Source organism: Magnolia sinica, chromosome 4 (assembly GCF_029962835.1).
Source record: "Magnolia sinica isolate HGM2019 chromosome 4, MsV1, whole genome shotgun sequence".
Taxonomy (NCBI): Eukaryota; Viridiplantae; Streptophyta; class Magnoliopsida; order Magnoliales; family Magnoliaceae; genus Magnolia; species Magnolia sinica.
The window spans coordinates 24,873,154-25,017,332 of record NC_080576.1 but is presented as its reverse complement, the minus strand read 5'-3'; the positions used below and the strand labels follow the sequence as shown (position 1 = coordinate 25,017,332).

Here is a 144,179-nt window from a genome sequence, read left to right as displayed (position 1 = left end):
CATATAAGCAAAGTGAGAATCTTGGGTTACACGTATCTGAGCCACCTATTTCTCAAGAGAACGCAACCTCTCATTAAAATCAGAAGGCTGATAGTCAAGGTCAGCCTCAGAATCTGATTCCATCTCATTGAAGATATCATCCATATTTATATCATCTGGAGGAAGATCGTCAGCTTCCTCTCCATTCACTGCTTCAGCTCCACCATCACCCACATCCACTTGGCCAAGAGCTAGTTCCAATTTCATCTTGTTTATATTTGAATTGTTAAAAATAAGGTGATGAATAAGAGCCTCTCCAACAGGCATAGAAACTAGCATGTGAGTAGCTAATATAGTCATAAGGTATGCAAATGGAATATCACTGTATCCAGGATGGAGACGAAATTGAATGATAGAGTGACATATTAGAGAAAGAAGATAAACTTTAGTACCAGAGATGACAGAATGCAAAATCCGAACCACGAAAGAGATGAGTTCGGTTTTGTTACCTGAACGCGGATACAGATTTGAAATAAAGATTCCGTGAAGAACCCTTTATCTAGGTAACAAGTACTTGGAGGCAAGCGCATTCCCCTTATGAGTCCATTGCACATCTATGTTGCATAATACTCTAGCAAGCATGCGTTTTTCTGATTCCGATGGTTTGTCAACTAGAGTGTGAATAGGAATACCCTCGTCATTAACAGGTATGTCCATTAGAGCCGAAATTAGATGACAATCTATTTCAAATGGACCTTCTCTAGTTGCTATTTTAAACGTTAAATTCTCAGTCGAAAAATCAGAAATGCAAGTAAACATAGCCTGCGCAATAGATTGGTATGCCGGCCCACCCCAATGTATGATGTTATCCCAACCTACAGATTGGAGAAGTGGAAGGAGACCAAAAGGAGCAATGTGTTTAATATGCACAGGTCGCTCAACAATAACATTGCGTAATATTAAATCCCGCACATATGAGGGATCATCTTTGGGTGACTGAAGATGGCGCCTTGTTAAAGGTGTCGATCTAGATGAAGAGGCACCATGAAAAGTTTTCTTTTTACCTCTAACATCCATTTACAACTCAGAAATGAAGGAATCAAGAGGTTGTAAAAGATGTAGAGTGGGTTTCTTCAAAAATAAATTATGGAGAAGAAAACCCCAAAAACTTCAAGGAAACTTGAAATCAAGCACTTCAAGGAAGAAAATGAAGAGATTAGAGCTTGAATCTATAAGAAAAACTGAAATAATGCACTAACCTTGATGAATCATGAAGTTGGGTACGACTAGTCGTTCTACGGCCCGTTGGAGAGCAAAGAGGAAATGAGGAAGAAAGAGTTTTTTCCCAAATTAAAGTGATCCAGCGCGCTACACGACTGGTCGTGGGACGTCCTCAACTGGTCGTGCTACGACCGATTGAGTACGTCCTCGACTGGTCATGTAATCACAAAAACATGCATTTTTCTTATAATTTTGAAATTTAATCAAATAAATTAACAAATATATATACTATAATACAGAAATGCATGATTAATTAATTTAAATTGCACATACTAAGATTAAATTTTAATTTATTAAACCTGCTTTTGTCGAGCGGTTTAGTGAAAATATCAGCAAGTTGAGTCTTGGTTGGAATGTAATCCAAAGAGATTGTCTTTTCTTCCACTAATTCACGAATGTAGTGATATCTAATGTCAATGTGCTTGGTTCGTGAATGCTGGATTGGATTTTTAGATATATTTATTGCTCTGAAATTATCACAATATAAAACCATTGAATCTTGTGCAATCCCGTAATCGCTTAACATTTTATTCATCCATACAAGCTGAGTACATACATTTTCAGCTGCAATGTATTCATCCTCAACAGTTGAGAGCGATATGGAACTTTTCTTCTTCCTAAACTAAGAAACTAAACAATTTCCAGTATAGAAACAACCACCACTGGTTGATTTCCTATCATCGATATTACCATCCCAATCAGCATCTGTGTACCCAGCCAACTGAACACTAGTATCATATGGATACCAGAGACCCAAATTAGCTAAACTTGTGACATATCGCATAATCTGCTTAACAACAGTTAGATGAGACTTTTTAGGATCAGATTGGTATCTAGCGCAAATACCAACACTAAAAGCAATATCAGGTCTACTTGCAGTTAAATAAAGTAAACTGCCAATCATACTACGATATAATTTAGGATCCACACTTTTACCTGTAGAGTCTTTTGAGAGTCTTAATGTTGTACTCATAGGAGTATCAAAATTTTTTCCATTCTCAAATTCAAACTTTTTAATTAAATTCAAGACATATTTGGTTTGGGAAATAAAAATACCATCAGGTTGTTGTTTTACTTGCAACCCTAGGAAATAATTCAATTCCCCAACCATGCTCATTTCGAACTTAGATTTCATTAAATCTACAAACTCAACAGTCATATTAGTATAGGTAGATCCATAAATAATATCATCAACATATATCTATATTATTAAGATATGATCGTTATATTTCTTAATAAACAAAGTTTTATCAATACTTCCCATTAGAAAATTATGACTTAGTAGAAACTTAGTCAATTTTTCGTACCATGCCCTTGGAGCTTATTTCAAACCTTAGAGAGCTTTTTTAGGCGATAGACATGATCAACATTCTTAGGGTCTTCAAAACCCGTTGGTTGTTCAACATAAACTTTTTCATGTAGATCACCATTTAAGAAAGCACTCTTTACGTCCATTTGATAAATTTTAAATTTTTTTAAGCAAGCAATGGATATAAATAGTCTGATTGATTCAAGAAGAGCTACTGGGGTAAAGGTTTCATCATAATCAATGCCTTCAATTTGAGTATAGCCTTGTACAACCAGTCTAGCCTTATTTCGAATTATATTACCAAGTTCATCAGACTTATTTTTGAAAATCCACTTAGTTCTGATAATATGTTTATCTTTAGGTGTAGGAATAAGATACTAAACATCATTTCTCACAAATTGGTTGAGCTCTTCTTGCATCGCAACAATCCAGTTTTCGTCAGTAAGAGCTTCTTTTACGTTAACCGATTCTGTCTGAGATGTAAAGCACATGTAATTACATATATCTTCTAGTTGTCTATGAGTGCACACACCAGTGAGAGGGTTTCCAAGAATTTGAGTCATTGGATGATCTTTAACAGTCCTCAGTTCAGAGTTATTTTGATTTGATGAAGTATCTTGTTTGTCAATTAAAAGTATTTCATCATTATCTGAACTTGAGCAGGTATATTCAAGTGATCGTCAATGACCACATTGATGGATTCTTGAATAACACAGGTCTTCTTATTCAGTACTCGATATGCTCGACTGTTCAAAGAATATCTTAAAAAGTTCTCTTCATCACTTTTAGTGTCAAACTTGCCCAGATTTTCACGATCACGTAAAATATAGCACTTGCTGCCAAAAACTCGAAAGTATTTGACAGTAGGCTTCTTTTCGAACCACATTTCATAAGCAGTTTTATTACATGACTTACTTGTATAGACCCGGTTGATTATATGGCAGGCAGTATTTACAGCTTCAACCCAAATATTTTTAAGGAGCTTCATGCTATTCAACATTAAATTAGTCATTTCTTGAAGCACTCTATTTTTCCTTTCAACAACACCATTTTGTTATGGTATTTTGGGTGCCGAGAATTCATGTGATATTCCTTGATCGCAATAGAATTTCTCAAAACTACTATTCTCAAATTCTGATCCATGATCACTACAAATCTTACAGACTTGAGAACCTTTTTCAGTTTGGATTCGTTTGAGAACTCTTTTTACTTCATCAAGGGTTTCTGACTTATCCCTTAAGAAAGCTACCCAAGTGAATCTGGTAAAATCATTCACGATTACCAGTATATATTTTTTACCACCTCGACTCTCTGTCCTGATTGGTCCTATAAAATCCATGTGGAGAAGTTCGAGCGGTTTGGATGTGGCATTAGAGTTTACCTTTTTGTGAGTACTCCTAATTTATTTGCCAATCTGGCATTTACCACAAATTTTGTCTACTTTCTGTAATTTAGGTAGACCTCTTATCATTTCTCTTTTGCTCAATCTATACAAATTGCGGTAGTGTACATGTCCAAGGTGTTTATGCCATAACTCAGTCTCATCGGTATGGACCAGGTAACACGTTTGATTAGATGAGCTAGAATCACTTACAATATAGCAGTTTTCAGAAGTTCTGCGACCAGTTAATATTACAGAACCCTTTTTGTTTAAAATTTCACAACCTTAATTAGTAAATTTTACGCTGTGGTTTTTATCGCATATTTGAGAAATGTTTAACAAGTTATGTTTTAAACCTTCTACATATAAAATATTCTCAAATAAAAAGATGTTAGAAAGTTGAACCGTACCTTGGCCAATAATCTTGCAGTTGCTACCATCACCAAATGTGACTAACCCATCAGCCATGTCTTTAAGATCGGTGAATAGACCTTTATCACCAGTCATATGCCTTGAGCATCCACTGTCTAAGTACCACTTTAAATGGCTTGAAGCTTTGAAACAGTGTGGGCAACCAAGCTAGTAACCTTAGGAACCCATTTCATAACTGTTTTGGGCTTAGGAGTATAGTTGGTCTTCTTATGTTTGTAGTTGTTGTAAGAATGACCTATTGAGTTAGATTTTAAGAGCTCCTTAAGCAAATCAACTATTTTTTCAACTAAAGGGTTTCGATTTTGTTTTTTATAGTTAATATAATTACTTTTAGGTTTGAAAGATTGAAATGTTTTAGCATTTTTAGAAAATTTTGATTTGAACTATTCCCTTTTGAGTTTGAAGACTCTCCTTTCATAAACTTAGAAGGAGTATTCTTCTGTTTAGGAGGAATATTTTTATCGTAGCCCAAACTGGATCAGTCGCCACATTTTCTTGATCCAGACAGAAGTTTTTCTAACTTTGGATCACCTTGGGCATACCTCCATATATCCTTTAAACTCAAAAGTGAAGAGACTTCAAGTTTAAGTTTTTCAATTTCAGATATCAGATTTTTAATAAGGGAGGTTTTGAAATCTAAATCGCATTTCGATTTTTCAAAACAATTTGAAATGTGGGATTTTTCTAAAATAAGAGAATCAAAATTTTCTTTAAGTTTTAAAAACTTTTCTTTTTGAAGTTTTAGCTTAACAGCAATTTTACAACTTTCCTTGTATAGGGCATTATAATCATCTTGAAGATCTTTTTTATTTTCATGATCACTATTCAGATTTTCTTCACTAGTTATATCATTATGATCCGAAAAAGTGAACTTGGCTAGAGTTATAAGGGCTTTAACTTCACTGCCCGACTCAATTTCAGAATCTTCTGATTCAGAAGAGGCTACAGAATTAGAGGATTCATTCCAAGTAGCCAACATTCCTTTCTTTTTTAGGTTTGTCCTTTTTACAATACTTGTTTGCTAAATGCCCATATTCTTGGCAGTTGTAACATTGACTATCTTTTAAATATTTTCAAGTTTTAGATTTAGATCTTCTCTTATCATTAGATTTTTGAAAATCAACCCTCTTTTTATTTTTGAAAATTTTATAAAACTTTTTAGCTAAAAGGGCCATATCATTTTCAAAATTTTCTAAATCAAAATTATTATTTTCTTGAGAAACATTTTAGAAGATTTGAGGGCAATTAAATTTCATTTAGGAGCTTTAAAAGATAACTCATAAGTCTGTAAAGAACCAACTAATTCTTCTACTCTCATATTGTTCGTATCATGAAGTTCCTGGATCGCGGTCACCTTTGAGTTGAACCGTTCAGATAGTGAGCGTAGTATCTTTGCACATACTTTACTTTCTAGGAATTTATCACCAAGACCCCACAGAGTTCACAATGTCATTTAATCTAGTATAGAAGTCCATGAACATTTCATTTTCTTCCATATGTATTTCCTCAAATTTGGTTGTGAGGATTTGGACTTTAGATTTCTTGACAATTGATGTACCCTCGTGTGTCATTTCTAAAATATCCCAAGCTTGCTTTGCAGTATCACAGGATATAATTCTTTTGAATTCATCCGGTGATAGTGCGTAAGTGATTGCATTTAGTGCTTTTGCATTGACACTACTCTCATTTTTCTGAAGATTGGTTCATGAGAAATAAGGTGTTATTCTCATAGATTTGATCCATCGATACTAATCACTTCAGTCATATTCGATCCTTTCTAAATTGACAAAATCTTTATTTTCCACTCCAAGTCCATTCAGTCACCATGACTTGCCACACACTCTCATCCATGGATTTTAAGAAAATCCTCATTTTGGCTTTCCAATAAGCATAATTGATGCAATCAAATGGTGGAGGTCTAGTGACTGAAAGGCTATCAAAATTTGATATCTTATAAATAGCTTAGATCAATTAGCTCAGGAAATAAATCCAAAAGTATAATAATTAGAATGAGCTATTAGGCTCTGATACTACTTGAAAAGGCCAAGCTATATATCCTAGAGGGGGGTGAATAGGACTATGCTAAATTAAAAGAATAACAGCAGAATTTAAATAATAAAAGGAAAGATAGCACTATAATCAATTCACAATACTGAAATGTAAAGCAACCTCAAATGTATGAGTATTGAGAGATTGATACAAATGTTGTTCTAAGAACAACCTTACACCAAAAACCAAGGTTTATGGTAGGACAACCTGATTCCTAGAAAGATCTTTGTATCAAAAACTCAAACTTGATACAGAGGAATAAATAATTAAATAAATAACAAGGAAATGAAATCTAATCTATTACAACATTCCCCATAATGCTTGAAATGTAAAAGATTACAACATTCGCATCTACAAATATGTTCCACAATATTAAATGATTAAAGGTATAGAAAATAAACCACACATCCACAAAACACAAAGAGTTATAGTGGTTCGCCTGTGTGTACACCAACTGTTAAATAACAGCCACACAGCTTGCTACTCCACTCCTAATATCCTCACATAGTGGATATTAGTGTTCACTATGAAATAGGTTTTTCTCAAGTTCACCTAAAATCCTCATAATTATGTCTTTCTAATGGGCTTACACAATTCAAAAAACCCCACTCTGAGTTTTATGGCTCTCCTCAGATAACCAACACGATGGGATTTTTCTGGCTCAATCTCAAAAGAAACCAAAAACAGAAGATTTACACAAATATAAAATACTTGGATTTCTCCTTTTGTTGCAGCCCGGAAGAACCAAGTCGGATTAGAAGTTCGAATATAAAAGTTCAATGTCCAATACTCACTTTGAAATGGTTTTAGGTTCTAATTGATTTTAAATTAAATCAAGTTGGGCTAGATCTATTTGATTTTGATTTCAAGAAGTGGAATATCACATTTCCTCTTTTATATCCGATTGGAATGTAGAAACAAAATCAAATATAAAAAACTAATAAAAAGAGTATCAAATGAGCACAATTTAGCTTAAAATGAATACTAACTTATCTCTCAGAGTGATGCCTTGATTTTACTTGAATTGGATATCAAACTCTAAAAATCGTGCTCTATTTATAGTTACGAAAATCAAGGCTACGACTGGTCCTATGGACACTACAATTGGTCATAGGACGAACTGTTTTTTAAAATTTTGTACGCGATCGGATAAAACCATTCCATGATTGGTCGTAAGCACTTCACGACCGGTCGTATGGTCTCCACGACCGGTCGTGAGGAGCCAGGAATAGTTGCTGGAGTTTGAGTCGAAGTTGCAAGACTGGTCGTGAACGAGTCGTGCACTGTTCACACGACCGGTCGAGTAGACTCCAGGACTGGTCGTAGCTCAACTAAAAAATTCTGAAAATTTGTAACAACTTAGGACTGGTCGTGGAATTTCTTAGACTAGTCGAGCCAGTGCTATGACTAGTCGAACAGAGTCCAGGACTAGTCGTAGAATAGACCAAAACACTTATAAAATAAGCAATTGACTTATATATCCGAAATGACCTACCCTGAGGTCAATCTAAAGTCTTTTATACATTAACCATGAAGTATGAACATTAAACCTTCTTTTCTTCAGATGATGGACGATCGTAGAAGTTCATGATGCTTGTACTTGAGATCTTTTGAAGCTTGACTTTGTAATACTTGAATCGTGCTTCACTTTGAGTCTTGATGTCACTTTAAAATCATTGAACTTTGATGCTTAAAGGTGAATCAATGTACTTGATCTTGCATTTCATGAAGTAGATCTTTGTTCTTGACTTAAAGCATTGTCCTTGTACGTGTGATATATTACCTTGAATATATATATCAATGTGCTATACAAGACACAAACTGTGGTTTTGGCACTACAAAATTTGACAATTAAAAGGAGCTAATAACCATAGCACTTACAGTGCCCACTTTATGTTTAGTTCTATGTGGGCCACTGCTTGGGAGCAATGTTGGTTGAATGTCCACATTGATGGGCAACGATGGTTAAAAGTCCACATTATGACCTTCCCTTAAGCCTTTTATTAGGCCGATTTCGATTCTGATTATTGAGGCCGATTCTAATTATCGAGGCCGATCCTGACTATTGAGGCCGATTCCGATTGACGAGGCTAATTTCGATTGTTGATGCTGATCATCGAGGCTGATTCTGATTATTGAGGCTGATTTTGATTATCGAGGCCGATTTTGATTGTCAAGGCCGATTCTGATTGTCGAGGTCGATCCTGACTATCGAAGCCGATTCCGATTGTTGAGGCCGATTCTGATTATCAAGGCCGATTCTGATTATCAAGGTCGATTTCGATTGTTAAGGCTGATTCTGATTATCAAGGTTGATTCTGATTGACGAGTCCGATTCCGATTAATTGAGGCTGATCCTGACTATCGAGGCCTATTCCAATTGCTGAGGCCGATTCTGATTATTAAGGCCGATTTCGATTATCGAGGCCGATTCTGATTATCGAGGCTGATTCCGATTGTCGAGGCTAATTCTGATTGTTGAGGCTGACTCCGATTGTTGAGGCCGATTCTAATTGTCAAGGCCGATTGTCGAGGCCGATTCCAATTATCGAGGCCGATTGTCGAAGCTGATTATCATGCCAATTGTATAGGCCGATTATTGGTGCCTATTATCGATACCGATTATGAGTATATGACAGCATAACATCATGATACATGCCCATACGCATCATCTGCATGTTCATTATGAGATGTGGTTGACCATTGCAAATGTTATTGGGCAGGTTGTTATGAGACTCCATGATAGGCGGAGATTGTCTCACATGAGCGCACGGTATGCGCAGGATTGATGCATGACTAGATTACGTGTTGTGATTACTGTATGCCCTAGCGACATCAGGGCCGTAACCTCCACAGGCATATTGTAAATGGCTAAATGGGACACCAAAAATATTTGGTTCAAGCATTTAGGCACTTTGGATGTCCATGGGTGAAAGTTTATAAACCTCCGAGGCCAAGAGACACCCTAACATCGAGACCGAGTGGATACATGAGCGCTCGAGTGCCAAATACCAGTAAGCCGCACTCCCACTGTGTCGTGGTCGGTTGGGAGGGGGTGTGGCCTTACCCACCTGAGGGTAGTCGGCATAGCTAGGCTGAGTTTGACCAGCTCGTGATTGGGTCTTTTATCGATGTACCGGGTAGATATTAACTGACTACTGGCCAGGCGAATAGTGAAGTCTCTTCCACTTGCATGGTTGCGCGTCCAGTGGACGGCGATTGCATGTAGAGTGTATTAGAGCCCGATGATGATCTCAAAGATGTATGGTACTGATATGTGGACTTATTGAGTAGGAGTTGCATATTCATTCATTCACTATCTACTCGGGCTGATGGTGCGCAACTATTCGTTACGTGTACCTTCGCAATGGCCAGGATTTCGGTTGGGGCGCACGACCAATCTGAGATCAGGAGTTACCACATTGAGTATTACTATCCAATTTAGGTATGAGACTGGTTCGGATAGAAGTCTCTTGTGGTGGACCCCGTAGCCTGCGATACTACGTACTATCATCCTGACTTCACACTCTGATTTGGTCATTCATTTACATCGCATATTGCATTGCATCCACAACACATAATATTTAGTTTATTGTGCTTCTGTATTGCATAACCTAATTAAGGTTGACGGTATTTGTGGACTCGTTATCTGATATTGGCTTGTTATGTTTTCACATCGCGTAGCTTGGATAAGGCTGATGGTAGTTTATGGACTTACCAGCATGTTTCCGCTTACTCTAATATTTATATGCTTGGCACTTACCTTGTGCATACACTTACACCACCCTCTAAGCTTTTTATAAGCTTATGCACGATAGATGCATGTAGGTGGTGTTAGGTTGCGGCAGTATTGAGCTTGGATTGTGCAGCGGTCTTCTGGAGCTTTGATTTTTGATTTATGTATTTCCCTTTCAGCATTGTATTCAAATGTTTATATTAGTGGATATGTGATGATGATGTTGCCTTTGTGATTTAGGTATGCTTGTGGTTATGCTTCTTACGAGATAAATGTACGTTGGAAAAATCCTCCTTGTAGGATCCCAGGATCGGAATCTAGTGTATGAGTGCTGAGAGCAGAGAATGGGGTACTACGGAGGCTATCGGCACCGGATTCGGCAATCGAAAATTTTATGAGCCTGATTTTCGGGTTTGGGGCATGACAGAAGTCACCTTCGGTCGAACCAAAGTCGAGTTTGAGTTCAACAGTTGCCCGATTTTGATCTCACCGAGCTTGGGATCGGTCAGACTGAATTATCCTTCGGTCAGACCAAATTAAGTCCTTTCAGCGCTAGAGCTTTTTATGCACTTTCAGTAGCACCAAATCCTCCTTTCGGTTAGACTGAACTTAGTTTTGGTCGAACCAAATTATCCTTCGGTAGAACCGAATTAGCTCTGAATTTCATCATTGGTTGTTGGACTATTTTGTGCGATTACGGTCGGACTGAACTTGGGTTCGGTCAGACTGAACTATCCTGTTTTCTGCTGCAGACTTTGAAATCTTTCCAGTCCTTTCTTCATCCTTTGTACTTAGTTTCCTTGGATCTTTGGCTTGTGAATTCCCCATTCTTGGTCTCCTAAGATCCATCCTTTGCCTTGGTGATTCTTGAGCATCAAATCCATGCTTTTAACATTCTTTTCAATCTAAGCTCTCAGACTCACCTCGCAATACAAACATGTGTAAAATATATCCATTAAGCATAATCATTGTCAAGCCCGTATCCTAGACCATACCGTTTCGTAGGCTTCCCCAGTACCCCCGGTTAAATTTCGGTAACTCGCGATCTGTAATCGGTATTTGGGCACACCCTTGGTCGCATCCTGTCGATTTGAGTCGGCTCAGCTCGAGACTTGTGCCAGTGCGACCGCGCTATCGTCGCGGTTCCAACGCCGCATCTTGCACGCCGAGGCGATACCCAGGCTAGGAGATGTGAGCTCGCGTTCAGTTCGAGGAAAACGCCGCATATTGTAATCCTAAGAGAAGGTCCCATCAATCACATCAAATGTCAAGTACTCCATCCTATCAGATCAAGTATAACACACATCCCCAAGCAACCCTTAAAGTCAACACTCACTCTCTCTCCACCCATCCATCACTCACCATCCCTCTCTCCCATCACTTCTCTCTCTCTCTCTCATTTCGCACTCCATTTTCAAGCAACTCCCAAGGGTGAATGTCCAAGCATTCCAAGAGGAGAGCAAGGTGTGGCCACTACCCTACCCCAATCTCCACCATCCAATCTTCATCTACCTCCATCAAAGTCGAAGCCAAGGAGCTTAGCTTGCCATTGATCCAGAAGAGATCTAAGGTGGGTATTCATAGCATTAAATTTTTTATTTTGATGATTTGAGGGCCCAGATATGGTGAGACCCATCTTGATGAATGATTTGTATGAAAGAGGGCTCATAGTGGCGGGGTCCCTCCATCACCGCTCGTCCTCTCTCTTCTCTCTTTTGATGTGTGTGGCCCACCCTGATGCACCCCACCATAAAATTTGTATTATATCCATGCCATCCATATGTTGGGCCACCATGCTAGACCGTCCAACGGCAGATGGACAGGCTCAAATGAAGAGAAAAGACAAATATATGCTTGATGCAAGCAGCTGGTGGGCCACACGTGTGGACCCACCTAATGTATACATTTCATCCAAGCTACCCACCATCCACATGTGGGACGATGGAGCTCACATGATGTATGAGTTTTATATCCACACCCGTCCACCATCCATCCCTAGACGGTGGGAACCCCCGTTATGTAAGTTTGCATTCACACTGTCTGTCCATTTTGCCGGATGTGGGGCCCTACCTTGATGTATGTTATATCCACACCGTCCATCCAATTTCCTAGCTCATTTTAGGCGTTGAGCCGAAATATGAAGCCCAACAGAATCTTTGGTGGGCCATATTGTAGAAAATAGTGATATTTAATGTTAAAATCTATTCAGGCCCACTGTAATGTTTCTGCACGTCAAAACATATTAAATATTAGGCTCACTGGATCTGTCACGAGCTAGAGAATGCAACTAATAGACTGGATTATCTTGATGTGAGCCCCACCTATGAAAAACCTCAATAATACAAAAAAAAAGCAGATGTTGACGTTGTTGCTGCGAGCATCCAGCATCCCAACAGGCAGGGACCGTGGGCCCCACCACTAGTCCCACCATGATGTATGTTGAACATCTACACCATGCATTTGATGTGTCCCATCTAGATAATGGGTTGTCCCAAAAATCAGCTGTACACGGAACTCAGGTGGCCCACACCATCTTAAATCATGTAAAGACATGCTTAACATATAAAATCACTTGCTGTGAAGGGCCAACTGTGATGTATTTGCCATCTAATTTGTCCGTCCGTTCTGGGCAGGACATGAGACCCACCCACACGTGCCGCAGTTGTGGGGTAGGGGCCACCTTGATATATATTGTATCCACGCCATCTATCTGTGTGGACCCACCTTGATGGCAGGTGTGGACCCACCTAAAAGTGGATTGGCTGGAGCACTACACACAGTAACATAGCTGCTGTAGTTGACGTCAGCAAGCCCGGGGGCCTGCATGTGATGTGTGTGGGGTCTACACCGTCCAAATGGATAGGATGGTGGGACGCACCGGTTGTATGTATTTTATTCAAAATCCATCCGACTTGATGTATGTGGTGTACTCACACCGTCCATATATGTGGGGTCCACCATGACGTATGTGCGGTATTTGGGTCGTCCAGCAGCGCAGGACGTGGTCCACCTTGATGTATTTATTTTGTAGCCACATCATCCAGTCCCTCGACGGTGGGTACCTACCATGATGTACGTGTTTCACCACACCATTCAACCATTTGAGATGGCAGGTGAGACACACGTGATATACGTGTTCCATCCACCACCGTCTAGCAGAGGATGATGGGGCCTTGGCTTGATGTATGTATTATATTTACTCCATCCATCTATGTGGGACGTGTTTGGATGGTGATGTAGACTCCACCATGATGTATGTATTTTATGTCCACGCCGTCCTTTTGCCGGTCCCACCTTGATGGATGTGATTCATCCACACCGCCTGGCCATGCGATGGGTCCCACCTGTTGTGTATTGAGGCCCGTGTGATGAGGTCCATATAATGTATTTAAGGCCCATATGATACGGCCTATTGTAATGTATTTGTGGCCCATCCATGAGGCCCACCTTCATGTATGTATTAGCCTATGTGATGCAGCCCATTGTGATGTGTATTAGGCCCGTATGATAAGGCCCATTGTGATATATATTAGGCCCGTTTGAGCGGCCCATTGTGATGTATTTTCGGCCCATATGATGTGGCCTATTGTGATATATTTTTGACCCATAATTGAGGCCCATTGCGATGTATGAGGGGCCTATGGTTGTAGCTCATTATATGTATTCAAGGCTCATGTGATGAGGCCCAATCGATGTATTTCTAGCCCATATGTCGTAGCCCATTGTGATATATTTTCAGCTCAAATGATGAGGCTCATTGTGATGTGTTTCTAGCCCATTTGATGAGGCCCATTATGATGTATTTTTGGCCCATTTGGTAAGGCCCATTGTGATGCATTTTCGGCCCATTTAGTAAGGCCCATTATGATGTATTTCCTGCCCATTTGGTAAGGCACATTGTGATGTATTTCTGGCCCATTTGGTAAGGCTCATTGTGATACATTTTCGGCCCATTTAGTAAGGCCGATTGTGATGTATTTCTTGCCCATTTGGTAAGGCCCATAGTGATGTATTTCCGGCCCATTTGGTAAGGCTCGTTGTGTGAGGCCATGGGCCCACTATATGTGGGCCACTCCTTGGGAGCGATGTTGGTTAAATGTCCACATCGATGGACAATGATGGTTAAACGTCTACATTGTGACCTTCCCTTAGGCCTTGTTAGGCCTATTGTTAAGGCCGATTATTGAGGTTGATTGTCGAGGCCGAATATCGAGGCCAATTCTGATTGTCAAGGTCGATTATCGAGGCCGATTCTAATTGTCGAGGCCGATTTCGATTCTCATGGCTGATTATTGAGACCAATTCTGATTATCGAGGCTGACTCCGATTGTTGAGGTCGATTCTAATTGTCGAGGTCGATTTTGATTGTTGAGGCCGATTGTCGAGGCTGATTCCGATTGTCGAGGCCGATTCCGATTGTCGAGGCCGATTTCGATTATCAAGGTCGATTCCGATTGTCGAGGCCGATTCTGATTGCCTAGGCCGATTCTGATTATCGAGGCTAACTCTAATTATCAATGCCGATTTCGATTGTCGAGGTCGATTATATAGGCCGATTATCAGTGCCGGTTGTCGATACCGATTATGAGTATATCATTATGATACATGCCCATACACATCATCTACATGTTTGTTATGAGATGTGGTTGACCATTGCATATGTCATCGGGCAAGTTGTTATGAGACTCCCTGATAGGCGGAGGTTATCTCATATGAGCACACGGTATGCACAGAATTGATGTATGACTGGATTGTATGACTCATGCATCTTGCATTGTGTGTTGTGATTACTGAATGCTCTAGCGACATCAAGGCCGTAGCTTCCATAGGCATGTCGTGGTTGGCCAGATGAGACACCAGAAATCTATTACTAGCATCGGGCCGCCATAATGGCCATAGGTGAAAATTCTTAAACCCTCTTGGTACCAGAGGACGCCCCAACGTCGAGACCGAGTGGATATATATGAGTGCATGAGGTTCGTATACCAGTAGGCCTCGTCTCTCACTGTGTCGTAGTCGGTTGGGAGGGGTTGTGGCCTTACCCGCTCAAGGGTAGTGGGCATAGCTAGGCTGAGTTTGACCAGCTTGTGACTCGGTCCGCTATCGACGCACTGGGTAGATATTGGCTGACTACTGGCCAGGCAAATAGTGAGGTCTCTTTCACTTGCATGGTTGCGCATCCAGTGGGCGGCGATTGCATATAGAGTATACTAGACCCCGGTGATGATCTTAGAGATTTACAGTATTAATTTGTAGAGTAGGAGTTGCATACTCATTCATTCATGCATTCACTATCCACTCAGGCTAGTGGTGCATAACTATTTGCTACGTGATCCTTTGCAATGGATAGGATTTCGGTTGGGGCGCGTGACTAACCTGAGATCAGGAGTTTACCACATTGAGTCTGACTATTTAAATTTAGATATGGGACTGGTTTGGATAGAAGTCCCTTGTGATGGACTCCGTAGCCTGCGATATTACGTACTATCATTTCAACTTCGCACTCCAGCTTGGTCATTTCATTCGCATCACATATTGCATTGCATCCTTGGCACATCGCATTTGGTTTACTATGCTTCTGTACTGCATAACCTAATTAAGGTTAACGACATTCGTGACTCGCTATCTGATATTTGGCTCACTATGTCTCTGCATTGTATAGCTGATTTACATTGTTTTCCTCAGTATGTGATATTAGCTTTTTATGTTTTTGCATCGCATAGCCTGGATAAGGCTGATGGTATTTATGAACTTGCCAGCATGTTTCTCTGATTACTCTGATATTGTACGATTTATGGATTGCTAGTATTTCTTCTTAATCTATATTTATATACTTGGTACGTGCATCATACACACTTTCACCACCATCTAAGCTTTCTATATGCTTATGCATGATAGATGTGTGTAGGTGGCGTTAGGTTGCAGCAGCATTGAGCTTGGAGCATGCAGCTGTCTTCTGGAGCTCTGATTTTGATATATGTATTTCCCTTTCAGCATAGTATTCAAATGATTATATTAGTGGATATATGATGGTGATGTTGCCTTATGATTTGGGTAAACTTGTGGTAATGTTTATTAAGAGTTAAATGTACATTGAAAAATCCTCCTTGTAGGATCCTATGATCGGAATTTGGCGTATGGACGGTGGGAGCTAAGAATGGGGTACTACGGAGGCTATCGGCACCGGATTCGGCGATCGGGAATTTTGTGAGCCCGGTTTCCGAGTTTGGGGCATGACAATCATATTCATAAAACCAAGATATAGACAGGGGAAATATGTAATATTTGACACTCAACAGTGTCAACTTGGAAAAGTTTTTAGGCTTCTTAGTCAATCAGAGGGGGATAGAAGCGAACCTTGATAAGATCCGAGTTCTATTGGAAATGAGCACCCCTAACATGATGAAAGAAATTCAATGCCAAATGAGTAGAGTGGCGGCTCTAAAAGGTTCCTCTCTCGGGTTAAGGACAAATGCTTGCCATTTTTTAAGCAATTGAAAGGAAGTAAAAGCTGACTTGGAGGAAGAATGCGAGAAAGTGTTTCAATAGCTCAAAATGCCCCTGGGGCGTTCACCATTGCTCTCCAAGTCAAAGCCTGGGGAGGAGTTGTTGTATCTAGCGGTGTCGCCTATGGCGATCAGTTCAGCCCTAATGCGAGAAGAAGAAGACAAACAACGACCGATTTATTACATAAGTTATGGCTGATATAAAGACACAGTACCCAAAAATAGAAAAGCTAGTGTTAGCATTAATCATGTCATCCCAACATCTCCAACCTTACTTCTAAGATTATACTATTATTGTACTAACTAATTAGTCATTCCATCAAGTACTGCAGAAACCCGAGGGCGTGTTTGGGCGGTGGGATTAGAAGGGATTAGGTGTGATGGGATTCAAAAAACATAATTATTACCCATGGCAGGGATTGCACCCTATTGCCATGGGATAAGATTAATTCCATGCTCTGTTGGTAATACGGTGGTACATTGAATGGATATACCCACCATTATTTGAAATTACTGAGAATAACACACATGTGTTATATCTAAACCGTTCATTTGTTTTGTAACCTCATTTTATGGCATGGGCCTAAAAATGAGGCAGATCCAAAACTTATGTGGCCCCAAAGAAGTTTTCAATGGTAAGTATTCAATCCCCATTGCTTTCTATGGTGGGGTCCACTTAAGCTTTAGATTTACCTAATTTTTAAGCGCATGCTCTAAAATAATCTCGAAAAATGGGTGGACGGTGTGGATATAGCCCACACATCATGGTGGGACCTACACAACTTGCTAACATTGAGTGAAATTGGCATGGGACCCAATGCAATTCCATCTACAGCTTTTCCATTCTTCCCAAACATGGAGTGGAATTGGCACAGGACCAGATGCAATTCCATCCCACCTAATCCCTTCTAATCCCACTGCCTAAACAAGCCCCGAGGTGTTGGGGCAATTGTCCAAATGGGCAATCGAGGTAGGTGAATTCAACATCACATACCGACTTAAGGCAGCGATTAAAGGACAAGTTATCGCTGACTTTATTGTTGAATTCACTTATTCTGCCCCCCAGCAACCAATCGAAACCGAACAAGATGTCAGATCGCAAGTGTGGACCCTCTGAAAAGGCCAAGTGATATGTCCTAGAGGGGGGGGGGGGTGAATAGGACTATACCAAATAAAACTTTAACAGCGGAAAAATGATAACCAAATAAAATAAATCAATTCACAATGCTTAAAAAGAAAAGCAGCCTCAATAATCAAGTATTGAGAGATTGAAACAAATGCAGTTCTAAGGACAACCTTACACCATAAAAACCAAGGGTTTATGGCAGGACAACCTTATTTCTAGAACGTTCTTTGTATAAAAAACTCAAACTAAAGAGGAATAAATAAATAGCAAGGAATCAAAATAAATTGCAGGAATTTAAATCTAAGTTATTACAACATTCCCCACTGTGCTTGAAATGTAAAAATTACAACATTCACATCCACACATACATTCCACAACTTGAATGATAAAAGATAGGAAATTAAGCAAACATTCAAATCACAATACACAAGGAGTTATAGTGGTTCGCCTGTGTGTTCACCAACTGTTAAACAACAGCCACACAGAATGCTACTCCACTCCTAATATCCTCACACAGGGGATATTAGCGTTCACTATCAAAATAGGTTTCACAGGTTCACCTAAAACCTTCACAATTGTGTCTTTTTAACTTGGGATTATACAATCCAAAAATCCACACTTTCTGAGTTTTCTGACTCTCCTTAGATAACCAAACACAATAAGATTTTTCTGGCTTAATCTCAAAAGAAACTAAAAACAAAATGTAAATTACAATAATGTAAAATACCTGGATTTCTCCTTTGTAGCAGCCCGGAAGAACCAAGTCGGAGTAGAGGTTCGAATGTCAAAGTTCAATGTCCAATACTCACTTTATAATGGTTCTAGGTTCTAATAGATTTTAAATTAAACCAAAATGGGCTAGCTTTAATTGATTTTGATTCCAGAAAAAGGAAAATAACACTTCCTCTTTTCAGATCAGATTGGAATACAAGAAACAAAATCAATTTAAAAAGCTAAAGAAAGAGAATATTAAATATGCACACTTAGCTTAAATGGAGCACAGACTTAACTCTCAGAAGGCCGGATTAAAATTGCTTGAGTCGTAATCAATATTCTGATATTCGTGCTCTATTTATAGCTAAGAAAATCGCATCTTCTACTGGTTCAGAAGACGCTACGACTGGTCTTAGAACCAACGGATATTTGAAAATTTGAGCGCGATAAGATAAGGCAGTTTCACGACTGGTCGTAGGTAGGCTACGACGGGTCGAAGGACACCTTTGACTAGTCTTAGGTTGCTCACGACTAGTCGAAGCTAAGCAAAATACATCGTTGTAGTTTGAGTCGTAGGTTCACGACTGGTCGAAGGAACAATCGACACTGTTCATACGACTGGTCGAACAGACCCCATGACTGGTCAAAGCTTAACAAAAAATTTTAAATTTTTGCAACAAAATTACGACTGGTCCAGGAAAATCTTAGATAGGTTGAAGCAGTGCTAGGACTAGTCGAGAAAGATCCAAGACTAGTTTTAAAACAGACCAGATTCCCAAATATAAAACATTTGCATTATGTATCCAAAATGACCTACTTTAAAGGTTAACCTAAGGTCAAACATACCTTAATAGTGAAGTAAGGACATTGAACCCTTAAGATATGTAACCTTTAAAGAAAGAAGCTTGAAATCTTGATGTAGCTTTTCCTTAAAAGCTTCAATTACGCAATCTTGAATCTTGACTTGTAACTTGTAAATTTAGTTGAACATTCTCAAGTCTTGACTTGTAAACATGTCTTGACTTTCGAGGTCGATCTTGCGAGACAATGTCGTGACTTGACATATCTTGAGTTGAGCATTGTGCTTCACTAATGTAGTCAACATCCATACACTAAGACTCACTTCATTCATACATGCTTCATCCATACTGTGTCTCGAACATTTACATTTATGCAATTTCACAAAGTACAAGTAGTGTTTTTGGCACCACAAATTTGACAACATAAAGGGGCTTTCAACCATAACACTTACACCCTCCACGTGGATGGGTCATTGAATTCCCAAGGAAGTGGAGCAAGGTTGATCCTCATCTCACCAAACCAAGCCACCATCAAATATGTTTTAGATTCAAATTCTTGGCCTTGAACAATGAAGTTGAATATAAAGCACTCCTCACTGGTTTAAGACTAGCTAAAGCAATGGGAGCCAAAATATTGAAAATCTATAGTGATTCCCAGCTGGTGGTATACCAAATTACTACAGAATATCAGACAAGAGGAGAAAAATGATTACCTACCTATAGAAATCTCGGGACTTGTTTGAAGAATTTGACAAATACGAGGTCATACTGGTTCCCAGGTCGGAAAATTCCAAAGTCGATGCTCTAGCTAAACTGGCTTTGGCCGTTAAGGACGACCTCGTTGGGATCATAGCAATTAAATTCTTGCTTGAGTCAAGCATCAACCGGTCCAACCAGAAAGAAGCTTTCCCGATAGATCGATCACAGAGCTGGATAGATCCAATCTTGCACTATCTACAATAGGGTGTGTTACCTGAGGATAAGCTGAAAGCTTGGAAGAACAAGTTTCGATATGCTTGGTATACGGTATCGGGGGACGTCTTATATAAAAAAATAGTTCTCACTACCTTATTTGAGATGCTTATGGCCTGATGAAGTCGAATACGTATTGAAGAAGGTTCACGAAGGCATTTGTGTCAAGCTCCAAACTCGGAAACCGAGCCCACAAAATTCATAATCGCTTAATCCGGTGCCGACAGCCTCTGTAGTACCCCATTCTCGGCTTCCAGTGCTATATGCCAAATTCTGATCCTAGGATCCTACAAGGAAGATTTTTAACGTACATTTGTCTCATAAGAAGCATAAATACAAGTATACCTAAATTACAAGAACAACATCATCACCACATATCCACTAATATAATGTTGAAATAGAAACACAATATAAAGTTATCAAAGAAAACTCCAAAAGCTCCACCGCACTCTCCTACCTCAGCTATGCTGCATCCTAACGTCATCTGCACGCATCTATCATGCATAAGCTTATAGAAAGCTTAGAGGGTGGTGTAAGTGTGTGCACAAGGTAAGTGCCAAGTATACAATGCAGGTCCATAAATCATACAATATCGAAAATATTGGCATGTCTATAAATCATACAATATCAGAGTATGTACTATAAATCAGCTATGCAAATGAGTAGTCATAAAGAGTCAAGTATCAGGTACCGAGGATGCAATGCAGTATGCAATGCGAATGACCATGCATGAGTTTGAAGTCGGGATGATGGTACGTAGTATCGCAAGCTATGGGGTCCACCACAAGGGACTTCTATCCAAACCAGTCCCATACCTAAATTTGAATAGTTAGACTCAATATAGTAAACTCTTGATCTCAGGTTAGTTGCGCCCCCCAACAAATAGTTACGCACCACCAGCCCATGTGGATAGTGAATACATGAATGAATGAGTATGTAACTCCTGCTCCACAAATCAGTACTGTACATCTCTGGAATTATTATTGGGGTCTAGTACACTCTACATGTAATCGCCGCCCATTGGATGCGCAATCATGTAAGTGGAAGAGACGTCACTATCCACCTGGCCAGTAGTCAGCCAATATCTACTCGGTATGTTGATAGCGGACCGAATCACGAACTGGTCAAACTTAGCCTAGCTATGCCCCCTACCCTCGGGCGGGTAAGGTCACACCCCCTCCCAACCGACCACGACACAGTGGGAGACTTGGCCTACTGGTATACGGCCTTCATGCGCTCATACATCCACTCGGTCTCGACGTTGGGGCATCTCCTGACCTCGGAGGTTTATGGATTTTCACCCATGGCCATCTATGACAACCCGATGTCAATAACATATTTCTGTATCCCATCTGGCCATCCATGATATACCTGTGGAGGCTACGACCCTGACTAGGGCATATAGTAATCACAACACATAATGTAAGATGCATGAGTCATACAATCCAATTATGCATCAATCCTGTGCATACCGTGCGCTCATGTAAGATAACCTCCGCCTATCAGGGAGTCTCATAACAACCTGCCTATGACATATATAATGGTCAATCACATCTCATAAACATGCAGATGATGCGTATGGACATGTATCGTGATGTTATTCTATCACATACTCATAATCGATATCGACAATCGGCCTTGATTATCAGCATCAGCTTCGATAATCGGAATCGGCCTCGACAATCAAAATCGATAATCGATCTAATAAAGGGCATAAGGGAAGATCACAATGTGGACATTTAACCATCATTGCTTCTGAGTGGCCCACATAGAGCCAAATGTATAGTGGGCCCATAGCCTCACACAAGATCTAATACACATCACTATGGGCCTCACTCATGGGCCGCATATGCATCACATTGGGCCTCGCTCATGGACCCCGAATACATCACAATGGGCCACATCCCATGGGCCACATAATCATCACATCGGGCCTCATCAAATGAGCCGTAAATATATCATATGGGCCTCAGTACATGGACCATAAACATGAGCCTCAAATATATCATAATGGGCCCTATATGCATCAAGTGGGCTACACCAATGGGCTGCGCTAATAGGCCTCATACACATCAAGTGGGTTGTATCAGTGGGCCACACTAATGGGCCTCATACACATTAAGTGGGCTGCATCAATGGACCTCACACACATCAAGTGGGCTGCATCAATGGGCCTTATAGATGGGCTACAAATATATCAAAGTGGGCCTCATAGATGAGCCACGAGTATATCAAAGTAGGCCTCAAGTGGGAGGTTGGATTACATCTAAAATCATTTCAATAGTTGCAGGTGCAACATGTGTATCACTGTACACTATCATTCCATGGGGCACATGGCCCACTAATGATGACCAACACTGTCCAAACATTGTCCAGCACCATCCAGCACTATCTGGATGGTGTGAATGAAACAAATACATCACGGTGGCCCACAAAACTTGCTGATGTAGTACAATAATTACATAGCTAGAGTAAGGTACACCAATCAATCTGCCCACAGTAGGTGGGTCCCACATCCCTGGAAAGATGGACAGAGTGGATATAGAATAAATACGTCAAGGTGGGCCACGTTGGGCAGCCTAGATGAAACATATATACCAAGTGGGGTCACACGTGTGGGACCCATAAGAAATGAATGGACGGTGGGATATAACATATACCTCATGATTACACCCACTAAACTTGGGACATCAACACAGCAGCTATATTAGCTGGTGGGAACATACACCAGCCAATCCTCTTCACAGGTGGGTCCCACGTGGGGCCCACCATAACGTTTATTTTCCATCCAATCTGCTCATAAGGTCACAAAGACCTAAATAAAGGGGAAAAACAAATTTCACATAGATCCAAAACTTCTGTGACCCAAAAAGGGTTTCAATGGTAGACATTTTATCCCTGCTGTTCGCTGTAGTGTGGTCCACCTGATAGCAGGATCTGTCTTATTTTGTCTCAAACCCAAGATAGGTCTCCAAAAGGATGAACGGTGTGGATGAAATACATCCATAAGGTGGGTCTCACCCGTCCAGCATGTTAGACGACGTGGCAAAACCCATACATCACGGTGGCCTCACATAAATAGATGGACGGTAGGGATACAACACATGCATCATGGTGTGAATTCACCATCCAAACCAGGGACGGTGTGGATGAAACCATAGATCACGGTGATTCCCACCGTCTAAACCTTTGGACGGTGAGGATCTCTCCTCTCGTCAGAGCAGCTAACGTGAATACAACTGCTTATATAGCTGCTGTAGGTATGTGGGTCCCACGTGGCATAACAACTACTTAATAATATATTATATTATATAATATAATATGTATATCTTATATTATATATATGTGTGTGTGTGTGGGAGGGTGTGAGAGGTGCCAGTGCCCAGACTCTCTGGACACTGGATCAACGGTTGGATGGTTGGTGCTTGCACCGTTGTAGGCCCATCTCCACACATGCAGTACGTGTAGAGTGGTCCCCACTCCCTGCTAACGTCAATATAGAGACATACATCATGGTGGGGTCCACATGTGTAGCTCACATCATCTCCAGATCAAACTGATACTTGTGTTTTCCTTCATTCAGGCCAGTCCAAACGGACTGCCATATGGGCCACTCGGTGGACGGCATAGATAAAATACATACTTCATGGTGGCCCACACGTACACACACCATCATCCATAAGAGAGAGAGAGAGAGAAAAAAAAATGAGAAGGGGAGGGACCCTGCCACTATTGGGCCCTCCCTAATACAATTGTAACACTCTGAAAATCGGGGGTCGTGCGTACGCTCGACTCCCGAGTTCCCGGGGTCACTTGTAATCGGTTTTCATTAATATGCGATTAATCTATGTTTAAATGCGCAGCCTGGAGCTTCTTGGAACATGAAGCACAACCACACAAGTCTACTGAAATAGAAGAAAATCAATTATACTTATATATACATGCCCAAAAGAATATAAACGGGCGCACAAGGTGACACCCAACAAATTCACAAAAAGAATGACATGACCAAAGGAATAAATCTGAGCCGCTACTCGGCAATCCAACGACCCATCTACTGATTCGATGGAGTCCTGCTCATCGACTGGAAGTAAGGAAAACTCGTCTTCCTCCTCAAGGCTCGCATCATCAGGCTCCACGAAGTCTGCATCACCTGCATCTATGAACGGGTCTGGTTGGAGTTTTAAAACACCGTCCCAGAGTGGTAGTGAGTGATCAACTCAGTGGGTGCTATTAGCCTTAAGTCGCAACAGGCATCAATTATAATAAGAATTTAATGAAAAGTAATCAATTATAAACATCTATCTAGTCTTATTAATGTGCATACATGCAGGATGATATGATGTATGCCCTCACCACAACGCTCCCTCGTGCGACAACATCTAACGATCGCCAATGCCAACACTCCCTCAATCCGACCTCGACTGCCGAGTCGCCAACCTAGCTAATGTCATGCAATGATGATGTTAACTGGGTTCTTAGTTAAGTCCATTCATCCAGCAGATTTGGGAATCTGATACACCCACGTATCAAATGCCCTGAACTAGTTGCGAGGCCAAGACCCCCCAATGTGTGAGGCCGAGACCCCACGATCCTTGACCCCGTCAGGTTTTTCTCATCCCCGACTTTAAGCACATGGTGGGTGCTGAATATGGGGTCGCTCGCGGTCACTACGGGGAGGCGCGTCACCCCAGCATAGGCCGACAGCTCGGACATAGTGTCCCATTCCACCATGCCCTGCTTACGAGACTGTGGATCAATATTCCATTCGGTATCGATGGGCTACAACGGTGGTGGGGTGTTCCAGTTTCCATACATATGTGAGCAACAAGGTTAACAAACTAGGTGGGTCAGCCAGTGGACTAAACCGCACGAGCGCAGGCAAGTATGTGGCGGAACGATATCGGGTACAAGCGACCCATGTAGCCTGGCTACTGCCTCCCACACATACTCGTCCAAACCCATGAGTTTAGCCTCAAGGTGGTCCTACCAACGGAACCACCTTCGCTCTCCTCATGTTCCTGACCAACCCAAGGGTAGGAATAGTGACTTATAGCATGCCAACTACCAATGCCGCATCAAGCATATTCAACACCGTGATCTCATGTTACTCAACATACAATTCAAATTTTTCCTATAAGCAAATCATTAATATTATAAATAAAGTGTATGTGTTTGGTGTGGGTTATTGAGGAAGTTAACACTTCCTCCATGTTGAGAAATCATATACACAAGAGTAATGAAATCATATGAAATATGAAGCAACAACGTATAAAAATCAACACGGCATGAGCATATGATCATCCATACATCGAATCATGTGAGAAACATAAATGACATCATGAGAGAGAGAGAGAGTCAAACATATAAATTCATACCATTTCAACCAACATACAATTACTAGGATTTTCTAGGCTTTCAAAAATAACATCCAAGCAATCAAAATCATTAATCTCGTATTAAAATTGGTGCTAGGTCACCTAAGAGTAATAGTCCGCACCTATGGATCGTCGAGATCTTTAAAAACGACCTAAAAGCGCCAAACTCAATGTTGGTCGGCCGGAATCCTAAGACAATACACTTGCATGTTAGGATTTCATACAAATCCTATCTCATCACAAAGGATTACAAGAAGGATGGGTGCTTACCTCCCTAATCGGATGGAAATCGCTTACATTTGTGGATGTGGGGTTTCTTGAGGAAAGGGAAGAGGGGTTTCTAGATCTCACCTCCCTTTGGCGCACCTTTCTCTCCCTTCTTCCTTCTCTCTTTCTCCTCTTTTCTCTTCTTCCTCTCTTCCTTCTCCTTTTTCTCTCCTCTCTCCCTTTGTTCCTTAGGGCAAATTCGTATGGGGGAGGGGGTGCCCCAAATAAGGCCTTTATATAGTGTCAGGTTTGATGGAAATGACCCCAAGTGTTGGGTTTTTACTATACTGGACCTATGAGAGGGTTTTTCTAAGCTATAGGGCCCACTGTGAGGTGTACAAGTCAATATACACCGTAGGATAGCTAGCTCTAATGATGACCTACGTATGGATAAGATTGGCCCGCCGATCAACAGATATGATAAGAAGTCTGTTCAACGGTCACCGATAGTCGATCAGGGCCGCGGCTATACGGATATGAGTAGGAAAATATCCTTACTCCATGGGTAAAGTTTAGTCACAAACTGACGGTCCGAAATTTTCAACTTTGCATAAGAGTGGATGACTCAATTCACTTAAGTTCCAACTCGTTCCTTTAGGGTATTTGCACTTCTCATGCACTCGTCCTTTGGCTCAAGTTGACCGGTTCTGGACCGTACCCAGGTCCGATTCCCGCAATAGACGTCAAGCCCAACGAGACGGACATTATTCTATAGTTTTGGAACTAGTGGTCCACTAACGAGTGGTCTAGAGCTTGTTTGGATAACCGGGGCAATTCTGGCGGCCCTCTGACCATGAAATTTATAGGATAGGTGCTCCATGGCCCGATGAAGGGTCATGCAAAATTTAGGAATGATCAGATATGGGGTTTGGTCGCACGGGTCTGATTCACGATCAACGGTCACCGTGCCACGATCGGGACCTAGATTTTTGTGGGTGGGTGTAAAAAAATACATTAGACCCTCATCGTAAATTATGAAGAAATCTGATGGCTGAAATATCTTTCATTTTTATTTTATTTACACGTGTCAGATTCTAATTTTAGCATTGGTGGGGCGCATCTGGCAAGTGCCAGATTCCACTTCTGGGTGTCCACTGGGTCTGTGGTCCGCGATGGTCCCCAAGCCCAGTGAGATCTATGCTCCCTTGAATTTTTATAATTTTCTGACCTTTCCGTGTCGCGGTATAGCCCGCACGGGCTACTGCTAAGTGTAAATGCCCATTTGGCTTGACGGCCCGCACTTGGCCCAATCACAACCCAACTGGTCTACTCTAATGGGCTAATCCTAACTTAATTTAGTTGTGGCACCAAACCATGAGTAGTTTAAACGAACGGTCCTGCAGCAAATCCTACGTGGATGCCCCATGACACTGTTCTGGTTGGGCAGGACGTTACACTACACCTGATGTTCAAGTGATCGGACGAATTCATTGGCTTCTTACAGCTGATTAATCGAACTGGTGTGGCTCTTTACTGGTACCACCTCTGTATACACTGACATTGAGTGCTAATGGTTAATAAGTAATATTTAGGTTAATTAAATAAAATAAAAATTGATGGATTTTTGAAAATTCAAAATAGTGAAAATCCAGGATGTTACAATCTACCCCCCTTAAAAACAATTTCGTCCCTGAAATTGCCTAAGGGTAGTAAGTAAAGGCTTCATTATTTCATTTGCCCAGGTTTGTTGATTTCAAGTTTATATGCATGGTAGGGTGTATACTATCTATGCTAGGCTGGCTCATTTTAGTCTACCCCCCTTAAAACTTTTTTTTTTCACCCTGATGGTGTACTAAAATTTATTTATAAAGATTTAGATTCATGGCGACAGTTTTCCTCTATCTAGAGTAAAAATATTTGTTTTCGATGGTAGACCAATACGGAGAGACGGTTGTAGTAGGCTTGAACCCGATACGTCGATCATCTACCTGACCAGGGTAGAAGGCTCATCGTATCCCTTCTTCATCCTGGTGGATCCTGGTCTTCTACTCGGCCAAAGCAGTGAGTCCATTGGTAGTCGCCCAGGATTGAGAATTGAGTCAAGCCGCGAATGCTTCGCCGGTGTATACTTCCGTAATTCCGTAGTCCGATCAATCTAAATGTTTAGGGAATACCTCATATCATTGAAATGATAAAATCTCCTCTCTCTTTTTTTGAGGTTGTCATTCGGGTCTTTATTAAAGGGAGTTCTCTTTTTTTATTCATGTCCAAATTAGTTATTAATAAATGTTTATATATGCTTATGGTTAAACGATTATCCCAGAAAGGTTTTTTCGATGGCCTAAGATTGTATTTGTATGTTGCGGTTTCGATCCTATGATTATCAGGAGTAGGGTTTGAGAATTATCTGAGTGGACTGAAGTGGAGAAGGGCAGAAAACAAGAGACTCGCAAAAAGAAATAAATATAAATATAAATATAAATATAAATGCAGCAGAACTATGCTTACTAATCTCGTAAATGAGGTCCTATTGTATCTTGTGAAAAGAATGTGTGGTTGCCTTATATAGATAAAGGACGAGGAGTCGCTTAATGCTCAGTGAACTAGAGTAAGCAACCTAACCCATTAGACTGTTTGGCTCGAACCAATGGGGTGTGGTCACTTTGGCATTGTGATAAAGCTATCCTGCTATTAATGGTAATCAAAATGAAAAGCCAACCAAATAAAAATCTTAGAACAGAACTCCATAGTGGAAATATGGTCCTATCAGTATACATAATGTGGCTCGGAGGGAATTTTCAATACCAAAGTTTCTGGAAGGCTTCTTGAAGGAATAGTATCAAACTCAAGTTGCATGCTCAATCAATCACGTGGAAAATAAGTGGCAACCAAAGGGTAAATATATATATATATATATATATATATATATATATATATATATATATATATATATATATATATATATATATATTTTATTTAAACAGTAATTGTTTATAACATCCATCAATCAATGAGTTATAAGTAACCACATTTTGGCTCAAACCCCTTATCTTCTACACCTGCAACAAACTCAGCTGCCCTATGCATCATCCCATTCTTAAAGCAAACATTCACCATCGTTGTAAAAGTGAAAAGATCAGGCACGATCCCAACTCAAATTGTCTGATCATACACATGAATCGCTATACAGGCTTCACGGCTCCTAACCAAATTATTGAAGAGACTGTTACTGGATCTCAAAATAGGCCTCATCCACACCTCCCCATATTATGGAACATGTAGAGTGCATTCTTTGACATGTCATTTTCCACATATACTTCAAAAATATTTTTAGTGGTGGGAGTTCAGTCCTCACTGTGTGGTTCTCTTCAGCCGTCTATTTGTTTAGCCCATACCCTAAAATAATTCGAAAAAAACTGAATGAGCGGCATGGATACAATCCATATATGACATTGGCCCCATGAAGCCCTTGGATTTGAGAGAGGTGAGTGGAATAGGGAGGAGATGGGTTGGGATTTGGAAGCCTAAGGGCTTGTTTGGTTAGTGGAATTGAATGGTGTTGAATTGTATTAGATGGGATTAACATCATTATTTCACAATGATTGCATGTCTGGAAAATACCATGGTATTGCAGCCATCTAATCCCATGTTTGGGATAGAAAATTTTTTTGCCATGGAGGACACCGGATTAAGCTAAATCATGTTTGGTGGACCATGAAATTTGTAATCAGCAGACCAAATTCATAACGGATGTCGTTCATTTGTACACGTATATAATCAGAATGTCACATGTAAATGTGCATATGGATGGATGGCATGGTTTAACGCATGCCTCAATGTAGGGCCTACATGTGTAGTAGATTTCAAAAAACCATGGAATTCATGCATGGGGATCAAATGCAATTTCATGGGACTAAATGCCATTCCATCCCACCTAATCTTACCCTTTCCATCCTCTTCAAATGTTGGATGTAATTACACAGACCAAATGAAATTTCCTTCCACCTAATCCTATCAAATACCATGTGCTAAACACCCCTTAAGGGCCTAAACATGTTTCTGTATATTGTCATCTTGATCTTATGGGCGTGGGCTATGAACAAACCACACTTTACTTTCATTGATTTCTGGTAAAGGAAGAATCAAAAGTTTTAAGATATCTCAGAGATTTGGAGGGCTAATGACGCTGTGAACGATGCAAAAAGGGAAGAAAGAAAAAGTTTTAGGAACTCATAATGTTTTAGCGAAGTTTGCATCGAATACGAACTTATAAGATCTTAAGTAATAAAATTTAATCCTTCTAAGGAATTGTAATCCAACCATGCTAGAAACTACTTGGAATAAAAAAATATATATATACTAAAAATAATCTGATTTAATTATACAGGACGATTCCTGGCTCAGCTCGCCTCCTCGCGAGCCAGTCCTTTCTTTCTCATGAGGGAAAGGATCACCAGGAGGAAAAAAAGGAGGCAATGGTTACAAGGAAGGTCATCTTTCTTGGCCAGAGGTGGATTGGATATGAGGAAGAGATTTTGAAAAGGGGCTTGAAATTGAGTTTTAGGAAAGGGTTTGGGGAATGGCCTTTAGAAATGAGTTTTTGTGAACGGTTCTTAGGAGTGGGTTTTAGAAGCGGGTTTGAGAATGGGGTTTTAAAAATGGTCTTGGAGATAGGTTTTGGAAAATAGGATTTGAGAAGATGCAAATTTGAGAGAGTGGGTAGTGAGATTTGAGAAAAGTTGAAGAAATGGAGAAGGAGAAGAGTTTTTTTTTTGTAATGGGTTTTAAGAGTGACTAAGCGAATGGAGTGCGACTTGGGAATGAAGTGTGATGTTGGGTTTTGGGGAATGTATGTTGGAAATGGGTTTGGGTTGGATATAAGAAAAAAAGAGATGGGAGTTAGTTGGAGAGAGTATGTTTGATGTTGGCTTTGTGAATGAGATTTTGTGGATGGACTTAAGAACGGGGTTGAGAAAAAAATGGTTAAGGAAGGATTTGAGAAGGTGGTTTAGAGGTGAGGAAGAGGAGATGGTGAGTTTGTAGGAGGAGAAGATGGATTTTGAAGAGATGGGTTTGAGGATGGGAGAGTGAGGATGATGGAGTGGGAGTAGAGGGAAATGGGCTCTACCTATCCCTAATATTTGCAACGATTCTTATACTTTTAGTAACTAAAATATTTTTAAAATTTTTATAATAATTTATCATTAAGTTTAAAGACATCTCACAAAATTTCATCTCATTTGGAGTTGTAAATAAATTATTAAAATTCTAGGAACAACAGCTGTCTGAAATTTATAATTTTTGGACAGTTGGTAAAACATCTTAATTGTAACTATATTATACATTTTATTTTATTTTATTCTTATTTTTATATAAAACTAGACTTATCAAGCTTCAATATGGCTTTTGAATCACCTAAATCGAAGTTGTAACGAAGGAGATATGAATTTTTAAAGTTAACCCAAATTTGTAGAAAATTTCAGCGGGGCAACTCGGGCCGGGCGGGGTCCCGCGCGCGGGCTGGGCGGGGTCCCGCCGGGCCGCTGGAGGTTTGGGCGGGGTCACGCCGGGCCTCTGAATCGTCGATCTTTCGACGGGCGTATCTCAGAAACCGGAATGAGTTATTTGACGTACCATATATGAATTTGGGGTAGGAGAAGCTGATCTACGCAATGAGCCTAGTGGTTTTACGAGATTCTCCCTGATTAGCAGTCAAAATCTTATTTTTCTATAGTTTTCTCCATTTTCGATAAATTTTCATTCACCCTTAAGTCTTCATCCCAGAGCAGGTCGAAATCATCAAATTTAGCCCGGTATCCACTCATTTGGTCTAGAATGATGTTTCCGACCGTCAAATCTTTCGATTTTCGACTCGTTCCTACCAATGTACCCGGAAAATTCAAGAATAGGGTGATGCCAGGTGAATATTTAGAGAGATATGTTGGAAAGAGAGATTTCGACTTATGCCTATCTGGCTAAGGGCATTTAGTTGTACTAAATGGGGTTGCAATGCTAATCCCAACTCAAGATTTGGGAATGGCATGTGGGGAATAGGTGTAGGACGAAATTTAAAACTTTTTTCATAGGCTTTGTAGAATGAGTCTTGTGTTGGAAGGTGTGATATGGGATTTTCAAGTGTAATTTGAAAAGAAATCCCGCGATTTACCTTTAATTGCATGCATCCCAAACCTGGTATTGGAAAACATGAGATACAGTCAATCTAGGGACAATACCCTACACATGTATGTATTGCTACTCTTACCATTCCATTCACCTTAATCTCACCTAACACAGTTGGCCAAACGGACCCTTAGGGATTAGGTGACCTAGACTACCTAAATTTCCTAGTTAGTCGGATCGGGTCTCGTCGTTAAGTTTCTGACTTCTTTGCCTGGGGATGGGCTGAAGCGTGTCGTAAGGCTCCTAAATTGAATTCTAATATTGTTATGCTCTCTCTCCTTAGCCTAAGCCCTTCATAAGGTTCTCTGACCTATTTCATAGCGTCACTACTTATTCTTGCTACCCAACCCTAACACTTTGTGAGTCTTACCTTTCGTCTAAGAGCGTCAGCCCAGGGGCTGGGGTGGTCCCTAGCATTCTAAATCCCCGTTGCGTTTCCTAATACGTATCCTCTCAAGTCAGTGGACGCGTTAATGAGTTCATGACCCATGACCCAAGGGATTCCAAACTATCGCTCTGATACCATTTGTAACACCCTGAAAATCGGGGGTCGTGCGTACGCTTGACTCCCGAGTTCCCGGGGTCACTTGTAATCAGTTTTCATTAATATGCGATTAATCTATGTTTAAATGCGCAGCCTGGAGCTTCTTGGAACATGAAGCACAACCACACAAGTCTACTGAAATAGAAGAAAATCAATTATACTTATATATACATGCCCAAAAGAATACAAACGGGCGCATAAGGTGACGCCTAACAAATTCACAAAAAGAATGACATGACTAAAAGAATAAATCTGAGCCGCTACTCGGCAATCTAACGACCCATCTACTGATTCGACGGGGTCCTGCTCATCGACTGGAAGTAAGGAAAACTCGTCTTCCTCCTCAAGGCTCGCATCGCCAGGCTCCACGAAGTCTGCATCACCTGCATCTATGAACAGGTCTGGTTGGTGTTTTAAAACACCGTCCCAGAGTGGGAGTGAGTGATCAACTCAGTGGGTACTATTAGCCTTAAGTCGCAACAGGCATCAATTATAATAAGAATTTAATGAAAAGTAATCAATCATAAACATCTATCTAGTCTTGTTAATGTGCATGCATGCAAGATGATATGATGTATGCCCTCACCACAACGCTCCCTCGTGCGACAACATCTAACGATCGCTAATGCCAACACTCCCTCAATGCGACCTCGACTACCGAGTCGCCAACCTAGCTAATGCCATGTAATGATGATGTTAACTGGGTTCTTAGTTAAGTCCATTCATCCAGCAGATTTGGGAATCTGATACACCCCACATATCAAATGCCCTGAACTAGTTGCAAGGCCAAGGCCCCCCAATGTGTGAGGCCAAGACCCCGGGATCCTTGACCCCGTCGGGTTTCTCCCATCCCCGACTTTAAGCACGTGGGGGGTGCTGAATGTGGGATCGCTCGGGGTCACTACGGGGAGGCGCGTCACCCCAGCGTAGGCCGACAGCTCGGACATAGTGTCCCATTCCACCATGCCCGGCTCACGAGACTGTGGATCAATATTCCATCCGGTATCGATGGGTTACAACGGTGGTGGAGTGTTCCAGTTTCCATACATATGTGAGCAACAAGGTTAACAAACTAGGTGGTCAGCCAGTGGACTAAACCGTACGAGCGCAGGCAAGAATGTGGCGGAACGACATCGGGTACAAGCGACCCATATAGCCTGGCTACTGCCGCCCACACATACTCGTCCAAACCCATGGGTTTAGCCTCAAGGTGGTCCTACCAACGGAACCACCTTCGCTCTCCTCATGTTCCTGACCAACCCAAGGGTAGGAATAGTGACTTATAGCATGCCAACTACCAATGCTGCATCAAGCATATTCAACACCGTGATCTCATGTTACTCAACATACAATTTAAATTTTTCCTACAAGCAAATCATTAATATTATAAATAAAGTGTATGTGTGTGGTGTGGGTTATTGAGGAAATTAACACTTCCTCCATGTTGAGAAATCATATACACAAGAGTAATGAAATCATACGAAATATGAAGCAACAACGTATAAAAATCAACACGGCATGAGCATATGATCATCCATACATCGAATCACGTGAGAAACATAAATGACATCATGAGAGAGAGAGAGTCAAACATATAAATCCATACCATTTCAACCAACATACAATTACTAGGATTTTCTAGGCTTTCAAAAATAACATCCAAGCAATCAAAATCATTAATCTCGTATTAAAATTGGTGCTAGGTCACCTAAGAGTAATAGTCCGCACCTATGGATCGTCGAGATCTTTAAAAACGACCTAGAAGCGCCAAACTCGATATTGGTCGGCCGGAATCCTAAGACAATACACTTGTATATTAGGATTTCATACAAATCCTATCTCATCACAAAGGATTACAAGAAGGATGGGTGCTTACCTCCCTAATCGGATGGAAATCGCTTGCATTTGTGGATGTGGGGTTTCTTGAGGAAAGGGAAGAGAGGTTTCTAGATCTCATCTCCCTTTGGCCCACCTTTCTCTCCCTTCTTCCTTCTCTCTTTCTCCTCTTTTCTCTTCTTCCTCTCTTCCTTCTCCTTTTTCTCTCCTCTCTCCCTTTGCTCCTTAGGGCAAATTCGTATGGGGGAGGGGGTGCCCTAAATAAGGCCTTTATATAGTGTCAGGTTTGATGGAAATGACCCCAAGTGTTGGGTTTTTACTATACTAGACCTATGAGAGGGTTTTTCTAAGCTATAGGGCCCACTATGAGGTGTACAAGTCAATATACACCGTAGGATAGCTAGCTCTAATGATGACCTACGTATGGATATGATTGGCCCGCCGATCGACAGATATGATAAGAAGTCTGTTCAACGGTCACCGATAGTCGATCAGGGCCGCTGCTATACGGATATGAGTAGGGAAATATCCTTACTCCATGGGTAAAGTTTGGTCGCAAACTGACGGTCTGAAATTTTTAACTTTGCATAAGAGTGGACGACTCAATTCACTTAAGTTCCAACTCGTTCCTTTAGGGTATTTGCACTTCTCATGCACTCGTCCTTTGGCTCAAGTTGACCGGTTCTGGACCGTACCCAGGTCCGATTCTCGCAATGGACGTCAAGCCCAACGAGACGGACATTATTTTATAGTTTTGGAACTAGTGGTCCACCAACGAGTGGTCTAGAGCTTGTTTGGATAACCGGGGCAATTCTGGCAGCCCTCTGACCATGAAATTTATAGGATAGGTGCTCCATGGCCCGATGAAGGGCCATGCAAAATTTAGGAATGATTAGATATAGAGTTTGGTCGCACGGGTCTGATTCGCGATCAACGGTCACCGTGCCACGATCGGGACCCAGATTTTTGTGGGTGGGTGTAGAAAAATACATTAGACCCTCATCGTAAATTATGAAAAAATCTGAAGGCTCAAATATCTTACATTTTTATTTTATTTACACGTACCAGATTCTAATTTTAGCATTGGTGGGGCGCATCTGGCAAGTGCCAGATTCCACTTCTGGGTGTCCACTGGGTCCGTGGTCCGCGATGGTCCCCAAGCCTAGTGAGATCTATGCTCCCTTGAATTTTTATAATTTTCTGACCTTTCCGTGTCGCGGTATAGCCCGCACGGGCTACTGCCAAGTGTAAATGCCCATTTGGCTTGACGGCCCGCACTTGGCCCAATTACAACCCGACTAGTCTACTCTAATAGGCTAATCCTAACTTAATTTAGTTGTGGCACCAAACCATGAGTAGTTTAAACGAATGGTCCTGCAGCAAATCCTACGTGGACGCCCCAGGACACTGTTCTGGTTGGGCAGGACGTTACACTACACCTGATGTTCAAGTGATCGGGCGGATTCATTGGCTTCTTATGGCTGATTCATCGAACTGGTGCGGCTCTTTACTGGTACCACCTCTGTATACACTGACATTGAGTGCTAATGGTTATTAAGTAATATTTAGGTAAATTAAATAAAATAATAAAATAAAATAAAAATTGACGGAATTTTGAAAATCCAAAACAGTGAAAATCCAGGATGTTACAATAATGTATACATCAAGTGGGTCCCACAATGAGTGAGCCCTTAGAAATCGAAATCAATGGTGGCTCACCCACATTTGGCCTCCTTCTTTAGCTCCTTAGACTCCTATGCTCCTTGCCTTCAATTTTGATGGAGGTTGATGAAGAATGAATGGTTGAGATGGGAGATGAGAGGGTGGGAAAGTGGGCCACACTTGTTGTTTTGGGAAGGCTTGGAGATCTTGGACGTTTGGGTGTTTCTCATGGGGTTAGAGAGTGATGATAGAAATGAGAGAGAGAGAGAAATGATGGATGAAAAGGGATGGATGGAATGGTTGTTGTAAGGGATGGGAATGGGAAAGCATGGGTTGGGTTGAAATTTGTGTAAAAGAGGTATGGGTGGGGAGAGAGAGAGTTGACTTGTGAGGGGGTTGAGGTGGCATGGGGTATGAGTGATGTAATTGAGATAGGGTGTGTACTTGATTGATTGATTGATGGGACATGTTGTAGAGATTCTCTCGAAATTTACAACACGTAGCGTTTCTTCGGAATGACCGCAGGCCTAGATCTTTTAGCCCGGGTATCGCCTCTGCATGCGAGATGTGGCGTCAGAACCGTAGCGACGGCACGGTCGCAAGGATACAAGTCTTGGGTCGAGCTGACTTAGATTGATAAGATGCAACTCAGGGTCGTGCATAAATGCCGATTACAGATCGAGGATCACCGGAATTCAACCAAGATGACCACGGAAGCCTACGAAATAGACGGGCTAGGATACGGGTCTCACAATTTGTAAAAACCATTCAGGTAGAAGGGACCTAGCACATAAGGTAATCCGACAAAGATATTATTGGCCCATCATACATGAAGACGCGAAACAGTTCATGATGTGACAAGTGCCAACGCTTCACAATTGTATCATGATAGCCACCTGAGCGAATGACACCAATATGTAGCCCTTGGCCCTTTGCACGGTGGGTGATCGACATCATAAGACCTCCACCGATGGGTAGGGAACAAACCAAATTTGCCATTATTGCCATCGACTACTTTACCAAATGGACGAAGGCCGAGACTTTGGACAGGATCATCGAACAGAAGACTACGGACTTCATGTGGAGAAATATTGTTTGCAAGTTCAGCATCCCACACACCATCGTTATCGACAATGGCATGTAGTTTGATAATGCTCATTTTTGGGGATTGTGTGAAAAGCACAACATTCATAATGCTTTCAGTTCACCTCAACACCCCCAGGCCAATGGACAAGTAGAGGCAATTAATAAGATTATAAAAACCCACCTCAAAATCAAGCTTGAGAAATTCAATGGGGCTTAGGCGGAAGAGCTACCGCACGTCCTGTTAGCATATCGAATCATCGCTCATTCAACAACTGGGGAAACCCCATTCTCCCTAGCCTTCAATGTAAAAGTCATAGTCCCCAATAAAATTTGAAATACCCTTAGGGCGAACCAAGCTGTTCAATATGGAGGAAAACACTGCGCAATTGGCGCTAAGTCTTGATTTGCTCGAAGAACTAAGGGAAAAAGGCACAACTAAGCGTAGCCACCTATTAGCAGAAGGCTACTTGAAATTATAACATAAGGGTCGAAGTACGAGATTCTGAGAAGGAGATTTGGTACTCTGAGAAATCTTTTAGAGCACCAAGGAGCTTGGCTTGGGAGCCTTAGGGTCAAGTTGGGAAGGTGAAAGAACGAGTTATAGATGTCCTGGGGGGGGGGGGGGGGGGGGGGTGAATAAGACAATACAAAATATTTTGATATATATGCGAAATAAATAAACAAATACTCTCAATTGCTTAAAGTATTGAAATCTCAATTCCAAATAGTTCGTAGGACAACCTTTACCTAAAATATTTAGGCATGATAACCTTATTTCATGACATCTTTGAGATTATGACATCAAATTTAGCAAGAGATAATCAATTATAAGGAAAGTAATAAAGAAATAATCAATTATACCAATGTACAAAGAGTTATAATGGTTCGGCGCTTAACCCCATACCTACTCCACTCACTACCCACGTAATTTTGGCTTTCACTATTTCAAGGTTTTCACAGGTTCACCCTAACAACCTTATAAGTTCTTGTGATTTTGATGGGCTTTCACAACAAAACCCAATTTGTGATTTTCACGAGCTCACTACAAAACAACCCGCTGAGATTCTTAGGCTATCTCAGAAAAACCCAAATGAAATAAAAGTAAACACAGTACTTATCTTTAGATGCCGAGTCGAAGACGTAACTGTAGCTTTGATTGCAGGAATTTTCTTTCTTGGGATATTGATGAAGACGAATATGTGTTCAACCCAAAAAGAATATAGGAATTTAATATATTTCAAGTAATAAATAAAAACCTAATACTGCAAATTCAATTCTCTAATTCTCAAGTAAAGTATGGATTACTCTATTGAAAACGATTAAAACTAACTTTAGAAAGAGAATAGTATAAGCTAAATTAAATATCAAATTTATCGCACAAATAACTTAAGAAGGCCCTGACTTTCTCTCCTTACTTGAGTATATTGCTCACAATTTTTCATTTTTGAATTGAATGAGAGAATGCATCTATTTATAGTCAAAGGGTTTAGAAATTTAGCTGGCCTGATTTTCAGTTCGACTAATCAAATTCCAACAATATCGTTCCAACGGCACTTGGATTTCGCGGGATAAGATTTTTCAAAAATTCGGCTGGCCGAACCTCCAGTTCTACTAGTCGAACACAGGGTTCGGCAGGCCAAATCTCCCTAAGAATCAAAAATCTAAAGTTGCTAGAAACTTGATCGAACACTTCAGGCTAGCTGAACTCAACACGGAAAATCATATCTTACTGTATACTTGCCCGAAATGTGTTGGGTGGGCCGAACTAGAAGTCAGACTGGCCTAACTTCAGTGTATTTTACTTAGAATTATATTTATCATGTCACCATGAGAAATACTCCTAACCTATAGTCTTTTTAAGATTATACGACTTTATGGTTAACACATACAAAATGCTTCAAACTTCGAACCATGCATATTTAAAGCTTCAGATGTTGAGTCTTCCTTAAGATGTTGATCCAGTCTTTACATAGTCTTCATGAGTCATCGAAGAACATCTTCATGAGTGCTTGTGATCCATTCGGGACTACGAAATTTGACAATCCTAAATGTGCTTTAAGTATAAGCACTTATAGAAGGATCCTAAAGGGTCACCGGTGTGGTCCGCCCAAGGACAAACTGACTGAAAAACATGCAAGTGCCACCCTTACCCCATCCATGTAATGTCAAGCACCTAAAGATTTACTATCAATAAGAAGGGACCTGAGGAAACCTATATCTCCATGTGTTGAACCAACTCTTCACCTTAAATATTAGCTACTGACCGACAATGGATTGCTACCTATAAAAACTTTCCTTTATGAATGAAAGGAAAAAAATTTCATGCTCGACCATATTTTACTAAGTCTCTGTGCTCGACAATCAATCTACTAAGGTTATCTACTAAGACCATTAAGTCTACATGCTCGACTATCAACAAATGAAAATATGTAAACTACACCACACACCAAACGCAGGATAACAAGCTGAGAAAATATTCCTTTTCATCAATAGAGAAAAACAAGACTACTAAATAAAATAGATTGATACAAAGATAAAATATACATGGGAGTTCCCTGTCCTTAGGAGCAGCGACATCAGAAGCCTTAGTGGCATCCTCATCTAGACACCCTAAGTCAAGCTCAGGATATCGACGTCAGCGCTGAACGTCTCCTCCAATTTAGCCACATGTTCTTCAGATGCCTTGAAGGCCTCCACCACAACCGCCTCCCTTCCATGAATCACGCCCTCGACCTCCACCAACTTGGCTTTAGCATCCGCAAAGTGCTCCTTCACCTCAATTGCCCAAACTCTCGTCTTAGCTAAATGGGACTTTACTTCGAAGGCCCTTGTCTCCAGTTAGGTGGCCCTAGTTATCAGGTTAGCTATCTCTCTCTACTCAGCAGCTAGGGGAGAAGTGATGGCTGCACGATCCTCTAAGGAAACCCTTAAGGCCTCCTGGAGAACCTCCACCTCAGCGTGAGCCCCTGCCTAGGCCTTTGTAGCTGCTTCCAACTCTGTAGCCTTCGCCCGTAGCTCGGTCTGAACAAACCCGAGCCTCTGGCTAGCTTCTTCCAACCAGGCCTTCAAATCGGTCGAAAGGTGGCAGAGGGTGAGGGCCTCAAGTGCGCCCTGCAAAAAGAAAAGGGGACGGAAGTCAATACATATAAATACACACACACACACACACCATAAAAAAAAGAGCGACGACAACCTCATCTTAATGTGTATGGACGCCAGGTTGTTGAGAAGGAGGTCAGGATGTAGGGAGAGCATCTTAGTCACTTCCTCCTTAGGGACATGGCCTCGTCCCCAATTAGCCAGCACGACCATTGCCTTGGGAGGGGTGCAGACGATGATGCCCCCACTGTAGTGTCCCTCTCGGGAGTCGAACTTTAGTGCTCGGACATACCCTCATGAGCTCGAGCAACCTCAACTTTGCCTTCCTTAACACAGGCAAGGGAAGACTCCAATTCAACCACCTTCCTTGGGAGCATGCTTAAGGGATGTGGGCCCTGTAAGACCCGTATCCTAGCCCGTACTATTCCATAGACCTCCTCGGTCCTCCCGGTCGAATTTTGGTAACCCGCGATCTGTTATCAGCATTTGCGTACGATCCTAATTCATGTCCCGTATATCAGAGTCGGCTCGACTCGAGACTTGTACTCTTGCGACCGCGCCGTTGTCACGATTCCAATGCGGTGTCTCACGCACCGAGGCGATACCCAGGCCAGGAGATGTGGGCCCGCGTTCATTCCGAAGAAACACCGCGCATTGCAAATTCTGAAAAAATCTTTACGACTCGTCACATTAATCAAGTCAAGTACATCCTCCATACCCCAATGCCACCTCACCTTATCCCAAGTACAAGCACCCATTCCCTCTTTTTCCCAAGTCAACTCTCTCTCTCCCAACCCATTCCACCTTTCCACAAATTTCAAACTAACCCATGCCTTCCCATCCTCATTTCTTACAACACCCACTCCATCTACCTCTTCTCACCTATCACTCACATCTTTCATCTCTCTCATCTCTCTTATCTCTCTCATTTCTCCCGAGCAAGCAACCCATGTCCAAGCAAGCTCCATGAGAGAGCTTTGTGTGACTCACTTCCTACCTCCCATCTCCACCATCTAAAGTCCATCTTGACCGCTGAATCGCACCCCTTGGAGCTCTAGATCGCATTGATAGAAGGAGGAAGAGGAGATCAAAGGTGGGTGTTCTAGAGTAGATCTTGACCTTTGATGTTTGGTACAAGTGGGACCCATTTCATATATGTGTTGTGATCATATGAGGGGCCCATAGTGGCAGGGTCCCTCCACCATCCGATCTCTCTCTTTATCTCTCTCTCTCTTTCTCTATTTTTTTTATGGCCCACCTGGATAGATGTAGCTGTTGGGCCACATGTTTGTGGACCCCACCTTGATGGACCTGTGGAAATGAAAAACATAAATATCAGCTTGAACCCAAAACGGGTGGGCCATTGACGTGGCACCACCCTAATGTATGTGTTTCATCACACCATCCATCTACTAGACGTATGGGGTCCACCTTAAGGTATGTATATCCACCGTCCATTAGGGACGGTGGGACACACCATGATTTATATGTTTTATCCTCACCGTCCAGAGGTTTTTCGTATGGTGGGATTCCACTATAATGTAAGTGTTCATGCCGCCCATCCTGCATGTGTTCTGCATCCATGCAACGTGGGACCCACCTCTGATATCCAGACCGTCCATCTGGACGGTGGGCCAGCAGACCACACCCGATGAATGTGTTTCATCCAACCGTCCGTGTGGGGCTGCCTTGATTTGGTGCATTGCACCTGCACCGTCCATTGGCTGGACGAGGGCCCCACAATGATGTATGTGTTGTAATTCCACACGTCTAGTAGCTGCACGAGTAGGGCCCACAATGATGTATGCGTTGAAATTCCACACGTCCAGCAGCTGCATGTGTAGGGCCCACAATGATGTATGTGTTGTAATTCCACACGTCTAGCAGTTGCACGTGTAGGGCCCACAATGATGTGTGTTGTAATTCCACATGTCTAGCAGCTGCACGTGTAGGGCCTACAATGATGTATGTATTTTGTATCATCACCGTCCAGATTACTGGACGGTGGGACCCGCCGTTGAAGTATGTGCTCTATCCAATCATCCGTCCTTTTTTAGGACGATGGGACCCACTCTGCACATGTGACACGTGTGGGGTGGGGCCTACCTTTAATGTATGTATTCTACATCCAGGGCGTCCATTCACTGACTGGACGTGAGCCACCGTGATACATGTGTTGCATCTGCACTGTCCCACCTCAGTGCATGTGTTATGACCACACTGGTCGTCCATTTTCTGGGCGTGGGATAGGGCATGCGTTATATCCCAGCCGTTCATCTGCTTCTGACGGTGAGCCAACAACCCTCTTAGCTACTGAGTGACGTCACCAAGTTTTGAGGGTCCCACCATGGTATATATTTCATTCGCACCATCTAAATGGGATGGTGGGCCCTCCCACGATGTATGTATTAGATCCAAACCGTCCGTCCATTGTGGACCCACCTTATATGTGTTTTACCCAAGTTGTCCACCTGTTTTGCCAGCATGGACACCACCACAATGTATTTATTTCATCCACACCGTCTAGATTGTGCTGGACGGTGCTGTCCAATGTTTGAATGGTGCAGATTTACATAGACAATGTTTAGATGGTGTTGATTTGCACGTCCAATGTTTGGATAGTGATGATCATCATTAGTGGGCCATGTGCCCCATGGAATAATAGTGTATAGTGATACACATGTTACACTTACAACTATTGAAATGATTTTTGGTGTGGTTGGTTTGGGCCCATTTGACTTGGCCCATTGAATTGACCCATTTAATTCGGCCCATTCGAACGGCCCATGTGATTTGGCCCATTTAATTCAGCCCATTCGATCGGCTCATTTGTAACAGCCCATTTGATTCGACCCATTTGATACGGCCTATTTGATCCAGCCCATTTGATACGGCTCATTTGATTTGGCCCATTCGATTAGCCCATTTATATCGACTCATGTGATTCGGCCCATTTGATACGGTCCATTTGATTCGGCCCATATGATTCGTCCCATTTGATACGGCCCATTTAATTCAGCCCATTCAATCGGCCCATGTGATTCGGCCCATTTGATGTATTTGGGCCCTTGAGTGAGGTCCTATGATGATGTATATTAGGCCTTTGTGTGAGGTCGTGGGCCCACTATATGTTTGGCCCTATGTGGGCCACTCCTTGGGAGCAATGTTGGTTGAATGTCCACATTGATGGGCAGTGATAGTTAAATGTCCACATTATAACCTTCCCTTAAGCCTGGTTAGGCCCGTTTTCATCATTCTCTAGAGGGTTAATCCAAACGAATGAGCCCCATTGATATTGCTTAATCCATCATCGGTCGTCCATCTATGGACCCCACCTTGCGAAGAGGCTAATTCCGATTGTCGATTCCAATTATCGAGGTTAATTCCAACTGTTGAGGCTGATTCTAATTGTTGAGGTTGATTGCAATTGTTGAGGCCGACTCCGATTATCGAGGCCAGTTCTGACTGTTGAGGCCGATTCCGATTGTCAAGGCCAACTCCGATTGTCGATTCTATTGTCGAGGCTGATTCCGATTATCGAGGCCAATTCTGACTATTGAGGACGATTTCGATTGACGAGGTTGACTCCGATTGTTAAGGCTGATTCTGATTATCAAGTCTGAATTCTAATTGTCGAGGCCGATTATCGAGGTCGATTATCGATGCCGATTATCGGTGCCGATTGTCGATACCGATTATGAGTATGTGACAGCATAGCATCATAATACATGCCCATATGCATCATCAACATGTTTGTTATGAGACGTGGTTGACCATTGCATATGTCATTGATATGTTGTTATGAGACTCCCTGATAGGCGGAGATTGTCTCACATGAGCGCACGGTATGCGCAGGATTGATGCATGACTGGATTGTATGACTTATGCATCTTGCATTATGTGTTGTGATTACTGTACGCCCTAGCGATATTAGGGTCGTAGCCTCCACAGGCATAACGTGGATGACCAGATGAGACACCGAAAATCTATTATTAGCATCGGGCTGCCATAGGTTGCCCTGAATGATTGCCTTGAATGAAAATTCCTAAACCATCTTGGTACCAGAGGACGCTCCAACGTCGAGACTGAGTGGATACATAAGCGCCCAAGTGCCGAATACCAGTAGGCCGCGTCTCTCACTATGTCGTGGTCGGTTGGAAGGGGGTGTGGCCTTACCCACCTGAGAGAGTAGGCATAGCTAGGCCGAGTTTGACCAGCTCCTAATTAGGTCAGCTATTGACGGCCAGGTATGCATTGGTATACTACTAGCAGGCGGATAGTGAGGTCTCTTTCACTTACCCAGTTGTGCGCTTGATGGAGTAATAAGTTGGTGTAGAGTGTACTAGACCCTAGTGATGAACCCAGAGATCTAGAGTACTGATTTATGAAGCAGGAGTTGCATACTCAACATTATATTCATTCATTCACTATCCACTCGGGCTAGTGGTGTGCAACTAATTATTATGTGTACTTTCACAATGGTCAGGATTTCGGTTTGGGCGCGCGACTAACCTGAGATCAGGAACTTACCACATTGAGTCTATCTATCCAAATTTAGGTATGGGACTGGTTTGGATAAAAGTCCTTTGTGATAGGCTCCATAGCCTGCGATACCACATACTATCATCCCGACGTCACACTGCAGCTTGGTCATTTTATTCGCACCACATATTGCATATTGCATTATATCCTCGGCATATGGCATTTTGGGTTGCTATGTTTCTGCATTTATATGACCTAGATGAGGCTGATGGTATTCATAGCTCTTTCGAATTGCATATTATATTGTATCCTCGATATCTGATATTTGGTTCATTAAGTTTTCGCATTATATAGCCGATTTACATTACTTTCTCAGTATATGACATTGGCTTGATATGTCTTTTCATCGCATATCCTGGATGAGGTTGATAATATTTTTATGGACTTATCAGTATTTTTGCTTACTCTGATATTGTATGGTTCGTGGACTTATCAGTATTTTCGTTTACTCTGATATTATATTCTGAGCACGCATATACTGCTCATACACTTTCACCACCCTTTAAGCTTTCTATAAGCTCATTCACGATAAATGCTTGCAGGTAGCGTTAGGTCGTAGCAGAGTTGAGCTTGGAGCATAGAGCTGTCTTTTGGAGCTTTGATTTTTGACATATATATTTCCCTTTCAGCATTGTATTCAAATATTTATATTAGTAAATATGTGATGATGATGTTGCCTTTGTGATTTGGGTGTACTTGTGGTTATGCTTCTTATGAGACAAATGTACTATGAAAATCCTCCTTATAGGATCCCAGGATCGGAATCTGGCGTATGGCGATGGAAGCTGAGAATGAGGTGCTACAGAGGCTGTCGGCACCAGATTCAGCGATAAGAAATTTTGTGGGCCTGGTTTCCGAGTTTGGGGCGTGATAGGCCCCGCGCGATTGGAGCTGGAGACGCCCCTTAATACTCCATAAGGGTTGTTGTAGTGTGCTCGACAAGATGAAGCTCTCCTCCTATACCTGCCTACACGATCGGAGGATGCAGGTCCACCCCTAGCCCCACCTGCACGATCGGAGGACCTCGGGAGCGACCTCACTCGTCGCCCTTTCTACCAGATGCTCGGCATAAACACCTGCAGGGGCGACCACGGGCATACACCTAGCAGGGTGCCGCCAGGGCATTCTTCTTTGCAATGGCTTTCAACCACTTTATCTTCACCGCAAAGGGGAGTCTCATCTTCTTTGGCCGAGGGTGATTAGACATCTTTGCAAAATAAAAATAGACAGTTAAACTTGATCAACATTATTGCACATGAGCATTACCGTATATGTTAAAAAAAATCGCAGTAAAGAGAGAATCTCAATCACCTAATAGGTTGACCATAGACTAACCAACTTGCTACAAGACGTGCAAAATGATTAGACTCCTATAGTCCCATAAGCAACAGCTCGTTCTTGGGTGATCCTGGCCTAGCGAAGGAGCAAGGTAAAGAGTTTAGGTTGAGATCTAGCAAAGCTACAAAAAAAAAAGAAAAAAAAGAAAAAAAAAGAGTCAGATGGCCATGAATTGTAAAATAGAATAAGATGAGTATATGGTGGCTCAAGTTTCGACGTAGGAGGGCGAAGGAGGTAGGGACTCTGGCCTGCAGTCTGCCCAACTCCTATGCAGAAGCCTTCCACTCTACCGATACGAAGAACCACCCCTTGTTGGAGGATGGGTTATTTGTTATGATGACCTAGCCCTTACTCGGCCATGAGGAAAAGTAATACCAGCCTCAAGAACTGGGGCTACTCCTGGCTTGGTACAGATAAAGGAGCTCATCGACAGAGAGCTCAAAGTTGCCAACCTACTGTCATAAAGCATAACATCCAAAGATGGCTCGCCATACATTAACGTTGAGATGTCCTGGAGTAAGCTTCAAATGGTGGAGCACGTCTCTTACCAATGAATGGAAAGGCAGCCGCATGCTCCAAGAAAAGAAAATGTGATACAAGGCCACCTCCCCCATGGGAGGGTGGCCTAGGAGCTCCCTTACTTGTGGAAGCCGTAGCCCCACTGAGCTCGGGATCTTGAACTCCGACCGAATGGACTACAAGTCCTCCGACTGTAAACAAGAGAAAAATATTGACCGATAAGGTCACCCCTTGAGAAGATGAGGAGGCCGCCTCTGCTTAAGGCGAAGAGACTTCCTTAACACGAGGTGCCATCATTGGCGATGGTTCACCTTGAGACGAAGCTAGCAGAGAGTCTGTGTTGTCATGTACATACTCCCCATAGAAGGCCTCTGAAATGAATCCTCCCCTCGAAATTTTCCCTAGAAGACAAAAAAATATAGAGAAGGGAGAGAGTAAAAGGAAGAAGACACTACAAAGGACATGCGTATCGGGAATTTTGAGCTCAGACTGCTATGAGATGATTGAGATGAGATGCACAAGGTATGAAGGAAAGACGAAGACAGGTAAGGAATCAAGTCAGCAGAGCTCGAGTCTCACAAAATCTAATAGGCGCACAATGAGGGAGGAAGCCTCTATTTATACAAACTCAAGTAGATGGCCATTTAATGTTGATGGCATCCATGGAAGCATGATGAGGTGCCTCGACTGACATGCCCTTCCACGTGGCGTCACAAGGTTCGCAAGAGCAAAGCCATAATGGCTTGAGCGACAGGTGTTCGTCTATAAATCGCTCAGAAGGCAAATGACGCACGCTACTTATCATATCCTTTTCGATTCCCGTGACAAGCACCATCTTTTTCGATTCCCGCTCATATCATTAAATGACAAATTTAAAAAAGAAAAGATTGGGCTACTCACTATTGGAAATTAAGTTTCCACATCTCGAGATCATTTCAGGCTCTTACTTCTTGAGCTGACACACATCGATCTCGAAAGTAGGGGGCAACTATTATGAGGAAAACTGAACTAACTTGTTGTATAAAATATGCGAGCAATCACAAGTGCTGTATAAGAATTGAACCAACTAAGAGTTACCTGAATGAACTCCTTAAAGCTATCGAGGTATCAAATTACGAGATGAGCCGACCTTGAATGACCAAAACCGAGCTGAACTATTCAAAGGCAGAGCTCAACAGTGTGATTTACTTGGCGAGCTGACCTAATCGATCCCGACTTGAGAAATGGGATATTTAGAGAGAATCCCGCCTTGTACCAAGGAGAGATCTGCAAAATACTAGCCAAAGATCACATCGACCGAGCTGAGTTTGACAATACTTTCGGAAGCAGATCCAAATCCAAATAAGGACCTTTCACTCTACATGCCGTGTCCTATCTATATACGTGAGATTACTATATCTCTGTGAGATATACAAGCTCAAGAACCACCTAAACACCCTATAAATACATCTACTGTTAATGTTAACAAGGTAAGCAAAAAAACAAAAAAACAAAAAATCCTAACTCGAGTCCCATTTCCACTTCAATGCAACTCACTTGACTTGGCTATTGTAGGGTCCCCTGCCACAACGATCGCCTAGTTGTCCTTCATATGCTCTTGATACAGGTACTCACGCGGCCAGTAGGTGTGTCACCTGTACATCCAAATTCCAGCAACAAGAACTGCCCTCCTGGCTTATTATAAACCCCACCTGCGGTCCTCGCCCCCACCCTTTTCTACCAAAAAAACGTCTCCCCCTTGCCCTCATCTTCTCGGAGAGAATGTATTGTTTTACTTGATATTGTAACTGCACTCACCTCGCGCGTGCAGAAAGTGACACAAGTGTGCAAGATTGGACACAATCTTCACCGTGCAGATTCCATGCATAAAAAGAGATTAGACAAGTATGATAATCAGGTGGGCCATATGTGTGGGAAGATTTAAATCATTGACTGGTTTATCTTAACTATTCATTTCTTTTTACATACCTGCTCTCGCCTAATGGATTAGATGTGCAATCCATGTAGCTGGGACAGAGGGATGATCGGCTCCGGTCTCTCACATGTCACATGTCACCGCAATTTCAAAATGCTCACAGATGGGACTCGAATTCGGCAGCGACCCGAGCTTCAGGTACTGATGGGTGCTCTATGAGCCCCACCATGGTATACATGTATTTAATCCACACCATCCATCCAATTTTGCAGCTCATTTGAGGGCATGAGCCAAAAATTGAGGCAGATCCAGTGGACTACACAGGAAACAATGGACAACAGGTTGGATTCAGAAAGCTTTTATCACTGGGCTTATGGGGGTGTCCACTGGAGATACGTATCTACCCCATTTGCCGAAACCGGGTTCTCACAGATGAGTCCAAGGACTCCTTGTTTCCGCATACTGCTGAACTATCACTCAATTTTTATAAATACGACAAGCTTTCAAGTACAACCAGTTGGGCTATAAGTTACCATACATACAGTGCATAACTTATAACCTATCATTTAAGTGAAAAATCCAACCCGTCCAATAGGATTTACCTACACTAAAGATCATCTTGTAAAAAATAAAATAAAATTATACCAAGTAGACCTCATCAAATAAAACAAATTCTATACATTGAAATAACAAAATACAAGCGGGATCCACGCGCTGAGTTGATGTGATTGAGCTTTGCGAGAGGGGTAATACTCATGATAGAGCCAACCCATTTGCTGAGTTAGATTTTGGATCCACATGACAGTTTAGAAGTTATCTACAAAGTGGATGAAAAAATAAGGTTCAACCAGTTGAGCTTGAGTATCTTCACAGTGAATATAAAAAGAGCCACCATTTGAAAAGGACGTGATTTGATACTCTTGTTTATAAGCAGACACTCAAAGGATATAAAAGTGGCATAGTTAATTCTTAACAGAACCGTCAAAAATTGGACTCGGATTGCATGGGCCACAACTATTGGGTTGACATGGCAAAGTTTTATTGGACCCACCATGATGTATGTGTTTTATCCACGCCATTTATTTATTTCGTCAAATTATTTTAAGGTATGAACTAGAAAATGAGGCAGATCCAACAGACACACAATAAGAGTTAGATCCTTCCTAAGGCTCACGATGATCTTTGTTTGTTATCTAACTTCTTCGTAAGATCATTAAGGCGTAGATAAAGGAAAAATATAAATATAAGTTTGATAAAAAAACTTCTCACTCCTAGGAAGCTTTCAATGTTAAGCATTCCCAGGTCTGCTTAGGTGTGAGTGTTTGTGCGTGCAAAGAAAAAAAACCTTTGACAGGAGCACCATTGTGAGTGTACAATGCTTTCATGTGTATATATTAACCGTCACAAAGCCGACCTAGTGTAGGCAAAGGGTGGGCGTAAATATCAATTTCCATCGATAGCTGTCAATTTCCATCAATAGCACACGAGTAGCCGTGTAGTTGCTAAATGCAGTGTATTTTTCTTTTTTTGCAATAACCAGAATATATTCCCTCTCTCTCCCTCCTGTAAATATGCTACAAAATCTCTCCCTCTAATTAAAACCCTGCTCGTCTCTTTCTTCTCTCAATACAATCTCTCCCAAGAAAGAGAAGAAAAATAAAATAAAATCCCTCTTTCTACTCTCGATACAATCTCTCCCGAGAGAGAGAGAGAGAGAGAGAGAGAGAGATGGATTCGTATACTCTGCATCTAGCCATGGCGGCATTAGTAGGCGCCTCTTTCGTAGCCGTCTCCGCCTACTACATGCACCGCAAAACCCTAACTCAGCTCCTCGAATTCGCGCGGGCCGTCGAGCGGGACCGTGACAGTAACGCAGACGAAGAGGAGACAGACAGAGCTGATTCTTCGCATCAGCAGCAGCATTCTGGCAAGTCTTCAAGGAGGAACCACCACCACCACCGCCGGAAAGGGGCGGCGACGGCCGGGTACTACCGCCGGGCTTCGGCTTCCATGCCTGACGTGTCAGCAATTGCTGCTGCTGTGGAAGGGGTGGAGAAGCAGCCAAATGGGCCGCTTGATGATCGGAGCCTGCTGATCCCAGCTGGCCTCCCGAGGCTTCACACGCTTCCGGAAGGTATGCACTCGTCAGACTTCTCCCCGGAGTGAAAGGTTTCCAGAGTTTTATCTGCTCGTGGAAATGGGGGTGATTCTTGTATTGGGTTTTTGAATTCTGGATTGCATTCTTGTGGGTGAATATGAGCTGTGAATTGATGCTATTTAATCTTTTCATTATCGGGAAATTGTGGGTGGTTAAAGAACTTCAAAAGGTTGGAACTAATAAATTCTGGGTTTTGTAGTAAGACTATTTATCAGTTTGAGAAATTACACGAAGCAAACAATTTGGATGCAGTACAATCTCATTTTCTATCTCCACACACACACATCTGAGAAGTCCTGCTAAGTGCACTTGAGCGAGTGTGCTTGCCTGGTGCTTGGTGCTCGGACATGTCAACTTGATGGGAAGAAACTTGACCTCATCGCTTCTTTCATCATTTCCCATGAATTAATTGGTTCTAGAATTTGTCTCTTTGGTGATAAGTTTGTTGCTAAAAATATTCTTGACACATGTTATGTGATCAAGTAAAAGTTTCGGGATGAAGCTTACCATCGAATTCTTGGACCTCCACTTTTATTCCTAGGTCTTGGTCAGTGTAATTTTTGCGCCAAGTACTCTTCCATGTGCTATGTTTGGAGCACCTCTAGAGTCAAGTAGAGGAGTGCAGACTTCTGAGATAAAGAGTCAACTTGTTGGGTGAATTAAGCAAACCCCTCTAGGGGGTTTTCAACCTGATTCACCTACCCAAGTATTGAATTGGTTTGTAGGTATTATCTGGACAGAATTGAGTGGACGGGTATTGGACATGTTTGGTGCCACAATTCAATGCAGATTCTAGCGCAGGATTTTAGGATTGTTTATTGGCTGTCACTAGGGTTGAATTAGAGCTAGGGGGGGGGGGGGGGGGATTAAGACGGAGTTTTAGGCAATACTCGGGGATATTAGATGCAGGTTCAGGTTTTAGGACTGATTTGTGGGGACAGCTTAAGGTTTGTTTGGAGTTTTGGGGACAGTTCAGGTGCTGGAATTTTGGAACTGACAGGTTGTGGACAGATTCTGAAGAATGTTGGGAAAAAAAAACATAAAAACGAAATGGAACTTGCTAACCAGCAAAGATATAATGCAGCTACTGTAGATTCGTATAGAAGTATTGTAGCATGCTATTGTAACATTACCTAATCAATGAAAGAGCTATTCTTTTCTTCTCTGACAGCATGCAACTGTGTCATGTTATAGTAACTGATTGAATTACTGGACTGCCAAATGACCAACCATTCTACTTTTTTAACCAGGGAAGCTACATGATACTGTCCGTTTGATGAGCACCTTGGATCTTGCACACATGTTCCACATGTGTGTGAGCAGAGAGGGCTGGAGAAGTTCACTTGCTCTAGAGAAAATTGCATTTCTCATACCAAAGAAGAATTATGTTGGGATCCTGCATTTAAGAAGCTTAAGACTAGTCTCTAACACTAGACAGCAACTCGCAATGCTTGTTCTTTTTTCATGCTGATTGACTGTCAACTCCTTGCATGTAAAAGCAAATTGAGGCAAAGCTAGGGTACAAGGACTCTCTCTTTATTTGCAGAGGAATTAGAGGACTGGAGCACTTCCATTCTTTGGAGAAATATCAAATGTGCATATTGCTTGTTTTACTGTGTGATGTCATCCATTAGCTATTGTTGAAGGATTAAGAATTCCTCTTGAGCATGGCCGGGTAGGTATTCATGCATTTGAGAGCTCAAATAGGATATCATTGATGAACGCCGAGTGATCTCCAACATGATGGTCAGGGTGTTATCAACAAGTGGCATGTGCAAAGACATGAGGAACTGATGTGATCTTACTATTGTAGAATCTTTCCAAAGAATCTTATGGTTGCTGCCAATTTAAAGCTAATGTTAGTAAATAGACAAGATTTGTTGGTAGATCTCTAGACATTCCACATGGCACACTTGCACATCACAGGGCCCTAGTATTCATTCAACGAGATTCTGCAAACCATCCAAAAACCTTTCCTAAAGAAACCACTTCCAACAATGGTCCATCCATCAAGAGTATATATCCATTAATTGTAAGGTCCTTTCATCATCATCATCATCATTATTATTATTATTATTATTATTATTATTATTTATGAACAGGATTGTAGGTTCTCTAGCTCCTTAGATGTGGTACTAGAGACAGTGTGGTGTGTGTGAGTGATCCGGGATTCAATCCCTGGTAGTGTTACCTTTAAAAAAAAATAAAAATTGTAAGGTCCCTTCTAATCTTGCAGAAATGCCATAAGCATAGCCCTTGTGTGGAACTCATGCTTGTCTGGTGGAAATACTTTAAGGTCCTGTTTGATTTTTTATTTTCATTGGAAATGTGTGGTAAATGGGTCATTATTACTCCCTACGCATGTTTGATTTTTGTGAGTAGTTTCATCTTGAAAATTGGTCCAAAAAGGTCTGACTTAAATTTGTGGGCCCCACCATGATGTATGTGAGATATCCACACTGTCAATCTGTTTTTCCGGAACATTTTAGGGGATGATCACAAAAATGAGGCAGATCTAAAGCTCAATTGGCCCACACCACAAGAAATAGTAGTCGTGAAACTTCTATTGTTGAAATGTTTTTTCTTCCTTGGGCCCAGAAGACTGTTTATTTGTCATCTACCTGTTCATAAGGTCACATGGATATGGATAAGGGGAAAACAAAAATATTAGTTTGATCCAAAACTTTTGGGCAAAAGGTTTTTAATAGTAGGCCTTCCATTCCCACTGTTTCCTGTGATGTGCCCAAAAGACTGTTTATTTGTCATCTAACTTATTCATGAGGTCACACGAACATGGATAAGGGGAAAACAAAAATATCAGTTTGATCCAAAACTTCTAGGCCCTCAAAAGGTTTTTAATGGTAAGCCTTCAATTCCCACAATTTCCTGTCATGTGGTCCACTCGAGCTTTAGATCTGCCTCATTTTCGGGCTTATGCCCTAAAATCAGCTAGTAGAATGGATGGATGGCATGGATAAGCCATATACATCACAGTGGGCCCCACATGAAATTCACATTCCGCCTCGATTTTAGCGTAAAAAAAGCAAAACATCAACTCTGCCTTGAGAATGGTGTTGGAATTAGGGTGGGAAATAATTATACCTACTTCCAAGTATTTACCATAGTGAATTAGAAAACAAACAACCTCTAAAGACTTAGCTTACTGAACTTCTCAATTCTCTTTATAATTGTTTCCACTCACTTCCATGAGAGCAAACGTTGGAACCTTAATCATGATGTGCGATTGTCATTCATTTACCCCTTCAATTCATTGCACATCCAGCATGTCTAGAGGCAATACAGACCTGGGGTCCTTGACACAACCCAATCGAAGGAGGAAATTCAAATTTATTAGCATACCTTTTGCAAAGGTTAAATCAACAAAAACCTCCTTTGAAGGCTGAAATTGATCCCATATCACATATAATGCAAGACATGCATTAGAACCCCGTAACTAATGTGATGGGAAGAGTGGCACATGCTAAAGAGAGAAGCAACTCATGTTATCACCATAAAAAACATCCATTGGAGTATCATTTGTAAAATCTCTTGATATGTATGGCCAGCATGTCTATTTAAAGGTTTAAGTACTTAGAATTCCTTATAGTGCTAAAACTAACGCCTATTGGTTCAAACATAATCAATCCTAATTGCACTCAACTACTAATAAAAGAACATGGACGGACTAGAACTGATCTCATTAGCAGGAACTGCAGCAACCTACTTTATCTACTGTAGCATGCTATTGTGGAGTTGGGAAAGAGACGCGAGGGATCTTGATATCCATTGAATAAGATGTGGCAAAATACTGTTAGGTACAATGTAGTAGCAGGAATACACTCTTTCGCACTTGTTTTCATTATGCAAGTTGAAAGTAGCAGAGCACAAATTACTCAACTGGTGATGCCAATTTGGGTCCAGCTCTAAGCAAGGTGTTCCATTCCATTACGATACACCCCTAAAGGCCGATACGTATAGGTAATGGCCATGACCGTTACACGATATGGGGGTGAAATGGGGCAGTTGGTTTTTTGGGACTGTATCGGTTGTTATGATGGCCGTAAAGGTCGTTACAAGGCATAATGGCCATTACCCTCGTAACGATTGAGAAATGACCACTTTTTTCTATTTAAATTCATTTTCTCCTCAAATTTTCACTTTTCTCATTCAAAAAACTCTTCTAGATCATTTTACAATAGATTTCAACCATTTTTACTATAGTTTTTAAGATTAAAACCTAGATTGAAGTAATTTAAGGGAATAAAAGCTCTGAGGGCCATTTTTTTCAAAAAATTGAAAAATTAGTATTTATGCCTTTTCTTTTTTTTGTGTTTGATTATGATGTGTAAATATTAGAGACATAATCATGTTCGCAAATTTACTAGACAGCCCAATACAACACTCTCACCAAAGAGTTTACCGTTACACTACCATAAACATGTTAAAAAAAAAAAATGAATACATATTTGGAATATTTACATTTTCTAGATTTTCTAGATATTTTATTAGAAATTTTCAGGCAAAAGAAAATTTCCAACCATTACAGGGGTCGTAACGGTCGCTATGCTCCCGTATTGGTTGTTATGGCCAATACCCATAACGGTAATGGTGGTGACCATTAGGGTCACTTAACCGATACAGAATACATTGGCTCTGAGCAATTTTTTAAATAGCACCCATAACGTAGCACTAGCGTACGCTACATAGCGTAGTGTGGTTGTAGCGCTACATAGTGTCTTAAATAGCGCAAATCCCCTGTAGCGTATGCTATAGGGGTCGTAGCGTATGCCACAATGTATTTTTTTATATTATTTTTTTCATGTTTTCTTTGTATCTAATGTTGAGGAATGTGACACTTGTATTGTACTTGATACTTTTAACCTATGGGATTTTTATTTCTTTTCATAATTGTGACTTATGGTTTCAATTAGACATTATTAATTAAAATGGTTTGCTTAGAAAGTTGTTGATGTGATAATTATTTGATTTGGTTTATATATGTGGATTGGCTTTTGATAAATGATAACTAATGACTTGTTTGAACATGCTTATAATTGATAAAATGAATAATGTTTTAGAAATTCTTATATATAATTTTCCTTTTTTCCACTATTTATTATATTTGTTCTATTTTTAAATTAAAAAAAATAGAAGTATTGTATAGCTTATGCTACACGCTATAGAGGGTTGAGTGCTACGCATCACACTACCGCTATTTAAAACACTGGCTCTGAGTTACAATATGACTACTTGTTTTGCTAGTCACTGCCAGGCGGTACTTCGTTTAGTAATGACTTGTTTTTAATTTATCAACTTTGAATGTACATAGGTAATACATGCTTCGTTTTACTTGAGAGCACATGCCTAAAAATAATCAATTATTCTATTGTTGATGACTTGTTTATAGAGAAATTTGTTACAGATTATGTAGTCTTCTTCAGTGTCTTGAACCAACAATGCAGATTTATGATACTATTTTTAGCGTTTCAGGTCGCGCAAGTTCAACTAAGAGAGCTGGACATGTAATTCGACCTCCTTCTCCAAAGTCACCTGTTGCCAGTGCTAGTGCATTTGAGAGCATTGAAGGATCAGATGAAGAAGATAATTTGCCTGATAACTCTAAACTAGACATGACCTATTTGCATGTTAATGGAAATGCTGTGAGTTCTTCATTCTTTTTTGTTTGATTTGAAATGCAGCTGTGAAGCATGCTCGTAGTCATGCATATTTCAATTGATGGTTTCTTTTATTTTTATTTTTATTTTTATTTATAATGATAACTACTGTTTGCCATTCTATGTTTGTAAGTCTGATGAGCTTCTACTTAACACTAGGGTACTTAGTAGAGCGATTTGACCTAGATGGGTCCTGGTGTTTCTTTTAGAAGATAAGTTGTTATTTCTAATCTTTACTTTTAGTCTCTAGAAGTATTACAAAGCAAAACATCCATAATAATTCAAGATTTGGACATTTACAAGTGTACATTGTTTCCCATCTCTTGTTCTGTTTAGAATATCATAATCATCATAGCCTTGTCCCAACTATTCAGGGTCGCCTTTACAAATCCTCTTTCACTGAAGATTTGAAACCGTTACTCTACTTTTTAGAACTTCTTTCAAGAATAACTGTACCAGATCTCTGATGTGTACTCTATCTGATTAGTAACAACATGTTTACTGAAGGAATTTTCCATTACTAAGCTTTCGAAGATTTCGGGTGCTTGAAGCTTGGACTAAGGAAAGCAAATCAACATTTAGTGGTGAAAGTTCTAGTTTTTTAGATTATAAAAACAATCTGATAGAACTAATGGATAAAATTGAGCTGCAACTAGAAGGATGAAAATATTCACCCATTAGGGCTTCAAGTTCAGACCTGTAGGTCCACAAACTTGAGGAAATAGATCCACAAACTTGATAATTTCCTCAATTGCAGCAGAGAATTAGAGAAATATAAAAGAAGAATGATAAATATTTGGAGTCTCACCACAAACCCAAAGAAAACCTAGAAGAGTCTTACTCCAGGGTTTTACAAGTCTCACTAGTCACTTCTAAAGTTCAATCCAATCTTAGGATCCATATAGAATGGCTTAATCAGTCCGTTGTTGTATAATGGTTCATATGTATGCTATTTGTGTGGTTTCATTTTATTGTTGTGTGATAGTTCCATATGTAGGCCATTTGTTGGAAGTTAAGGAACAAGATGCTCATAGGATGAGCGCAGCTGAAATGAGGTTGTTGAGATGGATGAGTGGTAAGACAAGGAAGAATAAAATTAGAAATGAATGCATTTGAGGGAACTTAGGAGTAGCACCAATATGTAATAAGATGAGGGAAAGTAAACTTAGATGGTTTGGCCGTGTCAGTGCAACTAAGACCAAGAACTGCACCAACTGGGAGCAAGGCATTCCAAAATAGTTACGTGACCGCCGTAATGGCCGTTACGTAAGTTGTAATGGTAACTGTGGTAGCTGTTACGCATTTCGGGGTCGTAATGACCATTATGGAAAAATTGACCCATAAGAACTTCATAACGGGGCCAAAATAAGGTTTAAAAAAGAAGATATAACGCTGTTTATGGCCCATATCGTAATGGTAACGGCGGTGGCACATTGCTTGGTTCAAGTTTGTGAACTTTAAGGACCACATTGTGTAAAACCTTTCTTCAAAATTTTTTCCTTGAATTTAGAAAGCCTTTCCAGTCAGGACAATGCCACATTGCTGGATTCAACTTTGTGAACTTTAGGGACCATATTGTATAAAACTTGTGTTGTATATTCCATTGAAGAAACTCAATACGAGAGAGAGAGAGAGAGAGAGAGAGAGAGAGAGAGAGAGAGAGAGAGAGAGCCTAATAAGATAAGAATGCCCCCCAAAAAACTCAAGGTGGTATAGGAGAAGAACAACTCGAGTTTAGAAGGCATGAACGAATTTATTCAAAATACTCAAAAAGCATATCATGGAGATGGTTTTTGAGGGAGTCCTAAGTAGCAACGAGTAATGACAGGTAACATGAGTAGCAGGTTGCAATGCGAGCTGACATTTTATAATCATAGATCTAAATTCAGATGCATGAACAACAACTCAATTGACAAGGACAAGTGTACCATAATAGCTTTACAGATAGCAGCTAGCGACTTCTTCAGGTAAATATGGTATGGGTGCACAACGGTTAGGACCAAATAAATTTTTTGCCATTTAACATACAATTACTTAAACTAATATGTCAATTTAAACTAAGTGAGACAATTAACTCTAAAGCTTCTAAGCCAATAGAGGGTCCAATCACATAGATTACAATAGATATGCCATTCAAGCTAAGCAACTAGTCTATAAATGATAGTGTACATGCATGTGAGATATGCTAACTATTAATTCCTAACATTCATATAATCATGCATACATATAATTCACTAATCAAACACATAAACATGATTAAACAAGTACTCTTAAATGACAATTTCAAACACAAGCATGCATAGTGGTTCGGTTTCCCTATTCCACTCCCAACGGACGCACTTAACCCATGTGTACCGGATTTCACTATCGGAGATTTTAAATCAGGTTCACATCTAAGCTTTCCAACCCTACACAAGGACCGCAGTCCTACACAAGAACTGATGCAGGACACATGATTTAATGCTAACATGCAACGTGGAGATTATGAAAGAGTCCATAAAGTAATTCAATTTACAAAAGATGCTAACCTATCAAGTAATTAAGAGTAAACAATAGGTAATAAAATCTGATTTAACTTAAATCATATGCCCGCATGCTAAGAAATCACATAAATCAATTAAAACTAGGACCGATGGAAGGATAGAACTTTCGATTTAGCATAGGCGTGTTCCACACTCAATTGATAGATTTGTAGGTTTTATGATTAGAGTTAGGAAATGAGTAAATCTGAAATTAGGAAAATTAGGGTTCATGGGAATTGGGGATTTTGGAATTAGGGTTTTTTAAAAATTGGAAAAAATAGGAAATTGAAGATCTAGGTTTTAAAATGTTGTAATGGGAAAGGAAAATGAGAAGACAAGAGAAGAAGAATATTGATGCAGGATAATTAACCACTTGCTTTAAAAGCTCGAACTGTTAAAGCATGGTGAATTAATCCCCTTATCTCATAGCCCAGGCCCCACATCTCATGGGTTAGGACCTCAGCCAAACCCCCCTCGTGGCCCCCAAATCACATGGGTACCGTCTCACACGAGCCACTCAAATCACACAGGTGGGGCTTGCCTCTCACAAGCTACCCGCCTCACATGGGCCGCCCACCTCCAGTGTGTCCTTGCATCCCACAGGCAACCCCACTCGAGCTCGATGTGAAAATGCCCTTGCATTAATCACCATCGGTGAGGAGTCTCGAACACGAGACCTCCCGCTCTGATACCAATTTGACGCAGGACAATTAACCACTTTCTCTAAAAGCTCAAATTGGTAGAGCATGGTGAATTAATCCCTTTATCTCATAGCCTAGGCCTCACATTGCATTGGTTAGGACCTCGGTTGAACCCCCTCGTGGGCCATAAATTACATGGGTACCGCCTCACACGGGCCACCCACCCCGAGTGTGCCCCTACATCTCATAGGCAACCCCACTCGAGCCCGGTGTAAAAATGCCTCTGCGTTAAATACCTTTCGAAGAAGAGAGATGAAGGATGTAAGAAGAATACCTTTCGAAGATGAGGAAGAGGAAGGATGTACCTTGGGGAATCTAGCACCAAACAAATTTGTACCCTACCACAATTTAATTAGAATAGAGAGTTTTTTTTTTTTGAAAAAAACCCTAGAAAACAATGAGGAAAATTCCTTCATACAAGAGAGCTTCTCTTTTCTTTTTTTTTTTCCTTCTCAAATCTCCACTAGGGTTGGAACTCCACCTACCATGTGCTTTTATAATTAAAAATTCAGAATTAAAATCCAACGTAATTACAGCTATGCCACTCACTTAAGTAAAATGGTCCATCATCCAAAATAAGAAAACTAAAACATATATTATCAATCTCAACCATTAAATAACTCTTAAAAATAACAAATAACATAAAGAAAGCAAGATCAGAGTTCAAGGGGCCATGATCTAAAAGATCTGGTGGCCCGATGGCCTGATCGACAAGATCCAACAGTTGGATCGACACGAAATAGAAATCTTATGAATAAAATGATTTCCTAAGCAGCCCTCATGCATCATCCCAAGGTGGGGTCTTCCTGATGCACGTCCAATGCATGTTGGGTCTTCAAAATGGCTTGGCGGGCCCCACAAAGAAAGCTGCGCTGATGTGGGTGGTCGTCGCCGTCTCTGGTACACCCGAGTAGGTCCTTTGATGTCCCCATCAAGAACCTATCTAGCATATACTCCCGCCGAATTCTCCCACCAGAGACGTTAGTTGGTTTTCAATTGGCTAACCAACAACCGCAATCCTAGTTCAAGGACCTATGTTTACTCCCGCCAAAGGCTCCCACGAAGACTAACGCGTACACACCCATGTTCAGTGAATTCGGCCCTACACAAGAACCCATCGAGTTTGTGTTACAAACTCTTACACTCAATCCTACCCAAGGAAAGATAGTATTGACTCATAACACGTACACACTCGTGTCCGGTGAGTTCGGCCTTATACAAGAGCCTAGGTCCTACATAAGAACTTATCGAGTTTGGGTTACAAACTCTTACTCTCAATCCTATGCAAAAAAAGATAGTATTGACTTATACATGACACTTGTCGAATTGAACCCCTTTGATGTGTTGTGCTTGAGTTACTTCTTCAAAGCTCTTTTGTGCTTGATTTTGCTCCTCAATTGCTCCCCCGATCGTTGATGCCGATGTGTTGCCAATGCTTCAACTCCAAGATTAAACACCTTGCATACGTTGCTCCATAGAGGTGACCAAGGTGATAGGGAGGTGGGGAAAATCTCCAACAACTAATGGAAAGTTGAACTCCTAGGGTATTCTCCTTGACGAACACTCTAGAGGTTGATAGACACTAGGATTTGCCAATAGAATCGGTATCTAAACTCTAGAGAATGCTTGAGATCATGATATTCTTGTAAAGGAGCTTAGAATGCTCATTAAAGTGAAGAATTACTAAGAGCATGAATCTCATTGGGATAAAGCCTAAGAGGTTTGTAAAGCTTAGGATACATTAGGGTCTCTAAAATGCCAAAATCTGTCCAAATATCTGAACGCAATATATATAACAAAGAGGCTCCAACGGATCTTTAACGGTTAGGCTTGATCAATATATATATATATATATATATATATATATATATATATATATATATATATATATAACAAAGAGGCTCCAACAGATCTCTAACGGTGAGACTCGATCGATCAAGCCTGACCCTCAATCGATCGAGCCAGGTTGAAAATGGTCTAGTGAACTCATTGGACTGTTTTGGCCATGTTCGATCGATCAAGCTTGATTGCTCAAGAGGAATTGAAGATTCCTCGAGTGTTCGAACTAAGTCATATTTAGGCTAGTGCTTGCTAGACGTTTTTGGCCATGTTCGGTCGATCAACTCGATCGATCGAGCTTTGCTTAAGCATACCAATGAGTCTGCTGGTTTGGGCAGTTTAATTTCTAGCAACTTGAGACGTCCATAGCCTATCTTATCATGTTCCAATTAGGCTCCTAAGGCTAAGGGATGATCGCACAAGGTTTCCCTATTAAGGTAAGGATCATCTAGAGGTTCAAGGGTTGTTTTGAGTCAAGGTTAGAGCCATCGAGACACCTCATTTACATATTCTTCACTTCCTTGATGCTTTAGTCTTTATTTGTCTTCGGTCTTCAGCTTCCAAGGGCTCAATCGACTTCCTGACACATAGACACATGATTGACAAACAAGGTGCACAAATAAGTGCAATAGCATGCATTGGTTTAGATTTCGAAATCACGATCCTTGGATATCAGAGCTAATCATAGAATGACAATGCGGAGGAAACAACTCTGGTCAGGAGGCTTGACATAGTGATGGGTACAGTTAGAAGGCCTGTCACAATTAAAAGGTCTAGTTAGAAGGCGTCGACATGGTGTCCATTGCGATTTGGGCTGAGTGATCAGATCAAGCAATGCTAACAAATGGTCGAAGATGATGAAGATCCAGTGGCACCGTGTATGGAGATTGGAGGTAGTAGCAAAATGAGGCCCAAATGGTAGTTCAGATGGTAGCAGGAACAGAGAGCTTGGTTCCATGGATGTGTGGAGGTGGATGATTGGGACAATCACCTATTTGTTGCAACACAATGCAAGTAGAGATAACAAGCCAGAGATGGCACAGATGATAGGTGGACAAAGGAGCATGTGTGCACGCAGTTCAGTGCACTCATGGAGCACCAAGTACAATTTTTTTTAAAAAAAATGGAATACTCCTATCAATCTTCATAAGAAAGAGAGCAAGGAGATGATCTTTCACAGGAGGCTTTGATTTGCTGATAGGTCTTGTTCAGTAGATTGATGGTTGGAGATGATGTGAGGTTGCAGAGAGCACGATGAGTGGTTGGAGGTGATGAATCGGGGGCTGAAAGTTTGGCAAATCGAAGCTTAGATTTGGGCAGAGAAGGGTTCTGGTGTGGGTTTGTGGATGGTGGAGATGGGTGATGTGGTTTGGAGAGATGCTGGAAGCGGTAGTGGTGAACAGAGATTTGTGGCGATGGCAATGGGGTTGAAAGGCAAACGAGTTAGATCTGGGGTTGAGATAGCATCAGAGCAGCAGGTTCAGATTCTGATGGGGAATGAGTTGTGGGATCCAACCGATACATGCACAATGGCTAAGGTCTGAAGCGATTCTGGTGACACCGAATGCTAATTCTGATGGTGGTACTGGACGATGAGACTTGGGTAGTAGATGGGGTGCTAAAAATAATGCAAGATTCAGTGGTTGTGTGCTTGCGGCTGCAATCTACGACGTGCAATGGGTTGGGTCACAGAAGATGACTGACATCTAGTGATGTTGGCTGACGATGGTAATTAAATCCGGACACAGACCTGTAAACAGATACGAAGATCGTTGGAGACAAGGATGGAATCCGAACACCGAGATTTGGATATCAGAGATGGTTTTGGGATAGGTACAGATCATGTTGCTATGGGTTGTAGCAAGGTGCAGATCTGGTTGGACTTGTGTCGGTTTGGGATGAGGGTGATGGCCCGAGCTGAGGGTTTGGTAAACAATCCAGTTGTTGGGTAGATGGTGCTGGATCTGATATGTAGTGGTGTTGGGTCGTCGAAGATAGTGAAGATGGACACAACCCTCATGGAAACCAGAAGGGATTTGGTGATGGTCATATCCTAGCAGTGACTGGAGCAGGGATGATGGAGAGGGGTGAATTGCAAAAGGCAGCGGGTGCTTGTAGCTTGTAGGTTGTGGACAAATGGCAATCATGGTGCGGGTAGACATCAGATTTGATGCAAAACAAGTGACGATGATCGTGTTGTTGAAGGTCGGAGCAAATGGAGGTAGTGGTGGATTTGATGGATGACCCTTGATGGGTTCTGATTGTACGTCGACAGTGATTGTTCGATTGGAGTTTTCTGGAGATGATGGGTTTGCAGGATTTGCACCAACAACAATAGGATTGCTAGATTGGGTTGATGGGGTTGGGCTGATACAGGACAGAGCAGGGGATCGAGCTGCGGGATCATGATGATGAATGGCTCGGATAGACTTGGCAGTGTAGGTTGGTGGGGACGTAGTTGATGAACGAAGAGGATCCAGGGCCCAGATCAAGGCTCTGATACCATGTAAACTTCAAGGACTACATGGCGAAAGGCTTGTGTTGTATATTCTATTGAAAAAACTCAATGCATGTACTAGAGAGAGTATCCAAATATACATGAGAAGAAATCTTCATAATCTAAATCTACTCATATTATCCTAATCTACTGTAACAAACTTTGTCAAGTTTTTGGTGCTGGTACATGTTGTATGTGTAGTAGGGAAAGGATCGAAGTTAGCACCATTGCCTACAAGTTAGGGCTTAGGCCTTAGGGGGCCTCTTTCAAGTTGTAAATGGGCTTGGTGTAATTTATGAAATTAAACAATTTGATTATGTGAATTAGTATTCCATTTCATGGTTTTGAATATTTGATATTGTGCCTACAAATTGTATCAGCCTTTGATTGTTCGTTTCTCCTATTGTTTATATGGAATTAGGTACAATTCTTTTAGAAAACTAAACTGTGTTGTATATAACCCTCTCTTAGTGTGGTGGCAGTTAGGAAAGATACATGCAACTAAGTGGTTATCAATTCCTTCAAATAATGTTGATTTTTCTGATTTGGATGGTTTAATAGAAAGAGACAAGTCTCCGTGGTTCTGTTTTGTATTCTGGATATATTCTTGTTTTAGTGTGTCGACTGTAATTGGTTTTTTTTTTTTTTGTGCTCTCTATATTCCTCAAAACAACTAGAGAATCTCAAGAAACCTGTGGTGAACAGGGACCAGACTGTAACAGCTTATTTCAAACATTACCGGATCATATGAACACTAACAGGGAGCAAAAGCCGATTGCTGCAGCTAGCATGATCCGATCTCATAGTGTATCTGGTGACCTGCATGGCATCCCACCTGACCCAGTGGCAGCTGATATTCTTCGGAAAGAGCCAGAACAAGAAACTTTTGTGAGACTGAAGATCACACCAACTGGTGAGAAGCACTTGCCATTTCTCTTGGGAGTACAATGTGTATATATGTTCTCTTTCTAGATTTAGAACTTGTGACTTTATGATTGGGAACGATGGCTCATGTTCCAATGAATATCAGGGATAATATCTAAGTCCTTTCTTTTGATTGATACATGGTAATGGCATGGTCTGAGACCAGACCTATAGCTATCAGCTCATCACTGCCACCAAAGCAAACATGCACTTGTTACCTAAGTTGCTAGTAATTTATAAGAATACCTCCAAAACCTTGAAATAAATAGAGGATCTATGTAAATGACAGAAGCACACTTATCTCACTCATTAAGAAGGTAAAGTAACCCTAGAAATATGTGTGCCATTATGGTAAAGTCTGCATTTGAGGGAACTTAGAGAGTATTACCAGATAATAATATGAGGGAAAGTAGACTTGGATGGTTTAGCCATGTGCAATAGAGACCAGAAGTGCATTGGTTAGGAGTGAGTTGGTTCAAGTTGTAGGCTCTAAGAGGGCAAGGGCAAGGCCCAAAAGGACGTGAGTGGAGGTCTTAATAAAAGATTTAAAAAAAATAAAAATAAAAATAAAAGAATGTAAGACAAGACTTGACGACTTGTGGTTTAACTCAGGATATGGTCCTTGATGGATTGGAATGGTGGACACAATTTGTGTGGCTTAGATGATGATGATGGTGAACTAAAATAATTTTGAGCCACACCAACCAAAAGTTTCTTTTTCTTTTTTTTTTTTTTTTTTTGCTAAAAAAGATTTTTCCTTGGGCAATAATAGCTCCATATAAATATTCAAAAAAAAAAAGAAAGAAGAAAAAGAGGCTCCATATCTATTCTACTTGTTCTCAAATTTGCAATCATTGCCTCTATTTTACTCTTTCAGGTTGCTAAGTTCCTTAGAGTGAAAGGTGCAATAGCTGAAAGTAGAACATTTATTAGATGGAGAGGCTGCTCACTTGATACCTAACTATGTAGAAACATGTAGATGAGAACCATATGGTAAGAATCCCACTAGGAGAGGACTTAGAGACTTCAAGATCCTGCACATGGCCTGTAAGTGATGCACATGGCCTGTAAGTGATGCACAGGAGGGACATGCCTGAATTGGTTTGCAATAGCATGTCATGTATCGGGCCTCATGAACACTCCACATTAGGCACACCCTCCAAAAGACAATATATGCTTGTCCACATTGATATCTAGCATCCCACAACCACTTCTTCTTTTTCCACATGTAGAGATAAACCAAGAGAAAATGGGGGGAGATTGCCAACCGTACACCTAAATTCACTGGGTAGAATCTTCATTCCTTCCTCCTTGAATTGCATGCCCAACATCTTACTTTTCTGCAAATTAACTAACCTGATATAGCTTCACAACTCCTTAGTATTCTTCTGAGTTTTACGATCTAATCCATTTTCACATCGGAAAACACCGATGTATCATCTGCAAATGGAGGCGGGCCTGATTGAGGTTGTCTTGATTGATTTGTAGCCCTCTGGAAAACCTTTCTTATTCTCCTTTTCAATAGTTGTAGTAAGCAATTCTGCCATGATAACAAATAGCAATGGTGAGATAGGATCACCCTGTTAAATTCCTCTTAAACCTCAAAAGAAAGCCTTCAGAGTCCCATTAATGAGAGTTGTTTAGTGGACCCAAAGAAATGCACGTGTACATCTATTGTCTCCATTTAACACCAAACCCAATCCTTAAGAGGATATGCTGCAAAAACTCCTAGTTCATATGGTCATAAGCTTTCTTCAAATTTAATTTGCAAATAAGGCCTAGCAAATCGGCTCCCTAATGAGAATTGATGCAGTCATGAGCAGTGAGAACCCCGTAAAGAAGTTGTCTACCATGGAGAAAAGCTCCTTGTTATGTAGAAGTGAACACTCCCAAAACCGACCTTAGCCTACCCACAAGAACTTTAGCTAATATTTTGCATTGGCTTCCAATCAAGATAATAGGCCTAAAGTCTTGTTGACTCTCTGCTCCATCCTTCTTAGGAATCGGCACAATGAGTGATGCGCCCCGTGTCTTTGAAATTCTGCGTCTTAGATAAAACTCTGAAGTGAACTCCATGATATCTCATCTTCCCCCAAAAAAACATGGAAAAAACTCATGGGGTATTCATCTGGGTCAGAAGCCTTATTTCTACACAGATCATCCATGGTATTAATAATGAAAAAAAAACTGTAACGGCTCCGTGGCGTGTATTGGTACACACTGTTACTGTTATGTCACTGTCTTGGAATACCTTGTTAACCTCACTTACCCTGTGTGTGTTAAAATTAATTAGATACCCACTAGGCACCCAATCAGGTGCTTGAACTAGACCTGATTTTTAAATGGGTAAATGGATCCATATTCTATACCCATTTAAATCAGGCCTGGTACCTTGGGTATACACAGATCCGGATACTCATTGACAGCTCTAGGAAAATGAGAACAAGTTACAAATGAGGAGACTTCCCCTTCAACCATCTCTAATAGTTTTAGCATGTCACTTTGAACCAAATGCCATTGGTCTACCGTGAGGAATTTGATTCCATTTCCGTCAGCGAAGACCTTGACTTCAATTAAAAAATTGATTCTCTAAGACGAAAAAGCAGTTGGGGCTTTACACTATTCCCTCATGTTGCATCAATGAAATCATTCCCAAAGCTTGCTTGCCTGGTCGCCTGTGCTAACATTGAGCAATTTTGATGGTGATCGCGTCAAGCATCTCCTGATCTGTTAATAGGAGAGAACTTGATAAACCCCATGCAATCCTTTGAAACTTGTACAAAGGGAACACATAATTGCATTGCTTAGCGTAGGGTACTTTCTAAACCTTTAAATTTGTTTCTTTGAACAAATTCACATTCTTCAGGTCCACAACAACCCTAATGAAAATATTTTGGCTTTCCTCACACGCTTGGTGCTCTGCAAAATTTAACAGAGAAGGGGGTGCTCATTTTCGACCAGTAGATGCCATGTGTTTCATAAATCAGACGGCGATACTCAACAAATATATAGAAAGATGGTAATAGAACCTAAGAAGACATGCTGTACTTGATGTTGCCGAGGGCATTAAACAAAATTATGGGCAATATATCTTCATTTAGATGGTCTAAAAGAAATCTTCATTTACATCACAAAAGAAACTACTATCTGCACAAAATCTCATGTGTTTATATTATAATTGAAGGTCAGCTTCAGCTATTTCATATTGCAAAGCCCACAATTTTCTACTTACCAAGCCATATATACTGGCCTCTTATCCCAAAACTTTCAAGTCTTTATGTTTATTTACACATGGTGACTGTTCAAGTTCTTAGATTTTGTCAAGCACCTAGGTGGAAATCTTTAGGCATTGAGACCCGAATGTTGATCATTATTTTCTTTGTATTCACTCTTAGAGGCACCATCTGCCGATGAAGCAGAGGTTTATCTGGTTCTTCAAGAATGCCTTGAGATGCGTGAAAGTTATGTGTTCAGAGAAGAGGTTGCTCCTTGGGAGAAAGAAGTTATAACTGACCCCAGTACGCCAAAGCCTAATCCAAACCCATTTGCCTATGCTGCTGAGCAGAAAACTGATGTGAGTTTGTTCTCTCTTCACATTTTTTTTTTTATATTGGGCCACCCACATAAGTCCTATCTCCCTTGGTATTTCTGATGTTGTTATGTGCCTTTTCAATTTCTTTTCAGCATTATTTTCAGATGGAAGATGGAGTTGTTCATGTCTACGCAAATAAAGACTGTAAGAATGCCAAATTGCAAATATAATTTGTTTGTGAGATTTAGGTCAGCTACTATTTGGTCTGGAACTAGTTCATCTATGAGAAAGTTTATGCTGTATTTGCTTGTCTATGGTTCAGCGACAGAAAAACTTTTTCCTGTTGCTGATGCTACAACCTTTTTTACCGATCTTCATCGCATCCTCCGAGTTATAGCAGCAGGGAATATCCGAACTTTGTGTCATCATCGGATGGTTCTTCTGGAACAAGTAATTGTTTTACTTTTATCATGCTACATTAGTTGAAATTCATGTAGGTTTCATCAACCATAAGCTTATGCTAAACTGAGATTTGGGTGGTTCTTTTGGGGCTCCAATCAGAAATTCAATCTTCACTTGATGCTAAATGCCGACAGAGAATTTCTTGCTCAGAAAAGTGCACCACACCGCGACTTTTATAATGTCAGGAAAGTTGATACTCACGTCCATCACTCAGCATGCATGAACCAGAAACATCTTCTGAGGTTTATTAAGTCGAAGTTGAGGAAAGAACCTGATGAGGTATGGAAGTTGATTTACAGTGCAATGCCATACTATCTGTCCTCATTCTTGTTCAGCAAGAAACTTTTGCTAATTGGAGCCTTCTTTCCAATGTGAGTTGGATTGTTTGTTCGCTGAAGCAATCTATTTCGACATGCTTTTATTTAGGTTGTGATATTCCGAGATGGGACGTATCTAACATTGAAAGAAGTTTTTGAGAGCTTGGATTTGACGGGGTAAGCTGAAATTAAGCTTTACAAGTAAATCTATTCTTTCTTTTCTTTTAGATGTTACAAATGATTTGTTTCGATGTTTCTTTGGAGCAGGTACGACCTTAATGTTGATCTCTTAGATGTTCATGCAGACAAGAGTACATTTCACCGTTTCGACAAGTTCAATCTCAAGTATAATCCTTGTGGTCAAAGTAGACTCAGGGAAATTTTCCTTAAGCAAGATAATCTTATCCAGGGTAAGCTTCATTATTTGGAGATCATCTTTCATTTAATGATTTCCTTATATATTGGCTCCAATTCCATTTACGCTTACTTTGGTTATCAGATTTAGTTTTATTACGTGGCTCCTGCTTTCATAAGTTTCTGAAGTGGATGCTTTAATGTGACCTTGTATCATATGCAAAGCTAAATGATCTAATCTAGAGTGCATCCAAGAAAAAAAATTCTAACCCAGAGTATCCATGGATATTATAATTATAAAAGAAATTTCATATTTAGCTTAGCCAATTTTGTTTTCCAATGCTTCAGGCTGGAGTTCAACTTTGTTAAATGTTGGGTGAAGCACATCAACAAGCTTGAAGCCATGTGTTTTAAATTCCAAGGCCATTTCAACCATATCCTAACTTCTATGCTCAATTCAACATCACTATTGTGAATCCTTGTGAAACCGATCCTTTCAAAAATCAACATCATAGTTCATAACCAATCAAACAGTCATGTCCATCATATGTTCCATCCTTTGGAACCTATATCCTGGTAAATCTTGGCTCTTCGGAGAGGTTTGCAACAGTCCGGCTCTCCCAGCTCAGCCATGAGTATGAGCAACGTCTCGTCTAACTATCTCACTAGAAACCTTCTCCTGATGACAAGGTTACTCTAATCAAGATCCTCACCGCCTGGCATGCAGATACGAATGACCATCTTGAGTGACTCTACATGACTTGAGTTGGTAGAACTGCAGGTGAAAGAGATTGACAGCCTGACCATGGAAGCACTATCAATATCATCACAATGTCTTGTCATTGTATGTCGGCAATTCAGTAATTTAAGGAGACTAGCAACTCTATCAATGGACTTCCTCTTTGACTCTAGGCCCTTGAAAGTTAGCTTTATTGTAGTGAGATATGGGCCTCTCATTGGAATGGGAGTATTTCTTTTCTTTAGTTTTGAGGATTGTGAATGGGGTTTCCGATGCACTTGCAACAGATGGAGCGACAAATGATGAGAAAGTTGCTTGTTGTAGGATCCTCAATGCCTCTCCCATTGTCTTTTTTTTTGAAAGGTGGTTAGATTTTATTAGAAGAAAAGGCCACAACGACCAAAAACCTATACAAAAGCTCAAGCTGGAGCAAGAGAAAGCAAAAACTGAAAAAATAAGAAACACACTCCATTACATCATATTTCACCCTTCTAAAAACTTCCAAAGATGCCTCACCCTAGTTTCGAAAGCAGTGGTTATTCCATTCTCCCCAAAGGGCCCAAAGACCGACCAATGTAGCTAACCTCCACATCGCCCTTTTTTTTTTCCAGACCTCCATGCATGTGAGGAAAAAGATCTCGATAATCCTCAGCATCACCTATGGAACTTTGAAGAAGTAAAAGAAACCTTCTCATAACTTTAGTAAAAGGACAATGAATCAATGATCTACTGACTCGGTGTCATGCATGCGCATAATGTAAATGTTAGGGAGAACCGTCAACCTCTTCCAGAGATTATCTATCGTGAGCTCCATTTTCCTTCCCACCCATCATTTTGAGTCTCAGTGATATTGCCGATAATATCGCCGATATTCTGGTGATACCAATAACAATGATAATATCAAAAGTTCCGAGTATCGGTGATATATTGTTGATATATAGTTAAGCATCGCCAATGTATTGATATCGATGTATTGTGATATTTTTGAATGTATAAATTCTAGATGTCGCTTGTATTGCCAATGTATCGGTGATATTATCGATAATATTGCCAAAAATCTATTTATTAAAAAATATTTCTATTTCAATTTTTTATAGGTGCATGGTTGTATGATGAAATGCATGTATGTGTGTGTGTATATGTTTGTAGGGGTGTACATCGAGTCGAACCGAGTCGAGCTGGCCTCAGCTCGACTCGGCTCGAACAGTGGCGCTCGAACTCGGCTTGGCTCGGCTTGGTCCTCAAGCCTGACTGGCCAGCTCAGGGCAAGTTCGAGCCAAGATAGAGGCGAGTTCGCCGTTGAGGCATTTTCACAAACACCTGAACTGCAACTTCAAAATCCCACTGTTTTACAAACAAGGGCAATGGTTTTACAGGTATTTTCTCAAACACCTTCTAAGTAACATAAAAACCAAAAAAACAAAAAGAAAAAAGGTATTTGTTTCATGTACATACCTTCCTTGCCACCAGCCAAACCTTCTTTGCCACCTTGCCACCAACGAAACCTTCCTTGCCACCAGCCAAACCTTCCTTGCCACCTTGACACCAGCTAAACCTTCCTTGCCACCAGCCACATTTCGCTGAGGCATTTTATCAAACAGTTGGTGAGCAACATCAATGGCAAAGTAATTGAGTCACCGAACTAGTTGGATTCGAGCTGGATTCGATCCGAGTCGAGTTGAGCTGGGGCCTGCTCGAACTCGGCTCGAACTCATTTTCGAGTTAAAAAAATCAGCTCGACTTGGCTCGAACTCAGCTTCGAACCGAGTCGAATCGAGCTTTTTCGAGTCGAGTCAAGCGAGCTAACTGAGCTAGCTCGGTTCGTGTACACCCCTATATGTATGCATGCATGTGTATTGATGGATGGTTGGATAGATGAATGGATGTATGTATGTGTGTATGCGTGCATGGATGGATGGATCATGTATGCATGTGCATGCATGGATGGATGTTTGGATCCACCATTTCCCCCATGTTTCGCCAATGTTTTCCTAAGTCAACGATACATGCTCTTAGGTCCCCATTAAAGGAAACTTATTACGTTTGCATCTTCTTCTTTTTGCTATCATTTGATTCCTAAATATGTGTATTTTAGCATTTGTTGAAGTATCATTGAAAAATCCCACCGTTTTCTCCATGTTTCCTTAATGTTTCCCTTGTTTTCAAGTATCGACGATAATATCAGCAATATCAATCCACGTTTCGTATCCACAACCAACGATACATGTAACGATACTGATACTACGAACATTGTTCTCACTAACCAAGCAATAACTGCAACCTTGGGAGCGACAATGTAATGCCACATGAATTTGGTATGACATCGACATGCACCCACCGAAGCTTGGGAAATCATACCATAGGAGTGGATAGACGACCTCCCTGACTTGTCTTTACTCCACATCGATGCATCCTTCTCTCTCGGTGAAGGGTGAAATCCTCGGAGATGAGACAATAGTTGAGTGAATTCACCTTGTCTGTGAAGTTCCTTCTATAAGGAAGGAGAAGCAACGAGCGACGAAGATCCCCCCAACAGTAGATAGCCTAAAAAGCCTAGGGAACTCAACATGAAGCGGGCCCTCCCCAAGCCACACATCATCTTAGAACTAAACCCTCTCCCCATCCCCAATGGAGAAGCAAACCCCCTTCATGACCTTACTCATCATGCAAGCAACCGCCTTCCATAGGTTAGACGCCCTGTATAGAGATGATACCCTATCCCACCACCCTCCTTTGTTGATGCTGTGACTCGATTGGGATCACAGATTTCCATAAACTCCCCTCTTTCTACCTAAACCTTTAGACCCATTTGCCTAGCAATGTGAAGTTAAGGCCCACACATGGTTCTGAATAATGGTATTGGCCGCTATATCAGCCCCATGGAAAAATGATATGATATGGCATTATGTATTGGAATCGGGCCCGTATCGGTCAGAAAATTTTTTTGAAGAAAAAAATTTTGAAAAAAAAATCAGAAAAATACATATTCACGGATCTATCATTTATTATTATTATTATTATTATTATTGTTATTATTATTATTATTTTTGTATTTTGACAATGTATTTAATAGTATATCGGACCATTCTTTGGTAAGAATGTTGTCCTGGGCGGTTGACCTACCGTAAGTTCTAGTGTTGATTTTTTCTTTTTATAAACTGTTGACATATGTCATAAATTGATATCATCTATTGCTTATAGTCTAATATGTCCGAGGAGTATTACTACTCAGTATTCACTAGTCTATTCACTAGTACGTACGTGCTTGCTTGGAGAATGTAGTCTATTCAACTAAGAAACTAAGTATATGAAATCGAAATTGAAGCAATCAAGAAATTTGCATGCCCCTAGCATTACATTTCAAGTTTCAACATATTAAATTTTTTTTTTTTTAACAAAAAATAAAAACTAGACATAATATTTGAAAAATGGTGACCAAACTACTCATATTTGATAAAGAAACAACCCAAAAATCCCAAAACAACAAACTTAGCCCCCCAAAAGCAATATATTTGAAAAAAAAAAAAACATTTTTTGGAATTTCTAGAAATCTCGAAATTCCAAAAAAAAACTTTATTTTTTATTTTTATCAGATATGATAAAACATGCATTGCCTCTCCAGATCTATGATCATAATCATCAGATTAAAAAAAATCTGGAATTTACATATTTTTCGACAGGTTTAATAATTAATAAATAAATAAACTTTTTTTTTTTTTTTTTTTTCCGAACAGATCTGCATAGATCTGATCCGAAATGGCTAGAGAGTACAGATCTGAGATTAGATTTTATTTTATTTTATTTTTTAATAAAAAAACGATTTTGAAGAATATACAAAAATCAGGTGTGAATGCCCCAAAAATAAAAATAAAAAAATCCCCAAAAAGCTCAAATCAATCTTCAAAACTAGTAGTTTTTTGGTAGATCTAGGGGTATACTAAACATACACATGGATTAGAAGAAGGATTGACAACAAAAAATGGATTTTTTTAATACCTATTTTCTGATTTTTTTTCAAAACCGACCTCAAATGGTTTTGATCCTTCAAATTGGTTGAAATCCGATGTTTTGATCTTCCAAGTTGTTTATGGCGCTGAAAATCACTTACGATTGATGTATTCAAGGTATTTTAAAGATTAGCGGAGAAATTAGGGAGAGATCGAAAGGGGGTTGGTTTTGCCCTTTTATACACTGATACGGGTATGTAATATCGAACCCGATACGGGCCGTATCGGCTGATACGGCCCGATACATGCCAACGGTTATTGATACAGCCGATATAGGGTCGTATCGCATATCGTATCGAGCCGATATGGATACGATACACCCGTATCAGCCGATACGTTAACGATATTTTGAACCATGGGCCCACACCATAAACGCTCCTCTCTCTCTTTGTTTATGTTTTGTTTGTTTCATCTTGCTTCTTCAACAAAATGGTGGTTATCATTCCAAAAGGAAGAAATCTAGATCTTCCTAATTCCAATAACTAGTTTCTTTTTGTCATTATTGTAAAACAGTTGTGGATTTTGATGGACATGGTACACAATAAACAAGTTTCTACATTGTTGTCCCAAAAATTTCCTTTATCTTTTTGTATGTACATGTATCGCCTCTCTTTTTTTCCTTAACGTATTAGTTCTGTACCATCTTTCTGAGTGATTTTCTTCCCATCAATAGTCTCATCCTTGTAAAAAAATCCTACTCTTTATCTTGCAAGGATTATTGCTCTTGATTGGCAAAGAGCCATTGGTGCATGTAAACCTGGGTAATTTCAATGAAAATCTATTGTAGAATAAACATATAACCCTAGTTTTTGCAAAGTCCTAAACTAAGCATCACTGTAGTGCCGCCATAGCACTAAAATAAACATGCTACATACTATGGTGCAATCAGAAAAAAAGGTATTTTGATTGGGTTTGGCCCAACTAGGGCTATCACATGGGTTGCAACCAGCCCTTGCGCGACATCATCAAATTGGCAGAAGATTAGTGTGTAATACTTATTTTTTATCAACAACTATTTTTTCCTATAAGGCCAACCATCCAATAAGGTAATGGATAGACATCACCCACAAGTAGGTAAAACCTTAAAAGGCCATCCTTGCCTAACAATTTTGCAGGGAGTCAGTTCTGTAGAGAATTGTTCGAAAGAGATTTGTAGCATAAACAATACTTTGATTTCATTGACGAGACAACTACATCTCTAAGGTACAAAGTGATGGCTGGAGACCCAAGCAATGTCACTCTTGTAGTTGCTTTCCACCATTGCCAACTCAAGAGTGTTGAAATAGTTTCTAAACAGAATCAACCTTGTTTTAATTGCTATAAACTTTGCTAAAGTCTCCCTAGCATGGTATGCTGTAAAGGTCGTTATGGGGCTGTAAAGGCCGTCACGTAAAGGTAACGGTGGCAACCGTTATGTGTTACGGGGTCGTAACGGCCGTAACAACTGTTATGGAAAAAAATGACCCGTAATTGCCATTAACGGCATGTTATGTCCCCTATAAAGGCCATAATAGCCCCGTAATTATTTGTTATGGGGCAGATATAGGTTTTTCATACTTTTTAATCAACATTATGGGTCAAATACAGGTTTTTCAGGATTTTTTTTTTCAATAAAAAATGAAACCGTAACAGCTGTTATGGGGGCCGTAACGGTGGTGGCCATTATGGCCACAGTTACCGTTATAGAACACCTTGCTCCCTAGTCCCTATCCTGTTAGGCCAGATTACACAAACTCACTAGGCCTGATATAAAAGGCTCAACCATTTGGTTTTCTCTGTGGAAAAACCATAGTCATTAGGTTCCACCACCCCACTGTGGCAGGACTTCAAGACAAGTTCGAAGGGACAAACCCATCGAATTATTTAGCAACTCCAAACACATGAGTTTCTTCTTGATTGTTCTCCTTTACTTGAGAAATGGGAGACTAGAGGTTTTTACATATTATTCTGTTTCTTTCCAAATGCTCACAAGGGAGCATTTGCCAAAGTATTTTACCTCTAGGCTTTAAGGGCAGGGGACAACCTTTGAAACACTCCCCCATTCATCTTGAAAGGATCCACAAGATCTCGAACAAGCTGATAAGAAGGCCAAATGTCCAAGCTCCCTCATAATAAATGAAAAGATGATCGACTATCTCATCCTCTTTTGAAAGAAGAAAACATTCATTTGGAAGAGTCATGTTTCTTTTGTAAGAGTTTTCTAGCTTAATTCATGAAACTATGAAAGCCGCCCAACAAAAGGCTCATGGTGATACATACTCCAGATGATGCCTCCACCCTAATTCCGGTGACATGCCTTCAAAATGACAAGAATTCACTTTTCTGTAGCAAAGATTCTCTCAACTCTCTCAATAATGGGATCCCAAGGTCTCTACACAAATAGCAAAAGCCCAAGGTAAGTAGACTTCCCTACCTTGCATCTAGAGTAGCCTTATGCACTTATTAGCCCAACACTTTTCAGCAGGTTTTTCTTCAAACCCTACAACTCTTCAAATGCACTGCCATATCACATAGAAGAATCATGTCATCCACGAATTGGAGCTGATTTAATTGAAGCAATATGCTACACACCTTAAAGCCTTGAATAAGGCCTTCTTATTTGGTTCTCTAACATTCTGCTTTGGGCTTCCGCCCCCCCTTGAAAAAAGAAAGAGAAGCAGGTCATATTGTCTTAAGCTGTGGGACATTTGAAGTATTGATTTTGGGAGGAGTTTGCTAGAACCGAAATCCAGCAAGAGTTCTCTCTTCATCTATCCATCCACCTCAATCCAAAACTTGTTCTTCTCAGTGCTCATTCATGAAGTTCTAAGCACCATTGTCATTGGATTTTTCTAGTTCAGTCTTTGTGCACTGTCCGTAGTTTTGTGCACAATGAATGTTGTATCCAGAATACAATGATCTGCAATAAAGGTTTTTCTTTTTCAGAATGTTCAATGAAAGCTCCTTGGGTGGCAAAATAACAGAAGACAACATCTTTGCTAAGATTTTGTAAGGCTGTCTTACAAACTCCATTTCAAGAAAAGTCAGTCAAAATGACCCATTATGTGACCTGCACGTAGGTCATCACTTAAATCTATTGATTCGATAAGTCTCTCCTTGAAGTTGAGGGCATGAAAAGAGTTTGTGTTTGAGTTATTGTTCAAATCTTAGGATTATAATGCTTCTGTACTTCAGCTTGTTTTATTTCTTTATTTTGTTTTTAGTTTGATGGTGGACCGGTCTGGATTTGTGCCAGAGTGCGTTCATGGTGACTCCACCTATGCTGGATCCACAATGACAATCACATTTGTGCTACGAATTCCCACTTTAATTTCACGTGCCCTAGCACCTCTCTGTTTATCGTAGGTCATCTATCTAGTGCTCTCTCAGGCTCAGCACCTTTGGGATAAGGTGATAGAGAAAATTGAAATGAAGTTGTCTAGTTGGAAGAGGAGGTATTTGTTATTGGGAGGCAGATTAACTCTCATCAAGGCTGCTTGCCAATATGCTGGTGTATTTCATGTCTTTATTCAAATGCCTATAGGTGGTGATCCAAAGGTTGGAGAAGTTGAGTTGCGATTTCTTGTGGCAAGGTTCAAAAGATAAAAAGAAGTTTCATCTTCTTAGTTGGAAAGAGGTTTTCAAATCAATTGCAGAGGGAGGAGCAGGTATTAAGAACCTTGATTCTATGAATATGGCTTTTATTGGGAAATGGCTTTGGAGGTTTGAATCCGAGGAAGGAAGACTTTGGATAGAAATAGTAGTCACAAAATTATGTATTGACAGATGGAGGGTGAAATATTCGTCTTTATATTGAGCTTTTGGCTTGTGAAAGGCAGTCTCCTCTGTTGAACATCAGTTCCATGAAGGTATCTCCTTTTCTTTGGGGAATGGAAGTCAGATTCTCTTTTGGTCTGCTGCTTGGTGTGGAGACCAGGCTCTCATTCAGTCTTTTCCTGGTTTAGCTCGTATTGCTTTGGATAGAGATGTTTTGGTGAAGGATTGCTATTTGTTTTGTGGCGGGTCGGCGGTGTGGTCCCCTCCTTGCAGGAGGAATTTGTCAGATGATGAGATTGTGGAGATGGCGGAGCTTCTTGGCCTATTGAAGGATAAAATCCTTGCAGTTCAGGAAGGAGAGTCTTTGATTTGGCACGTCCACAGCTCGGGTTTGTTATAGGTTAGATCCTTTTATTGTTTGTTGCATGATGCGCCTCATATTCAGTCCTTCCCGTATCATTGTTGGTTTTATGGTGCCCCTCCTTGGGTGGTGGCGTTTGGGTGGTTAGTGGGCAAAGTGGTTGCTTACTATTGATAACTTGCAAAGAAGATCTCTTATTTCGCCCAACACTTGCCTGGTGTGTATGGAAGTGGTGGAATTGGTGGACAACCTTTTTATGCATTGCTCTTTTGTTCGTAAGGTTTGGGAGCATTTTCTGGGTTTGTTCCATATTGATTGGCTAATTTCCATGTCAATTGTGGAGCTGATGTGGGCTTGACATCAAGGGGGAGTTGGGAAAGTAGGCAAGTGTTGTGGGGGATATGCTCATGTTGGGATTTTTTTTTTGGGTTATTTGGGGTCACCAGAATAGGAGGGCGTTTCAAGAGAGAAGTTTTCCTATCCAAGAGGTTATTAGGGAGATTAAATGGAATTTGGTGGACTAGGCTTCTTTTCTCCTTTTTTAAATTGTAGTTCGCTTGTATTTTTTTGCTCCCGGTGTGCTTCTTCAATAAATTGGTGCATCTCTCTCTTTAAAAAAAGGGTCTATCCATGCTAATTGTTTTCCTTTTTTTTTTTAACCGTGATTTTCTAACAAAAATAAGTAAAAAGAAGAAAAATAAACAATTATGAATAGCCTATCTTAATCCCTTGTGTTGATGATCATGTAATATTTGGGTGGGTGGTCGATAGTTGGTGGGACCTTGCTGCCTTTTGAGTGGAGCCGTTCTGATCCTTTTCCATGGCTGGTTCTAAGCCCCAGGTAAAAGAGTAAGGTTGATGTTTGGTGGGCAGACGATTGCTAAACTTTTGCTGATCTACCATTTAAAAGCCAACCCTAAATCATAGGGAGAAAGGCTAAGGATGTGTTTGGATCCAGCCAGTTTTCTCTTTGCAAAATTTCAAAGGACTCAATTTGTCAGGAGAGCTGCTTCCTTGCTTTTTATTTTTTTATTTTTATGAAAGCACGTTTGGCGAGGCGCTGATTGACTTCCTACCCATTTGGCAACCATGTGCCCTGTGTTCAAAATCCAAACTGTTCATTGGACTTGTGATCAAAATTATTCTGGTGAAAAGTTAGGCCTGTTGGATACCTGATTGGGACAATCTTTGATTGAAATCCAGCTGTTAATATGATTCGAATAGCCGCTGAGCCTCTTGGGAGAAAAACACTTTAAAATCCTTTTTTACTGTCACCCATACTAGCCCCTAAGTTGATGATTATTATTTTAGTTTTATTACACATGACACTGTTTTCTTTTTTCGGACAAACCTATGCTTAATATTGTTTTAGGATGCTTTTACGTTCTTTGTGGGATTTCTGAGTATCTTTCTTAGATCTTTTTTGGAGAAGCTGTGTTATTGAGAAATAAATTTCATTTCTCATCTTCTGTCTAACAGGTCGTTTCCTTGCTGAGCTCACAATGCAGGTGTTTTCTGATCTTGCTGCAAGTAAATATCAGGTGAGCTTTCTTTTTTCTTATTTCACTCTTAAAATTTCAAGCATTTTTTAGCCAATTCCTTTGACTCTATATCCAGCCAAGTAACTACCTCAGTTCTTTGGGAATGTTCCAAATGGAATACGAATTTTAACACTACCTCACTAACAAGTTGTCTGATTTTAAGAAAATCAAAGAATGAAATTTTTTCATCCAATGTTTTTGTTGTTAAATTTCCAAACAATGTTGCAAAGCAAGCAACTTCAAGTGGTCAGGTCAACTTGCTGCTTTTAATGCACTAGCTACAACACCATTAATGTACATTATAGCATAGGCAATTCTCAATTCTATAACCATCATGGTGGGTTGGGCACGATCGAGTTATTTGATTCTTAAGTCAAGGCTAAGTTGGTAACATCAAGCTCATCTGTACTGGTTGCATTGAGGAATTTCTTTTGGGTTCCGTTATTCATGACACAATCGCGTTACCGACAGCTTATGTTAACCCAAGTGCTGAGCTATTTCCAAGTTTCAGGGGCCTGTTCGGTGTTGCTAAATTTATGATAATAGAGAAGAAATGAGAAGAAAATGGCAAATTAACAAATGAGAGAGCTTGAGATCCTCTCACTTAATTTGTTATTTATAAGCAGGGGGAGCATGGGGTGACATAATGGCGGTAACGTGACAGTAATGTTGGCAACCGTTACACATCACGGGGTCGTAATGTTTTTTACGGGAAAAATGCCTCGTAGCGATCTGTTACGAGGCTGATAGGTTTTCTTCTTTAAAAAAAAAGAGGCTATTATGGGGATTGTTATAAGTCGTATCATAACAGTAACGGTGGTGGCCATTACGACTATTGTTACTGTTACAAAATTCCTTGACGGGGAGATGAGAACAATTACATGGAGATAAGAATAGTTACAAAATATAGATATAAGCATCTGGTGCTTTATAGGAGTGTTGAAGATGGTGTATATAATCTAGTGTTTCTAACACCCCTTCAAGCTAGAGTATGGATATCACACATGGCCACCTTGCATAAGATCTTCTTGATTTGATGACGATTGGTAGCATTTGTATGGATGTGACCAATTGACTATCAAAGCGAATGAATGACACGGTGAGTAATTTCTTTATCACTTTCTCCTGAACGATCCAATTCGACATGTTTGGTCCTTTCATGAAAGACTAGATTTTTTTTTTTTTTTTTGAGAGCTGAATTTTATTAAAGAGCACACTAAAAGGTGAGAAAAGGATACAACCAGACTCTACAACTCAAAAAAAGAAGAGAATTTGGTAGATTTGATTGCCTTTACATAACTTGCCCAACCCAAAACACTATACTTGACTTCATTAATAATCCCCTCCACCAAAGAGCCCTATCCTGAAGGCAACGACTCTTCCAATCTTATAGCGAGGTGACCGTATACAACCTTTTTTTAGTATCTAGCAAGTATAATATGTTGTTTTCACAAAAAAAAAAAAAAAACAAAACACCAATCCGCTTACTCATTCTCAGGTCCTGAATAACACACCAAGATGGAATAATGTGGCATTGTGGGCTATTGTTTTGTAAGAGAAGTAATAGACAATAGATTCAATGGAAATGATGGAATGCCTCAATCGATGGTAAAGAAAAAGATGGAGTAAATTGGAACACCCACTACCTGCTGGCATTAGAAAAGGGTCCATTGGCAAACCTTATGCCACTAGAGAGGGGTGATTGCAAAATGAAATTATTTCTCTTACCCACTATGTGATAAGTATCTCCTAAATCATAGATTCAATAAGTGAAAGGATGAGACTGCGAAGCAGGTGCATATTTGGCTACTCCATTACATATATCCAATGTTTCAAATAGCTCCCATAGCGTAGTGGTAGCGTCTATTACGTATCGTAGTGTGGTCCCAAATAGCGTAAATCCCCTGTAGCGTATGCTACGGGGGTCGTGTCCGTAGCATAAGCTATAATGTATTTTTTTTACTGTTTTATTTTGTTAGTCTTTTTTTTTTTTTCCACGTTTTCTTTGTTTCTAATGTTGAGGAATGTAACACTTGTATTGTACTTGATACTTTTAACCTATAGGATTTTTATTTCTTTTCATAATTGTGACTTGTGGTTTCAATTAGACATTATTAATTAAAGTGGTTTGCTTAGAAAGTTGTTGATGTGATAATTATTTAATTTGGCTTATATATGTGGATTGGCTTTTGATAAATGATAACTAATAACTTTTTTGAACATGCTTATAATTTATAAAATGAATCATCTTTTAGGCATTTTTATATTTTTTTCCTTTTTTTTTCACTATTTATTATATTTGTCCTATTTTTAAATTAAAAAATAGAAGTATCGTGTAGCTTACGCTTCACGCTACGTATTTACAGTACACACTATAGAGGGCTGAGCGCTACACATCACGCTACCGCTATTTAAAACACTGTATATATCAATGCAAGGAATGAATGATGCTTTGAGGGCTGCTAGTTGTTGTTGTAACTCACTTATAGTGTGGTCTCTTGGGGTTGGCACTAAATTTCTTAAATTAAGAGAAATCTCATCCCCAACATCAATGTTCACCACCCCAAGTATAGGGTTGTGATTTAGTAATAATCTCGGTAAGACCGAGGTCGAATCCACAGGGACTGAACCTTGTACGTAATTTGAAAGTAACTTGAACTAGAACTAGGCGAAGATGTAATCTAAATCAGGAAATTTTAAGGGAATAATGGTGAAATATTAAACTAAAACTTGTAAAATTCAAAGGTGGGAAACTAGGGTGCCAAGGATCCACTTGTAGAGATCAGGGAGATCTATGCTTGATTCATGAACACAATTAGAATCAGAGTCCTATCTTCATCCAGTTGGAAGATATTTCATTAAAAACCAATCTGAACATCCTTTGATCCAGTTTTCAAGAGATGAGAGGTATGAGAATTAGAATTGATTCCATCACAAAACCATGCCCCTGAGACAAAGCAAACAATAGAACTTAACTAATCCACATCTAATCTAAGGAATTTATGAACATTAGGAAGGGTTCCATCATCCAACCATGCCCATGAGATGATGGTGAACAACAGGGCTCCCATGTTCACAATCCCTATAATGCAAAGAACATACCCGAAGCTATCGCAAATCCATTGTAATTTAAGTCACAATAAACCATTAAAAACTACGAATATTCCTCATAATCAAACTATAATCAAAGTCAGTTCAGTAAAGCATGAATCAAAGACATAGAACCAATCCCATCACACTACAAGCTTCACCTCTTAGCCCTAGCTAAGAGGATTAGCAAATCATGACCATGATTAAACTAAATCTCAAAAAAACATAAATCAACAAAAACAGGGGAGAAAGAAAAAAAGAACTCTGTTTAGAAAGGCTGCTCAACGTGATTTCTCTCTCTCTCTCTCTCTTTCTCTCTCTCTCTCTTTGCTCCACGTCCTAGCTGATGAATGCCCAAACTCATGAATGCCCAAACTCTCTCTCCTCTCCTTTTTATAGCCACAAGGAGGCTAGGTTGGTTGGTGAAGTCGGTCGGTGGAGAACCGACTTCGTTTCGCAGCCACATGCGTAGGAAACGCGGAAGCAACTGCGTTTGGCCCGAGTTTGCTCGGTTGTTCTTCCAAATCTCTCGAAACCGACTTCATGGATAGGGTTAGGGCCACCATTTCAAGAGATTGGACGGTCTAGATCATGCATCCAACCATGATCAAGATCATAGAACGCCCCACGGAGGCTGGCAACGTGCGGACGCAGGGCCTGCGAACGGACCTTCGCTGTGATGATCGGTGGGCCCTCGATCAGCTCTGAAAGAGAAATCCACTCCGTTCATTGTACTCCCCTCGAAAAACGAGTTGGAAAGGAACTATTTTGGATAGGTTTTGGTGTGGCCCACAGAATCTTTCTTGCTGTCGTCCGTCTTGCGTTTGAACTGCTGGGAACCCATCCTCGCTGTCTTTTGAAATTCTGTCACCTAAGCCGTGATAAGAGGGACTAGGATTCTAATGGAAGGTCCAGATTAATCATTTGGACCACAATGGTGGCCCACGACGATCATCCCACGGTCCCTGTTCGCTGTTACGCAGGCGGGAATAAGAAGGATTTCAGATCCTTTTGAATTCGTCGGTCAACGGTCTGTTGACCATGGCTGGTTCAGTGCATAGCGCATTCACGTGTGTTGTGTGCGCACACGACCTAAAGTGGGGTCCACTGTGATGTTCATGAGAAATCCGCTCCGTCCATTCTTTTTGTCGCCTCATTTAAGGGGTTGAGACCAAAATTGAAGCATATCCAGATATCAGGTGGTCCCCAGATCGATGATTCATGGGCTGATCTGACCGTTGGGCCACTTCTACAGGGATCCAAGGGCTGAAATTCGACGTATACGATTAATTTGGCGTCCTCATGCCAGACAAAGTTTTGAAGTAAATGGATGGTGGGAACCCTGTGATCTTGCATTCTGGACGACTTTCAGGCATTTTTATCGTCAATCTCTTGATTTTCTTGGATCTCTGGCATGTAAATTCTTCTATCTCGGTCCCCTGGGGTCCGTCCCTTGCCTTTGTGACTTCTGAGTGTTAAATCCATGCTTTTAGTACCCTTTTTCAGTCCAGGCTCATAAATTCACCTTGCAACACAAACATGATTAAAATAGGCCGTTAAACAATATCATGTTCGTAAATTCAGGTAATAACTGGGGTCTAATATGCAATATTTGACCCTCAACAATCAAGCAACGTTGACGACAATATTCTTTGATTTAGGGCGTATGTGAGGATGCAGATCCTAGCAATATTCCTTGTTATGGCATCTTTTTCCACAATGAATGCATTTGAGTTTGTCTCTTTCAGTAGACGACATTTGTACTCGAGTTGATCCTCTTCTAAAGCCACTTAGATGTTTTGGAATTTCTAATTAGGGTAAACTTTTCATGAGCAGATCTAGAATTCTAACTGGTTGTTGATGCTTTTTATCTTCCTTTTCCTCAAATAGATCAGACACAGATTCTAGCAAAGGCAATGATTCCTTGCTGTGAACTTGCAACATTTGTAATCGGAAGTCAAAGTGAAGTCCAGCCAACAACTCAAATATTCTACTTTGTCTGCTTTATTTCTTCAGTAGTTTGAGGCTGTGAGCCAGCCACTAATAGTGGTCAACTCTTTCCACTTCTGTACCATGGAAGCAAAGTATTCCTCTACCAACATTACCTCAAAAAGAGTTGGGGAGAGTGTTTTGTTGCCAACCCACACACTGTTAGTGCATTGCTCGTTTATGGGATCCTTGTAAGAGAGCCTACTAACATAGGGGGAAACATTGAGGAGCCTGAACAATGAGCAAATCAAGAATCTACTGGAGCTATTCAGGGACCATGACAACGAATCTTCAACTCCCGAGGAGGGTCAAGCACCTTACAAGAGCTTCAGAAGGCTGAGGAAGTCCTCCATCTCCAATTCCGATGAATTCCTTCTACAAGGAGGGCACCAAATGCTAGAGTCCACATTAGAGAAATAGTTGACAATAGAAATTTGTGTGTGTGTGTGTGTGATGGATCTATCCACAATGAATCGAGCCAAGTTGTGGAAGAGAGAGGAGAGGCCTATCTAAGATCCGACAATTGAACTAGAAACGGATACGAGATCCATTACCAAGAGAGGATAGCCCTTCCTACACTTGAGGCTCGAAGATAGCAATAGCCTTCTACACACTAGAGGCTCTATAGAGGTTGGATGGTTTGGAAAACCAACCACCATCACCAGTTCTGTACTTACTGGTAATAATCTCTCTTCAGCAACTTTCGGCCTCCGAACAAAAGTTCCAAGTTCATTCACCAAGAAGGGTTGAGTTTATCATTACCAAATCCTAGATATCGACGCCCCCTTTCGAGATAGGCTTACGAAACTCGAACCAACTCAAAATGTGGAACTTGTGCTTATTAGAGGATCCGTTCCACAAAATCTCTCCTAAGCTTGGCTAACTTGATCAGAACAGACTTCGGGCAACAAAAGAGGGAGAGTGTAGAAAGGGAGATTTGAGAGAGCAGCTATGATAAGGTTAGCTGGTCCCCAAGGGATAGGGTGTGGCACTTCTAGCGAGCTAACTTCCTCTCGACATGCTCAATAACCACATCCCACAAGTGCTTGGTAGGCTTCCTAATGCAAAAAGGAAGACCAAGGGTACGAGGGGGGAAAGGAGCCTGTCTTGCAACAAAAAAAATATCAGCTAAACAGGATAGGGTAGAGGGAGATGAATTGATACCGAGTGTCTCACTTTTGGAAAGGTTTAAGGTAGAGATAGCTTCAAAGCATTGGACAATTTTCCTAAAGTTTTCGACAAACTCAGTCTCGCAAAAGAGAAAAGTATCATTAACAAAAGGGCCAAAATTCACCACCTCGAACCCACTAAAAAGGCTGGCCCACTTGCCTTTACCCAACATCTTGCTAAGACCTTTAGTGGTGATGATGAACAAGAGTGGGGAAAGTGAGTCACCCTGCCTAAAACCTTTGGAAGAAAGAAAAAACAAAAGCCTTTGGGGGGAGCCATTAACTAGAACAGAGAACTTAATAGAGGAGATGCAAATAGGAATCCAACTACGCAATCTCGACCCAAAGCCAAGATGACCCAACATATTGTCCAAATAATCCTAGTCAATATGGTCAAAGGCTTTCTTCATGTCAGGCTTCTAGACAACTTTGCTCATGTTCGCCCGATTGTGAGAGTCAATGCATTTGTGGGCTATAAGAGCACAATCGGGGATTTGCTAACTGGCAATGAACACACCCTGAGCTTCAAAGACGACCCTCGAGAGAATAAGATGAAGCTTGAAGCCAAAACTTTAGTCATGATCTTATAAGGGGCCCCTAAAAGGCTTATTGGCCGGAATTCCTTGAAATGGATTACGCTTTCAATTTTCGGAATGAGGGCTATGTGGGAAGTTACCATCAAGGTATACCAAATTGGTTACAATACAGGTGTAATAGTCGAAATGTATCAGTAACGGCCATGACCATTATGCGATACAGGGGATGAAACAGGGGAAGGATGAAACAAGGATCATATTTTAGGGCATGATCCCTAAAATGAAGCAGATCCAAATCTCAAGTGGGATTTCCACCATTAAAAACTTCTTAAGGGCCATAGTTTTGGATTAAACTGTTATTTGTGTTTTCCCTTTCATCTAGGTGTGTATAACCTTATCAACAGGTTGGATGGCAAATAAACATTATGTCAGACCCTAGGAAGTATTTTGTGGTGGGCGTTCAATGACCACCTTTTCCTATGTGTGGTCCACTTGAGATTTGTATGGGCTTCATTTTTTGGATCGTGCCCTAAAATGAGCTGGCAAAATGAATTGATGGCATGGATATACAACACATACATCGAGGTGGACCCCATGGTCAAGGCCTCACCCACTAAGCTGTTACCCCTACCTCAACCAATCTGTGCCCTAAAAAAATTATACATGTGGCATATATTAACTCAAAATTAACCGATTTAATTATGGGACCCATCACAATCCCAAAATCAAATTGTTTGAATGATTTTTATCATTGATTTATGTACACTCGTTTTTTGAAATGGGACCATTAAATATTTTGCATACTTCTCTATCCAATAAATATCCATCGATCTGGGGCCAATTGTATTAGTGGGATGAGTGCCAATAGATTGCATGAATTCGAGATTGATTTGAGGCATCAAGTGGTCCCCCAAATTAGCCCCAAACTGGCTAAATTATTCATCTATGTTTGATTTCAATTTTTCTTAAAATTTATTGGGGGAAATGATATCAAATGGTTGGGGATATGCATTAGTGGAATGGGTGCCCTAGCTTGCATGAATTTTGGGCTGATTTGGGGGCATTTAAGTGGCCCCCCAAATCGGCGCCACTATTCATTCGAATTTAATTTATTTTTTTATTTTTATAGTTACTTGGGAGGAGTGAAGTCAAAGTCTTAGGGTTATGCATTAGTAGGATGAATGCCATTTACTACATGAATTTTAGGACTATTTGTAGCATTCACATGGCCCCCTAAATTGGCAACAATATTCATCCGAATTGAATTTTAATGTTTTCTTAAAAATTTTCAATGTGAGATATTTTGGTATTGCATTCGTTCTAATATATTTAGCATTTATATTCAATGGTTAGAAAATTAAATAAAAGTTTTGCAGTCAATCCCAATTCGTTAGGTTCATAATTCATCAGATAGCTCGATACAACACTGACGCCAAAGAGTGGACAGTTACGCAACCATAAACATGCTTTTAAAAAAATGGATGCATATTTAGAATATTTACATTATTTGGGATTTTTCGGATACTTTTTCAGATTTTTTTGGGCAAAATAAAATAAAATTTGAATGATGCGAGGGCCATTATACCCCTGTATCGGCCGTAACAATCGATACGGAATACGTTGGTTCCCATAGCTCGAGGCAACCGGCCATAAGAGAAAACATCAGAAAAGAAACCAATTGAGTCCAACTTTAGCACATCCCAGGAGACCTGGAAGAATGCAAAAGGGAACCTATCCGAGCTGGGAGCTTGGTCTTTGTTGAGCATGAACACACTAGCCTTGATTTCGTCCTCAGAGATAAGGGGATGCAAGGGTCACAACTTCCTCGGTAGAGATTTGAGGAAGAGCAAGGTTATCCAATTTAGGCCGATTCCAACCTTTAGAGAATAGCAAGTTGCTATGGAAAGAAACGATATGATCGCAGACCTGCTGTAACACAATTGTTTTGATGTTTTCTCTCCTGTACTTTTTTTTAAAATTATTATTATTTATATTATTATTATTATTATTTTTTAGAATTTTACAAGGCTCTTTGCTACAAAAGTGTATCGTAAATTTTTTACTTATCATGTCCGAAGACATGAGAGTTACCTTTTGGCACATAATTAGTGAAAACATGGAGAAATACCTTTTTTTAAAAAAAATAAAAAATAAAAAAATTTAAATGATGAACATGGAGAGTACCATTTTGGAAGTCCACTTTGGATACATTTATTTATTTATTTCAGAAGTAAGGCAGCATTTATTATAAAACGAAACAAAATACAAGGCAAAGGGGAAGTTTTGGTGAGATCATCCCATGGTTGAACAAACAACAATTACAAGAACATGCGTGGAAGCTGGAGCATCTAAGAGCTCCTCTTTCTTTTAACCCTTGAAAAGGTGGATCTTCAAGGTCCGAAATAAAATCCTGACCTCATTCTTCATAAATACCACCTCAGGTGTAACATACCTATTTCCAGTTGTTCCTTTCCTCCCACATGGAACAGATAATGGCAAACGAGGAGAGGCGCCAAAATCACTGTACTTAATACAATTATCAATCGATATTCGACTGACTGCATCTCAGCAGTCATTTCAAATATATGTAGAAAACTTAAACCAGTAACTTGATTTGATTTACTTACAAAGTTTCACCTATACATCCCTTTTTTGGAAGGGAGTGAAGTTCTACACATTATAGTCAGCCACCATCAAATCACAACCACCATATCTATCAAAAAGAAGAAAATTTTTTACCTCAACATTTTATACAGATGGAGTTGTATGTCATAGACTTTGAGGTTTTCATCATTATCATTATTTTATATGTTGTGTATATTTTTCAAAAAAATTTATATGTTGTGTATTTGTCACAACTTTACTTGGTAGCAACATGTGGGTCAATACCCAGGCTGGGTAAAGGAGGGTTTTGATCCCGGGTGAAAAACCAGTTGTCAAACCTTTGCCAAGCAAGTCATGAGAAACCGGCCCCAAATAGCTGGGATGAGGTTACAAAGATGATGATGGTGACATCTATTTATCCACGCTCCATGTGCTTGTTTTTATTATTATTATTACACACACCCACCCACACCACATAGAACCCATGGTCTCAGTGTCGAAATGCAGCCTGTCTACCACTGAGCCATGGAATTGGGCCTTGCTCCTTGTGCTTGCCTGTCATCATTATCTTATTCTTTCTCACTCACAGACATTTGGGACTGGCTTTTATATTGTAGATAGGCAAAAGTAAATAGAACTCCCTGCCAGACATGCTCACATTGACACCACATACCAGCATGCTCCTACCCAGTGTTGATACTCAAGCCCAACTATTAAAGATGCATGCATGCATACTTTCGTAGATACAATGCATTGAGAAACTGATATTTTGGATTATATATCAGCTGTTATCATTTGAAAAAGAAACACACACACACACACACAGAGGAATGTGCACCTTTTTACGTGAGTGCCCGTACCCAACTTTCAGCCCGATACAAAACTCTGGTGGGTAATGGCAAAAGGAAACAATTTCCTGCCTTGATTTGCATTTCTCTTTGCTATGGCCCACTAGAGTTTTGGATCAGGCTGGAAATTGGGCCCATAGAGTTTCAAGGGGTGCTGCATCACATGGACCATTCAGATTCTGTGCCTACGACACGTGTGCAAAGGTGCTCACGTAAAAAGGTGCGCAGGTGAGCATTCCTCTCTCTCTATCTCTCTCTCTCTCTCTATATATATACATATATTATTGGAAGTTACTATTATTTAAACAGTAGTAACTTAATTATGTTTTATAAGCTCCATGTGCTCACTGTTGTTCAATATTATTTTGGCAGATGGCTGAATATAGGGTATCAATATATGGTAGAAAACAGAGTGAGTGGGACCAACTTGCAAGTTGGATAGTGAATAATGAATTATACAGTGATAATGTCGTTTGGTTAATTCAGGTATTTTTTGTACCTACCCTTGGATTTATTTGTAGACCATACGCATTTATGGGGTTAAATGTTAGTATTTCAGTTTATATGTTGTGCAATTTAGTGCCCATCTCTACCTTCCTACATTTACAAGATGCTTTTCTTTTTTGGGCTATGCATGCTTATGTTCCATGGAGCATGATGAATTGAAGCTCTCCATACTTCCATCGTTTCATAATCATATGTGCAGATAAGGACAATACAATGCTGGTTGGCTAGTACATTATAGCTGTTTGTTACTTAATGCTATTAACATTATATTATCTAGGCTTGCAACTTTTTCTCCTGGAAATACCTAGCTTGGGGGTGGACAAAATCGAACATTTTGGAGTGGTTGGAAGTTTGCAAATTAAAGGTGGCATCAGTATTGGTTGTTAAAGACAAATAAAGCACATTTAAGTTACTGGGCTGTGGAAGTTTGGAGAAGTGTGTCATGGAGGACATGGGATGGGTCGGAGGTAAGTGGGTAGAGGTGGAGGTTTTAGTGATTTTGAGAAAGGTATTTGGTTTAGCATGGGTGTGGGGGTTAGGTGAGGCTTTGGTAAGGCTTCTCGTGGGGTAATCAGTAATGCATTGTCATTTTCCATTCCAAGCTTTAATAAGATCACTAATCCTGAGGGGTTCTTAGAGCCCTTGACACAATGGGTTGTCAACATGCCAATCTCTGGGTTGCATTTTTGCGTAGATTTAGATCTGCAAGTGTTATGAAATTACTATGAGATATAGAACCTAGACTGTGCGAAGGATTCCCAACAGCCCACTAGTCCAGAACTAGTGATCAGACTCTTATACCATAGGTAAAACCCAAGAATATGAAATTTTACTCAGATGACCATGATGCCTATTACACGAAACCTTTGGCAATTTAAGGAAAACCCTAATATAATAGGAAATGACCAGAACGCCCCTTGAACCCCATCACAACCATATAGGAATTCTATAAATTGGCCATAACGTATTCAAGCGACATCAGAATTGCATGATCTTGGGCTCATTTGAAAGCTATAAATCAATAGGCTTTCAAAAAGGATTAGTTTCGTGTTGTTTTGACATTGCTTGATACCCCATTAAGATGGCATTTTCAAAAGGTTGCAATTTAATGAATGAATTTTATGACATCTACGAGAACCACTTAACAGCCTTTTCACATATCAATAGAGAGGTTGATGGGGACATCACGCGCACACGCGCACTCACGCCGCCCCCCTTACGCACGTACGTACGTAGATGGAGGACCCCACCATCGATCTGCCTCGATGACGACGTCCAGGGAGGGCCTCCTAGCTAGAAGTCAAGTTTTTGTTCAGAAAAGTGGCCCGATAGTCAAGAAAAGCCCACCATGGGATCTCATGATCGTGGCCCACTCGTCAGATTGGTTTTATATTTTAGGTTTTGCTTATTGTTATTATTTAGAACATCGTGAACGCTTTAGATTTTCTCGTTTGTTTTTTATTTTAGTTTACTTCATCGCCAAGTAATAGGTGTCGCACATTGTGCGAGTTTTTGGGTATAGGGTTCTCCCTATAAATAGGCACCCCTTGTAGTTCTTTTCATTCATTGAAGTTAATAAAAAATTCCTGCTTTATTTTTCTGCTCTCTTCGTGAGTTGTGGAAGAATTCAAAAGTGGGTGCGAAGCCCTCCCTTTTCGAAGGGCTAACTACCGTGGTGCGAAGCCACATCGATCCCAATTCACCCCCATCTTCCATCATCTTTTTTTTCATCTTCCCCCACCATCCGTACTTCGAATTTGTCCTTTTGTTGCATCAGATTTCTTCATTGAAGCAGGTTTCCAGATTTCGGCCCGCAGGCGAGCTGAAACTTCGGCGGAGCACCACGCACAAACCGTACATCGGATCGAGCTGAAATTTGGAGGTTTTGGAGTCCATCCCTGGCCGACCAGGGCCAAGGTGGCCTTTTTCTGAATAGTGGGCCCCATACACGTGCGGCCTAGATCACATGCACGTCCGTCTGAGCCATTGTTGCTGTCCACACGCGGGATCATCTTTTGGCTCAGGTTTTTATCCTCTTTTATCCTCTCATAGCCGTTTTTTTCATGAATCCTAACCCTATATTACATGATCCCTAATTGATTTGCCCATTTTTATCACCTTAGGGTTCCTTGAATTGAAATTAGGGAATCCTTTGGATTAGGGACTGATTTTTATGCATGAGTAGTTGATTTTATTTCCCTTTGACATTGTTTGGTTTATAATTTTTATTGGTCCAGTCCTAGCCTGTGTCGGCTTGGACCCGCATAGATTCCCCTTTAATTGAATGTTTGGATTTTCATGTGGGATGTGGAATTTGTGTGATTGTTTCTGACTTGGTGTGATCTAAGCCTGCAATCTTGCATATCATATTTAATTTTCCATGTCCTGCATCAGAGGTGGAGTTGGATATGCAGATAGGTTGGAGAAACGGGAGTCTCAGGAGATGAGCTTATTTTTATGATGACTCCTAGAAAAATGAGTGGGTTCCTATCTTGTTTAGGTTTGATGGTTGTTGCCTCGTGCAGTTGCTTTCTCAGTGGAGTCTTGTTGTCTTTTCCTATCAACTGTTGTTTGCTTTATCACTTTAATAAAATTTCGATGATATTCATAAAAAAATGCCCACCAATTAAGTGATGTAAATACTAGTAGGAACTTATTAAGTCATGACTCAATTTAACTCTAACAAGTAATTAATATAAATAAATCCAACAAATTTGAGGATTTTTCAATTGATCCTGGCGGCCCCACAATATACTTGTTGATCTTATCAAATTTATTGAGTTGAAACTTGTTAAGTCATGGCTCACTTTAACCCTATAATTAAGGTAAATAACTCCTATGAATTTGAGGACCATTCAATTGAACCGGGGCCTTACAATATAATATGATTGTTGATCTCATCAGATGTATTATCAGACCATATATTTGGTCGAGATCATCAATCACTTAAAATATAGACGGTTGGATTGCCATGCTTGACGTCATTATGTGATTTACGCATTGCGATGAATTGGAAGGGGAAATTTTATAAAATAGCTATAAGACCACCCGTGCTTTATGGGATAGAATGTTGGGCAGTCTAGGAGCAACATTTTCATAGAATGAGAGCAGCTGAAATGAGGATGTTGAGATTGATGAGTGGAAAAAAACAAGGATAAAATTATAAATGAATGCATTCAAGGGAACATAGAGTAGCATGGCCATCATAGGATGCGGGAAAGTAGCTTGAATGGTTTGGCCATGTGCAACGGTGACCAAGAATTGCATAAGTTTGGAACGAGTTCAAGTTGAAGGCTCTAAAAGGGCAAGGGGAAGACCCAAAGGATGTGGGTGTAGGAAGCAAAGACTTGAGGACACATGGTTTAACTAAGGATATGGTCAACGACAGAGTGGATGGAGAAACATCATTCATGTAACTGGCCCCCAATTAGTTGGGATAAGGCTTAGATAATGATGATGATTTATCAGATCTTTGATCAGCCTGCTTATGTGGCCTTCCTATTTATCAATTGCACCTGATTTAGAAAACAATTCCTTGAAGTCAATATAGCATGAATCTTCTACCAAGATCCTTGTTTTTATTGTGTCTTCTTCAACTTCAATGTCAATTGGTGGTGAGGGCCTACACATCTAACTAACAACTTGTGCATAGTGTGGTGTTGAAGGACGCGACATCTCTTCTTTTGCTTGCAGTTCCTCCTGTCCTCCTTGTTCAAGTGTTGACTTCCACCCGTTTTGCGATAGTGGAATGGATTGCCTTGGCTGTTGGATTGTGGGTATTGGCATCTTCCATTGTCCTCAGTTGACTCCTCACTGCGAAGTTGCCCTTTGTCATCATTGGGATCTAATATCTGACATTTGAGTGGCGTTGAGACAGTCCTAGGTTGTTGATCTCCATAGAGCTTGTCAGTATACTCATGAAGCTATCTCCTTGACTGTCAAGTTGTCCACATCAGTCGATCCATTGATCTCTTCTACGAGGCCATCCATCAATTGATCTTCTGATTTGTTTGGAACTTCATCTAACATGGTTGTTGATCCATCAAAAAATCCATTTGTGGATCCATCGAGCAATCCGATAGTGGATTCCTCTTGGATTAAGGTGTTGTTTCCATGCAAGCCATTCACTTCTTCAAATAGTTTTAGGTCATATTTAGTTCATCCTATTTTTGCATGTACTTGGTGTTCGAGTTGTTGGTGTCGCTACAAGTTTCGTTGGCCGGAGATAAAGATATAATATCGTTATCGCCAATAATATCGCCGATAACCAGAAATGTGGGAAAATGGTGGAATTTTTCAATGAAACTTCAGGACATGCCTAAAAATACATATTCGTATATTCAGGAATGAAAAAATTGAAAAAAGAATGGATTAAATAATAAGTTTTCATTTAATGGGGTCCAAAAAGCATGTGTTGGCATAAGAAATCACTCCAACATTAACCAAAATGAGATTATCTATTACAAATGCAGCTAGCTTACAATAATTAAGACATGTAAAACTAAATGAATTAAAGAGGTACACATTTCTAGCCATATTTCATCCTCACATGGAGTGACGAAATGGACTGTAGTCACCATCTAGATCCTGTTGCAGTTAGGCGTAGTACTATTGCCCAACATGTTGGTAGTACTGTTCCTAGATCATCCTTTGCTCGTACCAATTGAGGAACTCTCTTATGTACCTCTGATAGTTGTCCTCCCCAAAATGTACGAGTACGCCTAGGTACACTGTGTGACATACATCGACGACATTTGCTAAGTAGGGTCCTGAGGAAATAGATCAAGTCCAACCTCGACTCCCTGATAGTATTGCTGCCAGTCATACGGGTACCCTGAATATCCTCTTGTCAAAGGGTCATGACATAAAGAACTATCTGTTAATTACTCGTATCTATGAGTAGACAAGTGTAACTGAATGTCCGAGCGGTTGTGCTCGTACCCTTGATATCCCCCATGCTCATAAGGTGGGACGGAAGTGGAGCTCCCCTGCTCTGAATTAATGTCCATAGATGACAAGCAGCGTGAGAAAGCATTAGTCGCGACACGTCCGGTTTTCTTCTTCGAACGACGCTGGAGCATATATGTGGGCTCTGATGCTCTTACCCTGGTTGGTGGACGAGATCCATGGTCATCGTCTTGAGTGGCATGGTCAAGGTATTGCTCCTCAGTGAACTGACCAACAGATCACTAGCTCTAACCTGTTGTGTACCCCCCACCGCTGCCACCTCCGCCACCACTAGTACCACCTACATTAGTGTCGGTGCCTCCATCCCCTACCTCATCACCACTGTCGTCGTCGTTGTCGTCCTCACGACCAATGTCAAGTGGGGGTTGAGTCTCATCATTATCACTCACTATGACTTGATGATGGGGAGGGGATTGTGAAGATGCTTCCTCACCCTCATTGGAACATGCCGAACTCCTCACCAATGAATCAAAGGAGTCTGTACTATCTGCCCTCTGTTGGCTTACTACCTGATCAACATTGATACCAAGAGACGTTACTCCCTCAGCTACCTGTGGAGCAACGTCTCCTTCCGCATGATCTAAATCAGCTGATTTGGCCTACTCATAAAGTGGATCCTCATCATTGTCACCTATCTGTGCCATGGTACCTATAGACAACAGGTCGAGCGGATCCAGATTTTCCTCCATGTCTCGGTCTGTCCGCAACTCCCTCTCTGTTAACTTCATATTGTAGTGGCAATTAATGAGCTTCTGCAACTTCTCATATGCCAGCTTGTTCCTCTTGCTGGTGTGTATGAGTGACCATGTGCTCCAATTCCTCTTGCACAGTGAAGATGATTCAACTTATGCGAGAACGCGGACTGCCAATAACTGCAGTGCGAGCGTGTTGACTCCGTACATCGCCCACCACTCACCTATATATCCCATGAGGAGCTTGTTTTCGTTTAAAGTTTAAATGAAAAATGCAGTTACCTAATTATGTTATAATACTCACACAACAATATCGTTTCTATCGATACTTTTGCTAGTGCGGATGAGAACGTACCCCTAACATCCCTAAACCGCAACAATTGTAAACATGGATTCACGTGTCATTATTTTTAATCACCTATATTTCTAGAGGCTACAATGAAGAAAAAATATTTTATCAATTTCCATTGGCGAAATCTGCTCAAATTGTATTATCTGGTTATTGAATTCTGCTTGTGTTGTCGATTATGGGAACAATCGTTCGAACACCTTATAGACGGCTATCATCAAAGCATTATTCTCATGGAGCCGACGTTTGTGATGGAATTTGGGATTCAGGTAGTATGCTAAAGCCCAAATATTATTTACTCAGTTGCATTAACATGCAAATAGAAGTGATTCTTAAAGTGCAAGTGCAAGTGATAAAAAATACAGGTAAACGTAACAACTTTTCAGCTTGGTGGAGTGGATGCTTGAGGGTCCTAGTCCATCGTCCATTGATGATATCGATCACCCACTTATGCGAATAGGGGATTGCATTTGTTATCCTATCTCTCATGATTCTCATAAGCTCATTCATTGAACCCATCGAAGGCCACATCTCATTATCTACGACTCATAGGACCTTGTAGATCAGATGCAGGATGGAAACGACAGTGTGAACTCTATCCTAAGAAAGTTTCGAATAAGTTCTTGAGAGCCACACGGTGCCTGTATAAGTTATCGAATGTAATGAAGTTCGTGGTGAACCGTGCCACACCTAGTCTAACGATGTCTCATCCACAACAGTCACGCATTGCAGCCAACAACCATGAGTGATTATATATAAAATTTGCCACTCTCCTCGCATCCTGGATGGTCTTCCTGACAAAATCCCTCTGGCCTATCCCCTCAAGCATTAAATTAATACAGTGTGCTGCCCATGGGGTCCAATAGAGATTGTACCTCATCAATTTTTTTCCCCGCCTTAACGAACGCACTGTCATTGTCTGTCACAATTTAAACAACATTCTGGGACCCAACATTTTTAATCACTTCTTTTAGGAGGTCATATATGTATTTGTGATCTTTTATATTGGCCGATGCATCAATGGATTTGGGGAAAACGGGTTGCCCTCTACAGTACTCCATGAAAATGATAATGGACAATTTCGTAGGTCTCGTCCAGCCATCACACATGATTGTCACCCCATACTGCTTTTAGTTCGGCTTGAGTCCAAGTACCTAAGCTTGCATCTCCTCGTACTCTCGATCAAGGTAGACTCTAAGAATCTCCTGTGGCGTTAGAGGCTTCATGCCGAGCTCGGCACGCTGCATCTCCTTAATCATATTTTTAAAGTGAGGACCGGCTACTGCATTTGCTGGTACGTGGCTCGAGATGAACCACCTAGATATAGCGGCTCCCACTTTCTCCCTGAGCCCCTTGTTCCACATATTTTTAAATATCTGTTGATTAACACCTGCAATAGATGCATCTATGACACAAGTGCTTTGTGTGCTTTGTAGGCCATGCCCGCCAGAACCACTACCATCCATATTGCCTCCCTTAAACCGTCTACTGTTCCCACCAGCCTCATGTCGGGACATCCCAAATGACAGCCTACTCTCATCAAACTGTCTTCTTTGCTCCCCCTCCCACTTTGATGCTTGAGACTCACGAATCACTTGTTTGAACTCCCTCCTATCCCGAGCCGTAACACAAGAAGCTAATGATATAGTTGTTTCTTTAGTTAAGGGCCGATTTGGGTGCATGTTAAAGAGGATTGGGGATTTGAGAACCTGAAAAACTGACTTCAACTCGACTTAGTAATCCATCGGGTCAATTTGACTCCTAGACTTGATTGTGAACTTCGAAAAAAAAAAAAAAAACTCCAAAGTTAAAACATCAATAATTAATAATTATTGTTTAGAGTATAGAAAATGATTAGAAGATGCTACAGTATTAGTATTATGAAACCTAGAAAAAACAATATAAACATTTCTCTAGTTGACTTAGGATCAATCGAGTTTTGAGTTGACCCAACAGGTTTCTAAATTATGGTTTCAAGATGTTAGCAAGTATAACCATCTAGGAAGTGAGAGTGGAGAGTACAAGTTTGAAGGCTAAGCGTCATCTGGATGGAAGATTCCTGCAACTAAAGCTCAAAAAAATGTGTATGCCCCACATTTCAAGTGAGATTAGTGTTTCAAATAGCGCCTGTAGCATACGCTACGTAGCGTAGCGTGGTCGTAGCGCTACGTAGCGTCCCAAATAGTGTAAATCCCCTGTAGCATACACTAGGGGGGGTCGTAGTTTACGCTACAGCTATGTAGCGCGTAGCGTCCGTAGCGTAAGCTACAATGTATTTTTTTACTGTTTTATTTTTTTTAAATTCTTTTTTTCACGTTTTCTTTGTTTCTAATGTTGAGGAATGTAACACTTGTATTGTACTTGATACTTTTAACCTATAGGATTTTTATTTCTTTTCATAATTGTAACTTGTGGTTTCAATTAGACATTATTAATTAAAGTGGTTTGCTTTGAAAGTTGTTGATGTGATAATTATTTAATTTGGCTTATATATGTGAATTGGCTTTTGATAAATGATAACTAATAACTTTTTTGAACATGCTTATAATTTATAAAATGAATCATCTTTTAGGCATATATATATATATATATATATTCACTATTTATTATATTTGTCCTATTTTTAAATTAAAAAATAGAAGTATCGTGTAGCTTATGCTTCACGCTACGTATTTACGCTACACGCTATAGAGGGCTGAGCGCTACGCATCACGCTACCGCTATTTAAAACACTGAGTGAGATAAAGAACATCATTGAGACCCGAAGTAGGGACTAGGCCAACGTTCTCTGAAGGGGTGAATTGCCCTACTATGACTGAAAAAATTATGCCTTTGTGCATCGCTTTTATGGATGAAGTTTGTGACGAAAGAGAAGGAAAAGGAAATCAGAAAGCACTTCGTAGAAAACGGTAACATGCAGATAAATATTTGTGTATATAAGACAAGCTTTGCTGAAGAATCTATTTGTTCCAACAATTCAGACCCTATCTCTTACATACCGTTGTATCAGGATTCTGATTTCCGACTTGCAGAATTTAGGAATGTGTCTTCTTCATTTTAATACTAATGTTTAGATAATGAAGCAATATATTTAAAAATCTGTGCACTTCATGCAGCAAAGAGATCCACATTTTTCTTTTTGTTTTTGTTTCACATGTTTTGGTTCAACAATTTTGACTTTAGAACAGCAGAGCAATGTAGCTGCAGAATCATGCATGATTTTTGTAACCACTGTTTTGCATTCAAGACAAATTTAGCATAGAAGCAATGTGCTAGCCAGTCTCATGTCCAGTAGAGTAGGATTGGTGCTAAGTGGGTAATCAGTCATTAAGCTTTTACCAAGCAATCATGATTCATAAGAATGTGTTTGAATATGTTGGCAAAATAGGAAATGAGAAGCCGAACACAAATATTTGGAAAAAGGCTATGACAAGATGGGTGATAACTTTTATATATATATATATATATATATATATTCAAGATAGGAAACCATATCTGAGAAATGCAGTGCAAAGTAAATGAATCCCCTGCTCATGCACAAAAGTCAGTATACTGGAATAGACTATTTCTGGATGCACAGTTTCATTTGTGTATCAAATGCTATCTTGCGTTTGAAGTAGTCAAAGACCATTCTAAATGTGGATTACTTAAATGTAGCTTCTTTATTTATTTGCTTGGTTTTGTGGTATTTACTGATATGTAGGGATGTTTATTATATACAATCTTATTCTCATATTTTTCATGTTTCAGCTTCCACGATTATACAATATATACAAGGAGATGGGAATCGTTACATCTTTCCAGAACATTCTTGACAATATATTTCTTCCCCTTTTTGAGGTCACCGTCAATCCGGATTCACATCCCCAGTTGCATGTTTTCTTGAAACAGGTTTGCCCCATGTCTGATACCATCCTGCCATCCTGTTTTATTATTCAAGTGCGGGAAACTAATGTTTAGCTTTAAATGACTAATCCCCCCTTTTCTAGTTCCATAATCTATATGTTTACTGTGACACCCACGCACATGCACAGGCACACACACATCATGATCGAAATTTTAGTTTTTTAGCTTTCAGAAGTTGCATTTTAGTGGTGGTGGTCTTGCAAATTTGCATCCAGCTGCAGTTCTATAGTCCAGAAATCTCAGCCTGTTACATGTCTGTAATTTCTGAAATCGCATGATTCCAAATAGAAGTTGACGAGTTGAGATTTTCTGATGTCGAGAGAGTGAGAAGATTTTCAGCGGCAGTAAAGTATTTTCAGAATTTAGACTTTGCAGCAGCTTTGTAATTTTTGGTAGTTGCACCCATTGTTCTGAGTATTGGCGATATTATCAATAATATCACCAATATTATAGGTATCACCAGCTCGGTGATGCCAATAACATTGGTAGTATTAGAAATTCCTGGTATCAATGATATATCGCAAATATATCGCAAAGTATCGCCAATCTATGGTGATATTTTTGGCTGTATAAATTCCAGCTATTGCTTCTATCGCCAATGTATCAGCGATATTATCGATAATATCGTTGATGCATCGATAGCGCCAAAAATCTATTTATTAAAAAATTTTCTATTTCAATTTTTTTTATGGGTGCATGGTTGTATGATGAAATGCATGTATGTATGTGTATACGTATACATGCATGGATGGTCGGTTGGTTGGATGGGTATGCATGTATATGTGCATGTGTGTATGTACACACATGGATGGATGGAATGGATATATGGATGTGTGTGTGCATGATGGATGGATCAATCATGCATGCATGTGTGTCATTATATGTATGTATGTCTGCATGCAAGGATGGATGGATCATCCATGCGTGTCTGTATGTATGTATGTGCGCATGCATGATGGATGGATGAATTGATGGATCCACCATTTTCCCCTTGTTTCCCAAATGTTTTCCAGAGTCAGCAATACTTGCTTTTAGGGCCTCATTAAAGGAAAACTTATTATATATGCATCTTTTTTGCTATTATTTGATTCCTATATATAAATGTGTATTTTTAGTGTTTTCTAAAGTATGTTTGAGAAATTCCACCATTTTCCTCATGTTTCCCCCAATATTTCCCCAAGTCAGTGTTACATGCATTTAGGCCCCCATTAAAGGAGAACTTAATATATGTCTTCTTCTTTTTTTGCAATTATTTGATCCCTAAATATGCAAATATGTGTATTTTAGCATCTCCTGAAGTTTCATCGAACAATTCCACCCCATGTATGCATTTCCGGTTATTGGCGATCAAGAGATATGGATACATATTTTTATATCCCTAGCGAACGATACATGTAATGGTATCATGAATACTTGCACCTCAGAACTCTCTCTCTCTCTCTCTCTCTCTCCCTCTCTCCCTCTCTCTCTCTCTCCCGGTGCTCTTAATCTTCTCAGATCTCTTTGTTTCTGAAGCATTTTCTAACGTCGTTGCACTTCAATTGCCAATGGTTTCTATCTGAAAAAGCGGGACTCTTCCTGAATCTTCTTTTACGATTGAATTGAATCATGCAATTAGAGATTCGATCGTATTATTTGAAAAAGGAAATATAAGATTTGGATGTGATTTGATCTAACAACTGAATCACCTTTTGTATATTTTACTGCTCGAGTTATAATTGTACAATTTTGACAGCAATGTCGAAGTACATATTTTGATATTTTGTTCGAAGCGACTCCAGCATTACTTGGGTAGTCCTGCTCCTGATTCATTCAATTAAATTGCATGACATACCAAACCTCCTGCTCCTGATTCATGCAATTAAATTGTGTGATATACCAAAGTAAAGTGACAGAATTTCTTGAACTGCTTTTATAGGTCCTTTCGACTTTTAGTTCTAAAAGGCAACAGATCATCTTGCAGATGTTAAATACAAGCAACTGTCACTTCTATTTGTAGTTTTGTACCTAGTTGCATCATCTGTGACCTCATCTTTTGACTTTTCAGGTTGTTGGGTTAGATTTGGTGGATGATGAAAGTAAGCCTGAAAGACGGCCAACAAAACACATGCCTACACCAGCTCAATGGACCAATATATTTAATCCTGCATTCTCGTACTATGTGTACTACTGTTATGCTAACCTGTACACATTAAATAAGGTTCTTATCGTTCTTTTCAGTGCAGCTTTAATTCCAGTTCCATACCTACTTGAAATACTGTTACTTCTAATTCCTTGTAAAGTTCTTTTGGAACAACACCAGCTCACTGCAAGTAAATGTTTTTGTTATATCGATATGTTTGTGCACAGCTATAAAATGGAAGAGTATTCTGAACTATTTACTGTTTTCTCTCAGCTCCGTGAGTCAAAGGGCATGACAACAATCAAATTCCGTCCACATTCAGGGGAGGTTAGAATTTATTTTCTTCTTAGTTCTCTGTTTTAAGAGGTTTTCTAATCTTACTTCCATGCCTAATGGCACACGTGCAAGATTTGAGCCACTCATCAGGAGGGTGTCTGCTGTGGATTTCACAATATCCAAAACTCAGTAGTCTGGTAATCCTAACGGGTGGGTTTGATGAAAAATAGATGGTTGAAAAAGGTTGCCGAGATTTTCTAGCCATCTTTTTTTCCCAGATGATTTCTTGGTTGGTCTGATTTTTGTCTATCATGACATCCTGATGGGGCCCTCTCGATGAGCAACTTGGATTTCACATGCACGTGTCTGTGAATAAACAAGGATGTGAGTAAGATAAACAAATTTTCTTGTTTTTTGTACTTCGTTTCTCATGAGCTGTACTGTTTGAAGGCTGGTGACATAGACCATCTTGCTGCAACATTCCTTACGGCTCACAATATTGCTCACGGAATCAATCTGAGAAAATCACCTGTCCTCCAATACCTGTATTACCTTGCACAGGTAATCAAACTTTTATTTAATTTTTTCCCTTTCCTAGCTAGTACTGGTTGGTTTGGCACAGTTTGGTCTCTTGATATTTTATGCTTGATACTCGTGGCGGGGTTTATCTACCAAAACTTAACCACATGATTATATTTTTGTTCCCAGATCGGTCTGGCCATGTCACCTCTAAGCAATAACTCCTTATTTCTAGATTATCATCGGAATCCTTTTCCAATGTTTTTCCTACGGGGCCTCAATGTTTCTCTCTCAACGGATGATCCTTTACAAATCCACTTGACTAAAGAACCTCTTGTTGAAGAATATAGTATAGCAGCTTCAGTGAGTTTGCTCTCTCCATCCTTGCAGAATTCTCCTAATTTGAGGAACAGGAAGCTAACCAATTCAGTTGCAGGTTTGGAAGCTAAGCTCATGTGATCTTTGTGAAATTGCCCGGAATTCAGTTTTACAGTCAGGATTTTCACATGCTCTCAAGGTATATAAACTTAGTCTTTTAAGTTGCAAAATGATGCTGATGTTTAAGGAAATTACCAGTACCTCTAGTTATGTTAAGGTGGCTAAATTCTCTAGATCTACAAGAAGGGTGGACAAAAATTACAACTTTTTTTTTTTAAAATTTAGAAATTACCTGAATTTGACAGTTCTGGAAATGTTGATGGCATTCTCATTGGAATGGATAAAATCGTTTGACAAAGATCTGCAAAAGCCTCATCTTTCAACTGATATTATAAACTTCTTGAGAACGTTACTGACAATGCAAAATGCTAGAACAAGATGGCCCTGACATGTAAGCCTTTGGTGTTTGCTGTGGGGATGCAGGTCCTTTAAATCCCAAGTTCCTTCTCTGTACATAGCACCTGTTTATGCTAATGAGTTGAAAAATTTAGGAGGCAATGTTTTGAGGAATTATATGATTCTCAACCCAAGAATATGCATGTCATCTTTGGATTTTCAGTTTGTATTAGTGTGGCCTATGGTTCGGTGATCCATGTTGTTGATCTGATGAAGCCTACCAAATGGACCATACACCAAAATCTCCGAGAATGGAAGATCCTATCCACCTAATCTTTGGCCTTTTCAGTTGAATGTGGGTGATAGCTGCATTTCGTTTACTAACTATATATTCCATCAAGGACTTTTGCGGCTTGATCCCTCCGCTGTGAGGTGGCCCATCGTATCAACATTTTAGATCACACAACCATGGCCCCATTTCTGCAAACGGACAATCCAATGATGCTAAACATATCCTTTGGTTGAGGATCATATAATTCAGCCTTTTGAGTATCACACCACATCTCTATTACCTATTCTCCATTGTGTTTGCAGTGCTTTTTAGGAGCCTTTTTTCTGAATATTCTCCCCCGCTCCCCTTCCTCCCTCATCTATCACCTACAAAGCAATGCAATATTTGATCAATGAAAACCCACTAGCAAAGCATCTGTTCTGTTCTCCTTAGTGATCAGAGCATCTTCAATGTCGCAAATTGTCTGTAAGCTTTGATTATTATTGAAGTTTTAACTGAAGCTCGACTATTATTCATTGCCAGTCTCATTGGATCGGAAAGATGTATTACAAGAAAGGTCCAGATGGGAATGATATTCATAAGACAAATGTGCCTCATATTCGAATTGAATTCCGTGACACGGTATGCGATCATTTTACCTCCTTTTTTTTTTTTTTTTTTTCCACATTTGCTGCTAGCCATTTTAGGTATGTCTTACAAGAAACCACTGAACCTGAGAATGGACTGCCATTCAGCTCAATCACCTGTGTTGTCTCCTGTTTCCAAAGATTGTAATTGCTCTCTTATTGTTTTGGTAGCATCTCCTTCTACCCATGTCCACTCTCGTTAGGTTTTTGGTTTGAGAATTTACTTTTTGAAAGGAAAATTTGTTGAGAGGAACTGCAATTTTGTAGATATGGAGAGAAGAGATGCAGCAAGTTTTTTTGGGCAAAGCTAATATACCTGAAGAAGTGGACATGTGAGGTGCAAGGTGCATGATGTACTTATCTATTCTTGATTATCAGCAATCTGTTCCCTGGTAAGCTTTTCAAGGTTCATGTCTCTATCTTTTAGACAGCTGTTTCTTCTCTGTTTTTCATCAGAACATTGTACAAAAAGATGAATGGTATGTTTGTTCCGAACAAAAAAGAGGTGGAAAAAAAGAAGAAAAAAAGATGAACTGTATGACCTTTGTACCACCCTGATCAGTTTTTATTTTTTATTTTTCATATGTGCAGAAGGCAAAAGACCCAATATTCCAATTTCATCTAGCATATGAAATTGCAGCTCTGTGGGGATCTTTTACCCAAGAGTTTCAAGCTGAAAATTTGGTTCACACAGGCAAAAGGGGAAGCCAAGATGTGTAAAGTGGTTGAAGCATACCCAATAATTGTAAGATAAAGAGGTCTGTAGTACTCAAAAGAGACAGTTGATGAGTTATCATTACATACACTGGGAGAAGAATGTTCTCGCAGCCAGCGTAGTTTGACCCTTTTAATCTGAAGGGTGTACTTACGAAATATAATTGCCTGTATTGAATTTTCTAGTGAAGCTCGTCTTCAAAAACCCTAGTAATTAATATATGCTCTCTACATGGTGGCTGATTTTTTTTTTAAAGATTGGGCTTGAATTAGGTCTTTTTCATTTGGTCCCATCCAAGTTGCACCCATGTAACTGTTTTATGGTTTTGATCCCAAACCTCTGTTGGATGATTGGGGCCATCTGATCAGTGAACTTTTTGGTGCCTACAGCGACTGGGTTGTGCACATTGAAGTCATGCCCTTGATAGAGGCTGCTTCTATTCCAGAACACAAATAGCTGTTGTGCATCCGGTTGAGATTTTGAAGCCTAGCACTGGGCTGGGCGAGGCTTGGATTTTGGGCTGGTCGGGCTGGCCCTTTGGGTTGGCCATGTTCAAAAGTTTGTTTCCATGTACCCATGCTGGGCCCATTGTTAGCCTTATTTTTAAGGGCATGTAGGAGCTTCAATGCTTGTTATGAGCTGGAATGACCATGTGAATCTGATACAAATAGAGGAAGTAGATAATGATTAGGAGAATAAATGGACTTTGCTGGCCCGTCAGGTCAGCCTGCACGTCATGCCTTTTGAGCGACAGCCCAGGTTCTAAATTCAAGGCCTAATAGAGTGGGCTTGAAGATGTAGGGTTGACATTTCTAAGGTCCAACCAAGTTACCTGGGGCCACATGTAGCCGTCAATGGCTCATAGTTGCATATTTATCGAGGAAATCGGTGCGATAGTCTGGACCCTTGATTTCTTGCAGGTATACCAGATCTTTTTCCACGGACTCCATGTGGTAATGCAGGACTAGGCACCGTGGGCTGCTTTTTTGTAGAAGATTCATGGGTTCATCGGGAAATAATGATCACATTCTTGACAGTATGTGCTTACCATGTAGTCGTGATGTGTGCATGTTCCATGCCGTCTGTCAGATGCATCCCTGATAGTTGAGTTTGTATGGGCACCACCACGATGTGCATGGTATCTCCATGACTGTCTGCAAATATACTTCTTTATAGTATAATTGTGATCTGATTGATGAAGTTTCAGGCAACCGCCACCAAGTTCCTGCAGGTGGAAGCTATGTGGGGCCCACCATCTGCTTGTTCATCAGTTTTGCTGGCTCATGGTAGGACATGAGCCCAAAAAATGAAGCAGATCCAAAACTCAAATGGGCCACATGACACGAATCAGTGGGGGATGAAAACATCCACCACTGAAACCTTCCTGGGGCTATAGTAGTTTTGGATCAGGCCAATGTTTTTGTTTTCAGTTCATCCCAGTGGCTTCTGGAAGGTTTCAACGGTGGGCATTATCCATCCCCCACTTGATCTGCCTCATTTTTTGGGTTTGTCCTACTGTGAGCTGGCGACACTGATAGATGGAGTGGATTTCTCATGGACATTGTGGTGGACCCTAAATAGCTTCTGTATAGCCATACAACCTTAAACTTTTGCTGCTATATATATATATATGGGAAAAGGTACTATATGCATGATTGTATTATACCTTCTATAAGGTTGATTGCTGGCGGCATATTATTCGTTGGATGGTGAAAATTTTAAACAAACCGGGAAATTTTAGAGGGCCACAAGTAATTTATGTGTGAGCCTTTCGTTGTTGGAAGATCATGTGTAAGGATTCTGTGTGGGGCCCACTATGATGTTTGTAATAAATCTAACCCATCCATCCGTTTTTCAAAATCATCTTAGGACATGCAACAAAAAATGAGGAGGATCCAAATACTAAATGGGCCACATGAGAGGAAACAGTGGGGACTTGGTGACCATCGTTGAAACATTCATATGGCTACAAAAGTTTTGTATTGGTTTATGTTCGTGGTGTTTTCATTTCATATCAGTGAAAATGACCTTATAAATGGTTTGGATGAAATATAAACACCAAGGTGGAGCCTAGGAAGGTTTCAACAATAAGCATTCCCCACTGTTTCATATTGTATGACCGACTTGAATTTTGGATCCTCCTCATTTTTGGTATAATGTCCTAAAATGATATTTAAAAATAAAAGGACGGATTGGATTTCACACAAAGATTACAGTGGGCCCCACACAAAATTCTTCGTCCGATCTTCATGGGAAAGGCTTTAGCAGGAAATCCGCGTCCCTGGGTTTTGAGTTTGGGAAACGGACTGACTACTCCCCCGCCACCGGCCAATGGCTAGTGGTCAGTGCTACGTGGGCCCCACCATGATGTATGTGTTTCATCTATGCTGTCCATCCGTTTTTCCATCTAATTTAAGGGGTTGAGCCCAAAATTGAAGCATATCCAAAGATCAAGTCGATCATGCCTAGGAAAAAGTGGGGATAATGATTTCCACCGTTCAAACCTTATAGTGATGTTTATTTGTTATCTAACCTGTTCATAAGATCATACATACATGGATGAACGGAAAACAAAAATATAAGCTTGATCCAAAACTTATGTGGCCCCCAAGAAATTTTCAACAATAGAAGTTCAATTCAACTGTTTCACGTGGTGTGGTCCATTCGAACATTGTATATACTTCATTTTTGGGATAAATCCATAAAATTTTCTGCGAAAATGGATGGATGGAGAAGATAAAATACATAAATAATGGTGGACCTTACACAATTTACTCAGTAAGCTGAGCAATCCCCTTCCGTCTAGGAGGGAAGGGGATTGGCTGGTGTACTACACAACAACTATATAGCTGGTGTAGATACGTGTTGCTCGAGCAGGAAGTCTCGTGTTCAAGACTCGTCACTGGGGGTGATTAATGCAAGGGCATTTTTACACTGGGCTCGAGTAGGGTCGCTTGTAAGATGCAGAGGCACACTCAGGGTGGGTGTGACCCATGGAAGAGGTCTTGTGTTCGAGACTCCTCATCGAGGGTGATAAATGTGCATGTTACACCAGGCTCGAGTAGGGTAGCCTGTGGGATGCGGGGACACACTCGGGGTGGGCAGCTCATGTGATTTGGGACCCACGAAGAGGGTTCGGCCGAGGTCTTAACTCATGAGATGTGGGGGTTGTCTATGAGATAAAGAGATTAATTTGCCATGCTTTAATAGTTCGAGCTTTTAGAGCAAGTGGTTAATTGTCCTGCATAAAATTAAGTGCCGACACTCCTCGAGCTCCGAGTTGCGCGAACAGTTCAAAGGAGATCAAAGTTACATGGCCCCACAATGATTTATTTATTATATCCACACCCTTCATCCATTTTTCGAGATCAATTTAGACCATTAAACAAAAAATGAATCATATCCAAAGCTCAAATGGACCACACCAAAAATAGCAATGAGGATAATGATTTTCATCATTAAAAAATTCGTAGGGTCTACATAACTTTTACTTTCCATCTAATCTATTAATAAGATCATAAATACATAGATGAAGAGGAAAAATAAATTTCATATTGATCGGAAGCTTCTGTAACCCCAAAAGGGTTTCAATGGTAGACGTTCAATCCTCAACTGCTTTTTGCAGTGTGGTCCACTTGATCTTTATATCAGTCTTATCTTTAGGCTCAAGCCTTAAGATGAGCTTGCCAAATGGATGGACGTTTTAGATATAAAAAATACCTCATACCTTATGATGGGACCCGCAAAACCTGTTGACATTAATACACCAGCTATATAGCTGGTGTGTGGTACACTAGCCAATCTGCTTCCGTCGCGGAGTGGAACGCGGATTACCTAATGAGAGGTTGAGTAGCTGAAGTCATGTCACCAAGTTCTATGGGTCCCAGCATGTGTATGTATTATATCCACACCGTTCATCCATTTTGAAAGATCATATTATGACATTATCCAAAGAATGAGGCAGATCAAAAGCTCTACTTGTGAGACCCTTAACCTTAGTATCCATTTTATTTCGTCGGGTCCCGCGGTCCTATCGATTGAATTCCGATGACCCGTGACCTACGGCTTGCATTTGCGATGACCCTTAAGTCCCATCATATAAACCTGACCCGGATCGACCTGAAACTAGCGCCATAGCGACCACATCGTCGCTACGGTTCCAACGCCGCGTCTTGTGCGACAATCTGAGTTGTACATCAAAAGATGTAGGCCGTGCTTATTGTGGACCGTTGATCGTGATTTGTGGGGCCCACATAGGGTGTACACATTTTCCCATGCATGACATCATCTTATGTTTCATAATTGCCCAGCTAGCCTAGGCCATAGGTCCATAGCTAGCATCTCATGATGAGTTCTCTTCTTTAGGCTACCACCTTTCCCTCTCTCTTATGGCAATCATGCCTTTTTCTCTATCCTAGGCTAGAAAAGTCTGGAGTTTCTCTTCTCAAGGAGAGAAGAGCCATCATTTGCTTCTAGTTTCTAACAATTCGTGATTACTATCCCTAAAAACACCAATCTTAACAACTTTCCTCTCATTTCTGCCCATCCTTTCTCCCTCATTTCTCACTCTCTCTAGCTAGAGGAGCTTGGACATCCCACCTTGCTTCCCATTCTTCAGCCTCTTTTCTCTCTAAAATCTCCTCATCTAACCATCCACCTTCAATGTCAACCTTAGATCCTTGAAGCTTGAAGCATATGGAGTCCCTTAGTAGAAGTTTGGTACAGATCTATTGAGGTGAGTGTCTTTTAGCTTAGGACTTCTTTCTTTCTTTCTTAGACATTCTCATTCCACTTTTAGGAGCTTGTGGGGCCCATTAAATGATGGTGGAGGCCCCCAAGTCTCCATGGATGAGGCCTATGGCCCATCCTTCTTGCATGCATGTTTCATGGATGGGCCCATTCTCCATGGACCCCATCATAACTTTTTCCCTTTGATGCATGTTATTGTGGGGTCATCTAGACCCTAGATCATGGTGGAGATGACATTCCCACCTTAGATTTGAATTTTTATTCCATTTATGTTTATAATATACATTGTAAATAGATATAGTAGATAATGTGAATGTTTGTGATGAATGTAAGGCTTCAATAGCGGCGGAGACCCTCTCTTGTGGTCGGATCTAAAATTTTCCTTTCTTCATTATCTGATTCTTGAAGTGTGTGACCCACTTAGTAACCTTGTAATGTCTAGACCCTCCAATATAGTGGACACTTATTACTATCCACACTATGGATGTTGGTGTCCCATTCGCCCCATATGTGATACATGCAATGGATTTTATGAAGGTGGTATGGCCTGGATATTTGTGGGGCCCACTAAGGTGGACCATAGCACCAATTTTATGGGGTATTTTCCTTTTTAATTAATAGTTTTGCGTAGTTTTATTCAGATATATATTGCTGTCCAGAAAATTTCTGGAATGATTTTGGACTGTTTTGAGCATGGATTATGGGGTGATTAGAGGGGTGTTTTACCCCCACTATTGGGTTATTTCTAGAGGTGTGGACCCCACCTAAAGGCATACCAAATCCCACCTCCATCTGCCCTTGTTTGAGCACCCAAAGAATGGGCCAAGAGGGCTGGACGGTCCAGATTTTCTGGACTGTCCAACCATTTTGCATGATGAAAAACCTAAAATATTAAATTGTATTTGAAGTAGTGGGCCACTTTTGTGGATCCCACCTTAATGTATACATTTGAGGGGATCTTGGCCCCATATTTTCCCAATTTTTGGTGGACCTGGGCCCACTTTAATGGGGTGCACAAGTAGAGGGTAGCAGCATATTTTTGCAGCAGAAATTTCTCTGGATCTATTACTGTCCACTTTTAAAAATTGGTTAGTCATGTGTGTATGGCTCTTAAATGCCCCTTTTTGGTGACCCACCTTACTGGGACTCTCTCCATGTGCATCAGGACATCCAGACCATTCATTTTAGGGGGCATATTTGTTGGGCCAGCAGCCCTGCTAGACATCCCTGGTGGTGTTGATGTCCAGCATGGGTTGGCCGTCCCACCCCCCTTGATTCCACCATGATGTAATGTTTCATCCATCCGTTCATCCTTTTGGTATGGCCCACGTGGACGTGCTCACCCCCTGGTGGACATTCACACGTGGGGCCCGCCTTAGTGTCCTTCTAGCCAGGCCGTCCAGGCCCTTGGACTGCCCAACCATGTGGGACGCCCTAACATTTTGGGCTGCTGCTGGACTTGTCCAGCAGCAGGCCCACTTGTTTTATGTGATGTATATCTACTTTCCATTTGGTGGGGCCCCCTGTGAGTATTGTTGGCTACCATGGGATTATTATTCACTCAGTTCCACCAAATTTCTGGACCTCAGAAGGCCCAGGAAGTTGGGTGGGCTGAAAGTTCAACAAGAGGCTTTAAAAGTACATTGTATGTGGCTGAAATTTTAAAGGATGTGGGGCCCACCATATTAAGAGACTTGTGTATATGTTCTATGCTTTTATTCTTGAAAATTTTGGGCTTAATTAGTGCTCTTTGAGGCCCACTTTAGTTGGATTATGAGGACCCATTATAGACCAAATTTTTAGGACATCCAGCAAGCCTAGATTGGGTTGGGACATCCAAGCTTGACCTAGTTACATGAATGGCCTGTTTCTACCATTATGCTGGACTTGTGGGCTGAATTATAAATGTAATTGGGTCCTCGATTGCCTACCAAAATTACCAGTTTTTGGGTTGATGTTCCAAAGCCCGTTTGACCTAACTTGACGTAATTTTGCCTATGTATTTGAGCTTATGGGCTGCCCACTAAGTCCAACATAATGCATGGATTCGGTGGCCATTGAGACTTAGGCTATGATTCGCCTCTTTTGGCCCTTGATGTTGTATGTAGGTTAGGCCATTTTCTTAAGGCCCATTATGTGGAACATATGTATGTGGCCACCCCTTTTATTCTTATAGTGGATTTGGGCCCTGGGCCTTGCTTCTAGATAGATTATGGTTGGGCCGCCTTTGGGGGATAATGGTGGTTAAATGTCCCTATTATGGATCCCTCTAGGCCCATTTGTTAGGCCTATTCTCATTTAAGTGTGGTTGAATGTCCACCTTAGACCCTTGATAGGCCTGTCCTTATCTTTTAGGCCCATGATATTATTGCTTAGTGGGATACCCCAAAATATTGGCCCCCCCCACTAGTAGTTGCACTCCTTTCATATCATGTAGAAATTGTCTAAGTACCTAGACCCCTCCTTGATTAAGAGGAGAGTTTAACATCATAGTATGATGTACATAACTTAATCCATGTTTCATCCACATGTACACCTAGACCTGAGGAGAGTATATCTCATGGCATACTTAGTCATTTTCATGACTCATGACCATCATATGTGTGCTTGGTAGATGGTTGATTTGTCATGGTATTATGCCTCTGAGTAGGTTGTTATGGGGCTCCTTGGGAGATGAGATTACCCCTCTTGAGCGCGATGGATGCGCGGGATCAATGCATGTTTGACTGGTGTGGTACATGCATCTGGCATTGTCGTAGCATGCTGTTATTTGCCATAGTTTCATCAGGGCCGTAGCCTCCATAGATATATCGTGGATGGCCAAGTTTTGGACGTTGAAAATATTCATTGAGCACTATAGGGCACGTAGGATGTCCTTGGGTGAAAGTCTCAGAACCTTCGTAGTACCAGGAGATGCTCTAACGCCGAGACTGAGTGGAAAACATGAGCGTTGGTGCCTTTAACATTAGGCTGCATCTCCTACTGTATCGTGGTTGGTTGGGAGGGGGTGTGGCCTTACCCGCTTGATTGAGGGGGCAATAGATAGGTTGAGTCTGACCAGCTTGTAAATGGGTCCACTACCATCGTGCCTTGTTGGTGTTGGCTGACCACAGGCAGGTAGTGAGGTCTCTTACGCTCACTAGGTTGTGCTGCTTAGAGAGTGACAATCAACAAGTAGTGTATTTGACCCCGGTGATTTCCTAGAGAAAAACTGTATTAATTTGTGGTCTTGATATGAGGATGAGCATCATCGCATTGCATATTGCATATGACACTTGGCTGTATAGCCCCGCATTGCATAGACTTTGATTGACAGATGGTATTCTTGCATTGTATTGCTTAGCCTTATGACAGCTAGTGGTATTCATGGTCTTACCACATTTTTTCGAATACTCTGATATTGTATTCATGGCACCTGTCCTCCACACACTTACACCGCCCTCTAAGCTTTCTATAAGTTTATACACGATTGATGCGTGCAGGTGATTCGAGGCCAGAGAGGAGCAGGAGCTGGAGCGTGTCGCTGATCCTTTTGGAGTTTTCTTTATATAGACTTTGTATTTCCCTTTGAGCTTTGTACTTGTAAAAAGTTTTAAATTCTTAGTGAATTTTGTAATGGTGTTCCTGTAGTTATTATCTGTGGTTATGATATTATGATTTTGGGTATGCTCATTATGAATTAGATTATGTTATAAAAATCCTCCTTGTAAGATTCTAGGATTAGAACCTGATGAATGAGCGCCAGGAGCCGAGAATGGGGTACTACAGAGGCTGTCATCACCGGATTCGACGATCGGAAATTCTGTGAGCCCAGTTTTCGAGTTCGAGCCGTGATATTAGTGGACCCCACCATAGAAAAAAGTGTGGAGAGTGATGCTCACAGTTAAAATCATCCAAAGGCCCACTGTGCTGTTTATTTGACATCCAATTTGTTGATTAGGTCATACAGACCCATATGAAGGAAAAAAACAAAGATCAACTTGATCCAAAACTTTTATGGGCCCCCAAAAAAATTTAATGGTCGACCCCCATTCAACATTGTTTTCTGTAATGTGGTCCATTTAAGATTGAGATATACCCCAATTTTGGTCTCATTACCATAAAATGATCTAGAAAAACATATAAACAACATAGATAACATGGTGAGGCCCACATAACACCTACCACTTGTCATTGGCCGGTTGCGGGGGAGTAGCCAGTCAGTTTCCCAAACCCAGGGACGCGGATTTACTACTAAAGCCTTTACCATGAAGATTTGTGAAAGGATTCTGTGTGAGGCCCATTGTGATCTTTATGTGAAATCCAACCCATCCATTCGTTTTTAGATATCATTTTAGGACATTATACCAAAAATGAGGAGGACCCAAAATTCAAGTGGGCCATACGAGATGAAACACTGGAGAAAGGAATGCTTACCGTTGAAACCTTCCTAGGCTCCACCTTGGTGTTTATATTCCATCCAAACCGTTTATAAGGTCATTTTCACTGATATGAAATGAAAACACCACGAACATAAACCAATACAAAACTTTTGTAGCCATATGAATGTTTTAACGGTAGTCACTAAATTCCCACTGTTTCCTCTCATGTGGCCCATTTAATATTTGGATCTTCATTTTTGGTTGCATGTCCTAAAATGATTTCGAAAAATGGATGGACGGGTTGGATTTATCACAAACATCGTAGTGGGCTCCACACAGAATCCTTGCACATGATCTTCCAACAAGGAAAGGCTCGCACATAAATTACTTGCGACCCTATAAAATTTTCACCATCCAACGAATAATGTGCCACCAGCACTCCACCTTATAGAAGGTATAATACAGTCGAGCGTATAGTACCTTCCCCCCCCCCCCCCCCCACCACACACACACATATATATGTTCACACCCCAAGTATAGGGTTGTGATGTAGTAATAAACTCGGTGAGACCGATGTCGAATCCCAAGGTACTGAAACCTGTACGTAATATGAAATTAAATAGAATTAGAACTAGACTAAGACGAAATCTAAATCGAATGAAAGTGAGAGAATAATGGTAAAATATTTATCTAAAACTTAGAGAAATCAGAGGTAGGAAACTAGGGATTTAGAGCATCCACTTGTAGAGATCATGGAGATCTTTATGCTTGATTCAAGAACTCAACTGGACTTAGAGTCCTATCTTCATCCAGCTGGAGGGTGTAAACATGAATATCAAATCTGAACTTTCTTTGATCTAATTTTCAAGAGATGAAAGGTATAAGAATTAGAATGGATTCCATCACCAAACCATGCCCAGGAGACAAAGTAAACAACGGAATTAAACTAATTGGTAAGCAATCAATAAGATATATGAAGTTAGGAAGGATTCTGTCATCCAACCATGCCTGGGAGATGATGGTGAACAACGAGGCTTCCTAACATCATAATCAAAATAAGGAAAGAAACATGCTCAAAGCTATCGCAGACCCATTGTAATTTCAGTCACAACAGATCATTAAAACTGAAAACATTCCCCATAATTAAACTAAATTCAAGATCAGTTCAGTCTAAACAAAATGTTCAAACAAAAAGTCTCCCCATCACGCTACAAGCTTCACCTCTTAGCCCTAGTTAAGAGGTTTAGCCAGACATGATTAGGCTATCCTAAAAAAATCATAAAAAAATCAGTAATTGAACAAATAAAAACTAAAAAAAGAAAACTCTCTCAAACTCTCATTGACGTCCAACCGTTTTGAATCTCCCAGCCACTGAATGAATTTTTCTCTCTCGTTCTCTCTCCTTTTTATAGGGAAAACAGTCGGTCAGCATGGAGTTTCCGCACTCCTGCATACGGGATTTTTTCACAAAGAGGTTATGCAGCCGACAGTCGGTGCGGAAACCTTCTTTACACATCACAGTCAGGTACATATCTAAACTATCAACCTTTCTTCCTTCTTTTCCTTTGAAAAGACCTCGTCCCCTGGGACGTCTTTGGGTGATCTATAAGATGGATGGCCTGGATCAGCCATCTGATCAACGATGGTGGCCCACTTGGATCGACCGCAGTTCATATGAGCAAATAGAGCCTGCGCACCCGTGCACTATGACGTTGGTGGGGCCATGATCATTGGTGGTTGGAAAATCCACACAGTTCGTTAGTCTCATCTCCAAAAACCATTCAGATATGGTCAATTTTGGATGGTCTTTGCTGCGGCCCACCTTGAATGATCATACGGCGATCTTCAGACGTTCAGCATGGTGAGCGCGATCTCCGGTTTCATCCATAGCGTAGTTTTCATGGCCTAAGGCAGACCGTTCATCTGATTCCAGTGGATGGTCCTGATCGATCATGTAGATCAAGATCGTGGCCCACATAAGCCATCCGTAATGCTCTGTTCGAGCATTCCTCAGCACATGACGGAAGAATTTGAATTTTGGTGGGATTGTGTGGTCAAAGTATGGATTCAGTGTACTGCGAGTGCACTGCTTTCTGCGCACTCCAATCACGTGAAGTGGGTTCCACCTTGATATTTTAGGAAATCTTCTCCGTCCAACCATTCTTACAGCTAATTTAATGGGTCGAGCCCAAGTTTGAAGCGTATCCAGTGATTAAGTGGGGCCCAGATTTCTGATATGGGGGCTGATCTGTCCGCTGGGTCACTTTCAGAAGGATCCAATGGCTGAAATTTGACATGTACGGTTAATTTATGATCTTTAGGACATATGTAAATTTTTTAGCCAAACGGATGGTGAAAACCCTATGATCTCGCATTCTGACCCTTTTTAGGCCATTTGAGCTTCAGTTTCTCGATTTTCTCAGATCTCTAACGTGTGAATCTATCGATCTCGGTCCCCTTGGTCCATCCCTTGCCTTGGTGACATCAGAGCATTAAATCCATGCTTTTCGCACCCTGTTTTATTCCAAGCTCGTAAATAAACCTTGCATCACAAACACGATTAATTAAGTTATTAAACAATACCATGTTCGTAAATCCAGGCAATAATTGGGGTCTAATATGCAATATTTGACCCTCAACAATATATATATATATATATATATATATATATATATATAAGATGAAATAGTCACTAAATTAATGTCTGTTGAAAAGTCAATTGGTGAAAATTTGTATTGTTTGTATAAGACCCGTGTCCTAGTCTATACCGTTCTGTTAGCTTCCACGGTCCTTCCGGTCGAATTTCTGTAATCCTCGACCCGTATCTGACGTTTGTGCATGATCCTAAGCTGAGTCCCGCATACTGAAGTCCGCTCGAACCGAAACCTGTACCTTAGCGACCGCGTCGTCGCCGCAGTTCCAACGTCGCGACTCGCGCACCGAACCGATACCCAGGGTAGAAGATGTAGGCTCATGTTCAATTCGAAGAAAACGCCGCGCATACGAATTCCGAGAGAATCTCTATGACCTATCCCATCATTCAATCAATCAATCCCATCAATCAAGTACACATCACACATCAAGTCATGTACAAGCAACCTATACCCTATCCCTACCTCTCTCTTACACAAGCTACCCAAAGTCAACCCTCACATCCCTTCATCCATCACTCAACCCATCACTCCATCACCTCTTATCATTCCCATCACCTCACTCTCTCTCTCATTTCTCAAAATCTCCCAAGCAACACACTCTCACACATCCAAGCTTCTCCCTCCCAAATGCCAAGTGTGGCCCACTTTCCCTACTCTCTCATCTCCCATCTCAACCGTTGATCCATCATCTACCACCATCAAGAGAGAAGACAAGGAGCTAAGGAGGCTAAGGGAGCAAGAAGGAGGCCTAGAGGTGGATGATCTATCGTTTATTTCAACCTTAAGGGCCAACTTATTGTAGGGCCCACTTGATGTATGTGTTGTATCAATGGAGGGCCCATAGTGGTGGGGTCCCTCCTTTCTATTACCGTATCTCTCTCTCTCTCTCTCTCTCTCTCTCTCTCTTTCCTCTCCCTAGAATGAAATGGGCCCCACCAAATCATGTTAAATCCACTCCATTCATCAATGGTGTGGCCCACCACATTTTAAGCAATATCCATCGTCCATTTTTTTGAGATGGTGGAAAGTCCCACATGCTATATATAATATATTATATTTATTTTATATTAATACTATATATATATATATGCATGGTGGTGGGCCACGTATAAGTGGGACCGACCATGGTGCATGTGTTGTATCAACACTATCCAGCGTCCAGGGACGCTGGATGTGCAGCCGTGGACGGGCGTGGCTGTATACTGACATGGGTGTGTACTAATAGCTAAAAAAAAATAATATAAAAGTTTAGGGTGGGCTGCTCATGCAGGCCCCACCTTGATGTATATATTTAATCCAAGCCATCCATTCCATCCTTTAGATCATTTTAGGTGTTGAGCCAAGAAATGAAATTAATCCTAGTATCTGGTGGGTCGTATCTTGGAAAATGGTGGTTTTTACTATTAAAAATCCACTTGATGACCCTATACATGAAAATACTTTGGATATTAGACTCGTTTGGCTTGTCTTAAGTCGTAGGAGCAAGTGGATGGAGTGGATTTTGTTGATGTGGGCCCCACCTAGGAAAATCTGTAGAAAAACATATTTAAAAAAAGGGGCAGCCGCTGTTGCTGCTGCTGAGGACGCAGCAGCGTCCAGCGTAGGCGGGCAGGCGGACGGACGGACGGGCTGGGCCTCACGGCCCCAGATGTGGGCCCACCGTGATGCGTGTTGAACATTAACACCATGCATTTTATGGGTCCCCTCGGACCAGGAGGCCACCCCAAAAATCAGCCGTATACGGAACTCAGGTGGGCCACACCATCTAAAATCATGAAGACATGCCTAAAACATATAAAATCACTTGGTGGGGCCTACCTGAAATTTGGATGCGAATGAAACTTGGTCTGAACCCTCAGCCAAGTGGGACACACATAATGGGTGGACTGGATTTGTGAACCACATTATAGTGGGCCCCAGGCCCACCCCCTAGTCCACGTGACCTTATAAATAGGTTGAATGACAAGTAAATATTACGGTGGGCCCCCCTGACCGTGTGACCTTATAAACAGTTTGGGTGGCAAAAAAACGTTCCAGTGGGCCCTAGTTTCCCCAGGTTCACGTGACCTTATGAATAGATTGGATGATAAATAAATATTACAGTGGGCCCTACCCTGGTCCACGTGACCTTATGAATAGTTGGATTGCAAATAAACATTATGTTGGGCCCTAGGTTGGGTGGAAAATAAACATTATGTTGGGCCCTAGGTTGGGTGGAAAATAAACGTTATGGTGGGTCATACTTAGAACCCACTTATGTATGTATTGTGTCCACACCTTTCATCAGTGTGGACCTCCACCATGGAGTATGTGATTTATCTATGCCTTCCATCCCTATGGGACCTACTATGATGCATGAGTTTCATCCTAACCGTCCAACCATTTTGGGGATTAATTTAAGGCCATTGTTGAGGCCCATCTTAATGTGTTTGTGGCCTGCCCACTAAGGCCCACTTTGATATATATGAGACCATGGTTTGAGGCCCATTTAACGTATTGGAGGCCCATGGGTCGAGGCACAATGGGATATACATAAGACCCATTATAATGTGTTTCCACCGTGGTTCTTGTGATGATCTCGATGGCGGGCTGTGCCTTGAAAGCAATGTTGGTTTGACGTCCACATTGTAGGATGATGTTGGTTAAATGTTCGCATTATCTCTCTCCCTAGGGCCCATTAATAGGCCCATGCCTATAGCATATAGGCCGTCTAGGCCCATCTTCGTTTTGATCAGAGCCCATCACCATATAACATGTATAATATAGATCTATGATTCATGATCATACGCATCATATGTATGCCTGATATGAGAAGTCACTGATCATAGCATATGCCTTCGGGCAGATCGTTTATGGGCTCCCTGATAGGCGGAGTCGCCCCACATGAGCGCTCGGTACGCGTAGGATTGTTGCATGTCTGATAGAATGATTCATGCGCTTACATTTGTGTGATTGTGATTATTGTATGCCCTAGTGACACCAGGGTCATAGCCTTCACAGACACATCGTGGGTGGCCGGATTGGATACCGAAAATATCGTTACTAAGCATTGGGGCGCCATAAATGTCCCTGGGTGAAAAACTATAAACCTGATGGTACCAGATGATGACTCCAACGACGAGACCAAGTGAATATATGAGCGCACGAGGGCCGAATACCAGGAGGCCGCATCTCACACTGTGTTGTGATCGATTGGAAAGGGTGTGGCCTTACTCGCCCGAGGGTAAGGGGCAATACTAGGCTGAGTTTAACCAGCTCATGAATAGGTCCGCTATCGACATGCTGGATAGGTATTGACAGACTATTGGTCCGGTGGATAATGAGGTTTCTTACGCTCACTTGGACTATGCGGTTAGGAGAGTGGCAGAGCCACTTGGAGTGTACTAAACCCTGGTAATTATCCAGAATGAGAACTGTACTGATATATGATGAGGATTGGCATGCTTGAGCTGCATCTCGCATCGCATGGTCGTGTTATGGTCGATATCATTTATATCTTGCACCACATAGCCTTATTATGGCTGATTGCATTCATGTACTCATCACCATAATTCTACATTACTTTGACCTTGCATTCTGAGCACTCTTATATTGCGCACACACTTACACCACCCTCTAAGCTTTCTATAAGCTTATGCACGATTGATGCGTGCAAGTGACGTCAGGACGCAGCCGTAGCCTTGTCAGAGTTGGAGCATGCAGTTGAGCTTTTGGAGTTCCTGTTATTATCATCATCTTGTATTTTCCTTTTATACGCATTGTATTCAAAAGTTTTTTATTATAGTAGATTTTGTGATGGTGTTCTTGTAGTTATTGTTCGTGAGTTATGCTTGGTTATGCTCATTACCAATTAAATTGATATTAGAAATCCTCCTTGTAGGATCCTAGGATCGGAACCTAGTAAATGGGTGCCGGGAGCAGAGAATGGGGTTCTACGGAGGTTATCGGTGTCGGATTCGACGATCGAGAATTTTGTGAGCTTGGTTTCCAAGTTCGGGGCATGATAGTTTGGGAACCACCATAAGTGGATTGTAATTCAAAAATTACAATGCATGACCTTATAACGTTGATTGAGGAATATTTGTTGCAACCCAATTCACTAAAAGTATGACCGTAAGAAGGTTGGTGGACATAAGATCAACATTGGAGTTTTCTCATTTCTCTCTCTCTCTCTCTCTCTCTCTCTCTCTTTAATAACTTATTGATTTTAGTCCACTTGTTTAATTGACTATTATGATTATAATCTACTTATGTAATAATCTATTATATTGCGCATGTAGTAGCTTTGTGCTCTCATTACTTATCCTTTTCCTAGATAAAGGAGGGTTGTGTCGGGTAGGCAGCCGGCATAAACTTATGCCATAACTTCCATTATGAGTTCAAACAATATGACATTCTAAACTCATACGTTCCTCATAAGTGAGCTGTTGCATTGAAACCTGGATGCATTGAAAAATGGATAAGGGCTAGCTTGGGCATTCCTTGAAAGCGATGTGCTGCAACAATAACTAGTTGCTTTGATGAGAGTAGAGAAGGGTTCTTGCATCGTCATGCTGATGTACATGGGTAAAGAAGTTAATTTAAGAAAATAGGATTCATCTTGCCACATGAAATATATGAGCATTCATAGGTAAGAGTATAGAGTTGGTAAAAAAATATGAAACGAATGAGAGTTAACATAACTTAGATCAAGTAGAAATGGGCCAAAACTAGAGAAATTGATGAATATAAACTTTTGTATATGAGAAAGGACAATAATAGAAATGGTTAGGGATAGTGATAAATAAATATTTAAAGGATAAAATTGTAAATATTAGTAGAATAAGTGATAGGGTTTTATTATTGAAACTTGCATTGTAAAGGAGATGATCAATGTTATTAGTGCATATGTGGTGCAGGTAAGGTTAGTGGATAGATTCAAGAGAACTCTAAGAGCATATAGACTAAGTAATGCAAGTAATTCTGATCGAAAAAAATGATATTATAAGGGGCGACTTACATGGTCATGTAAGAAAAGAAAGTAGAGGATATGACAGGATACATGGAGGATATGATTTTGGAAGAGGATATGAGAGCATACATGGAGGATATGATTTTGGAAGAGAAAATGAGATGAGAGATGCTATCCTTGATTTCACCATGCATACAATCTCTTGCTAGCAAAGACAAACTTTAAAAAGATAGATGAGCATTTAATAACTTTCAAAAGTGGATCATATACAAGCCAAATAGATTTCTTTCCACTTGGAAGATAGTATAATCAATATACAAGGTTTGTTAGGTTAAACCAAGAGAGAGTCTAACTATGCAACATAGGTTAATAGTTATGAATGTTTACATTAAGAGATGAAAAAAAAGAGAGTGAAATTAACAAGTATAAAAAACTAGGTTATGAAAATTAAAAGGAGAGAAAATAATGTTATTCACAAATAAATTGAAGGAAGAATGAAACTAAAATATTGATAAAGAAGTAAATGTTGTGTGGCATGAGATGGCTAAGCGATTTAGAAAAATAGTAAAATATGTCTTAGAACTATTTAAAGGGAAAATGCAATCATATAAAGAAACTTGGTGGTGCAATGACAATGTACAAAAAGCTATTCATAGAAACGTTTATGTTTCAAAGCTTGGTAAGAAACTAGAAATGAAAAAATTTGAAGTACATATAAATGCCAAGAATAGTGAGGCAAAACTTCATAATTATAATGATCTTCATAATATATTCGCAAAAAGAGAAAGGGAGAAATATTTCAAACTTACCAAGATCATGATAGATGCATTAAGTTTTGCAACCGTAGGTTATAGTAAAATACAATGGGATCGATGAAAGGTAGAGAAGCAATTTTTAAAATTTATCTCCATATGGTCTTTATTAACTTAGAGAAAGCATATGGTAAAAGTGTTTTACAAATGACATTTGTAAATGACATGGTTAACTAAACATACAAGCCAACAAGATATTCACAGAAATAGATCCAATGGTGGATGTTGTTTCAGATGACATAGTTTCAATTGATAAGACAAAGGAGAGCATAGACATAAAGCTAGGTTTACGGAGGGGTGCTAAAAATTCTAAAGGATTTAAAATTAGTCGGACTAAACAGAGTATAAGAAGTGCAATTTTAATAATAATAAGAGTGAAAAAAATTAATTAGGTAAGATTGTTAAAGAAAAAGATTCTAAAATGACTACTTTTGATATCTTAGGTTGATAATTCACAAAAGTCAAAAGAGTGAGAAGGACGTTGCTCATAGAATTTAAGTTGGGTGGAAGAAATGGAGATGTATGTATGGAGTTTTATATGATCGTCGTGTATTATTCATACTAAAAGGAAAATTTTATATGATATTTATAAGACCAACCATAATATATGAGACAAAATATTAGGCAATTAAGGAACATATGCTTATAGGATGAGTGTAGTTGAAGTGAGGATGTTGAGATGGATGAGGAAGAATAGAATTAGAAATAAACGCATCAGAGAGAATAGAGGAGTAACTCCAATAGGAAATAATAACATGAGGAAAAACAGCTTAGATGGATTGGCCAATGTACAACAAAGACCAAGAACCATCTGGTTAGGAGTGATTGCAAGTTGAAGGTTCTAAAAGGGGAAGGGGAAGGCTTAAAAGGACATGGATGGAGGTATTAAGAAAGCATATGGTGACATGTGGTCTAATTGAAAGCATGGCCCTTGATGGAATCGAATGGCAAAACAGGATTCATGTAACCGAATCCCTTATTGGAGAATGCGGGCTTTTTAATGTGCCCTAACCATACTTGTGCATCGAGTACTAATGTAACATTGAAGGGTGAACCAAAGCACACATTACTAGAAACAAAAAGTCCTAACATTACCTCAAGTCTAAGAATTAGTCAAAGCTAGTGCATGATCAAGTCAATCTGATTTAGGCATTATGGGTCTCCTAGAGGAAGACATCTTATAAGACTTTCATGCCTTGCCATCGGTTGTCAATTTGGGTTACCTTCGTACATACAAAAGGTTATCCCTAAATCTATATTGAAAATGCATAAAGAAGGACATTAAGAGGTTTGTAGCCGAATGTACGGTTCAGTAGGGTTGATTAGGCTCTGGTTAAATTTCCATCACTATCGAACTCCTTCAAGTAGGTTTTCTAAATAATTGTGTCGTATAGGAACACATACACTATAATAAATAAATAAATAAATAAAACTTTAGACAATTCATGGTATGTATGTAACCATTGGATTTAGACTTTAACGATATAAGACATTACTTAGCATATTGGGATTATGATGAAAAGTTTGGAATCAAGGATGACTGCATGTAAATAACTTAAATCGGACCATTGTTTATTTCATGATGATGTGATAGTCAAAATTAAAATCAAACCTTATTCTCAACAATTGAATTGATGATTAATCACACGGGTTATGAGACATAAGCTCAGAATGTGTAGAAGTATGTATACCTATAAGTACACATAAGAAAGGTCCTTATATCGTGATTTCAACATTAGGTTAAGTATTTGTATGCGTGGCAAACAAGATGAATGGATCTAATTCTTGAATGTATGTGTGTACAAGCGGATAAGAAGATCTCATAGTTGATTTACTATGATCGAGTGATCAAAAAGCAATGTGGACAATCGAATATTTTAATTAAGTGATGAATAGTTCCTTTAATGGTGGATTTGATAAATGGTCGAGATACTAGGATATATGAGAGCCCGAAGCTTATTATGGTACATTAAGATTAGGTGACATGTCTGCAGAGGCGTAACATTGTGCTGGTGCTTTTTCGAGCTACGGTTCTCCTTCAAGCGACGGTTCTGCATAGTCATATGCTAGAGCTAGTTGTTCTTCAGGCAGGGCTACGACATAAACTTGACTTTAAGCCAACTGGTGGGATAGTTAACCTCATAAGTGCACAATTTCCTTAACATACAGTTGTACTAAATCATATGCAGAAGCGGATATGTATATCGATAGAAAACATGTTGTCTTCATTAGACGATCGACAATTACCTAAATCAAATCATGATTCTTTCGTCTCTTCGAGAGTATAAAGATAAAATCCATAGATATACAATCATATTTCCATTTTGCTATTGGTGATAGTTGCAGAAGTCCCAGAAACTTACGATGCTCTGTTTTTACCTGCTAATACGTGAGACACTTCACAACATAATCATTATATCTATCTTCATATTGCTCCACCAATATTATCATTTTACATCCTTAAACATCTTAGTACTACCCGGGTGAATCGCAAGCTTAGACTGATGCGCTTCATCCATGATAGCCTTATTCAAGTCAGGAATATCGGGTATGGATAAGCGTTTAAGATATCTAAGTCTGTCATCTATGCTAATACGTCATTTTGGCACTTCTTCCTTCTCGTATTTTTCTTTCATGTCCTGAAGCCATTCATCCTGGTCATGTGCAACAATGACTCAACATACTAGCATCGGTTCCATAGGAATGTGGGCTAAATACACATGTGGCTTTTCTAAAGAGAGCTAGAAGTTCAGGTCCTGGATAAACTCCAACATTTCCCACTCTTTAATCAAGAGGGATGCCAAATTTTCATGAGTTCTTTTTCAACTCGGGGAATCTGCTACCAAGTTGGCCTTTCTTGGATTGTAGGATGCTTTAAAGTTGAAGTCCTTTAAAATTTTCATCCACCTGCATTGCCGCATATTTAAATCCTTCTGAGTGAATATATACTTCAGGCTTTTGTGATCACAATACAGCTCGAACTCCTCCCCATAAATAATGTCTTCAAATTTTTAGTGTGAATACCACCGTTGCGAGTTTCAAATCATGTATAGGATAATTCTCTTTGTGCTTCTTTAACTATCTCAAGGCGTAAGCAATCACTTTCTTATTCTATATAAGCAAGCACACATCTTAATCCAATTCGTAATGCATCGCTGTAAACCGCATATTTTTCTCCTTCAGTAAAGTGAGCATTGGGGTAGACATCAGTCTCACCTTAAGCTCTTAAAAAGCCTTCTCTACGTTCTCATTCCAAACAAAATGCGTATTCTTATTAGTTAACTACATCAAGGGTCACATAATTTTTTAAAATTCATTAATGAATCATCAATAATATCCTATCATGCCTAGAAAGCTCCTAACTTTTGTAACCGTAGTGGGCTACTCTTACTTTAGAACTTTTTATACTTTGGAATGGTCAACCGCAATGCCTTTGCATTTCACCACATGCCCCAAAAACTTAACTTCTTTTTTTTTCATAAATCATACTTGGATAACTTAGTGTATAACTAGTGTTCATTTAATGTCTTCGGTGACGGCCTTAAGTGTTCTTCGTGTTCCTCCCGAGTTTTTGAGTAGATCTGATTGTCATCTATAAAGACAATGACAAACCTATCTAAATATAGCCAAAAGACCCGATTCATAAGGTCTATGAAAACTGAATGGGCATTCGTAAGTCCAAAGGGAATTGCCAGGAATATATAGTTCCCGTACCTTGTCATGAACCCCGTCTTCGTGACGTTTTCGTCTCTCACCCTCAATTGATGGTATCCAAACCTTAAATCAATCTCTAAAAACTATCGTGCATCCTTGAGTTGATCGAAGAGATCATTAATACAAGGCAAATGATACATGTTCTTTATAGTCACCTTATTCAATCTTCTATAATCAATACATATGAGTAGCAACTCATCCTTCTTTTTGATAAAGAGGACTGGTGCACCCCATGGGAACACACTAGGCTAAATAAATCATTGCTCGAGAAGTTCATCTATTTGAGCTCTAAGTTCTTACATGTCACATGGGGCCATCATATATTGAGGCAAAGAAATCGGTGTAGTCTTGGGCATAAAATTGATATGGAAATCTACTTCACGTCTTGGGGGTAATCCTGATTTCTTTCGGAAGACTTCAAGGAATTCTCTTACCATGGGTATTTGATCTACTATAACTTTAGCTGCCTTCATCTCTTCCAAAGCGACTAGAAGTTCGAATACCTCATATCGACGCCTACCTTATATAGTGAAAGGGGCTTGCTCAGGTATGTTTATAGTAACCATTTTAGCAAGGCAATTCAGTTTAGCATCAACGTGAGAGAGCCAGTCCATCCCAAGTATAACATCAAATTGTCGCAGGCGCATAATACCAAGCCAACATGTATTACATGATTGACGAAGGAAATGTGGCATGCTTGACATACTCTGCTTGACTCAACAAGCTTTCCTACAGGAGAGGCTATAGTGAGGTGTGTATTTATACTGTTTGTTTCCAATTCTAACTTTTCTACCATAGATCATGCAATAAAAGATAGCGTAGCACTAGTATCAAATAATACAAAAACATGTACACCCTTAATGAAAGTTGTACCTTCCACTTTTTTTATCTTAGTTTCTTCATATCCATGCGCTGTTAAGGTGTAGATTCATGCCTGAGGGTTCTTATTTGGGGCTTGGACTCTATGTTTTTGTACTTGGGGTCTCACAGCCTGTAAGGGTCTTGCAACTATTGGATTCTGTGCAGACAATTTCTTAGTTGTGGAGGAAGAATACCCTCAGTTCTCATCTTCTTGTAGCATTATTTGATCCGATGATCCTACTTTTCGTAATACTTGCAAATGATGGCCTGATCTGAAGTGGGGGCTGCTAAAAGTGAAAACCTCACTCTCTTCTTTGACATTGGTAGTGTGGGAGGTGCAGGCCTGACTCTGCTTTAAGATTCTTTAAATGGGATATACGCTTTGGCCAAGTACTCATAGTCTTTTCCACCCTCGGGGCATTATCCATGACTTTAAAATATTTAGTAAAATCTACACAACACATCGTCATAGATATGCCTGGTCGTAGCCCGTCTTTAAACTTTTATAACTTGTTCATGTCATGCCCCAAATCCGATTTCCAGTGCTAACATCCTTCATGACACCCTAATTTCGCTTCCTAGCTTAAGCCAAGTTCCGTGATCAGAATCCCACAAGGAGGATTTTTAGGGTGATTTTTTTAAAGCATAACCATGAATGTACCATAAGCCAAACACCACCACATACATCCATTATAAAAGGATTTGAGTACAGTACTGGAAGAGAAATACAATACATATATAAAAACTCCAAAAGGTCAAGCATGTGCTCTTACCTCATTATTATTGTTGTCTAGCATAACTTACACATAAACAACGTGCATAAGCTTACTACGAAGCTTAAAGAGTATGTGTGCATGTGTACAATAGGAATGGAAAGTATAACAATATCAGAGTACAAGGAAATGATGGAGAGCTATGCTGTCACGTCCAGGAATGCTAGTGGTCATACCAATGTTATAAAAAGTAAAGGCCTATTGAGTAAAATGTCATATACAACAATGTAGTAGAAAAACGCATGATGAATGAACGAGTTGTAGTATGTAGTGTCGTATGCTGATAGGGGCGTCGCACCCAGGATTACAACACATGTTTAGTCCTATAGCAAACATGGAATGTAATTCCAAAATGATAGACTCCTGATCCTAAATAGTCTCATACTTATTCGGGATCGGGCCCACAATTGTATAACAATGAATTATATTTACGCATCTATAATCTCGAGTGCTACATGAATGTATGGTTACCATATGTCACATGTTAATCTTGATGTCTAGTTCACATCTCATAATAGTTCACAATTGGATCATCCCTGGGGTCTAGTACACTTCCGACACTCATTGTCGCATATTGCATACAAGACCAAGTGAGTGTAAGAGACCTCACTATTTACCTCATCAGTGGTATACGAAAACCCACCCAGCTTGCCGATAGTGAATCCATTTCACGAGTTGGTCAAATGATCCTTAATCTTCAACGTTCAAATCACTTTTAGAAAATAATCTTTTATGCAATCAAGTATGAATGAGTATAATTTAAAGAAGCGAGAGTGCAAATTTGAAAACCTAAAGCCGGATCACATGAGTAATCAATCAAAAAGTTTCTTTATCAATAAGTTCATATATCAAAATTTTCCAATGTGCTTGTGAGTTCTATTTACTTTCCATAACATACTACTATTTTATAATGTTAGCTGTTGAGGGTCAAATATTGCATATTAAACCCCAGTTATTACTTGGTTTTATGAATATGATAATGTTTAAACTCCTATTTTAATCATGTTTTTGTTCCAAGGTGAATTTAGGAACTTGGACTGAAAATGGGTACTAAAAGCATAGATTTAACACACAAAAATCACCAAGGCAAGGGACAGACCTTAGGGGACCAAGATCGAAGAATTTACATGCCAAAGATCTGAGAAAATCAAGTGATTGGGTTTAAACGGGCCTTAAAGTCTTCTAAAATGCAAGATCACAGGTTTTCCACTATCCGTTTGGCTCAAAACTTTATATATGGCATGTGGACCATAAATTAACCATACACGTCGAATTTCAACCATTGGATCTTTGTAGAAGTGGCCTAACGAACAGATCAGCCCATAAAACTCTGATCTAGGGCCCGCCTGATATCTGGATGTGCTTCAATTTTTGTCTAAACCCCTTAAATGAGGTGAAAAAATTGATGGACAGAGCGGATTTCATATGAACATTACGATGGGCCCCACCTGGGGTTACATGCGTACACAGCACATGTAAGTGGGATGTGCACCGAATCCCATTAAGTCGATCAGTGCACGCTGATCGACTCAAAACTCCTTCCTGTGTAAATAGCCAGTGGCTATACAAGGCTGGCCGGTCTTGGCTAATGGGCCCCACTCATCGCCCATATCAGTGATCAGAGGCATCCATTCACTCTGGGGGGGGGGGGGGGGGGGCCCCAACCTCACCATGGTGGACTTTTGGTCCCTTCCGCACATACATACAAGGATCATCAGAAAATGTAGGATGAATGGTAAATTAGTTTAATACAGTGGACCGCACCAAAACCCGATTAAAATCACTTCTTCCCGACTGGTTTTTCGCTAGGAATTCAATGAACGGGGTAGATTCATCTGAAAACATCACTGTGAGGCCCACCGAACACGACAACAAGGCTGCGTATGGATTATTCACGTACCAAGAAAACTAGATTTTTCGGGCAGTTGTGGCCCATCACCGGTGATAGGATGACCGATCTGAATCATCCATCATGTAGACCATCCAAAAACATCTTAAAGGACGTTGTTTCTTTAGAAAAAGAAGTGAGGAAAGCGGGTTTGTACCATCCATTTTCTTGGTTGCATAAGTAGGTTACGCAGAAACATTCTCCCAGCCAACCAACCACGCACACAGCTGGCTGCGAAAATAGCCTCCTTGGCTGCTATAAAAAGAAAGAGAAAGAGAGTGTAAAAGCATCTTTGGACGTTGGAGCTGTGGGAAGAAAGAGGGAGAGAGCAAGAGAGGGTGGATGGCCTGGGAGTTTTCTTTGTTTCCCTTTTCCTTTTTCTTTGTTTCTTTAATATTTTTAAAAGATCTTTAGCGTCATCATGTATGTATGAGCTAAGCCTCTTAGTTAGGGCTAAGAGGTGATGGGAGACTTTTTGTTTATGCCTTTTGATTCCTGAACTGATTTTGATTTTAGTTTGATTATAAGGAATGCTTTTAGTTCTTAATGATTTGTTGTGACTTAAATTACAATAGATCTGCGATAGCTTTGAGCATATTCTTTCCATTATTATAATTATGAAGTTAGGATGCCTTGTTGTTTACCATTGTCTCCTGGGCATGGATGGATGATAGAATCCTTCGTAACGATCATAACTCTTTTAGATGGATATGAATTAGTTAAATTCTGTTGTTTTCTTTGTCTCATAGGCATGGCCTTGTGATGGAATCAATTCTAATTCTCATACATCTTATCCATTGATAACTAGATCAAAGGACGTTCATAGTTGTTTTTAATGAATTATCTTTCATCTGGATGAGGATAGGACTCTGATTCCAGTTGTGATCTTGAATCAAGTATAGATCTCCCTGATCTCTATGAGTGGATCCTTGGCACCCTAGTTTCCCACCTTTGAATATCACAAGTTTAGTTTAATATTTCACCATTACTCTTTTAAAAGCCTCTGATTTAGATTACATTTTCGCCTAGTTCTAGTTCGAGTTACTTTCATATTACGTACAAGGTTCGGTTCCTGTGGATTCGACCTCAGTCTTACCGAGATTATTACTACATTACAACCCTAGGGGTGTGAACATTAGCCTTGCTCATCACCTTAAGCTTTATTGAATAATCAAGTACTGATTCCGAACTTAGCAAATTTTCCTTTTTTTTCTTTCCAGTTTTTGATTTTATATCGACGGTCCCTTTTATTTATTCATTATTTTCAGACTTTTCATTCATTTCCAATCTTTTCATCATACATGACCTTTTTTGTCAATCTCTCAGTTTTTTTATCTAGTTCTTTTCATCTTTTTAAGGTGGATAAAATTCTCCAGACTTAATTCTTAATATCTATCAATGATACATATACTAACAATGAGAAATTCTAGTACAATTCACATAAAACAATTTGAATATGGCTTGTGACTTAGATTAAGATGATATTTAAACTTCCTCTTAATCGATTAAGTGAAAGAACTTAAGCGATAGTCTTACGCAGTTGATCAAACTCCAACAATTTTAAATTCAATCCCTTAACTTTTCATCATAGTCAAGGCATTCTTAATTCTACAAATTATCATTTCCAAACATGTTTTTACCTTAAAAAATTAAAAAATTTCACAAATTTTGTTCAAAACTAAGAAAACACTAAATAGTTTACCTAATCCACACCTCCAACCTAAAACCTACATTGTCCTCAATGTAAACGATATGAGCATGCAATGCACATGAGATAACGAATAGAAATGGGAAGTGATGGGAAGATAATACCCGAAGAAGGAGAATTGAAGCTTTTCCAAAGTTCTTAAAATGTAAATGAGTTAGCATAAAGACTAAACAAATTGAAATCAAAGTATCATAATCCTAAATCTTATGAAAGCAATAAACCTAACTACACCTCCATCAGCCTAGGAGGTCAATCCTGATACACAGGATCAGTCAGAGGCATGGACATGTCCTTTAAATCAAACTTCTCAACAAATAGCTTGAGACGATGTCCATTAACTTTGAAAACATTGTCATTCGTCAAATTCTTTATCTCGACGGCCCTATGAGGATAGACATTAGTAATAATGAAGGGACCAGAGCAACGAGATCGAAGTTTATGGAGTACTCACTTTATGAGAGATGCCATATTTCTTCATTAAGTTCTTAAATGGCCTATTATAAAAGTGTGAACCTCCATCACTAATGATGGCCCGAGGTGTTCCGAACTGGGAAATGATATTTTCTTTTAAGAATCGAATGACCGTTTTATGACCATTATTCCAACACGGGATCGCTTTGACCCACTTAGTGACATAATCTACTGCTAACAAAATGTAAATATTCTCAAAGGATTGGGAGAATGGTCCCATATAATTGATGCCCCAATAATTAAATGCTTCAATGATAAGAATGAGGTTCAGAGGCATCATATTTCGATGCGACAACCCTCTCAATTTCTGACAACACTCACATGCTTTGTAAACTCATGAGTATCTCTGAACATCATGAGCCAGTAAAAGCCACATTGTAAAATTTTGGTCATTGTCTTTTTAGTAGAAAAGTGACTACCACAGGCCTGAGAATAACAAAAGGAGATGACACACTGATGTTCATTATCTGGCATATATCTCCTTATAATTTGGTTTGCAAAATATTTAAATTAATAAGGATTATCCTAGAAAAACTCACATACCTCGATGAAGAATTTTTTCTTATCTTGTGCAGTCCAATATGTTGCGTGAAACCTATAGCAAAATAATTTATAATATCAGTAAACCAAGGTAGTTGGGAGAGTTTAAATAATTGTTCGTTAGGGAACATATTGTTTATCAGTGTCAACTCAAGGGAATCAGGGAGGTCAAGTTGAGAAAGGTGGTCGGCCACTACATTTTCTATTCCTTTTTTATCTATTTTAATATCAAATTCTTGGAGTAAGAGGATCCATCTTATCAGGCGGGGCTTGACATTCGTCTTAGAAAGAAGATACTTTAGTGCCGCATGGTTCGTGTAGATGATGATCTTGGATCTGATCAGGTAGGACCTAAATTTGTCCAAAGCGAATACTACAGCTAAGAGTTCCTTCTCCGTGGTAGAGTAGTTCACTTGGGCAGAAGTTAGAGTTCTACTTGCATAGTGAATAACGTAGGGCTTCTTTTCTTTACTCTAGCCTAACACCGCCCCAATAGCATTGTCAAATGCATCGCACATAATCTTAAAAGGGATGCTCCAATCGGTTGGCTGCATGATAAGTGCGATAGTTAACATTCCCTTGAGCTTAGTGAAAGCTTCTTAGCATTGTTCAATTCACTCGTATGGTACATCCTTTTAAAGTAGATTGTATAAAGGATAAGATATATGACTAAAGTCCTTTATGAATTGTCTATAAAATCAACTGTGTCCTAAGAAGGATCGCATGTCACATACACTCTTGGATGAAAATTTTGTCTTGTTTACCTCAATTCCCTTGGATAAAATTATGCGTCCAAGTACAATTCTCTTGGAAACCATGAAATGACATTTCTCCCAATTCAGAACTAAATTTTTTTCCTCACATCGCTTCAACACACATTTAAGGTTTTTCAAACACTCGCTGAAGGATGGACCAAAGATAGAGAAGTCATTCATGAAGACCTCTAAATATTGCCCCACCATGTCAAAAAAAATACTTAACATGCATCGCTGAAAAGTAGTGGGAGCATTATACAGTCCGAATGGTATCCTTCGTTAAGCAAAGGTGTGAACGTTGTCTTTTCTTCATCTTCAAGGGCTATCTCCATCTAGTTGTAGCCCGAATATCCGTCAAGGAAGCAATAGTAAGAGCGACCAGCTAGCCTTTCCAAAATTTGATCAATGAAGGGCAAAGAAAAGTGGTCATTTCTTGTGATGGTTTTCAACTTCCTGTAGTCAATGCACATTCTCCAACCAGTAGTAACTCTAGTTGGCATGAGTTTATTGTCGGCATTAGCTACGATGGTGATTCCAGACTTCTTAGGAACCACCTGAGTTGGACTCACCCATTAACTGTCAGATATAGGGTATATGATACCCACATCTAACAACTTTAGTACCTCAGCCTTAACCACTTCTTTCATATTTGGATTGAGTGGATGTGTGGTTGTCGGGAGGTTTTCGTATTATCTTCAAGATAAATGCGGTGAGTACAAATCAAAGGATCAATTCCCTTGATGTCCGCAATTGACCATCTAAGGGCTCCTTCATGCTCAATGAGAGTAGAAATAAGCATATCTCTTGTTATTTCTCTAGGTGGGAAGACATCACCACCGGGTATGTCTCATCTTGACCTAAGTAGATATATTTAAGATCAGTGGGCAAAGGTTTTAGGTCAAGCTTTGGTGCTTTGAAGGTAGACGTTAGAGGCACTACATCAGTTTGGGGCAATTTCTCAAATTGTGGCCACTACCAGTTAACTTCAGGTATCGGCATAACATCAAGCAAGACATCCATCTCCCCAATCATGTCATCATATAAATCGGGGAGTGAGCAAGCATGTCTCTAGAGTGTTAGAGTATAGAGTCAAAAGTGCTCTATCTTCCACGAAAGAATAGATCATGTTAATTCATGGGTATCGTCATCATCCTTTAACTGTTTATTCATATTGAAAAAGATGTTGAGCTCCAATATTATATTTCTGAAAGATAAATTCACAATATCATTCCTACAATTAATAATAGAATTTGATGTAACAAGGAATGGGCGACTAAGAATGAATGGTATTGGGATCTATTGGATAGTCGAATTTATCAACTTAGACCAATACATCCTTAATCATCCCTCTCGGTATACGAACTAAGCGATTAGCAAGTTGTAATGTAGTCCGGGTGGGTTTCAATTTTCCTAGATCCAATTGTTCGTAAACCGAGTAAGGGATCAAGTTAACACTCGCCCCAAGTCAAGAAGTTTGTGCTCAATCCAGTGGTTCCCAATTACACAAGTGATGGTCAAGCTATTGGGATCTTTGTATTTTTGTGGTACATCTTGCTTGAGGATGGCACTCACTTTTTCTATCAAAAAGATTTTCTTTTGTATGTTTTGCTGTCTTTTGGTAGTGTATAGATCTTTCAGAAATTTAACATATGAAGGTTTTTGTTTAATGACATCTGAAGAATATTGACCTTCACTTTCTTAAGCACCTCTAGAATATCCTAAAAGTTAGAGAGAGATTTTGGTGCAATCAACTGTTGAGGGAATGGCGTAATCAACTTACTTTGAGGTTCCGGTTCTGACCCATGTGGAGCATTGCTAGATCTATCATTCTCAATTCTTCCTGGTCCTTAGGTTTTTCAGCCCTCGCCAGAATGGTTTTGTCAATAATCTTCCGACTCCTAAGAGTGGTGATAGACTTTGCACTCTCCATCTGATTTGAAGAGATTGAGTGACTTATTTCATTTTGTGGTTTTGGATTGGGGGGTTGGGTTGGAAGCATCCGTTTCTCCCCATTCGCTAAGTGCGACTCAATCTTTTGAATTGATGATGTAAACATTCCCATTGTTGTTTTGAAATCTTGAAATGCTTGCACCATATTTTGGTTGAATAAATCTTGGTTTTGTGTGAACTTTTGAATCGTATCCTCTTGACACTTCTTTTGATTTAAAAATTGCGTAAGAGCCTCTTATGGGTTAGTCGTTTGTCCATTCCTCCAACTGAAATTTGGGTGGTTCCTCCAACGGGAGTTGTATGTATTTGAGGTGGGTCCTCTGAAAGGTCTTTGATAATTATTTACGACATTTAGTTACTTATTCAATATCTCTTGAAAAGCAGGAATTGTCGGGAAATTCTCAGTTGTCTGTATGTTACAATCACAAATATCACAAACAACTTCCGCAACCTTTTCGGGTTCTACCTTCTTAAGTTCCATGGCCTCTACTTTTCTTGTGAGTTTAGCCATTCTTGCATTTATATTATCTTCCTCTTTTAAAATATAAATTTCCCCTTGTCACGCCCCAAACTTGAAAACCGGGCTCACAAAATTTTCGATCGTCGAATCCGGCGTCGACAGCCTTCGTAGTACCCCATTCTTGGCTCCTGACATCTATATACCAAGTTCTATTCCTGTGATCCAACAAGGAGGATTTTCAACATGAATTTAATTCATAATAAGCATAACTATAAGTATAACCCTTGAACAATAACTAAGACCCCATCACAAAATCCACTATGATTAAAAAAAACTTTAAGGTACAATGCATATAAAGGGAAAATATAATGATAATAATAACGAAAACTCCTGAAGCTCGACTGCAGACTCCTGCTCCTACTAAGTTACGGCTGCGTCCTGGAGTCACCTATATGCATCAATTGTGCATAAGCTTATAGAAGGCTTAAAGGGTGGTGAAAGTATGTGAACAATATAACCGTGCTTAGAATGCAATATCGAAGTAATGCGGAATATACTGGCGAATCCATGAATACTATCAGCCATACCAAGGCTATGCAATGCAAGGCATGAATGCTATCGGCCAAATCAAGACCATGCGATCTAAGACATGAATACTATCGGCCACAACAAGGCCATACGATGCAAGGAGTGAATGATGTCATCCATACCAAGGCCATGCGATGCGAGATGCAAATCAAGCATACCAGTCCTCATCCAAATCCACATATCAATGCAGCTCATCACTGGAGCATCAAATATTAGTACAGTTCTCATGCTGGACAATCATCGGGGTTTAGTACACTCCAAATGACACTGCCCCTTTCCTATGCTCACAGTCCAAGTGAGCATAAGAAACTTCACTATCCACCTGGCCAATAGCTTGCCAATACCTATTCGGTACGTTGATAGCAGACCCATTTACGAGTCGGTCATACTCAGCTTAGTAATTGCCCTTACCCTCGGGTGGGTAAGGCCATACCCCTTCCCAACCGACCACGACACAGTTGGAAATGCAGCCTCCTGGTATTCGGGCTTTGTGCGCTCATGTATCCACTCAGTCTCGACATTGGAGCGTCTTCCGGTACCATCATGTTTAGGAATTTTCACCCAAGGATATCTATGGCACCTCGATGCTAATAAAAATATTTTCGGCGTCCAATCCTGCCATCCACAATATGCTTGTGGAGGCTATGGCCTTGATGTCGCTAGGGCATATAATAATCACAACACACAATGCAAGATGCATGAGTCATACAATCTAGTCATGCATTAATCATGCGCATACCATGTGCTCATGTGAGATAATCTTCGCCTATCAGGGAGTCCCATAACAACCTGCCCAATGGCATATGCAATGGTTAACCACATCTCATATCAAGCATACAGATGATGCGTATGGACATGTATCATGATGATATGCTAAGCATACTCGTAATCGGTGTTAATAACCGGCATCGATAATTGACATCGACAATCGGCCTAATAATCGGCCTATATGCAAGGTGGGGTCCATAGATGAATAGTTGATTTAAACCATTATATGAAGATCGACCCTCGGCCGTGGATATATTAATTCCGGTAGCATAAAGTCTACGACGAGGATGAACCATGTAACATCAATGGGGGCCCAATAATTTGGGTTAACCCGCTAAGAGAATGATGATAATGGGCGTATTAAGGCCTAAAGATATGTCATAATGTAGACATTTAACCATCATTGTCCATCAATGTAGACATTTAACTAACATGGCTCCCAAGGAGTGGCCCACATAGAGTTACACGTATAGTGAGCCCATGGCCTCACACAAGGGCCTAATATACATCGCCATGGGCCTCACTCATGGACCTAATACACATCACGATGGGTCTCACTCATGGGCCACATATGCATCACATTGGGCTTCATCATATGGGCCTCATATACATCAAATGGGCTACAATACATAGGCCTCATATACATCAAATGGGCCGTGATACATGGGCCCTGAAAACATCACAATGGGCCTCTCATACGGGTCCAATATGCATCACATCAAGGTGGGCCTTAATGAATGGGCCATAAATACATCAAGGTGGACCCCATGGATTGGCCATAAATACATCAAGGTGGGCCTCATGGATGGGCCACAAATACATCAAGGTGGGCCTCACCACATGGGCCGCACCAACTATACCATTCATCTATGTAACAAATCATTTTAAGGCATTACCCAAAAATGAATCACATCGGAAGATCACATGACCATACCACAAATAATAGTGGAGATAATGATTTCCACCCTTAAAATTTCCAAGGCCCACCATAACTTTTATTTTCCATCCAATCTGTTCATATGGTCACAAGGACCTGAATCAAGAGGAAAAACAAATATCATATTGATCCAGAACTTTTGTGATCCCTAAGGATTTCAATGATAGGCGTTCAATTCTCCACTATTTTTTGCAGTGTGGTCCACCTGATAGATCTGCCTCATTTTTAGTCTCAAGCCTTACGACGAGCTCACCATTGGATAAACAGTTTGGATGTAACACATACATCTGTGGTGGGTCCCACCGTCCAGCCATCTGGACGGTGTGGATAAGACCCAGACATTAGCGGTGGGTCCCACCGTCCTGGATAGATGAATGGCTGGGAGAAACACATATATTAGGTGGGTCCCACCATCCCATCTACTGGACGGTGCAGACACCACACATGTCAGGTGGGTCTCACCGTCCAGACAGTGGACGGTGAAGATATAGCACATACCTCACGTTAACCTCACTTGCTGACGTCAGCACAACAACAAGGCAGGTGAGGCCCCAACAATTGGATGATTTGGATACTGCACACGTGCAGCGGTGGGGCCCATAGAACTCACTGGCGTCCAAGGCAGCAGCAGCTGCCTGCCGCGTGGGACCCACTGTACAGATGGATGATTTGGATAATTCACATGCAACGGTGGGGCCCACAGGACTTGCTGATGTAATACATCAGCTATATAACTGGTTTAAGGTACTCTAGCCAATCCGCTTCCCACCGTCCAAGGATTGGATGTGGGGATACAACACATCCATCATGGTAGGCCCCACACATTCAACTTCTTGATAGTGTGGCCATCACACATACATCAACGTTGGCTCCCACATGTCCAATTTCTGGATGGTGTGGATAGGCCCATACATCACGGGTAGCCCCACAACATGGATGATATGCATGCATCATTGGTGGGTCCACACATGTGGCTTACTGTAGCTTTAGGTCCCACCACTATAGGACCCCGCCACTATGGGCCCTCCCTAAACTCAATACAATGCGCACATCAAGTGGGTCCCACCACTAGTGGCCCATAAATAGAAATCAACGGAGGAAATCCCAAGATCAGCCACCAATTGGCCTTCTTCTTAGTCCCTTGGCTTCTTTAGCTCCTAAGCTTCTTCTTTAATGGAAGATGATGAAGATTGAAGGGTGGAGATGAGGATTTAGGGGTAAGGAGTGGACCACACACTAGGCTTTCTTTCCTTAGAATTTTTTTCCTCATGGAAGCTTGGAAATGGTGGAGAGAACAAGAGAGGAGAGGGTGTTGTAAGAGAGATGGAATGGGAGAAATGAGTGTGTAAGGAAGGGATGGGTGGTGTAAGAGAGGGGACGAGAGAGTTGACTTTGGGGATGGGAGAGAGATGAGTGCCATGCCTTGTTGGTAAGAGAGGGATGGGTTGTGTACTTGACTTGTGATTGATTGATTGATGTGATGGGTTGTAAAGATTCTCTCAAAATTTGCAATGCACGGCATTTTCCTCGAAATGAAGGCAGGCCCATAACTCCTGGCCTAGGTATCACATCGGCGAGCGAGACACAGCGTTGCAACTGCGGCGATGGCGTAGTCGTTAGGGTACAAGTTTCGAGTCAAGTCGACTCTGATATACGGGATGTGACTTAGGGTCATGCACATACACTGAATACTGGTCGTGGATTTCTAAAATTTAACCGAGAGGATTGCAGGAGTCTACGTAATGGTACGTGCCTTACATTTCCTTTAATTAAGTAGGCTTAGAAGTGATAGTTCTTGAGAAGGTATCCCATGATTGCGCATTTTCAACAAGTTTATCAAAATAATCCCACGCATTATTAGCTTCCTTGTTCATGAATTCCCCATTGCACGTCATCTTCACAAATTGGCACATGGGTGAGGTCAATCCCTCATAGAAAAAGCTTGTTATACACCATGTTTTACAGTCATGTTGTGGACATGAATTTATGAGATCTTAAATCACTCTCAACATTGGAAAGTCTCATCCTCTTTTTGCGTAAAATTCATGATTGCTTTCCTTAAGGTATTTGTTTTATGATAGGGGAAGAACTTTTTAAGGAACTCCCTTGTCATCTCACCAATGTGCAAATGGACCTTGGTCTTAAGGTATATAACAATGACTTAGCCTTTTCTTTCAAAGAGAAAGGAAACAATTTCAGTCTAACTGTGTCCTCAGACACGTTTGGGAAGTGTAATGTAGATATTATCCCATCGAACTCTTTCATATGCAAGTATAGACTTTCATATTCTAGTCCATGAAACTTAGGGAGGAGTTGAATTACCCATGGTTTAATATCCAAAGTTCCTGCATTCAACAGAAATATCATGTAAGAATGTGTACTCATCCCCTCCGGTTGTAAATAATCTCGTAGAGTACGAGGTGGGGGTGTATTATGCACCTTGTTTTCATCTTAAACTTCCTCAACTGGTGGTTGAGGTTGAGGTTGAGGTTGATTTGCAGCCATCACTTCAATTAACTGAGAGGATCTCAAGTGGTGTCTAATCCTGTGATGGATAAGCAACCCTTCAACTAATCCTCCTTCACTCAAAAGACAGAAGGTGTTGTCACAAACCTACTCGGGCATGAAACACTCTCAGCCCTCAAGTAACTAAACGATTAAACCTCAAGGGAATCGACCCTTCGATTTGTACTCACCACATAAGGGAACCCTTGGATGGACGATTGCATACCTCAAGGGAATCGACCCTTCCATTTGTACTCACCACATTTATCTTGAGGATAATGCGTAGACTTCTCGGCAACCACAATGTAGACTAAATCCAAACATGAAGTGGTTAAAGTCGAGGTTCTTAACATTGGATGTGGGTATCATATACCTTATATCCTATAGTCAATGGGTGAGTCCAACTCAGGTGGTTCCTAAGAAGTCTAGAATCATCATCGTAGCCAATGCCAATAATGAACTCGTGCCAACTAGAGTTACTACTGGTTGGAGAATGTGCATTGACTACAGGAAGTTGAATACCATAATGAGGAAGGATTATTTTCCTTTGCCCTTCATTGATCAGATCTTGGAAAGGTTAGCTAGTCACTCCTATTACTGTTTCCTTGACGGGTATTCAGGCTACAATTAGATAGAGATAGCCCCTGAAGATTAGGAAAAGACTACATTTACATGTCCTTATGGCACCTTTGCTTATCGAAGGATGCCATTCAGATTATGTAATGCCCCTGCTACCTTTCAGCGATGTATGATGGTATCTTTTTTGACATGGAAGGGTAATACCTAGAGGTCTTCATGGACAATTTCTCTGTCTTCGGTCCATCTTTCAGTGAGTACTTAGAGAGTCTTAAATGTGTGTTGAAAAGATGTACAGAAAAGAACTTGATACTTAATTGGGAGAAGTTCCATTTCATGGTTTGTAAGAGAATTGTCCTTGGACATATCATCTCGTCCAAAGGAATTGAGGTAGATAAGGCTAAAATCGATCTTATCTCTAACCTACCTCCACCCAAGAACATACAGGACGTGCGATCCTTCTTAGGACACGCCAGGATTTACAGACGATTCATAAAGGACTTTAGTCTCATCTCTCGCCCTTTATATAATCTACTTCAAAAGGAAGCACCATATGAGTGGACTAAACCATACCAGGAAACTTTCACTAATCTTAATGACATGTTAACTACTGCACCTATCATACAGCCACCCGACTGAAGTCTTCCTTTTGAACTTATGTACGACGCGTCTGATTATGCTCTTAGGGTGATTTTAGGCCAGAGAAAAGAAAAGAAGCCCTACATTATTCATTACGTAAGTAAGACTTTAAATCATGTCCAAGTGAACTACTCAACTACGAAAAATGAACTCTTAACCGTAGTGTTGACCTTGGACAAATTTAGGTCCCACTTGATCGGATCCAAGATCATCATTTACATAAATCATACGACCCTCAAGTATCTTCTTGCTAAGAATGATGGTAAGTCCCGCCTGATAAGATGGATCCTTCTACTCCAAGAATTTAATTTAGAAATTAAAGATAAAAAGGGAGTAGAGAATGTAGTGGCTGACCATCTTTCCTGCCTTAATTCCTCTGATTCCCTTGAGATGGCACATATCAATGACATGTTCCCTGACGAAAAATTGTTTAGAGTCTCCCATTCACCTTGGTTCACTGATATTGCTCATTATCTTACTATAGGTTTCATATAGACACATTGGACTGCATAAGATAAGAAGAAAATTTTCACTGAGGTATGCAACTTTTTCGGGGATGATCCATATTTGTTTAAATATTGCCCAGACCAAATCTTAAGGAGATGTGTGCCAGAAGATGAGCATCAGAGTGTCATCTCCTTCTGTCACTCATAGGCCTATGGTGGTCACTTTTCTGCTAAAAAGACCACAGCCAAGATTCTGCAGTATGGCTTTTATTGGCCCACTATGTTCAGGAACACTCGTGAGTTTTACAAGGCTTGCGAGCATTGTCAGAAGTTGGGAGCATTGTTCCATCGAAATATGATGCCCTTGAACCTCATTCTTATCATAGAGGCATTTGATTATTTGGGCATCGATTTCATGTGACCATTCCCCCAATCATTTGGAAACCTATATATTTTGCTCACTGTAGACTACCACTAAATGGGTTTAAGCGATTCCATGCCGACACAATGACCATCACACGGTCATTAAATTCTTAAAAGAGAACATCCTTTCCCGGTTCGGAACGCCTCGAGCCATCATTAGTGATGGGGGCTCACACTTTTGTAATAGACCATTCAAGAGTTTAATTAAGAAATATGGTATCTCTCATAAGGTGAGCACCCCATACCACCCACAGACAAGTAGGCAAGCTGAGATTTCTAATAGAGAGATCAAACACATTTTTGAGAAAACGGTTAACCTAAATCATAAGGATTGGTCAATTCGATTGACCGATGCTTTATGGGCTTACCATACCGCATTTAAGACCCCTATTGGAATGTCTCCCTTTAGACTTGTCTATGAAAAATCTTGCAACTTGCCCGTGGGATTGGAACATAGAGCCTACTGGGCAATCAAATATCTGAATTTCAATCTGGACAACGCTAGCTCACTGTGCAGACTTCAGTTGAATAAACTTGAAGAAATCCTGAATGATGCGTACGAGAACTCGAGAATTTATAAGGATAGGATGAAGGTGTTTTATGACCAACATATTCATCAAAAATCATTCACGCTAGGTTAGAAAGTCATTTTGTATGATTCTCGATTACATCTCTTTCCGAGAAAGCTTCGA

The 144,179-nt window shown here is 40.4% G+C and overlaps 1 protein-coding gene across 3 annotated transcripts; it reads left to right on the top strand.

Annotated features, from left to right (window-relative positions):
• The first annotated feature begins 50,088 nt into the window (after positions 1–50,088).
• LOC131242816 (AMP deaminase-like) lies at positions 50,089–106,200 on the top strand. 3 transcript variants are annotated; one of them, XM_058241712.1, is made up of 20 exons: positions 50,093–50,725; positions 56,240–56,409; positions 64,689–64,896; positions 68,303–68,481; positions 68,592–68,643; positions 68,762–68,889; positions 69,001–69,180; positions 69,328–69,395; positions 69,486–69,628; positions 79,915–79,976; positions 90,585–90,698; positions 100,479–100,619; positions 102,682–102,834; positions 103,030–103,083; positions 103,483–103,593; positions 103,741–103,914; positions 103,988–104,068; positions 105,140–105,238; positions 105,511–105,635; positions 105,835–106,200. In XM_058241712.1, exons 1-19 carry the CDS (start codon positions 50,320–50,322, stop codon positions 105,577–105,579), a joined length of 2,592 nt encoding a protein of 863 aa, XP_058097695.1. In that variant the 5' UTR covers positions 50,093–50,319; the 3' UTR covers positions 105,580–105,635; positions 105,835–106,200. The 3 variants fall into 3 exon arrangements, with proteins under 3 accessions (XP_058097697.1, XP_058097696.1, XP_058097695.1); XM_058241714.1 differs by lacking the exon at positions 90,585–90,698 and having other exon boundaries at positions 50,089–50,725; XM_058241713.1 differs by lacking the exons at positions 105,140–105,238; positions 105,511–105,635; positions 105,835–106,200 and adding an exon at positions 104,920–105,079 and having other exon boundaries at positions 50,091–50,725.
• The last annotated feature ends 37,979 nt before the right edge of the window (positions 106,201–144,179 follow it).

What these genes read in the sequence shown, in the direction of transcription:
- LOC131242816 (XM_058241712.1), top strand. Translation starts at nt 50,320, where the DNA reads ATGGATTCGTATACTCTGCATCTAGCCATGGCGGCATTAGTAGGCGCC. An exon ending in TGCATGTTAATGGAAATGCT is followed by an intron (nt 56,410 to 64,688) that starts GTGAGTTCTTCA and finishes TGTGGTGAACAG; the next exon opens with GGACCAGACTGTAACAGCTT. An exon ending in TGTCTACGCAAATAAAGACT is followed by an intron (nt 68,644 to 68,761) that starts GTAAGAATGCCA and finishes TCTATGGTTCAG; the next exon opens with CGACAGAAAAACTTTTTCCT.